The sequence below is a fragment of the Ceratotherium simum genome, chromosome 2, assembly GCF_057802395.1.
Source record: "Ceratotherium simum simum isolate JZ-2026a chromosome 2, ASM5780239v1, whole genome shotgun sequence".
Classification (NCBI taxonomy): domain Eukaryota; kingdom Metazoa; phylum Chordata; class Mammalia; order Perissodactyla; family Rhinocerotidae; genus Ceratotherium; species Ceratotherium simum.
Genome location: NC_141901.1, coordinates 54,455,501 through 54,557,978, shown reverse-complemented (window position 1 = coordinate 54,557,978; position 102,478 = coordinate 54,455,501). Strand labels below are relative to the sequence as shown.

General features: G+C 43.2%; 1 long non-coding RNA gene across 1 annotated transcript; it reads left to right on the top strand.

Moving 5' to 3' along the window:
* Positions 1-10,927: 10,927 nt before the first annotated feature.
* LOC147918019 (uncharacterized) lies at positions 10,928-102,064 on the top strand. The gene is made up of 4 exons (XR_015555599.1): positions 10,928-11,560; positions 98,685-98,837; positions 100,218-100,319; positions 100,573-102,064. It is a non-coding gene; the product is annotated as an uncharacterized LOC147918019 (long non-coding RNA).
* The last annotated feature ends 414 nt before the right edge of the window (positions 102,065-102,478 follow it).

Genomic DNA, 102,478 nt, shown 5'->3' with positions numbered 1-102,478 from the left:
ATAACTGTTGATACCATGAAGAAAAGATTGAAGAGAGGAGAGACTGGAGGGCAGAAGATTAGTCAGGAAGCTGTTATACGGTCCAAATAAGAGGTATTAACAGCCTAAACAAGGGCATTAGCAATGGGAATGGAAAGAAAGAGTCCAAGTCAAGAGCCATCTCGCTGGTAGTGTTGTCGGGACCAGGCACTCAAGTTCATGAAGGGTTGTGTTGATGGGCATTGACCAGCCCTTCTCCACAACCCTAAGAACAAAGCCTGCAGAAGGGGAGGTAGAATGCTGAGATGGAGTGTTTGATTAGACAGAAAGTATAACTTCCTTCCTCCCGGGATGATTAAACCCTGCCAGAGCACTGGGGGCACTAGCATTGCTTTTCTGGAGCTCTCTCACAGGCAGTGGCCGCCTGCCCTGGACTGCTAAGGCGCAGGACAACTCCAAGCCCCGGTCTGCTCCATGAGTCTGTAATTAATCTTAGCATGTGAATATTGGAGGGGGCCGTAGAGCTCATCTAGTCAGTAGCTTTCAAACCTGACTGAACTTCAGGATCCTCCAAGGAGCTCAGTAAAATGCAGGTTCTCAGTCTCTGTTTCCAGAAACTTAAGATTCCATTGGCAGAGCCTGGGAACCTGCATTTTATGATGTCCTGAAGTGATTCTGATGTATAATCAAGTAGGAATGATTTAGTCAAATTTAGGAATGTTTTAGTCCCATCACTTCATTTAATAGGTGAGTAAACTGAGGCCCAGACTGGAGCAAGAGCTTGCCCAAGGTCACGCTGACAAGCGTACAGTTAGTGGCAGGACTGGGACTAGTACCCCATACTTAGGGGTCCTGCAATATACCATGAACTAATACTTGGTCCCATTGCGTGGCACCAGGTTGAGAGTTATACAGTGATTAAAAGGCTCAGAAGCCTTTTCCTATCACCGCCCCTCCCCCACCCCCCACACACACTGTGATCCCCTCCAGGAGATGTGTTGCTTGAGTCTAGGATGTGCGCAGAAGAATGCTGAGGGCAAAAATCATAACAATAATAGCAACTAACGTTGACTGTGTGCCAGGCATTACTCTAAGCAGTTTACATGTAGAACTCTTTTAATGCTCACAATAACCCCATGAGGTCACTATATCCCCATTTTACAGAAGAGGAAACTGAGGCACAGTGAGGTTAAGAGGGCAAGAAGCTGCTTTCACCTATGTCATGTTCAGGGGACCGTTTGCCTTTGGCTTGGGGCCCTCTGAGCCTCCACTTCCTTTATTCTACACACTTGGAGCTGGCTCCTTTCCCTCCCTACTCCCCCTGAGGAAGCCATTCAGAACTGAGCACTGACGGAGTTTGGCTCCAGCGTTGCCCCCAGTGCCAAGCTCCGCTATGGGCCTCCCTTTTTGAGGGGCTGCAGCCAGAAAGCCGAGCCGTCAGGACTGTTTAGACACCTGGCAGCCTGTGCTGGCGACCAGCCCTGCAGTCAGCCTGGAGAGGCCTGTAGGTCAGCCGGGCAAGCAGGGGAGAGAAGCTGCTTCTCCTGCCAGCTCCAACTTGCTGCTAGAGGGGTGGGCATTTTCAGGGAATTCATTCTTTGGTGATGGGCGGGGGGGGCCACATTCTTGGCCAGAGCAGAGGCTTAAAGTTGTGTGTGGTGCTTTAAACAAGCTTTCATTGCAGCTAAGACACCTGTTACATCACCTCAGAACTGCTGTTGCAACTTTGTCTAATTCTGTTACTCAAGGCCCTTGTGTTAGGACTCACTTGACAAAAGTTCCTCTTGGGTTTAGTGAACAAAGTTGATCTCTCTCTCGGTCTTGGCAGTGAGTTCTCTTTGCTGTGTTTTTATTTTTGCAGTGGCTACTAGGAAGCTCGGGATTCTGTTGGTTGCTTAAGTGAACACTTCATTTGACTTTGAGTTCTCGATAAAATTAACTTCCCCCTCTCTAGTTTTTCCTCCAGTTTTAGTGGTTATTAATCTCTGAATCAATTTTAATTTGCCATGTTTCTAACTGCAATATATGAGAGTGTCAGTTTCATTGCCCTCTTATCTGCTAATTTGACATTTTTAATAACTTATTTTTGGTTGCTATTTAAATTTTTATATCTTTGTTGAGCATTTTTTAAAAATAATTTTATTTATTTATTTATTTTTTCCCCCCAAAGCCCCGGTAGATAGTTGTATGTCATAGCTGCACATCCTTCTAGTTGCTGTATGTGGGACACGGCCTCAGCATGGCCTGAGAAGCAGTGTGTTGGTGCGCGCCCGGGATCCGAACCCAGGCCTCCAGCAGCGGAGCACGCACACTTAACCGCTAAGCCACGGGACCGGCCCCTCTTTGTTGAGCATTTTTACACGTTATTTTCTCCTATAAACTTCTGTGCTCATGTTCTATCCTCATTAATCTAGGTGGTATTAGCGCTTTACTTAATGATCTGTATGAGTTCTTTAAATATTAAAATTGTTTATCCTTGCGTTGTAAAAAAATTTTTTTAATTGCCCATTAATGTGTGTGCTTTTATGTTAAGCTGCCTCAAATAGTTTACCAGAAATAAGCAGGGCAGAAAATGAATGAATAAATTAAATTTCTTGTTTCTATACTACAATGAGTATTTATGAGGCAGTTTTTTTGACCATCCACTTTATCTGCATTTGGTTTCTGTGATAAGAGCAATAGTTAGCATTTATTGAGTGATTATTAAGCGCTAGGCACTGTTCTTTACACATGTTAACTTATTTTGTAACAATCTTATGAGGTAGTTATTATTATCCCCATTTTACAGATAGGAAAACTGAGGCACAGATTAAATCTGCTGTGTTCACACAGCTAGCAAATGGTAGAGCCAGCAAATGTACACCAGTGATTCTTAACAATGGATGATTTTACCTCCCAGGGGACATAGGAAATGTCTGGAGACATTTTTGGTTGTTACAACTGGGGAGCTGCTCACTATTATGTAGTGAGTAGAGGCCAGGGATGCTGCTAAACATCCTACATTGCACAGGGCAACCCCCACAACAAAGAATGGTCTGGCCCAAATGTCAACAGTGCCAAGGTTGAGAAACCCTGTGTAGACCAACCATTATATCATCTCCTTAGGCGTCCCAAGAGTTCTTTCGCCTGGTTCTCGGTCCTTGATCTGCCTGTACAACTGAAAATGCCTCAGAATGGGGTGGGCAACTGTGCACACTCCACATGAGGGAGCACAGGCACTCCAGAGGACACACCCTGGTGCTCCGGTAGCCTGAACAGTAGACACCTCAGGGGGAAAGATTGCTGAAGGCAGGAGGCCAAAAGCAGGAAGCTTTCATGTCCATTGTTATTGCAGGTCCAAAGAGGGGCAGGGGCTGCGGAAGGAGCTTGTGGGCTTCTTACATCAGAGAAGAGTGTTCCAGCCCATGGCAAGAACCAGCCAGAAAGCCCCAGGTTACTGAAGCCCCAGACAGAGCACTTCATGTGCCCCCGCACACCTGCTCCTCCCTCCTGCTCATGGCTCCCCTTCCCCCCCTTCCCAGGCACTAACCTCACGTCCTGCCTGGTCCAGGTCTATGAGAGCAGGTCTCTCTTATTCCCGTCATCTATTTTCTTTTTTTATTTTTTATTTTAATTTTTCCCCCTTTTTTCTGTCCAAAGCCCCAGTAGATAGTTGTATGTCATAGTTGCACATCCTTCTAGTTGCTGTATGTGGGCCTCCGCCTCAGCATGGCCCGACAAGCAGTGCGTCCGTGCACGCCCGGATCCGAACCTGGGCTGCCAGCAGTGGAGCGCGCGCACTTAACCGCTAAGCCACGGGGCCGGCCCCCCGTCCATCTCATTTAGATACTGACCCAGCTGCCATTGGATGCTCTCTGGGGTGGGATGAGTCCTGTTTCCATTGAATCCTAGCACCTAGTACACTGCAGACCCCTCACACGGAAACCTCAGGTGCAGTCTCCTAGAGCACGCTGCTGGAAGAATGCTCCTAATCTTGGCAGCTAGGGCATCGCTTTTGGAAGGTAGTGCTGCTGTGGAGAGAATGCTGCACAAGGAATTGGCAGGCCTAGGCTGGTGGATTTGTGTTCTCAGGAGCCCTGCATGGGGCTCAGTGCAGGCCTGAGTTACATTTGTCTCCTCCAAGGTGCCTGGCACTGGGCTTTGTATGGAGCTGGCTGTCGATGGTTATTTGTTGAGTGGAATAAATGCATCACTGCTGTGCTCTGCTTTCCTATCTGGACGGATCGAAACCACCTCTACTGATGGACCCAAGTGGCAGCCACAGCAGCCTGCTCCACGGCAAAGGATGCAGGATACATGTCAATCCATGTAGGGTACGTGGCTGAGAAGCTTACCAGCCTCCTCCTGCCTGCTGTGCAGGCGCCTGGACACAGTGGTGAATCTTGCCCCCTGCCTGCGGGCTTGTCTCAGCCCACACCGTTCCACTTCCCAACCACACACCCTGGGCTAGAGGCTCTTCTCGGTGAGGGGCTGTTAGCAAATTAAACTGAGACTTATTAGGGGCCTACTCTGTGCCAAATACTGGGCCAAGTGTTGTAGATATAGCAATGAATAAGAAAGACATGGTCCCTGACTAGTGGGGAATAGAGATTTTGAATTAGTAATATAAGTGGGATGTGTGTAATGAAAGCAGCAGCACAAGGGAGTCTGTTACTGTTTATTATTGGTATATAGAAATGCTAGACATTCAGTGGATATAATTTTCATCTTAGAAGCCTTATTTGTCTCCCATTCCTCAGTGCTGATCCTGCCCATAGGCGAAGGTGGCAGTTATGTGCATGGCCTAATTTGATGGCAACTGCAAGTGCATCCACCCTAAAATGTCTGGCTCCACGGCCTATTATGATATAGTTAAAAGAGTAGGGGAATTTTGAAAAGTCTGGTTTTGAATCCTGTCTCTGCCTCTTCTGGTATGTTAGTTAATGTGTCTGAGACAATCTCCCCCTCTGTAAGATTAGAATAACAATAAGCTTCCCCAGCGTCCCAGGAAGTGCCCCTTGAGTTACTAAATGAGTCAGCCTTGGGACAGCCCTCCTCTTCTGTCAGACCAGAAATCCCCACATCCAGAGCGAGGTTAGGCCACAGGTCACTGCCATGTCTCAAGAAACAATGTTTAATAGTCCACAGTTGAGGGAGGAGCAAAGGCAGGGCCTTGTCCCCCATCCGATGGGCTAGTTTGTAGACGAGCCTTGGAGACCCCTAGGCCAGGGTTCCCAAATGGTAGAAATAGGATTGGTGACATGAGGAGTGGACGAGCATTTCTAATTTTACTATCTATCATTGATTTTAATAAGTTTTGGGAAAATAAAACCAGCACAGCAAACCCATGATTTTATGAATATTTTTGTTCAGAATGATGCTAAATTTTTTTTTTTAATTTTTTGTTTATTGCAGTAACATTGGTTTACAACATTGTAAAAATTTCAGGTGTACATCACTACACCTCCACTTCTGCACAGATTACATCATGTTCACCACCAAAACACCAACTACAACCCATCACCACACACATGTACCGAACCATCCCCTTCACCCCCCTCCCTCCCCGCCTCCCCAGGAAACCACCAATCCAATCTCTGTCTCTATGTGTTTGTCTATTGTTGTTATTATCTACTACTTAATGAAGGAAATCATACGGTATTTGACCTTCTCCTCCTGACTTATTTCACTTTGCATTATACCCTCAATGTCCATCCATGTTGTCACAAATGTCTGGATTTCATCGTTTCTTATGGCTGAGTAGTATTCCATTGTGTATATATACCACAGCTTCTTTATCCATTCGTCCCTTGATGGGCACTTAGGTTGCTTCCAAGTCTTGGCTATTGTGAATAACGCTGCAATGAACACAGGGGTGCATGTACCTTTACAAATTGGTGTTTTCAAGTTCTTTGGATAAATACCCAAGAGTGGAATAGCTGGATCATATGGTAGTTCTAACCTTGATTTTTTGAGGAATCTCCATACAGTTTTTCATAGTGGCTGCACCAGTTTGCACTCCCACCAGCAGTGTATGCGAGTTCCCTTCTCTCCATATCCTCTCCAACACATGTTGTTTCCTGTCTTGTTAATTATAGCCATTCTGACGGGCGTGAGGTGATATCTCATTGTAGTTTTGATTTGCATTTCCCTGATAGTTAGTGATTTTGAACATCTTTTCATGTGTCTCTTGGCCATCTGTATATCTTCTTTGGAGAAATGTCTGTTCAGGTATTTTGCCCATTTTTTAATTGGGTTGGTAGTGTTTTTGTTGTTGAGATGCATGAGTTCTTTATATATTTTGGAGATTAAGCCCTTATCAGATGTATGGTTTGCAAATATCTTCTCCCAATTGTTAGGTTGTCTTTTCGTTTTGTTGATAGTTTCCTTTGCTGTGCAGAAGCTTTTTAGTTTGATGTAGTCCCGTTTGTTTATTTTTTGTATTGTTTCTCTTGCCCGGTCAGACATGGTGTTTGAAAAGATGTTGCTAAGACCAATGTCGAAGAGTGTACTGCCTATGTTTTCTTCTAGAAGTTTCACAGTTTCAGGTCTTACATTCAAGTCTTTAATCCATTTGGAGTTAATTTTTGTGTATGGTGTAAGGTAAGGGTCTACTTTCATTTTTTTGCATGTGGCTATCCAGTTTTCCCAACACCATTTGTTGAAGAGACTTTCTTTTCCCCATTGTATATTCTTGGATCCTTTGTCAAAGATTAGCTGTCCATAGATGTGTGGGTTTATTTCTGGGCTTTCGATTCGATTCCATTGATCTGTGTGTCTGTTTTTGTGCCAGTACCATGCTGTTTTGGTTACTATAGCTTTGTAGTATATTTTGAAATCAGGGAGTGTGATACCTCCAGCTTTGTTCTTTTTTCTCAGGATTCCTTTAGCTATTCGGGGTCTTTTGTTGTTCCATATAAATTTTAGGATTCTTGGTTCTATTTCTGTGAAAAATGTTGTTGGAACTTTGATAGGGATTGCATTGAATCTATAGATGGCTTTAGGAAGTATGGACATCTTAACTATGTTAAGTCTTCCAATCCAAGAGCATGGAATATCTTTCCATTTCTTTGTGTCTTCTTCAATTTCTTTCAGAAATGTTTTATAGTTTTCGGTGTACAGATCTTTCACCTCTTTGGTTAAGTTTATTCCTAGGTATTTTATTCTTTTTGTTACCATTGTAAATGGGATGGTATTCTTAATTTCTCTTTCTGCTACTTCGTTGTTAGTGTACAGAAATGCAACTGATTTTTGTATGTTGATTTTGTATCCTGCAACTTTACCATATTCATTTATTACTTCTAAAAGTTTTCTGGTGGATTCTTTAGGGTTTTCTATATATAAAATCATGTCATCTGCAAATAGTGACAGTTTCACTTCTTCCTTTCCAATTTGGATTCCTTTTATTTCTTTTTCTTGCCTGATTGCTCTGGCTAGGACTTCCAGTACTATGTTAAATAGGAGTGGTGACAGTGGGCATCCTTGTCTGGTTCCTGTTCTTAGAGGGATAACTTTCAGTTTTTCACCATTGAGGATGATATTAGCTGTGGGTTTCTCATATATGGTCTTTATTATGTTGAGGTACTTTCCTTCTATACCCATTTTATTCAGAGTTTTTATCATAAATGGATGCTGTATCTTGTCAAATGCTTTCTCTGCATCTATTGAGATGATCATGTGATTTTTATTCTTCATTTTATTAATGTGGTGTATTACATTGATTGATTTGCGAATGTTAAACCATCCCTGCATACCTGGAATAAATCCCACTTGATCATGGCGTATAATCTTTTTAATGTATTGTTGTATGCGATTTGCTAGTATTTTGTTGTGGATTTTTGCATCGATGTTCATCAGTGATATTGGCATGTAATTTTCTTTTTTTTGTGTTGTCCTTGTCTGGTTTTGGTATCAGGGTAATGTCAGCGTCGTAGAATGAGTTAGGGAGCTTCCCCCCCTCCTCAATTTTTTGGAAGAGTTTGAGAAGGACAGGTATTAAGTCTTCTTTGAATGTTTGGTAGAATTCACCAGGGAAGCCGTCTGGTCCTGGACTTTTATTTTTGGGGAGGTTTGTGATTACTGTTTCGATCTCCTTACTCGTGATTGGTCTATTCAAATTCTCTACTTCTTCTTGATCCAGTTTTGGAAGGTTGTATGATTCTAAGAATTTATCCATTTCTTCCAGATTGTCGAATTGGTTGGCATATAGCTTTTCATAGTATTCTCTTATAATCTTTTGTATTTCTGAGGTATCTGTTGTAACCTCTCCTCTTTCATTTCTGATTTTACTTATTTGTGCCTTCTTTCTTTTTTCCTTGGTGAGTCTAGCTAAAGGTTTGTCAATTTTGTTGATCTTTTCAAAGAACCAGCTCTTGGTTTTATTAATTTTTTCTATTGTTTTTTTAGTCTCTATTTCATTTATTTCTGCTCTGATTTTTATTATTTCCCTTCTTCTACTGATTTTGGGCTTTGTTTGTTCTTCTTTTTCTAGTTCCTTTAGGTGCATTGTTAGATTGTTTATTTGAGATTTTTCTTGTTTGTTGAGATAGGCCTGTATTGCTAGAAACTTCCCTCTTAGAACCGCTTTTGCTGTATCCCATAAATTCTGGCATGTAGTATTTTCATTTTCATTTGTCTCCAGGTATTTTTTGATTTCTTCTTTGATTTCTTCGTTAACTCAGTCGTTGTTCAGTAGCATTTTGTTTAATCTCCACGTATTTGTGGTTTTTCTGATTTTCTTCCTATAGTTGATTTCTAGTTTCATACCGTTGTGGTCAGAAAAGATGGTTGGTATTATTTCAATCTTCTTAAATTTATGGAGACTTGTTTTGTGGCCTAATATGTGATCAATCCTGGAGAATGTTCCATGTGCCTTTGAAAAGAACGTGTATTCTTCGGTTTTTGGATGGAATGCTCTGTATATATCTACTAGGTCCATCTGTTGTAGTGTGTCGTTTAAGGCCAATGTTTCCTTATTGATCTTCTGTTTGGATGATCTATCCGTTGGTGTAAGTGGAGTGTTAAAGTCCCCTACTATTATTGTGTTACTGTCTATTTCTGTTTTTATGTCTGTTAATAATTGCTTTATATATTTAGGTGCACCTACATTGGGTGCGTAGATATTTACAAGTGTTATATCCCCTTGTTGGATTGTTCCCTTGATCATTATGTAATGCCCTTCTTTGTCTCTTTTTACAGTTTTTGTTTTAAAGTCTGTTTTGTCTGGTAGGAGTACTGCTACCCCAGCTTTCTTTTCATTGCCATTTGCGTGGAGTATCTTTTTCCATCCCTTCACTTTCAGTTTGTGAGTGTCTTTAGGTCTGAAGTGTGTCTCTTGTATGCAGCATATATATGGGTCTTGTTTTTTGATCCAGTCTGCCACCCTATGCCTTTTAATTGGAGCATTTAGTCCATTGACGTTTAAAGTAGCTATTGATAAGTATGTACTTACTGCCATTTTTTAACTTTTTTTTTTTTTCCTCAGTGTTTTAGTAGTCCTTCTCTGTTCCTTACTTCTTCTATACAGAATTGATGGTCACTTTGTTTGACCTCTGTCTGAAAGCTGTACTCTTTAACTCCCCTCCTCCCTCCTTTGATGTTTTTGATATCCTATCTAACCTCTTTTTTGTGCATTTGTATCCATTACCCTCTTATCATGGAAATAGATAATTTTTCCTATTTGTGGTCTTCTCTTTTCCCCTTAAATCAGTCCCTTTAACATTTCTTGTAGCACTGGTTTCTTGGTGACAAACTCCTTTAATTTTTGCTTGTCTGGGAAAGTTTTGATCTCTCCTTCCATTTTGAATGATAACCTTGCTGGGTAGAGTATTCTTGGCTGTAAGTTTTTTCCTTTTAGCACTTTAAATATATCGTGCCATTCTCTTCTAGCCTGTAAGGTTTCTGCTGAGAAGTCAGCTGATAGCCTTATGGGGTTTCCTTTGTATGTAACTTGACATTCTCTTGCGGCTTTTAGGATTCTCTCTTTATCTTTAATTCTGGACATTTAGATTATGATGTGTCTTGATGTGGGCCTCTTTGGGTTTATCTTGTTTGGGGCTCTCTGTGATTCCTGTACCTGGATGTCTGTTTCCTTCCTTAGGTTAGGGAAGTTTTCAGCTATTATTTCTTGAAATAGATTCTCTGCCCCCTTGTCTTGCTCTACTCCTTCCGGGACACCTATAACACGGATGTTAGTGCGCTTGATGTTGTCTCAGAGGTCCCTTAGACTGTCCTCACTCTTTTTAATTCTTTTCTCTTTTACCTGTTCACCTTGGGTAATTTCTTCTAGTCTTTCATCCAGCTCACAGATCCGTTCTTCTGTATCCTCTACTCTGCTTTTGAGTCCCTCTAATGAATTTTTCATTTCCAGTATTGTCTTCTTCATTTCTGATTGGTTCTTTTTTATATCTTCCATTTCTTTGTTGACATTCTCACTGAGTTCATCTATTCTTCTCCCCAGATCAGTGAGCATCCTTAACCCTCTTAGTTTGAACTCTCTGTCAGGTAGGTTGCTCATTTCTGTTTCACTTAGTTCCTTTTCTGGGGTTTTGTCCTGTTCCCTTACTTGGAATGCATTCTTTTGCCTCCTCATTTTGCCTCTTTCCCTGTGCTTGTGTCTATGTATTAGGTAGGTCAGCTACGTCTCCTGTTCTTGGATAGGTGACCTTATGTAAGTGATGCCTTAGGAGGCTTCCAGTGTGCTTCCCTCAGTTCTCAATGTTCCAGGGGTGACCCCTATGTGGGCTATATGTGTCCTTCTGTTGTTGCCTGTTTGCTCTCCCTGTAGGCACCCAGGGAGGCCGAGTTATGCTCCTGGCCAGCTGTTGTAATGCTCAGCTGCTTGTAGTTGTTGTGGGCCCTTCAGTCTCTTTATGAGGTGTGGGGAGCCCCAGCACAGTTGGCTGCAAGTTCTAATACTACATTTGTGTTGCAGTATTTCTTTTAAGTGAGTAGGCCCCCAGCGTGGCAGGTTGTTAGGCTCAGGGCCTTACAATTGCTGTAAGCCTGTAGCCTATTAGGTCTCTTGTCAGCTCTCTGAGGATTGCAGCTGGGTGGGGCTGGCCTCAGGCACAGGAGCACCCAATTGTTTCAGGCTTTGGAAGGTGGGGCAAACCCCCTATGTGGGTCTTTGAGAGGCACAAGTCTTCTGCAGCTGACAAGCCCTGTTGCCCACAGGTCCACACACACAGTCAACACAGTCCTGCCCCATGTGCGCACCCCGACCTCCCCAAACGGACCCAGTCTCTCCACGGTGGGAGCCCCACACTCTCCACCCGCTCCTTGTGGACACCCTGCCCCGCTAAAGTCGGGCTCAGTTGCCAGGCTGCAGAGAATCCAGTCACCAATCTATGCAGGCCCACAAGTTGCCTGAGGGCTTGTTGTTGGGTGGGGCCAGTCTCTAGGGTGGGCTGCCTGCCCTGGCTGAGCTGGATTAAATCCGTGCTCTAGCGGGTGGGGCAGACCTGGGCTAGCAGGCCTCAGGGAGAACTCCAATGGCGTCTGTGTCAGCACGCCCACACCAGGCCACAACAATGGCCGCCGCCAATGTCCCAGTCCCTGGAGAGGTCTCACCCCTCACCGAGATGCACTCAGGGCCTATTAGGTGAGTCTCTTTTTACCACAGCACTGTGCACCTTTCTTTCTGGTGATTTTAGGTTGCTTTCTGAAATGGGTGAGTTTGCGCATGGGCCTTTTAAGAGCCGGTTTTAGTTTCTTTGTGAACCGAGTTTTCTGGGGGTACTCCCCAATGTTTTAGTAGCAGGCAAAGTCAGATATTATGCCCCTCGTCTCGATTGTGCTGGGTCTACAAAATGCCCACAGCGGGGGCACTCCTGGCTCAGGGCCCCGCGCCTCCAGGGAGGCTGCGTACCTGTGAGCTGCTCCCGGCGGCCGTGAAGCTGGCGGCTTGTGAAGGCGGCGTTTTTCCTCTCCAGAAGGGAGTTTCTGCCTCTTCTACCTCAGTTAGTATTGTCCGTTGTTGCAGGAGTTCCTCTTATCCAGTTTTCAGTTCTGTCTCAGGGATAATTTTTCCACGAGTAGCTGTAAATTGGCTGTGTCCACGGGAGGAGGTGAGTTCAGAGTCTGCTTACGCCGCCATCTTGACTTCTCCCCCCATGCTAAATTTTTTTTAAAAGGTGATTTAATTTAAAGAAATAGCTAAATAATCGTTCACTTGGCACAATGACGCAACAAAAATGATGAAAATGGTTCACAATCGACTGGGGTTTGGGAAACGTTGATCTAATAAGCCTCTTCACGTTGATGATGAAGAAATGGAGGACCAAAACGGTGAAGTTAAGGTTGGCAAGAAACAGACCTGGGATTAGAACTAAATCCTTCAGATCTCCCGCTGGTATTCTTCTCAGCAGCCCCTGCCGCCTCCCTCCATTGAGCTCCCTACCCCAGAAGGCATTTTGATTAGGGTTCTTTTGTTTTTAAATAACAGCTTTATTGAGATATAACTCACATACCATAAAATTTAACCTTTTAAAGTGTATAATTCAGTGGGATTTAGTAATTCACAGAGTTGTGCAATGAACAGCACAATCAATTTTAGAACTTTTCATCACCCCCTCCAAAAAAACACCATATCCATTAGTAGTCACTTTCTCTCCTGCCCCCCAAGTCTCTGGCAACAACTAATCTACTTTCTGTCTCTATGGATTTGTCTATTCTAGACATTTCGTTTAAATGGAATTATATAGTATGTGGTCTTTTGTGTCTGGCTTCTTTCACTTAGCATAATGTTTTCAAGTTTCATCCATGTTGCAGTATGTATCAGTACTTCATTCCTTTTTATGGCTGAATAATATTCCATTTATGGATATACCATATTTGATTTACTCATTTATCAATTCATGGACATTTAGATTGTTTCCACTTTTTGGCTATTATGAAGAATACTGCTATGAACATTGGTGTACAAGTTTTTGTATGGACATATGTTATTTCTCTTGGGTATATACCTAGAAGTGGAATTGCTGGGTCATACGGTATGATTGGGGTTCTTGATTGCAAACAACAGGAACTGCCCCTGGCCGTCTTGAACAAAGAGGAAATTATTGGTGGCATAGTGGAGCCTTCCAGAATTCACAAGGGAAAGGCTGAGGGCAGGGCCTGGAAAATGAGACGGGAGCTACAGGTAGGTCAGTGGCTAGGCAATGAAGCCAGAGGCAGGGCCACCCATGGAAATGCTTGGGCCTGAGTACCATTGCAGCCTGTCCTTCTGGCTCTCACCCAAGAGTCAAAGTCCAGGAGAGAGCCTCCAATTGATCAAAGCTTATACAACCACTCCCCCTCTCTGAACCAGCTCTGGGCCAAGGAAAGGAGTGATCTAATCACTTCAGCCTCTATAGCATAAGGGAAGCATTATACAATGGGCAATTCTCCAAAAGGGAAGTTCAGGCAACAATATAAAGTTGAAGTTGAAGGCAATGATGGACACCCAAAAAAAGACAAACTTCTACTGGAGCAGGGCCAGATTCTGAGGAGGAAAGGCCAGGCCTGCTATAGTAGCAGAACCTAGCAAACCTGGGACAGGAAGGGCAGATGGAGTGAAATGCAGAGGTAGGAGAAAGTAGGGAGAGCAGGTGAGAGAGGCTTCACTGTAGGATGGCCTCTTGTTGGGCCCCTGACTGGTCTGGAAGAGGGGTAGGGGCTTTCTGCCTCTCTATTTCCTCCCATCTCTACCTTTCCTCTTTTCTTTCTTTCTTTCTTCTCTCTCAGGTTCTTTTGGCAAGATTTTAAAGACATTGAAAGTGATATATAGCTGCACTGGATGAATTCACTAGGATGTAAACTCCATGAGAACAAGGGACCAAATCTGTCTTTCTGCTGACAGCAGCCTCAGTGCATAGAACAGTACAGGGCACATAGTAGTGCTCAATAAATACTTGTTGAAATCATGAATGAATCTGGGCAAAAAGTAGTTCAGAAAAAAGAATCCCACATCATATATAGATTGGATTATTGTTCCCAATTCTTTACTCTCTCCCTGTTACAGGACTATACTCCATATCCTTTGCCATTTGACTTTGCAGTACCTCTTACCAGCGTAGGGGAAGCATATTTCCCTGCTCCATTGATGGTGGGCATGGCCACGTGATTTGCTTTGGCCAGTGGAATTTTAGTGGACATGAGGCCAGCAAAGGCTTGGGTGATTTTCTTGGCCCCATGCACTCCACCATCCGTCTTGAGAATCTGGGTAGCCCCGAGTAGCCACTGGTCCAAAAGCAAGGAGGAGGTTTATGGAGCCAACCTGAACCCAACCTGCAGCTGGAGCCAAACCCAGTGGGTCCCAGGAGAGCCCACTGCTGACCCACAGACCTGTGAGTGAGAAAACAAATGTATAAATGAATTTGGAGTCAAATAGACCTTGTTGAATTCCAGTTTATTAATTCTATCATCTTATTAATGTCTCCATGTCTATTTCCATGTCCGTAAGTGAGGGTAACACCTGCCTTATAGAGTTGTGAGGCTGAACATGTTTAGCTGCAGGGTCTCTCACACAGCAGGACTTGGTAGACGCCGTTGGCTGCCACGAAGCATCCATGCTCCCTTTTTCATGCAATCTCAATTTTTATTTAGGTTTTGTACATGTCCCCCTGTGCTTCCTGGGAAGCTCTTCTCACCCTGAGCTTCGAGCTTGTGTTGATTGGTGATGCAAGAAGAAAACTACAGAGCATCCTTCTCCTTCCTCCCCTCCCCGCCCTTTCCCTCGCCTCCCCTCCCCCTCACACACAGTGGAGGCATTAGTGGTTGCATTAAAGTCAAGCTTAAGGGCAATTCCAACTCTCTTGCCATCATTATTGGCTCAGGAACTCAAGCGTATGCCGGTCAGCAGAGGGCATGCGTCCAGCCCCAGCCATGTGCTCAGGAATGGGTGTGTGCATCAATCACATTCTTAGCTGCAATAACAGAAGCTGACTCTGAGTGATTCAGCACTTCAAGCTCTCTGGGTGGCTCACAAGATCATAGGGAGAGCTAGAGAACCAGGCTCCAGGCCAAGTTGGCCCAAACTGCTCCACAGGTCAGAGCTGACAAGAAAACTGCCACCACCACCAAGCTCTGGAGGCAGGAGCTACAGACTGTACCCTAGCTGCTTCTGTACTTTAACCACTAATGCCTGCACTGTGTGTGAGGGGCAGGGCAGAAGAGGGAAGGGCAGAGGAGGGAAAGGGAGGGGAGGGGACGGAGGAGAGGCATGCTCTGTAGTTTTCTTCTTGCATCACCAAATCTTGAGTAAAAGTCCACGTCAGTGTCAGGAGAGCAAAATCTGGCTTCTACCTTGGGAGGTGGGATTTATAATTTCAAACTTGTTCTAACAAAGGGAGAGCAAAATCTGGCTTTTACCTTGGTGAAGTGGAACTTATAATTTCAAACTTGTCCTAACAAAGGATGAATGTTCAAAAGAGCCAGAGTGACCACAAGTATGACAGATGCCTACCACAAGATTTGTTGCAGTTTGAGACAGTGAGGCACAAGGGGGTTGTTTGTTGGTGCTTCTTATAAAGAGTCGTCCTTATTCATAAAAGAGACACAAGAAGAGACTCTCTTTTCCTCTGGACATTGTGATGTGTTGATATGGAGTTTGGAGTGTAATAAATCATTTTCGCAGGGTGGAAGCCAGCCTGAAAATGAAGCTAATACAAAGAGGAAGGAAAAGGCAAGAGAAGCAGAGAAAGGGTGCAGAGCCACTGTCTTACACTGATGCTGAAGTCATCCAACCTCTGAATTTCCAGTTCCATGAGCCAGTGTGCCTTGGATTTTCTGTTGCTTGCAGCCAAATGCATCCTAATTGATGCAGTAGCGATTACACATAAAAGACTACTAGGGACAGCGAAAGGCAAGGAAATCAGTGAGAAGACCTGGGTTCTAGCCCCATTTCTGCCATGTGCATTTTAACCAGAGCATTTAATCTCTGGACTGCAGTTTCGCAGTTTCCCAGTTTCACAGAGTTATAGAGTGAAGCGAAGAATGTAAAAGCCTGTATAGACTGGTCTAAAGCACAGAGGGTGATTCTTCTTCCCCACAGGCTCCTGTCATCAAAGAGACAGGGGCAAAAACATGATAATAAATGAACAAACAGCTGTTTTCTCAAAGGCTTTCATATTCCAGGGTCCCATTTGGCCTAAGTTTTCATGTATTCTCTATACTTGGCATCTGGGTGGGAGGTGGTGGGAGGTAGGAAAGAGAAGGAAATGCTTCGCAGTAGAATTAGGTCAAAGCCGATCATTAAACAGCATGTGGATTGGGGGAGTTTCCTTTTCCTTTCCTCCAAATTCTTAAAGAAGCACTGGGGAACTGCAAGCTCTGGTGCAGGAGAGGAAGGAGGGAGGATGCCAGATGGGCCCGATGTTTTACCTTTATTCTACGTATCACCCCCACAGCAGCCCTTGGAGGCGGGGATGTTTGTCTCCAGTTGTCAGATGCAGAAACGGTTCAGAGAGGTGAAGTCACCCGCTCTCGGTATGAACTTGAACTTAGACCCATCAGATTCCAGACTCCACGCTCTTTTCAGTGCACCTCACCAGCTCCCAGGAAAACAGAAAAACATCCTCCATTTGGTGTCTGAGCTCCAAAGGTTTAAAGTGAAGCTTAGAGAGTGCTGAGAAAGGAATCATTTCCTCGGGTTAGCTTCAAATGTTTTTCTTCTCTGAGGGAGGCGACTGTGGTGTCAAAGGAACGTGGTCACACTTGTAAACACCAGGAACATCTTTGAAAGACACTCAAGAACTGGTCCTAGTGGGTGATTGAGGGTGGCTAGGAACGGAACTAGGTTGCTGGGGGTAGGAAGAGACAGATGCTTTTCACAGTTGGCCTTTTCCTTGGTAAACATTGTACTATGTGCATGTATTAGCTATTCAAAAAGTAAATAAACTAAATGATTTTTTGGTGTTTAGGTCTTGGGTCTACTGCCTCCCAACAGTGTCCTGGGCTAGTCACTCTGTAATGTTTCCTCATTTGTAAAATGGGGATAAAAATGTCCACCTCTCAGGCCTGCTCAGAAGATTAGATCATGTAACGCACAGGAAAGGGCTTGGCACTTAGTCAGTACTTAATAAACAGAAGCCATTTCTCCAGACTGCAAAGCTATAGCCATATGAAAACTACAATTAATAAGTCGTTATAGCTTTCCCTCCAGGGCATTTATACAAATAATTTTTGAAATATTTTAATTTTCAACCTGTACTACCTCCTGGGCCTGAAATAAGTTTGGTAAGTCCACCATGAGATAAGCCATACGTTAGAGGAGAGAACATAGATGTGGAGTCAGATAGATCTGATTTCAGAACCTAAGGCTGTGTAACTCTGAGCAAGGCACTCAACCTCTCTGAACTTCAGCTCCCTTGCATCCCTGGGATGATTGGGTCCTCATGGGCGATCTTTGTTCCTTGTCAGAGGCCCACCTCCCAAACCAGATCCAACTCCATAATATATTAACTAAAAATCTTCTTTGGAATTTAGGGAAGAAAATAGAGAACACACACTACACAGGAGAAACTAAATCAAATTCTCCATCACACACCTTTCTTCTCCACCTCTCCTCCCAAATTCCTCTTCCCTGCCAATCATTTTCTTGCTCTCTCCTTCTTTTCCCCTCTACAACTTCTTAAAATTCCCTCTGTTGTCCAGAGAGGTTCATCTCTGCCCGCAGCTGGTGTGCCCCACTCAGCAAAAGAGACCAAGCAGAAGCCACCTTTCTGGTTCCTGAGTGTGTCTCTTTGGAGGTGGGACAGGGCAGCCCCAGTCCATCCTGCCATATGTAATTGGGGGATAATAATATTTACCTTGCAAGGCTGTTGTGAGGGTGAGCAGAGCTGGAATTCAGGTCCAAGTTTTCTAACCAAGTTTTCTTTCTCACAGCTATCTGAAGGTGACAGAATATTATAGACTCTTGATTACTAGAAAATCACCTAGCTTGAACCCTCAGTGTAATTGTATTTTGTTGTTGTTACGTTCAACTTTTAGAAGAGACAAAGAGTTAATCAGGAATGTGAAAAATTCAATTTCCAGAATATGTGCTGGGATCAGTACAAACTCATGCCAAATTCTTATTCTCTCTGTATCTGTGATGCCAGCTAGGGAGTCTTGAATTTGGTGTGATGACACCTGAGGCAGAGTGACATCCTCTATTGTCAAAGAGCCATCGTATTATGTTCACTGACCTCCGCTTAGGCAAGAACATGGACTGAGATGTTTCAAAAATCATCTGCAAGACCTGAGATGTGATGAGGTTTTCTTCTTAGCTTGACTTCCCACTTCCTAAGCCTTCTAGCAGGTTCGGATTTCATTGTATCTGACCTCCCAGGAAGGGCAGGGAGGGGAACCAGGGTGACCATGCCTATCAGCAGGGTTGGCAGAGAGGCAAGCTGGCTGAGGCAGTCAGCAGTAGGGCCGGGAGTAGAGTGTGTGTTAGTTTCTTAGGGCTGCCATAGCATAGTACCACAAACTTGGTGCCTTGAAACAACAGAAATTCTTCTCTCCATTCTAGAGGCTAGAAGTAAAAAGTCAGTGTTGGCAGGCCCGTGCTGTCTCTGAAGGCTCTAGGGAAGGATCCTTCCTTCCTCTTCCAGCTTCTGGTGTTGCCAGCAATCCTTGGCACTCCTTGGCTGGTAGACAAATCACTCCAATCTCTGCCTCTATCATCATGTGGTAGTCTCCCCATGTATCTCTGTCATCCCTTCTTATGAGGACACCAGTCATTGGATTAGGCCCATCCAATCCATTATGACCTCTTCTTAACTAATCACATCTGCAAAGACCCTATTTCCAAATAAGGTCACATTCACAGGTCCCAGGAGTTAGGACTTCAACTTATCTTTTTGGGGGACACAATTCAACGCACAACAGAGTGCTCTTCCTATCTTGTGAGTTTGTCAGCAAAGGTATCTGCTGAAATGGTTCAATAGCTAGGACACAACTAACCGTGATTGAAGTGGTAAGGTGAACGTGTGGGCAACCACTTCCACATTTCCAAAAATGGGACAAGGGAGGCCTTGTGTGCCAGCTCAGTCCTTACTCTCCTCTCCCATCCCTGGAGGAGGCAGATTTTCAAAACTAACATCTGAAGTGCAGGATACTTTGCTAGTCTTAACCTGGCCCGTGATTTCAAAATAAATGCTGGCAAATTGGCCTGTTCATCATTTATAAAGAACCACCATTTCACATGGTGGTTAACATCCTCTTCCAAGGTAGATGTGCGTGAAATTCATTCCAGTTTTTAAGAGAGATCTTCCAGAATTCTACTCAGAATTATTGTCAAATAACAGTTCCGAAAAATTGCATCTGATGCTGACTCAGGCCTGGCAGGGAGAGTTGCCATAGGCACTGAGCTCTGGCATTGAATTGTGACTTCCCAGTGGGAGAACCCCAGGAGTGGAAGCCCACAGGCCTGATTGCCCTCCTAGATTAATATTTAATAGGATGACCGCCACCATCCAGCCTGCCAGCTGGGATCAGTGCCACAAGCCAACAGGGCTGCGAGGAAGACTGGCAAAATTTTAATTAACTGAAGATAAACCTACATAGGGAGCATGAGTCTATTAGCTGGCACCACCACCCAGAGAGAAAAGGCCTCGAGAATCACATGCTACAGCAGGTGAAGTGACCTGCAGACCAGCAGTGTCCTTTTGCTTTCAAATTAAAAAACATATTTTCAAAATAAATATGCGTGGGGTCTCTGTTTGTCGTGTTGTTTCTCCTGAAAAGCAGGAAAGCTGGGATGTTAATGAGCAACTGTTTTCAATAGTTCAGCCCAGGAAAGCTGGAAACACAAGTGCAGCAAAACAAGGCTGGGATTGCCCCTGGAGGAGAGAGGGAAGTTGTTCAGGGAGCCAAGCAAAAGCCATCAGAAACTGAGGACCTGTCCCCAAGGAAAAATACAAGTAATACAGTCAGCCTGGGCTGGATCAACTCAATCCAGAAATGGGTGGAAAATCAGCGGTGGGAGACGTGTGCTATTTGCTCTGAGTCAAGGAGTCAGCATGGTTAGATCTTAGAATAAGTCCGCAATTCACCAACTTTGGTTTGGATTGCAAGATGGCCAAGCGATAGGACTGGCGCTTACGTTTACAATACTCTCAAAGGAAGATTTTGTACAATTTTAGAACCTGGTCAGAAAGTGAGTACTTCGTTCATTCATTACGATATATATTCATCACTTACTATGTAACAAGTGCTATCCAGGCCTGGAGACACAGAGTGAAGGAGATTTAACAGTCTCTGTTTACATGCAGCTCACATTCTAACTGGGGGAGGTGGACGACAAATAAGCAAGAAAAGATCAGGTAGCAACTAAGTGCAGAGACCTGAATGGCAAGAAAGAGCTGGCCGTGCAAAGACCAAAGAGCGTTCCAGAGAACAGCAAGTGCAAAGCCCCTGACAGAGGTAGGAACTTAGTCTGTTGGAGGAACGGAGAAAAGACCTGTGTGGCTGAAGCTCAGTGAGAAAGGAGATGAGTAGTAGAAGAAAAGAACAGGCAGGGGGAAGGTTAAGGAGATAGGATCTTATTCCAAGTGCAATTATTTATTTGAAATCTGTCATTCCCACTATTTTACAAGCTGCAAGGGGGCAGAGCCTATATCTTTCTTGCTCACTCGATACCTAGTTTGCTTTCCAGGGCAGGCACTGTCTACCTTTTCTTTATTATTATCATTATTATTATTATTATTATTAATCCTCTTAGTATTGCAGGTATTTAACATTTCTCTCCCCAAATAAGTGGTAAACTACTTAATGGTTCAACATGGTCCTCTTCTTCTGACCCTTCCATAGTGTAGTGGGCCAGCCCCCGAGATGGCCTCCAATGATCCTTGCCTCCTTGTGTAGTCCTCTTTCACGTTAAATCAGGGCTGGCCCTGTGTGCCCAGTAAAATCGGGTAGAAGGGATAGCGTATGACATTGAAGGGTAGGCCATAGAGTCATTGCAGCATCCAGCTTGGTCTCTTGGGTTTCTTGCTCTGGGGGAGGCCAGCTGCCATGCCGTGAGGACACTCAAGTAGCAACATGGAGAGGCCTACGTGGAGAGGAATAGAGTTCCCCCAAAAAAGCCTGCAACAATTTCCCAGTTATATGAGTGAGCCAGCTTGGAGGCTGATCCTCCTGCCCCAGGCAAACCTTCAGATGATTGTCACCCCAGCTGACACATGACTGCAATCACAGGAGAGACCCTGGGCCAGGACTGCCCAGCTGAGTCCTTTCCAAATTCCTAACCAAGAGAAACTGTGAGAGATAATAATGGATTGTTTTTTTAAGTCATCAAGTTTTGGGTGATTTGTTAGGCTGTATTAGATAACCAGAATGCATAGTATGAGGTCATGCACGCAGTAGTGGGATGAAAACACAGTGATGAGGAAGTCTTCATATGAGGGCTATGAGGAGCCCTTTTCATGCGGGATGGAGGGTCAGGGAACACCTGAGACAAGGGGAGGGCTATGTTATGCCCTGAGGGCATCGGAGAGTCAGGTCTGAAAGAAGAGACTATTGATGACACCATTTAAGAATAAATGCGGGACCGCCCCGTGGCGGAGCGGTTAAGTGCGCGCGCTCTGCTGCTGGCAGCCCGGCTCGGATCCCTGGTGCGCACCCGCCGCACCGCTTGTCAGGCCATGCTGTGGTGGTGTCCCATATAAAGCAGAGGAAGATAGGCACAAATGTTAGCCCAGGGCCAGTCTTCCTCAGCAAAAAGAGGAGGATTGACATGGATGTTAGCTCAAGGCTGAAATTCCTCACACATACACACAAAAGAATAAATGTGGAGGGCAGAATTTATAATCCTGTGAAGGAGACAAAAGCCAGGGGATTCAACCAAATATAACTGCAATAATCTAGAACCAGTGTAACTTACCCGACTTTATGGTTTTTGTTATCCTGGTCTAGTTTTATAGAATGAAAAGCTCAGAATATTTGTTTAGGGTAATGACTAACAAAGAGCAGTGGAGAAGGGTGGGAAGAGACACTGTCCCACTCCTACTGGGAGGGAGCTACCAGGAGGGGAGGCAAGCAGGTGAGACCCTGGGACCTGCTGAGGGAATCAAGTCAGAATGGAGAGCCAGACTGGGCCTGAGTCAGGGCCCTGGGGCTTAATAGTTGATCGCACATGCGTGTCACACGAAGTGAGAACGTTTCAGGATAGGCACAGCCGTCCTCCAAGTCTGCCCTCTTCCTGAGACTCTTCCCCTTAGTCAGAGCTGGCACCTCCCAGGTGAAAATGTGGCGTCATCTCAATTAGCTGTATGAGGCGTATGCCCAGCAAATTATTTATCCTCAAACAACTCCCTCCTGACACATTTGTCTGACTACTTATTTCTTTAATTAATTGATGTTGTTCAATTGAGGTTGTTGAATTCTTGTTTCAAAATAAATTTGATCTGGAACTCCCATGTATTAAACCAATAAAAACAGTGCAGCTGCAGTTAAGGGGGAAATGGGAACGGGTGCTGAACCCTGCCTCCCCTCCGCTTCCCCTGGCCCCCTAGCGTCCCGGAGGCCCTTCCCAGAAACCCTAATGTTCTGAAGATCATAGCTTGAAAAGCACAGATTGAGGGTATTCTAGAGTCTGCCATATCGTTTTATAATAATCTTCCATTTGTGACTATTTTTGCTGGTGTTTTCTTCCATGACTGCAAATAAATAGATTAATCTTCCTCAGATACCATCTCATCACACACTTCCCATGCGTAACACCTCTGGTGGGATCCTGCTTCTCAGAAGTTCAAGTTCAAACTTTTTTCTCAGTGTTGTCTCTGCTCTGGACACCAACCCCCCCTCTAGGCACACTCCCTCCTTACTGTCCCCATGTGTCCCCTCTCCAGGCCCTATGTTAGCATTTCCTTTACCTGGAACATTGACCGTCTCCTCTCCCCACCCGGTAGGCACTGCTCAGACCTCACTTCCTGTGAGACAGCTTCTCCCCCAGCCTGAGGGACTTTTCTTCATCAGTATTCCATTAGCATACACTATCTGGACCAGCCATTGACCCTTAAAATTACTGTGGATCAAAAGTCACAGAAACATGACGGTTGCGAAGGACCTGAGGGATGGTCTAGTTCAAGCTCTTATTTCATAGATGAAGAGAGTGAAGCCTGAGAGTTGAAGTAACTTGCCCAAGGTCACACAGCTAATTAGTGCCAAAGTCACATGGAGAGTCCAGTTCTCCAGGCTGAGTTAAATACTCCGGGAGCTTCTTGAAGGCAGAGACTGGTTTATATTTCTTTGATTTCCCTACACACAGTAGGTGTTCAGTTAATATTTGTGAGTCGTTGATTGGTGATAGAGGACTCCCCTTCACTTTGTGGTTAATCAGAAGCCAGCGCTGAGAATGAAGGCTGAGAGGCAGCAGCTGCGGAAGAAAGCGTTTGTTGCTCAAAATACAAGTGCCAGGGACCTGCCCCTGCCAGATCCTGCCTCTGGAGGGCACGCGTAAAAGAGGGGCAAAGAAGCGTTCCTCCACCCTGAAGTTTCATTTCTCTGAATGTTAACCTTTTAATCTGTAAAATCAGGATAACACCAGGATCAGGAAAATGTATATAAAGCACTTGGTACACTGAGGCACTCAGTAAATGGTTGCTTTTTTATCACATCCCTCCTATTTCTTCCATTTTATTGTGAAAATTTTCAAACACACAGTAGAGTAGAAAGAATTTTACAGTGAACAGCTGTCTACTAACCACCTAGATTCTACCATTAACATCTTACCAAAATGCTTTTTCACATATCTATTCATCTCTCTATCCCTCTATCCCTCCATGAATCTATTTTATTTTAGTGATGCATTTTCAAAGTAAATTGCAGACATCAGAACATTTTCCCCTAAATACTTCAGCATGCATATCATTAATTAGAATTTAATATTTGTTTAGTTTTTCATTTGTTGTAAAATTTAGATACAATGAAATGTACAAATCTTAAGGGTACATTTGCTGAGTTTTAACAAATGCAAACACCTCTGTAATACAAACCCCCATCAAGATATATAGAATATTTCCATCACCACAGAAAGTTCCCTCATACCCCTTCCCAGTTCATCTCTCTCCCCACCCACAGAGGCAACCATTGTTTGGATTTTTTTCCCACTCTAGATTACTGATTACAGAACATCATAGAAATGGAATAATATAGTATGTCCTCTTTTATGGAAGGCTCCTTTCATTCATATATATTTTTGAAACTCATCCATATGTTGTGTGGCTAATGGTCCATCTCTTTTATTGCTGAATAGTATTCCATTGTATGACTATACCACTGTTTGTTTAGCAATTATACTGCTATCAGTTTTTAATAAATGCTAGTTCTCTCCCTTCTTTCCTTATGGTAGCTCGTTATCGGTGACATCAACCACCACAAAACTCAACTTGAAGGGAATCGGCATCTCTGAGATAAGAAAGGCCCTGGGCCAGTGGGAGAAGATGCTCCTCACAATGGCTCTTCAGCCAGTTCTTTCCTGGCTTAAGTCAGCGCATAGATAGAGCATCATTTTGATAGAAGATTCCATTTTAATTTCCTCCCGGGAGATCTCTCACCCTGTCTTATTCTTATTCAGTGCATTTTTCCTATCTTCCTCCACCATGAAATGAGTTGGAACCAATTAAGAGCCTTCTGCTTCCTCATCAGTGATATTTATGACTATGGAAATATTTATGATGCATGGAGAGGACTTGGGTCAGAGAGGAGACCGAGCTTTTGCTGTCCTTGTAAATGGGATTTGTCTCCTGCTTGTTTTTGCCAGGGTTGTAAAAAGGAAGAGTGAGCATCACATAGTTTAGGGTTGCAGTTTTCTTTTCATCTAAGCTTTGCATTCAGGCTGTGGATTAATTGGTGATAAATGCTTTTTTATTACTGACCTCATGCTTGGAATGAAGGAGGCATTTTGGTTTTCCAGACACTTTGGGAGGGTTACCTCCTTTTTCTGAGTCTGCCCTCGAATGCCCTGTCCAGGCTGGAGCTATAATGTACTAGGGAGGCATTTTAAACTCCATGACGGAAATTCTGCATTCTGTAAGAGGCTCTGGAGCTGCTGGAATCCCCCTAAATGCCTCTGCATAAATAAGAAAGGGTCAGAGTTATTTCATGTTTTTGGTAAAATCTACAGGGAACAACCCCTTCACCTCAAAATGTCCATTTTTTTTACCCTCCCTGTGTGCTGTCATTCCTGTCCCCCAGGAATGTCGCTTTCCTTACCAAGTCTAAGGCTTCCACCTGGATCCTGTGCTCTCCTACCCAGACCTGGCCCGTCTCCACCCTCAAACACTCCATTGCAAATGATTCTTCCACCTCTGCCCACAAACACTGTTTCTTTCTCTCCTATAATATTCAGACATATTTATAAAAATGAATATATGTATTGATTACACGTTTATATAAATGGATATATTTATGGAATGCCTGCTATGTGCCAAGCCGTCCTTTCATGTGACTGCCCTCTCTTCCCTTCCCTCTGAAATTCTTGCAAAGTGCACACTCTGCCTTAGTTTCCTCACTCCCTGGCCCCTTACAGAATGGACCACCATCACCACTGTACTGTGAGGGCCCAGAAGGCCACCATCGACTTAGCTAACACATGGAGCAGCCTCTCCTCAGTTCTGCCTTCCTTCTGGTCCTGGTGATCAGTTCTCTCCCCATCTGTTTCTGGGACTCAGCAAAATTCCCATCACCTCCCACAACCTTATCATTCTGCCTTTTCCTTGGTTGGGCTTTATGTTTCCTCCCACATCCTAAAGGTGGTCATTCCTCAAAGTGGTGTCTTTGGACCAGTGGCATACCTTCTCCCACCACCATGTCAGCTATCCCTGTGGGCAGCTGCATCCCGAATCTGTGCCCAACTCTAACCTCCCCTTTCATCCTCAGACCTGCATTCCAAGTTGATTGCTAGGTGCCTCTTCCTGAGTCACCTTACACCTAAAACCCACCTTGTCTTCTCCCTCAAGGAAAGAGGTTCCACCCTCTGGGAGCTTGTAATTTAGTCAGAGACAAGCATGCAGATTTTGAAACGTTCTGTAACAAACTCTGAGAGTTAGTTAACATTAAAAGTGATGATATAACGGAGAGTCAGACCACATGACAAAATGTTACATGAACGGGACTACCAATGCCGTTGCTTGCTCAGAGTGGGGAGACGCTGTGGGCCATACTGCCTGGGGAAGGTGTTGTAGAAGGTGGGTCGACAAGTGCAGTAGGGAGGGACAGAAAGGACGTAAAGACATAAAGAACAGGGGAAGGTAGGGGCCGGCCCTGTGGCTTAGTGGTTAAGTGTGCGCGCTCTGCTACTGGCGGCCCGGGTTCGGATCCCGGGCGAGCACCGATGCACCGCTTCTCCGGCCATGCTGAGGCCGTGTCCCACATACAGCAACTAGAAGGATGTGCAGCTATGACATACAACTATCTACTGGGGCTTTGGGGGAAAAATAAATAAATAAAAAATTATAAAAAAAAAAAGTTAAAAAAAAAAAAGAACAGGGGAAGGTAGGACCATTCAAAGAATATTGTTTCAACTTGCATTCACCCACACAGGTCATGATGCTTCTTACCCTGAGGTAGTACTGCTCTCTAGGGAGATTTTGGAGGCTTTTTTTTTTAATTGTCACAATGACTGAGGGGTGCTATTAGCACTTAGGGCCTGGAAATCACAAATGATAAATGGTTTGCAATGAGTAGGTTAGTGTCATGCAAAGAATTGTCCTGACAGTAGCACCAAGGTTGAAAAACACTTGTAGCGGCAATGCGGAATCGACTGCCCTTGCCACCTCCATCCTCCCAAGAAATTGGGAAAGAAAAACAGGGTTATCCTCCCCAGCTCCCACCTTGGCTTGATTTTGCCAAGTCAAACTAGTAAAATCCACACATAGTGAATGGAATTACCCCTGTGTCATGGTAACTCGTGCCCAATAGACAGACTAAACACGTGCCTGGGGCACCAGCAAACTGAGGGACAGAAAGAAGGATAAGTTCAGCTGTGATGAGCTTATTCATGATTTTGCAGGCAGAAAATCTAGAAAGTTGCTTTTTTAAATTTTAGTATAAATTAATGTTTATTGTTAGATCAAAAAGTAAAATCTATTTTGAATTTCATGTGAAGTCAGTCCTTGTAAACTTATTGGCACTTAGGGCCAATAAAGACATTCACTGGGTCCAGGGAATGTCCCAAAAGAATACTATCAATGTATGACCGAGGAGTTGCTGGAAATGTTCAGGTTGCTGAAGAGGCTTGTCTCGGGCAGACGGGACTGGAAGGATTGTAATTAGGAAACCTGAAGCCTGATCAATGGTGCTCTATCTTGTCTGGGGGAAGACTGGAAACAGATGACAGGAGGTCTGTTGGTCAACAAATAGCTATCCAGTAACTACTCTGTCCCAGGACTGGGCTGGGCACTGGGACGCAACACGAACAAGGCAGTGTCCCTGCCCTTGGGATGGGAAGAGGGAAACAGACAAAAATACGACAGACATTGACACACATAAATGTGTACGCAGACCGACATAAAGAAGATGATTACAGGGGCCAGCCCTGTGGCTTAGCGGTTAAGTGTGTGCGCTCCGCTACTAGCGGCCCGGTTCGGATCCCGGCGCACACCGAGGCACGGCTTCTCCGGCCATGCTGAGGCCGCGTCCCACATACAGCAACTAGAAGGATGTGCAACTATGACATACAACTATCTACTGGGGCTTTGGGGAAATAAAAGGAGGAGGATTGGCAATAGATGTTAGCTCAGAGCCGGTCTTCCTCAGCAAAAAGAGGAGGATTAGCATGGATGTTAGCTCAGGGCTGATCTTCCTCACAAAAAAATAAATAAAATAAAAAAGAAAAAGAAAAAGAAGATGATTACAGGACAGCAGGGGGCCTAGAGGCCGGTGAGTCTGAGAACATTTGGCAGGTTTTGCCAGCCCTCTCAGGAGAGGCAGGCGCGGATCTCAGTCACTGATCACTTGATGACTGGCTCCCAGGTCTCACCAGGGCTGGGGGAAAGCCCTGAAGGGCTGGATGGGGCGGGCTGAGCGCTAGGGAAATCCCGGAAGTCAGAGCCAGGGAATCCGAGCCAAACTCCAGTCTGGGGGCAGAGGCGGGACTTGACCCTGAGGAGGCGCAGGAAGATCCTGGTTGGTCACCAGAAAAAGGGCTGAAGTGCGCTGTCTTGTCCTTATTGGCTGTTGGGCTTTCGGGGGCATGGTCTGATTTAAAGGAACAAGTTATGTTTCCGTGAACCACAGCATGTTGTCAGGAGGGGGTGTGTGTGACTCAGGGTCCAATAGGAAACAGATGACAAACTCATGAGAATAACCCAAGAAGGTGAACTTACAAAGGTGTGGGGGAACCCCAGGGATGTTGGGGTGATTCCACAGCAGGTCAGTGGAGCTGTAATCACCCTAGGCTCTAAGTGAAGGGGAGGGAAGAGGATACTGAAACTAGGAAGGAGAAGAATCTCTAGAGATGGATAGAGATAAGTAGGTTGCTTTGAGGGAGACTAGGCGGTGCAGCCAGCCTGGGGCCTCCTCAGAGGGAGGGCATGGAGAATAAATACTGACTGTGACCTTACTCTCCTGCTCTCCAGTCTTCTGTTGGTCCCCTGCGGCCAACCCAGTGAGAAGTTCAAGGACAGAGAGCAGGGTGGAAAGATGAACAGAAGATATGCAGCAAAGAGTGCCCAGTAGCCAAGGATGTAGGCATCCTGTTACTGGAAAGAAACCACCCACTGTAAATAAGGACCCAGTCTCCCATGAGCTAGGCTAGCTTCATGAAGGAGGAGAACTACGACCAGCCTGGCAGCTGCCTCTGAGGTGATTCTTTTATCTTGCGTGTCTAACTGCATCAGGTTCCACAGTGTTCCTCTCTGGATCTGTCTGCCTCTCCCCATCCCCATGCCACTTCCTCTGGCCACCACGTTCTCTTGTTTGCCTTTCTCTAACAGCTTCCTGACTGGTCTTCCTGCCTTGCCCCCTCGTCCAGTCCTTTCTACACCCTGCAACTAGATCTTTCCAACATGCTAATCTGAGCATGTCATTTCCTTCCCTAAAACCACATTACCATAGCATTCAAATAAAATCCAAACATCTTACCATGCTTTTCATGGTCTGGCCCTGGTTTACATGTCCAGCCTCATTTCTTGTCAGTTCTACCCCAATTCTCCTACCTTTCTACTTTCAACCTCCCCTTAGCCAAACCTTCCTCTCCAAATCCAGCATACAGAACTGCTCTCTGATCTCTGATCCCAGGACCTTTGCCATGCTGTTTCTCCTCCTGCAAGTCAGGAAGTCAATTCTAACCTGACTAATTTTTTCTTATTCCTCATTCTTTCATTCCTGGCGGCCCTTGGCAAGAGTTCAGTGCCTCTCCTATATGCTCCCATAGCACCCTGGCCCTGCCCAAATCATAATATTTATTTTTTAAATGAATTCAATAGATATTTACTGAATACCTCTAATGCACCAAGCCCTTCCCACCTCAGGGCCTTCACATGCTGTTCTTTCTGCTTGGCATATTCTTCTTTTATTCTTACTGGTCTAACTCTTATCCTTTGTGTCTCAGCTGAAATATTTCCTACAGGAAGTGCCCCCCTCTTGTTCTCTCCTACAGCATCCTGTATGACTTGGTGTCCCCCTCTCCACATGGGAAGGTGCCAGAGCTGCTTCATCCAACACTGTGTGCCCATCCCTAGCTCAAAGCCTGGCATGCAGTGGGTAGTGATCACATACATGGGGAGGGAAGGGAGGCAAGAGGGTTCTTCTGTTAGACCAGGACAAGGAATAATGGACTGAACCTGGGTTTTGTGGGACCTGAAATTTAAGACAATTTGAAGGGACTTCTTGAAGAAAAAATACAAAGTTACAAAAACAAAATTAGGGATGAAAGTGTATCTTTATTCAGATTGAGAAAAGAAATGATAACAAATTGTAAAACTTTTAAAGCTGAAAAATTCCACAAATATCACAAGATACAGAAAAACAATACAATGTTTTTCTTAATTAACTGCCTAGCACACTGCTCTAATATTTTCTTCCTCTGCATTTTTTTGGCTAAATTCTCTTTTATCACCTCTTCACATAACAATTTTGTCATATTTTCTATATAGAGAAAGGAGATAGAATTGTTTTTCCTTCTACATAATAAAAAATTATATTTATTATTGATGGTTGGGATGCATAAAGCATGTGACCTCACAACCAGACATACTTACTGCTTGTAGGACTGCTACGGTTTGTACCCTACAAACGTAAGAATTCTGATAATCCTGTTTGGCATAATTCCCATCAAAAAAGAAAAAAAAAGTATAGCATAGAACTGTATCACTGTATTACTGAATATTCCCAGTGTGTGTGACTAGGTATCTGTGAGAACTGAATCCCGCTCTCAGAATTTTACACATCTGATGATTGGAAGAATTTTCCATAGACTAGGTTTTGGCTCTATACAATTCAAACCTTGTTTCTCCTCCACTACCCACATACTTCCAGTGCCAGGTCCCACAGGACACACTCAAATCCGATATGATCTTTGGCCACAAGGCCAGATGGGTAGGCACCACAGACAACTGGCGGATTCCTGGGAGCCATGTCCACACTGAGATGGCTGCAGAAGTTATTACTTACATCAGTGACTGCAAACCATCTAAAGATATCCCACAAAACACAAACCAAATTGTATCCACAACTTAACTTCCCCTTAGCCAGATCCTGTAAATGCCCGTGGCCACTTCTGTACCACCTGACAGTGGGGGAAGTGTGACAAAGTCTGAGTGGAAAGAGATGGCATTCTTAACTAACTGTGGTTAGAAAAGCTTACTTTTGCAAAGTTTACAAATACACGTGTGTGCGTGGACACATCGCTAGGGCCCTTTTTGGAACTTGTGCCCACGGGAGGCCCTAAAGCTTAGGCTTCATGAACTTCATGGTAGATTTGCCTCTGTCTGTATCTTATTCATTATTACGTGCTGCCCCTGGCGCCACACCTGGCACATAGTAGTTGCTTAATAAATAGATGCTGAGTAGAGGGATGTGTTGCTTGGCCGCATTATCCAGGAGATATCCTTTCCCCCCCAGTAGATCTCGTTGCCTTGATGTAAAGCTGGTGCTCAGGGCATAGTGGAGTAGAGTTATGGGAGGCAGTGGTGGTAGGGGGTGGTGTGGGGCGGGGACTGCTTGGTGGGATAAGCTTTCTCATCCCCTCATCGCTGGGCAAATAAACCAACGCCAACACGTCAGCCGCCCTCATTAGAAGTGAGGCTGCCCTGGCTGCCCTCTCTGGGTAATTCTAATTGGCTCCAATTAGGGAGAGCCGGGTCTGGGCTTTATTAACAGTGACAGCAGCTCCACTGTTAGAATTGCAGGTAGAAAGGTCACATTGGAAACACCATTTCCCAGCGCAGAGTAATTACGGACAGCTCTTGTCTTGGCTGTCACTGCTATGCTGAGGAATCTTTATCTATCCAGCCCAGCTGCTGGGGACCTCCGGTTTCCTGCTTCCATTTTCTGCTCTTGATGTGAAGGGGGGTTGGCCTTAGGGGTCCCACGTACATTTTTCTTCATGGCCTTGGGTCCAGCAAGCAGAAACAGTCTGGATTCCCAAGGGGCTATAGGGGTCTCCGGTGCTGAAAAATTAAGAGTCTAAAATTCCAGGGTAAGGAGAGTGGGCTGCATTTCCAGCAAAATGTGGTCGTTGGAGGCCAGTGGTTTGTGTGCTGGTGTCTGACAACCAAGGGCACTTCACACTTATTTGCAGCCACTTAGCATGCTCAGCTCATCTGCTGCCCTCAGTGGAGAACCTTCCCTGATCCTCAGGCGGTGCGTCACTCCTCTCTCTGTGCTCTCACAGCATTTGGCTCGTGTCTTTATTACAGGACTCCTGGCACTGTATTTTATTTATTTGCTTAGCCATCTGTTTTCCAAGATGGACTGCCAACTCCTCGAGGGCACTGACCAAGTCTTATTCATATTTATTTATTTATTTATTTTTTTATAATTTTATTTATTTACTTTTCCCCCAAAGCCCCAGTAGATAGTTGTATGTCATAGCTGCACATGCTTCTAGTTGCTGTATGTGGGATGCGGCCTCAGCATGGCTGGAGAAGCAGTGCGTAGGTGCACGTCCGGGATCCGAACCCGGGCCACTAGCAGCGGAGCGCGCACACTTAACTGCTAAGCCACGGGGCCGTCCCCCTTATTCATATTTATATTCTTGGTTTATTCCTAGCACAGGGCCTGGCACTTGACAAATATTTATTGAATGGCTCTCCAAATGAAGGAAGTAGAAGACATTAGTAATAATAAGGTGAACTGATGTGGGCATAGAGTTTTTACAGTAAAAATAACGTGTCACAGTGGTTAAGTGTGGCCTTTGGAGCCAAACTGGTTTAAATTCCAGCTCCACCACTGTGTTAATTAGGATTAGGTTTGGCTGTCAATGACAGAAAACGCAGAACAATAGTGGCTTAAACAAGTTAGATGTTTGTTTCTCTTTCACGTAAAAGTCTAGAGGTGGTCACCTCAAGATTGCTGAGTTGACTCACTTCCTTGGAGCCCTCGGGGACCCAGGCTGCTTCTACCTTGTGGCTCTGCTGTTTGTGGCCTTGGTCATGCCATGGCTCAAGCTGGTACCCCTCCAGCTCCAGCTATCATGTCAACATTCCACCAGCAGCAAGGAGGAAAGGAGAGAAGGCTGATAGTTCCAGGAAATTGCACGTACCACTTGTGCTTACATTGTATTACCCACTATTTGGTCACATGGACACACCTAGCTCCAACTGAGTCTGGAGAATGTAGTCTTAATTCTAGAAGTCACCTGCTCAGCTAATAATAGGAGTCCATTATTCTACAGGAGGAGAAATTGGATTTTAGAGGAAAATATTCTCTGCCATATTCACTTACTAACTGTGTGACTTTGGGGAAGTGAATTAACCTCTCTGATTCTCAGTTTTCTCATTCAAGAGTTAAAGGAATGCAAGCAAATGCCTCAGCAAAGTGCTTGGCATTTACTAAGGGTTCAGCTATCAATATTATTACTGTGGTGTGGCTAGACTGGCAGAAGGAGGTGTCCCTAGCAGTGAGCTTGAGAGTGCACTCGAGTTAGCCTGCCTGAATCAGAGCCTTAACTTGTACCACTTACCTGCTCTGTGACTTGGGGTTAGTTACTTGACTTTTCTGAGCCTTAGTTTTCTCATCTATAGAATGAGGTCAAAATAATCCTTTCTTCATAGGGTCGCTGTGAGGATTATTTGAAATATTGTACGTAAAGCATTTAGCATAGTACCTAGCAACAAATAGTCTGTCAGTATTGGCTTCTTCTGTTATTACTAGTCAAGGCAAGCCCTGAGTGATCTTGAGATTGACCCTGAAGAGGATGCGGGAGAAGATTCCACAGGATTCTGCCTGGCCAGCAGACTCCAAAATTCAACTCATTCTAAGAGGGCGGGTCCGATACTGTAACCAGGAGGCAGTAAATTAGCTTGGCCCACAGTGACTGCATTAGTATGCTTGCATTTTGAATTGTCTCCAAATGAAGCTAACTTTAAATGCAATGAGAACATCCTCTGCCGCCCTGCTTGTTTTCATTTCCCAAAGCAGTCAGCAATTCTCGTCTACAGGGTGCTTTTCTTAAAGGGGTCAGGCAAGGAGCTCCGGGATGAGGAGTCCCAAGAGCCAGAAGAAATTTCTGGCCCCATCAGGACCTGGGAGGCTGTGCCCAGGCTACGTTTGGGCTGGGACTTCTGTCCCCTCAGGCAGAAGTTGCAGGGGAGTAAAAATATCCCAGGATCAGGTCAGACTGCAGCTTGATGAAATGAGCAAAACGCACCATTTCTCTTCTGCTTGGGCTCTTGTGATAAGCGGTTAGGTCCCCCGAGTATCCTGGAGGTTTATTCTCAGGAGACCCAACACTCAGAGGAGTGGGGAAGAGTTGGAGGCACAGAGCATCTCCAGGTACTTGTTGTTGGTTCTGCTTCCTGCAGGAGCTGAATTGGGACCCTCTGTCATTTACCCTGTGTTCACAGGCTTCTTCCCACCTCAGTGCCAGCCCAGTAGCTGCCAGGGGTCCCTGGGAGGCAGGAAAGACTGGGTGGGAAAATGGATGATCATGGCCTGGCTCTAGCTCGCTGGCTCCCAGGTACCCTCTCCCGCCAGCCCTTCCTCCATGTTGACTGCTCTATCAGTCACCATGGCTGCGGGGTGACTCCTGGGTACCCACCTGTAACGGAGCTGCTGTTTGATACCAGAAAACTCCCAGCGAAGTCAAGAATCTGCTGCTTTTCTGTAGTCTGCAAGGGAATGTACCACTTGAAGCGAAAAATTAGAAACAACCTAAATGACTAAGGAAAGAATGGTTGTGCAGATGATAGTCCCATCACTTCAAGTGATATTATGCAGCCATTAAAAAATATAATCATGAAGATTATGTGGTGACTTGGAAAAATGCTTATGTTATGATGTTAAATGAAAATATAAAATCTCATCTTTGCCATGAGTATAACTGTAAAAATTATATGTGCATCTGAAAAAGGATGGAAGGAAAAGCCAAAAGAGAAAAAAATGGGAAGATAGGATTGTGGGTACAACTTTCCCTTTCTTTTATGTGCTCTGATATAGATTCCTGCTGTTTGTGCGCTAAATAAGAAAATCATTTAAAAATCCTGCTCACTGCCCTATCATGCACTTCCACCCCATCCCCAAAAAGGAGAAAGAATCCGAACCACTAGAATTTGCTAGTCTGGCTTCTTTGCTTATTTTGATATCAACTTTTCAATCAATATTCTCAGGAAAAGACATGACTATTTTAAGTTGAAAGCAAACCCCAGATGAACCCGGTTCCCTGTTCAATTCTCCTCCCAGTAGGTGGTGACCGATGAAAGCAGCTCCTTAAGGGCCAAATCCATCCACCCCTGCGCTGAGGCCTGTAAACAATGTAGGCTCCTTCAGGTGCTCAGCATCTGAATTTGGGGATTGCCTACAGCAGGCTCACCTGAGGCAGGCATTAGAGGTGGGGCCGGTTACTGCTCTGCACCAGGAACAAAGCTGCCAGCCTGAAAGCTCTTAACTCTTTGGATTTGTCTGAGTGAACAGGAGAAATAAGAAATCGTCACTTAACAATGACCCAGAATTTCAGGAGCCACTTTAATACCATTCCTTGCCACCAAACCATTGTGTAAACTGGAGTGAATCACTCAGCCACTCTCCAGATTAAGGGGATGATTGTAACCTGCCTCTAAATGGCTGATGGGTAGAAAAAGGAATGACAACAATGTCACTGAGCACTTTGCAAATAAGAAGCAAGTCTATTGGAATGAACATGGGATCTGGAGTCAGAGGTCTGGATTTAAGCCAGGGCTCTGCCACTCATGAGCAGTGTGACTTTAGGCTAATAGCTTCTGATCTTAGGTTCCTCATCAATAAAATTAGGACAATACTCTCTACTCAACCCGATTGTTGTGAATATTACGTGAGCTCAGGTATGAAAAAAAACTTTGTAAGAAACTTTGTTAGTTCGCTAGGGCTGCCATAACAAGATACCATAGACTGAGTGGATTAAACAACAGAAATTTTTCTCATAATTCTAGAGGATAGAAGTCTAGGATTAAAGTGTCAGATTAAGCACTGATTTCTTCTGAGACCTCTCTCCTTGCCTTATAGATGGTCACCTCTCTGTGTCTTCACATCCTCTTCCCTTGGTGTTGTCTAGTCCTAATCTCCTCTTCTTATAAGGACACCGGTCATATTGGATTAGGGCCTACCCTAATGACCTCAATTTAACTTAATTACCTCTTTAAAGACCTTGTCTCCAAATACAGTTATATTCTGAAGTACTGGGTTTAGGACTTCAACATATGAATTTTGGGCAGACTTAGTCCATAACAGCACAATATGAATATTTTTCTGGACCCACCCAGGACTGCCCATGGTGGGCATTTAGAACGCAGTAGGAAACAGCCTTGCTGACCATTTTCCATTATTACATCAGGGCAAGAGGCAGTAGGAGATACCTGCCCAAACTTGGAGCTTATTCCCTGCTGCTGCGGGGCTGGAATCTTCCGAGGCTGTGCTGCCTCCAGTCTTGTTCAGCAAATAAATGAGTGGTCTTCCCTTTGGGTTCAGAATGTGTTTTTAGGAAAGGAGTTGTCAATACCTAACAGCTTCTAACTCAGGGGGAAACAGGTGTGTATGGGCTGTGGGTGTTTGTTTACCTGTGTGAGTGTCTTCTGGAACCCCATCCAGGTCCTATAAGGAGCTCTTATCAGCTGAAGGATAAACTGCCAATAAGAAGGCCAGGCCACTTTTCCTCCAAATTCTTCCCAAAGTATTTACTTTCACCTGCTGGGAAAGGGCCTCAACAAACATTTATCAAGAACCTTCTTGGGGCCTGCAGCTGTGCTGGGGAGTGGAAAGAATGTAAGGCCTGTTTAGTAAACACAGACATTGCCTGACCCACAAGGAGGAGAGAGAGCCTGCAGCAGTGTCCAGAGCTGGGAACGCACTTCTGTGGGCCCTGCGAGCAAAGTGGAGGGGGATCCTTGTCAGGAAGGCAGGCTGCCTGGGCCTGCTATGTTATTTTGATCCTTTAGGGATGTAAGGAAGAGACGTTCCCAGGTCGCCTGTGAGCTGTCCCTGAGTGGCACAGAAGCCCATCCCCTTAACATTGCAGTCACTCTGGGTGCCAGTGCTTCCAAGGTGGTGGGGGTGGGGAAAGGTTCCAGCACTCATGGAAACCTGGATTCCAATTAAAGCCAATAGATTAGCCTTCTTTCTGAATATCTAGAATTTATTCTAGAAGAGAGAGGATCTAGTATACCAATTTGCTTCCCTGCCCCCTCAAAATGGACCTCTCTTATTGACCAGCAGTAGAGGACTTTTGTTGTTTTTGCCTGCCCAGCTTACCTCCTCCTTCTCCTGGAAATAAAACCCCACTTTCCTTTGAGGAACCCATTCTATGTGGTTCAGGTGTGGCTGATCTCATCTCTCCCAACACAGGGAGGGTACCTGTCCTCAGTCTGGCCAATGAGAGTAACCGTCTAACCCTTGACACAGTGATTGGCACAGAGTTGGGTGCATGACTCAAGCGTGGCCAATCAGAATCTGCTTCAGGTATTGATGTGGAAGCCAGAAGAGAGCAGCTCTGCCCTTCTCTTGGATAATAAGCCCTACAGATAATTTTGGAGCTGCATGTAGCCATGTTCTCCAGTGCACAGAGGCACAAAGGAAATCTCGTCAGCTGGAGAAAATGAAGCCAACGTGCAAACAGAAACAGAGCTGAGAGGTGGAAAGCTAAAGGGACCCTTCAAGACAATATTTGAGCCCCTGAATTCATCTCTTCCCAGGAGCCAGTACATCTTCTGTTTTGCTTACACCCCTTTAAATAGGGTTTCTGTCACTTGTGATGGGAAGAATCCTGGTTGTTGCAGCAGGGTTTGTACGAAGCCTCCTCAGAGTCAGTCAGCCTTTCTCACACTCAGCCTATCATGTTTCCCCCCAGCTGGAGCCCTGGTCCTTATAAAACTAATTATGGGCAGAGTATGGGGACCAAATTCACTCAGGAATTATCTCACCAGTGACAATAACGATTACACTTGGGCTTGGTTTGGGCCTGGGGCTCAAGATCCGCTGAGGGGAATGGCTTCTTTTTCAATATTCACTTATATTTAGGTTTGCTGAATGAGAGCCCGTTCTGACTCCACGGCCTTAATGAAGATTTTCTAACTCAATTTTCAGAGGTAATAGACAGTCACCCCCTGAACATTTGATCTGCAGGATCCCATATTTCCTTCTGCACAAGGTACTGGGATTATTTCTCCTACGCTACGTAAGCCCGACAGCTTGGGTTTCTCTCCCTGCTATGTGACACAGCGTGAAGCTTTGGACAGGAGCCCGACTATTATTCTTTCCTTAATGTTTTTGTTTGTGTTCCTGTCAAAATGTACCTTCTTAAAGGTTGCCTCCTGTCCTTTATTAGAAGCAGATAAAAAAAAAAAGTGGCTGTGTGTCTTATGCCCTATCTGTAAAAAAAGCCTTTTATTATTGATGAAGATATACTATTCCAGGAGATTCACCTGCTTATCCAGGTCAAGAGCTGGGCACCTTTCTCCAGGCTGTGTTCAGCCTCTAGTCCCACAGCGATGTGAATACAAAGCAGTCTTCATTGCAAGCGTGCAGCACGCAGACCTTAACCCCAGTGCTGCGTATGGCATGCTGCAAGCAAAGGTCCACTTTCTGCTTTAGCCTCTGGGATTCTAGCTAACCCAGAGAAGGCACACCAAGGGAAGAACCTGGACTAGAACCCTTGCATTTTACCCTTTTATTTCTCCTAAGATTGCTAATGATTATAATTTATTGAGGGCCTGTTAATGTGCCAGGTACTTTAAGTAAGTGCTTGGCATATGTTATCTCAAAAAAACCTCAAAAGAATTGTATGGAGTAGGGAGCATTATTCTCATTTTATAAATTAACAAAGAAATTAAAAGGCTCTTGTGAAGCCAGAGGTGGCCAAGGCTTTTGAGAGCTGGCAGGTGGCCAGCACACAGGTGGGAGCTGCTGGGTGGCCGGCAGACCCCCAGAAGTTATGAGATAGGGATCCTAGACAGGAAGGTAGCCTGTGTGAGAACTTCCCGAAGCCCCAGTTCTCCAGGGGGAGATAGCTCACCCACAAAGCCAGACACATTCCCCAGTGGGGTGCAGGTAAGGGGCTGTATCACCTTCCTGAAACACCTGCTGAGTTAATGTTAGGTTTTGTCGTTTTTGTTGATTACATTTGCTAATATAATCTTGTGCCCGTGGGTCTTACAAGATGCGGGCCTGAGGTAAAACTATCATTTGGTTTATTTTTGTAACAGTTATTCCCAGGCATTACACATACTAAACAAACGTACTAAAATTCTTAATCTGAGTCCCTCTGCCTAAACAGAGGTTACAATCCCTTCCTACTCCCATGGGTGAGTTAAATTCTTGAATACCTCTGAGTTATCAGCATGTCGATAAAATGTCGGTCAGCCAGGGTGAGATGTGTGTTGCAATATTGACTCTTAGATCCCAAAGCAAAAGCCGTTTTTAATTGTCTTGCCAAGTACAGGGGAGCCAGTAAGCACGGCTCAGGCGTGGGAGGGTTAGGGACTGCCACTGATCTTTATTTTTCAGCTTTGAGAGTCTCGTAGCCTTATGGAAACCATTTCTCATTCTCTCCACCCACAGAATTCATATCAGAGTCAGAAACAGGAATGTGCAAAGGGAAGTATCCAAGAAAACACCATAGTTCCAGGCTTACCTGGGAAGTGTGCTTAGCACAAGCGTTTGCCAGCATAAATATAGTCACGTGAGCTAGTGATGATGACTTTTCAACGTGGGAGGAGGAGAGGCGGCGTGGTCACCTTCATAAGCATTTGCTTTCCCTGATTTTACTCTCCAGTTATAGTGCGGCTAGAAATGAGGCCAGTGGTGGCTGAGGGCAAAACAATGTGCCGTGTGTCCTTGAAAATCATTCTTATCTTTCCCCGTAGAGTGACAATGGTTACCTTTTCTCTTTGTTTTAGCCCATGGATGTCTCTTGGAAGTCACTTATGGCTCTTTTTCTGGGGGACACACTTGGGCAAGGATTTGAACACATGTCTGCCCTTGGGCAGCTTTTACATCTTAATGACCTGGCTACCCTTTGTCCTCAGTCTTGTTTCTCTATTTCTTCTTTCATTTTACTTTTAATTCTCACCCTGGCCCATAGAAGACTTTGTGCAAACTAGAAAAAGAAGTCCCCCCACCCCCCGGCAGATGTAGCCTGTGTTAGGCTGCATCGTTTAGTGAGCAGATAATGGGCTAGATTTCAGCCCCCAATTTCCCACTTGGTGGGTGCTCTTGTGCAGTGAACACCCTGCACAACTGAATGTGGTGGCCCTGTTAATGCTGGCCATTTTCTTATATCTTTTAAGCTGCAGAAACCCTTTCCCGAGCAAGGTGAGGTGTAAAATGAATGAATGAATGAATGGGACATATCTGAGAAGGCTGTTCCCCCACTGCTCCACTGAGAGGAGCAGGTGGTCCTGGTATGAGGGTGTCCTGTACACCTGGTGGAGGGAGGGGTGTGCAATCATGGAGGAGGCTGCTTGAGAAATGCAGATACTCTGAGCAGGGTGTGCTGAATGGAAACTGCAGGCCAGGCCCCTGGAGTGAGAGTGAGCCCAGGTCTAGGCAGAAATTCAGCATGGATTTTTTGTGTGTGTGTGTGTGTGTGAGGAAGATCAGCCCTGTGCTAACATCTGCCAATCTTCCTCTTTTTTTTTTTTTTTGCTGAGGAAGACTGGCCCTGGGCTAACATCCGTGCCCATCTTCCTCCACTTTATATGGGACGCCACCGCAGCATGGCTTGCCAAGCGGTGCCTCGGTGCGTGCCCGGGATCTGAACCGGCAAACCCCAGGCCACCGCAGTGGAGTGCGCGCACTTAACTGCTTGCGCCACCGGGCCGGCCCCCTCAGCATGGATTTTGAGAGGCCTGGATGTGATGCTTTTGGAGCAGAGACAGTGATGTGATTTGATGTTGCCAAATGGAAGCTGAAATAGACAGCAAAAGCTGTCATTAACTGACCAGAGCCAGTACATTAGGAAAGGCAGGAGGGAGAAGAGAAGAGGGGAGAGGAGAGGAGGAGATAATAATGGTGTATTTCCCAGGGTCTGGGGGAACCAATTTTATCCATGCTGACTTGATTACCATTTCTTGCCTCCTCTATTGGGTAAACGTTTAGTGAGCTTCTCCTACGTGCCAGGTGCTGTGATACAGAGATCTCAATGGAGAACACAAACACGTAGAGCAACAATTACTGTTTGTCTGATAGGCGGTGTTACGGCCTATCGTAACACAGAGAGGGCTGAGGAGTTAACAATGAGGAAAAGTGAGGGATGGCACCGTATTTCTAAGTAACTACGTGTGTAAAAGTGCTCTCCTAAGACGTGGAGCACAGGAGCCGCAAACAGATGAAAAATGCAAAAGAAGCAAGTTTGCTGGCTGTGCGAATGTGAGTTCAACATTGAACACGTTGCATTTGAGGTGGGACACCAAGAGGCGGCCAGTGGATGGATACGCCACGAAAAGGCGAGCTCCAGAGGGAGGGGCTTTCTGCCCACTTTGTCTGACTCTGCATCCCCAGTGCCTACAAGAGCACCTATGAGGTGCTCAATAGATGTTTGTGGAATGGGTGTGTAAGTCAGAGGTGGGGTATGCCCAGGGAATCTCGACCATTGCCCCACACCCGTCCTGATGCTGTACTTAGTACTTTATTGCACACTCTGCCACCCTCACCCCCCTAGACAGAGCCAGCTCCACAGTGCATCAATATCAATGAACTGTGCCCGTCAGTAGGAGGCACTCAATAAATATCAATAGTAAAGAGATATTATATTAATGTATTACTAGTAATATATTCATTAATATAATAGATGTTACATTCACAATAAATAGATATTATACATAGATTAACAGATAATATGCCAAAGATTTCAAGGAGAGTTAGGGTATAAAAATGACATTGCCATCAGGTAGTAAAGAAACATGAATATTTCTTCACTCTTGCCTCCCCTTTTCCTTTCCCCCCGAGACCTTTAAACTCTCCCATTAGCTGAGCTGCTCATCTTTGGCTCCCAGCCTGCACACCCCAGTGAGCATAACAAAAGCCTAGTGGTTCACCCGTTGGCGGGCTTCAAGCCTTCTCTGTGTGGCGTTAGTTCATCCCACCACAAGACGAGCTGAAACTCAGGCAGCATCTGGGCCAGAAGTACAGATCTGGGAGCCATGGGAGTGAATGAGGGGGCAGAGTGAGAGAAAGAGCGGGGGTGGAGACCCTGGGAAACGCCGAGGATTGAGGAGGGGGAAGAGGAGTCTCTGAAGACAGAGCTGATGTCCAGCTTCCAGTCAGCGCGCCTTCCCAGCTCCAGGGGCTGTGAGGTCTGGCCCATCACTGCAGTCTCAGCTAGCAGCATAGTATCAGGAACAAAATAGGCAAGAAATAGTTTTTAAATTTAAAATTTTAAAGACCACCAAAATGGACCTTCTGCTCTAGTCATTCCAAAATAATTTCAGTTTCCAGAAGATGTTCTTTTTGATCTGTTTTCATCCATCCATCCACCTACCATTTATTCACCCAACAGACCCAGTTCCAAAGCCATTCCCATATTTTAGGTTTTTGTCATGGCAGCACTCCACTTCCAGGTACCAAAAATATGTGGACGTGTTTTAAAGTCACACATGCCCTGCCAGACTGAAAGCTCCTCCAGGGGAGGGACCGAGTGTTGGCCTCTGTCTTGCCCTGAAGGCCCCAGCCTGACTCCACGCTGATCCTGTCTGAGATACCACAGTTACAGGCCTGCACCAGCTCACCAGACATCCCCTTTTATCCTGGTATCATGAGACATTTGTGGACAACTTAGCCAAATCAGCAGCCGAAGAAGAGGCACCACTGCAAAGAGACAAAGATCAGAAACAAAGGGGAAAATGATGGCTCCACGCAAACCCTTTGGGGAATTTAAAAGGATAAGTCAGGGAAGACTGGTCCAGTGGTTACAGAACCAAGCCCAGGACTCCCATCTGGATGCTGCCTTTTAAAGGACTAATTTTACTGTTGGCAACTGCCCACCAAATGTAATTTCAGGGGCTTCACCGGGAGACTTTCCTCCCCTCCCCAATTCCCGTACCATCTCTCAGACTACCTAACCCATCTCCTCCCAAGACTGCACAGTTAGAAATTCATTCCTTACCTTTGAGGCTTTTTGGCTCCTGGAAAATACAAATAGCCCTGGAAGAGGTACACTCTAGGCCTTATCGGAGTCAGGGAGAATCCATCTATGAAGTCCTATGCTGGGGCAGGTTTACAGAAGAAAAGAAGAGGAAGCCACCATGAGGATGTTTAGAGGAGAGAGTGAAGAAGATGGTGGCTGGAAGGGACAGCAGTGCCAAGGAGTGGAGACAGCCAGGAATTTGGGGATTTCAGAAAAGCCAGGGTTCTGTCCTTCCTGATTCTGGGGGAGGCTGGCTGAGCGCTGCCACCCGCTGTCGGGCTTCTTGGTGTTTACTTTGCCTGTTGCTCACTTTACTATCAGCAAATGTCTACTATCAGTAGTAGACATTTCACCCATTCAGCAAGGACTGTGGCTGGGTCAGGCAGCACCAGGGGCCATGGAGATTCAGACAGACCCAGATGAAAGGACCAAGCATCTGTCACTCCAGAGATCCAGGTCAAGCTTGAAGCTCGCCACACCCTAGGCTGCCTGACAAATTTGGGAAGTGCACAGGCTTAGAAACAAAGCTGAGTCAAACCTGGCCCTTCTCCTCATTAGCTGTGTGGCCTTGGACAAGTTTATTACCCTCTCTGAACCATAGTTTTCCCACTTGAAAAGTGAGGAGCAACATACTTAACCCAGAGGGTTGCTATGAGAATAAATGAGAAAAGGTCTGTAACATGCCTATACAGGGTCCGGGATGCAGTAGATGCTCCAAGACAGCTGTCCCCCTCCCCTTTCCCTTTTAGCTCTGTCTTCTTGCATTTCTTAGTCAGATTGCTGTGGTTTTCCTAGAACATCCCTGCCTATGAACCATTCACTGAAAATCCTCAAGGAGGGGTAAGATGTGTAATGAGGAATTTCTAGGGACATAAAAGTTGTATCATTCTTGGGTGCTCATGTAACTATCAATCAGTTTTAGTGAAAAGCAGGCTTGCATAGCTGAGCAGACACTACCAGCTTTCTGCTGCTTCTCTAGATTTAATTTTATTTTTATTAAGAGAAGAACAATGAGTCTGATTTTCCTCCTTGGATACTAAAGAAGAAAAATTAGCCAAAAGGAAATTCTGCTGAAACTGTGTGTAGTGCTTGAGATCCTGAGCCCGAAGATGGAGCCTCCTGTGTGACCTTGAGAAGCTGTGTACACACTCGTGGCCGGATCCCACCCTGATGAGGCCATAGCTGGGTCAGCAGTGTGGGAGCCCCAAGGCCAGTCTGGGGCTTGGTCAGCGGAGTGGCCGAGCAGCATGTGTAAAATCAGAGTGACCCTGGGCCTTGATACCAGTCATGCCACCTTCCGGAGCAGCACATGCTGCTCAGGGCCTCACTGCCACAGCTGGTTGTGAGGACTGTCACCGACACTGGCTCAGTTCAAATCAACACAAGGCACCGAGAGCCTGCGTGTGCTGGGCAGTGTTAGACGTAGAGGGCATGGTCTCTATCCTCTAGAATCATTAAACACTCTCTAGATCGGGGATTTTTAACATTTTTCATGCCTTTGGAAATCATGGGAAGTATGGACCTCTTCTTGGAATGTTTTCAAATGTGTAAAATGAAAGAAGATAACAAAGGAAACCAATCAGATCAAACATATGTGGTCTCATGCACACATGGAGGAACATATTATTGCTAATACAGAGGGGTGAGCAGATCATACTGGTGGTGGTCTGGAAACTTTGTGGAGGAGGTGTTAAGGACTTCCAAGGACATTGAGGGCCAGAAGGCCTTCCAAGCAGAGGGAACAGCATGAGCAATGCTTGGGAACAGAGGAATGAAGGTGTGTTAAGGAAACAAAATAATCCACTGAGGCTGGGTCTTGGTGGGAAGGGCTGAGCACTTGTAACTGGATCCTCTCTCTGTCTCTTGGAGTCCTAGCCAGTACCAGAAGTGGACTGGGCTTGCAGTGAATTACCTGTCCACCTCTCAATCAGGCCACTAGTAATGGAAAAGTGAGCCCTTAGCGTCTATCACTTAGCAGTGATCCGCTAAGGAAGTTCAGAAAAGGAGGTGAGGGTGAGGGTGAGGAAGGCAAGAAAGACCTGGGAAGAGGGTGCCTCGCAGCAGCTCCTTTTAGCCCCAAGAGGACAGCCATGCTGGGAGTTCGACATGCACACGTAGAAGCAGCCCACCATTGGCAGCTGGCAGCTCCCCTGGATCATGCTCATTCACCAGCTAGCCACTGTGACTCTGTTGGAACAAGGTTCTGGCAGAACTGTCAGAATGGAAAGATTTAATTCAACATGGATTGCGTGAGCATATCAGCCTTGCATTACTTTAGGTTCTAGTGGAGACTGGAGTATCCCCAGATTAAGTTTGTGCCTAAATTGGGGCCATCCTAGAATCCAGGCGAGCCCAGAATGACCACAGGCCTGGTGAGAGAGTGGGCCTGCCAGGGCTTATGGAGCTGCCTGGGGAAAAATTTGTCCCAAAGGTAGGAGTCAAGCACACAGGTTTGGTTCAGACACGATGGCCTAGTCAGCAGGAAAGGGTGATTTTGAGGTCTGCCATGAGGTCTGAGCGCCTCAGAGACCAGGCTGAGGAGCTGCAACTGAAAGCATGAGTGAGAGCAACACTCACATTTAGGAAGCCCCGAGGTAGCACCAGACAGTCTGCTCAGCACTTTTCATGCTTTCCATCATTAAAACCACAAAACTGTCAGGTGTGTACAAGTAATATCTCCCCTTTTCAGGTAAGGAAACAGGCTTAGAGAGGTTGCATCGCTTGCTCAGGGGCAAACAGCTAACTGCAGAGCCAGGCCAGTGCCCAGGCCCCTCTGCCAGACTTCCCCTGGGCATCAGACACAAGTACTGGCAAATAAAACATAAAGAACCAAACACAAAACATGAGTGCCACTGAAGCCAGCAGCTGCTAGTGGTCAGGTTCTGAACGAGGGAAGCCAGGACTCCTGTGGCCTTGGCCGAGGCAAAAGATGCCCACCTTGGGCACTGAGCATGGGCAGCAGTAACTGGACGCTCCCCACAGTGAGCCTGAGCAGGGGAAGGGGATGTGGATACCTCAGAGCAGCCAAGAGGAAGAGTCTGTAGTTCTGCAGACCACTCGAGACACCACCAAAGGACCTGCAGGACCACACGGGGACTTACGCTGTATGAGTTCTCTTACATAATAGAAGACACATACGTTGGAGAAAGTTCATGGGTTCAGGGAAAAGGTGCTTGGGTGCTTGAATCAGGGTGGTGTGAATTCCAGCAAATCGTTTCATGTCTCAGAGTCTGTTCTCTCATCTGTAAAATGAGAATGAGAATGCTGACTTCACCTCTTGGCTCTAAGGATTAAACGAGATGATGTAAATACAGCAGTAAGGGCTCGACAACCTGTAGGTGCTCAATAAATATACATCCTTCTCCCTTCTCCTTCAGAAGAATTTTTAGAGGCTATGTAAATTTTTACAGCTTTATGTAAATTTATGTGAAGTGACATTCAGTGAAATCGCTCATCTGTATGATCCCTTTAATTCTATCTGCAGCTTCAGTAAAATTGAAATTTAAATCATACCTTTTATTTAATGGTACAACTTAGATGTCAGGGGGGAAAAAAGGAGAGAGGAAAAAAACACTCTGTATCAGGAAGAAAAGACCTGAGCACTAAAAATAACTATTCGAGGGGTGAAAGAGCTTTTGTTCAATGGACTCTTATTCTTACAAAGGAAAAAAAAAAAAAAAGACCAAATTTTAAGCCAAGGATTTAGATTCAAATCAGGTTTTGAAAGAACAAATGGCCTCAATGTAGGGTCTGCCTACATTTAAATTTCATATTAAAATTCTTTTGTCTTATGACTTTTTCCCACTATTTCTCTTGTATCTTATTTTTTTCAGTTGGTCTTATCTTACTACATGAGTTTATTGAAGGCTAAGTGTAATGATTAATATTAAAAAGAACCATTGGATAATTCTGGAAAAATTATTTTGGGCTTTACATTTAGTATTAAAAAAATGCCCATCTACAGTTTTTTTTTTTAATTTTTTTTCAAACTGATAATGCATTTGCTGTATTAAAAATACTATTAAAAATCAAAAGTATATAAAACTAAAGAAAAAAGTAAAAATTGTCCCAAATCCTATTACCCTATGATAATCAAATTTTATTGATTTATAAAGGCTTTTTGTATATTGAGGATATTAATCTTATGTGGGTATGTTTGTCCTCTATCATTCAACCTTTTAAGTGTACATTTCTTTTTGGTGAGAAGATTTAATTTTTATATTGCAAAATCTACCAATACTTTCTTTTCTGAATTTTCTTATGTTATAAAGGTCTCTTCATCCCAAAATGATAAAATTTCTCACTTATTTTTCTACTATGTGTATGGTTTCATTTTTTACATGAACTTTTAATGATATTTCTGGATTTTATTTTGATATAAATGATGAAGTTTGGATCCAGGCTTACTTTTTCCAAATGGCTAGCCGGTGTTTTTGACCACCATTTATTGAATAAGCCATCTTTTCTCTATTGATTTGAAAAATGTTACTTTTATAATGTACTTAATTTCCACGTATTCTTGGGACTATATATGAGTTTTATAGTCTTTTCCATGATCTGTTCATCTAATTTCATTGCTTTAATGACTGGGACTTTTCAAGACATTTTAATATCTGGTTAAGTCAGTTTTGCATACTATTTTTGAAAAAAGGAGTCAGTGTCTTCTACGAACAAAGCACTTTATAAAACAGTATTTTTAAAAAAATACTGCATATAAGAAGGAAGAAAGGAGGAGCGGGAGGGAGGGAGAGAAAGAAGGAGGGAGGAAGGAAGGGAGGGAAGGAAGAAGGGAGGGAGAAGAAGAGAGAGAAGAAAAAAATGGAAAAGGGAAAAAAGATTTCTTTTTTTATGATTAAAAGAATGAATGTTGAAAGGACTGCCTTTAGCTATTCTGCATCAGAATTACTAACTCAAACCAGCTTAATGCAGAATCAAAACAAAGGAAGAAAGACAAATGTCCTCTAAGTTGCAATACAGTGTTGAAGAATTGGCACAGTTCCTCCCTGAAGAAAATTGTTCCCTCTGAAAATAAAGGAGCTAAGTTCTCTATGAGTGGCAAAAAAAAAAGATTACACCACAAAAGAGAGTCATCTGGGAGGTCGGTCTCTTCCCAGGAGTCACATGCCTGAGACTCTGGACCAGATGCAGTTCCATTACTCCTCGGCCAGCCTTGAGTGTTTGGACAGAAATGTCATTCTACAGTCAACTGGCCGCCTGCAGCCTCACTGCACTGCAGGGCACACATCTAGATCCTCGCCTCCAGTGATCACCGTGGAGACCCACGCTTGCCCAACTCCTAGAAGCTAATTGTGTGCAGCCATGAGCCCAGGGGTGTGGGAGTGAGCCAAGAGTTAAGAGAGGCCCACAGTTCTGTTAGCAGGGCCAAACAGACCTGAACTCCATGTTTGAAGAATTTACTCAGGAAGCATCTCACAAGTCACTCCCTGAACACTGTTTTACCTTTTGAAATAATGAAGGATAATCTTTCCTCTTTAATTTATTTACCTCTAGCTCAAAAATCTCAAAACTGAATGTGTTTCCCCTCCGTGTGAAATGGAGACTTCATGGGGTAGATTGGACACATTTAAGCCTCTGGTTGGGGGCATGGTCATGATTTTCTGGCAGTTATTAAGGGAAGATGTATTTTGATGGAAAGAGCTCTTGATTTGGAATCAAAAGACCTGGGTTTGAGACTCAGCTCCACTATTTAATAGCTGTGACTGTGGACAAGTCGTGAATCATTTCTGAGTCTGTTTCCTTATCAGAGAAAAGGCATTATAGAACCTGTCCGGCCTGCTTCACATGGCTAGAGTGAGAACCATTCATTCAGCAGGTTTATGTTGAGTGCCAGTAGTGTGCCAGGCATGGTGGTAGACACTGAAGGTACAAAAGCTAAGTAAGACAGACAGGATCTAGATCCTCATGGAGATTACAGTCTGACAGGAAAGACATGTTAAATGCATAACAAGAGGGGAAATGGGAGAGCGAGTACTGTGGGAAGTACCGAGTGCTATAAAGTATAGAGTTTTACATAAATGAAAAGTGTGCAGGGCCGGCCCCGTGGCTTAGCGGTTAAGTGCGCATGCTCCACTACTGGTTGCCCGGGTTCGGATCCCGGGCGCGCACCGACACACCGCTTCTCTGGCCACGCTGAGGCTGCGTCCCATATACAGCAACTAGAAGGATGTGCAGCAATGACATACAACTATCTACTGGGGCTTTGGGGGGGGAGGAAATAAATAAATAAATAAATATTAAAAAAAAAAGTGTGCAAATGGTGAAACAGTCTGGAAGAATATACATCAAACTGTTAACAATTGTCTATGAGGTGGGATAACAAAGGTCTTTAACTTTCTAAGTTATATATTCACATCTTATTTAAATATTTTGCAACTAGCCTATATTACTTTTGTACTTATGAAAAATAAAGATATTAAGAATTAAATTGGAAAAAATAATATTTAAGTGTTCTGAAGAATATGAAAATATTTGATTTTGGACCTGGGCTTTCATGCTGCAATTTATTTTTTGCTGTGGTGACTCGAGGTGGGTAAAGAATGAAGAATGTCAGCAGCAACCAGGAGTGGGCAGCCCCCTGGCTTAAGATCTGCTGGTCTACAACAGCACACGTGTGCTTCCCTTGGGATTGAATGAAGTTCCTCTGAAGACCTCACAGCGTCTTTCCATGATAGTCCTGAGCCAAGATGGCGAGGTCTGACCCACCAGGATAACAATGAGTTAAATATAACCAGTAGAGGAGATGGCAATGAGGATATGGGCTGCAGACCACAAATCCAACGGCCATTTTCCATGGAGAACTGGCACGGACTCAGAGGGCTGGACTTGGAACCTTCTTTCCTGTTCATTGAGTGTCTTTTCTTTATTGGCAGCAAAGTTCTGCAAGGTCATCAAGCACAATGCAGAACTCCTCACGCCCTGCGTTCCCTGTCAGTGCACACTGCCCCGTGGTCAGCCTTTGTCAAAGGCACAGAGTTCACAAGCCACAGCTCTTTGTTTTAAAATGAGTAAGCCAGGGCTTTCCCCCTCCTTCATTTTCTTTTTCTGGCTCTGAATAGGTCTGTGCGTACACAGCAGATGGCTTTCTGACGAGGCTCAAATTCATCCCGTCTTTGGGGAAAAAAAACTACAGCAAGGACTGTTATTCCAATCTGATAAGGTTTTCTATTTTCAGCTAGAAAAATGAGTGTCTGTAAGCAGAAAAGGAAAAAAAAAAATAATAGGAAAGTGTAAGGAACAAAATCAGTCAATACTTTACTTGAGAGATGGATTTGGGGAGTTTTCAATCGTGTGGATCCTCTCTACCTCCACGCACTGTTCTCGCCGGTGGCTCAGAAGCCACCAGGAAAACAGTTCCGAACAGTAAAATAGAACAGCTTCAGCACAGTCGTTACCCCTGAGGAGGGCAGGAAGGGATCAGAACTGGGGAGGGTTCAAGAAGGTGCTTCAACTGTTTCTGTAACTCTTTTCCTTAAAAATTTTTTTCTTTAAAAAATAAATGTAGATAGTGGGTACTTGAGTATTGTTAGTTGTTAAGAACAAGGAATATGGAACCAGATTGCTGGGGTTAGGATACCAGCTCTTCCACTTACAAGTTATGTAACATTAGCAAGTTATCTAACTGCGCTCTGACTCAGTTTTCTCATCTTTAAAAGGGGGATAATAATTGCAGATATCTTATGGGGTTGTGGTGAAGATTAAATGAGTTCATGTATTCATTCAACAAGTATTTCTTGAGGGGCCACTATGTGCCAGGTACTGTTCTAGGAGCCGGGATTTATAGCAACGACTGAAGCACACAAAAGCCTACATCCCCAAAGGGACATATGTTCCAGAGAGAGAGAAATGAGAAACTAAATAATGAAAAATATAGTATGTTAACCAGGGATGAAGACTAAGAAGAAAAAATAAAGCAAAAGACATAGGAAAGTCAAGGAGGCTGACATTTTAGACAGAGTGGCCAGAGAAGGCCTCCCTGAGAAGGGACATTTGAGTCAAGCTCAAAGTTGGTGATTATGGTAAAGTTCCAAGAAGAGTGCCTGGCACTCGATAAATGTTAGCTGTTATTTTTATGATCTGTATTTGAAATGTCTTATTTTTCTGTTAATAACAAAACTTTTCAAATGACTAAGAAGGATATATGGACGTTTAGAAATGACTAGAGTAAATAGCAGCATCTTCTTAGCGTTTTGGAAACATTAGTCAAGGAATGTTTCACTGTGTCTAGAAACCTTGCCCAGGTGACACTGACCCACAGAGGGACAACAATTCAGCCAAAAAACAAATGACTCAAAAGTCATTTATATTTTAAAGAGAAAGACATAAAAAGACTTCAGTCATCTTCCTTTAAAATTGGGAATGGAAAACTATTGAAAATATAGATCTGGAAATGGACAACTGTTCAATACATAGAGAAAAAGTATAAATGAGAGAAGAATTCTATTTTATAACTGTTGAAGAGAGAAAGAAGGGTTCAAAACTAATGAGAGAGAAAAATGAAAAGGAGAATGAAATAGGTATACAGTGTGAACAATAGAAATGGACAAGCTGACACACGTCCAAAAATAGAGAAAGAAAATATGAAATGACAGAAACACTCACAAAAAGATAGAGCAAGAAAATGTCATAGAGAGAATTTCATGGAGTCTAATCCCCATCTTTTGGCTTTTATGATGTTATCATTAAACACTAAAATTAGTGCTGTGTTTCTGTGCCTTCAGGTATCAATGGATGCAGTATTAGGGGTACTTTCTTTACTGGAAGAATAAATGGAATTAAGAACACAGGTCTCCACCCCTGAGGAAGACTCTCAGGTTGTTTAGAGTCAGGCTTTAGAATGTGCTCCAATGTCCTCAGGATTCCACGTGCCGTTTGGAACTGGGAGAGGGCAAGCCCAACAGGGACTGTGCACCAGCTAGCCCTAAAGCATACTCAAGCCAATAAACTCACTCAAATAGGCAGTGAAAAATGTAGCAGCATGAGCATTTTACTCAGCAAGTTTCTGGCAAGGGAGACTGTATCTATACACAGATCTTGTCTAGTTTTCAAGCAAGCTCTTTTTATTGAGAGTAGACCAACAAAATCATGGGCGGATTTAGTCACGCAACTGCCTAAGAGATTCTGAGATACAGACTAATAAGACGAAGGCACGAATATTCATTCCACCACCAAGTAGATGAACAGAGAGAATACCATAGCATAAGCTGCAGAGCTAACAGGGCTGAAAAGCAAAGGACCCGCATCCCGATGAGGCTTCCTATACAGAAGAGCCAAAATGGAAATTCAGGCTAAATGCAAAATGCAAAACATTATTGGAAGGGAGCCCTGCAGAGTGTTTCGGCAGTACATTCCGATCCTGGTTTGGTGAGCTCAGAGCAAGAAGCCGATTCCCTGAGGCCCAGAGGAGCTATGTGTAGGGAGCAGCAGCTAAACAGAAGTAAAATCAAACAGAATTGAGGACCATTCTTCAAGGAGAGGCGATGTAAGAGAAAGTAGAGCATCAAGGGAGATGGCGGGTTCACGGGGAAAGAGAAGGGAGCACTTCTGTAAACCTCTGGTGGAATATAAAATGGATGACCTTTCAATGTGAGGAAGTGCCTGCAAAGAGTCTTTAAATTGCTCATCTTCCTAGGTCTAACAGGTCCACATTTAGTGTTTTATCTTAAGGAAATAAATAATACAGGCAAAAATGTACCTGTAGGATGAGGTTAAATGAATTATGGCATACCTCTATGCAAGAATTATTATTCAGTCATTCAAAATATCATAAGATATTTCAAACAGTATATGGCCACCCCTAGTTAAAGATGGCAAGTTGAACACATGTATTTACCTCTGCTCCCTTGGAAAACCCTACAGAATTACATTAAAAACATCAAAAAGGCAAAAGCCCATAGGGGTAAAGAACAGGAGAGGAAAAACTCTAATTTTGTTGTTAGAGATGTCAACAAAATTTTAGAAGCTCAAAACCAAACAGATGAGCATTAACTGACTTGACACACCAAAAAGATGCCCGCTAAGTGCCTGTGGGACAGGGGATGGTGGGGGAACTGGAAGCAAGCCAATTTGCTCCTCGGAACCCCAGAGTCTCAGGAAGGTGGAGGCAGGGATGGCGGAAGTTGAAAAAAGTGGATTGGTTGGGAGATTATAAAAATTATCTAGACCCCAAGACACCTTTCCCCAGCCATGGGTCCATCCCTTCTCCTTCCTCCCACCCCGCAGAAGCAGAGTGAAAGGTACTGGGGGCCATCCGCACTGTAGACACGGCTCACCAGGCACAGCCAAGGCAGGAATGGCTTTGAATTTTCTCTTTTCACTTTTCCCTACTTGACAAATTATCTGCAATAAATGTACATACTTGAAATCAGAAAAAATTTTTAAAAATTATAAAAGTAACATATGCTTATAGTAAAACAAAATTTTAATAGTGCCAAAGGGAGCAAAGTTAAAAGTGGAAGTCCCCTCTTGCCTGCCCCACCCTGCCACTTTCACAGAGATAACCCCAATTTATCATTGCTTTGTATATCCTTACAGAAAAAAAAATGTTTTAAAAAATAAAATGAAAGCAAGACAGACAAAAAACGTAGAGTGAAGACCAGGAGATTTCGGTTTTGTTAAAACTCAGAAAAGGAGTAGAGATTAAGACTTCCCTAGAGATTCCAAGAGTTTCCAGAGCATGGAGGAAGGAGGATGGGGGGAAGGAGAAAGGCAATGAATTTCATTTTGTCTTCAAAGACTTTGGCTAAGGTAAGGAGGCCTAAGGTCTCTTAACTTAGCAACATTGTTCCATCATTAAAGAAACAACCTTTGGCATAAAAGTAAAATTAAAGAAATAATGAATAGCTCATCTCTTCCCTGTGATTCATATATTTGCCCATAATGCTCTGATTCACTGGGATTGTTAATAAAAACTCTGAATGTTTCAGCAGAACCATTTTTTTGTTGTTGTTAACAATTTGTCTATGCAAATGGTTAAACGCCAGAGCAGAGAGTGAGAGACAGAGAGACAGAGAAGATCCTAATACAACTCTTTCCAAATTTTTAATTTATAGTGAAAAGATTTGCTCTCTGTCTCTACTTCTAATAATGAGATTTTGGCATTGTACCCAGCCCTTGTTCTGCGCCCACAGTAAAAATCACAGCTCTTCTTGCCTTACGCAAATACACAGATTTGCTTTCATCTGTCACTGCTGGCTATCTGTACAGGCATATCTTGCCAAGGTGAATAATCTTCATTAAATTAAGAATTTTCAAGTTCTGTTATGCACTTAAGGGAATATACCACATACTAAGTAGAGGTTTGATATGTCTTCTACATAGGTTACCCAGTCTATTTCTTAAATCAAATTAGCAAATTCAAAACACTCTAATATGCCAAGGGATTCCCAGGGACTTCTGTACTTGAATCATGACATTTTGTTAAAAGGAACTATGGGACGGACATAGAAAAAAAATCCTATTATATGGTGAGCTGTACTTTAGAAGATCGGTTTTCTTATAATGTTCCTGGGAAGTGTTTTTAATATACTCAAGAACCTTGAGAGATTATAGAAGTTAGAGAATCCGAGTCTTATCTGAAACATTGTTAATGACTTTGCTCTTGAACTTAAAACAAATCCAGCCAAGGGAATTTGGGGGCCTGTTAAACATATTTTTGTTTTATGAGAAGGTAGCAAATCTACTCACAGAAAATCCACAGCAGACAATCACTGAGATTTCTCTATGGTTTGTTTGGTGGGTTTTGCCTCAGAATTTCTGCGGCGACAAGACTTATTTCCACCTGACACACTGAATTTTAAAGCTCTTTTCTTGAGAATTTGTTACACACACACATGCTTCTTATTCCACACACAGCCACATGGGCTTGTAAGGGATGAGCGAGTATCTTCAATGCGAAACTGTGGGGGGGGTGTGGGCGCAGCACCTCACCTGCTCCTGTGGGTCCCCGAGGGGCCCTCGCAGAGTCACGCTCTATTTTGAGAGAAAGGGGGCACTGCAGAGCTCACCGCTCTGCGTGCATGAGAGCCCTCCCCCCCTCCATCCCCAAACGTTTCTTTTTTACTTCCTTTCACCCAAGTTGAGTGGACTTTCCTCTCTGCCTCTTTTTGTGACACCTAAGAGAAGGTTGGTTTTTTGTAAAATAATCCAAGTCTGGAAAGAGATAAGAGACTCTTTGGTTCAGTAAGGTGTGGGAGAATGAGAATGAGGTTAAATTTAGCAATGGGATAGGTCTGCTCATCTTTTAAATATTCCATTCTGAGATCAGACCTCAGCGAGGCCTCTACCCTGCCTTCTTCCAGCTTCAGGATCTGAAGCTCCTTTACATTCCTCCTCCCCGTTCAGCTGCAGAATTAAAATGTATTGAAGTGACCAATAACTGGGGGTAGATCCTGGGTGAGGGAGGGAGACAAAGGGGCTAAAAATGTCTAAAGGATTTGGAGGAGGGAAAAGAGAGCGGGTGAGAATGAGAGGCTATCGTCCGGGGTGGGTGGAGTGGTTGCTAATGAATGAGGGGTGATCTTGTGGCACCCACCCAGAGTCTAGCACTAGAGCCCTGCCCTCATGCACAAAGAAAGGGTCAAGATTAAGACACAGATGAGCCACTATTAGACCCACATTACCACTGTGGTACCACATAAAGAGGCAGAGAGGAAAGTCCACCCAACTTGGGTGAAAGGAAGTAAAAAGGAAACGTTTGGGAGTGGAAGGGAGGAGGGCTTTCTGTGTCAGTTGGAGAGGAGTACAGGCCTGACTGCATATTCACTAGCATTCCATGTGTGTACTCACGCAGCTAAAAGTTAGACCTTTATTTTTTTCTGGACTGTATGCCCTCCTCCCTCTTTCCATGATAAATGATATGATGATGGCATAACACAAGTAATACAAGTTATTTGCAGCAAAATGAGAAAATAAAGGTAAGCAAAAATAAATAATTATATATTTTGAAATCTCAGCACCCTGTAAAAACCACAGTTTAAGACTTTGGTATATAGACTACCAGATATTTTCCTATGCAAATGGGTACAGAATCAGCCTAGAGTGCAGCGAGTCCGTATTGGAGCTGGATTGGAGCTGGCAGAGAGTTCCAGGAGTGTCTCCAAGAAAAAATGTATTTGATTTTATGTATTTGACCACATTAAGGGGGATTTCATAGTTCTGACAGAGTTTGGGAAGAGTTGGTAATAGGTAAATAGCAAACCAAAGCAAATAAAATATGATGCAATTTTTAAATCTAGAGGAAAAATGTCACATAAGAAAGGAAATGTAATCATAGTACACTACGCGGCCCAGCTATGAGCTATATTTAGACTTAATAATGCAAATACTAAATATTATTTTTTCAAATGTTTATTTTAAAATAATTATAGATGCACAAGAAGTTGCAAAGATAGGACAGAGAGCTTCCATGTACCCTTCACCCAGTCTTCCCCAGTGGTTACATCTTACATAACTGTAATACAATAGCAATCAGGAAATTGACGTTGGTGCAATGTGTGTGTATATTTCTATGCCATTTTATCACAGATTCCTGTGACCACCACTGCAATCAAGATACAGAACTATTCCATCACCCCAAATTGTCCTTCATGCTACTCCTTTACAGTGACACACCCCCTCCCACCATTCCTAACATTACCCTGGAACCACTAATCTGTTCTCTATCTCTATAATTTTATCATTTTGAGAATGTTATATAAATGTGATCATACAGTACGTGGCCTTTGAGATTGCCCTTTTTTCGCTCAGCATAATGCCCTTGAGATCCACCTAAGTTGTTGTGTATATCAAGAGTTTGTTCCTTTTTAGTGTTGAGTAATATTCCAACTAACTATTGTTTTAAACAAAAATTGTGATGTAATATCTGGCCAGCCAGGACCAGAGTCCAGTAATAACTAAAATAAGGAGAATAGCTAACCATTATTGAGTCTTTAAAATTTGCCAGGCACTGTGTTCAGTGCTTCACCTGCATTATCTCATTTAATACTTACAGTGGCTTAGCGGTTAAGTGCGTGCGCTCCGCTGCCGGCGGCCCGGGTTCGGATCCCGGGTGCGCACCGAGGCACCACTCCTCCAGCCATGCTGAGGCCGCGTCCCACATACAGCAACTAGAAGGATGTGCAGCTATGACAGACAACTATGTACTGGGGCTTTGGGGGAAAAATAAATAAATAAAATCTTTAAAAAAAAAAAAAATACTTACAAGAGGGGGCCAGCCCCGTGGCTTAGTGGTTAAGTGCGCGCGCTCCACTACTGGTGGCCCGGGGTTCGGATCCTGGGTGCGCACTGATGCACTGCTTGTCCACCATGCTGAGGCCGCGTCCCACATACAGCAACTAGAAGGATGTGCAACTATGACATACAACTATCTACTGGGGCTTTAGGGAGAAAAAGGTAAAAAAAAAAAAAAAAAAAAAAGGAGGAGGATTGGCAATAGATGTTAGCTCAGGGCCAGTCTTCCTCAGCAAAAAGAGGAGGATTGGCATGGATGTTAGCTCAGGGCTGATCTTCCTCACTAAATAAATAAATAAATAAATAAATAATTAAAAAAAACCTTACAACAATAACTTTGATTATTTCACAGAGAAGGAAACTGAGGCTCAGAAAGATTAAGTCATGTTCTCAAGGCTGAGCAGTTAATAAGTTTAGTTTGACCAGAGTCCAAGCTCTTAACATGAGGATATAGTGAGGAAACACATTTTATTCCTAGGCCTCAAAAGGAAAAAACTCTTGGCTGTGCCCCTTAGGAATATTATCCCCCTACAGGCTACGCTAGCTGTCCCAGTCCTCTTCTAAATAAAGGCTGGAGAGCACAGACTCTTGCTAAAAACTCAGAAATTCAACTTTTGGTGTTAAGCCACTGAAATAAGATTTACCTTTATAACAAAAGTAAATTGACTTACAAACAGCTTCTTCGTTTTATAACTTCTATCAAAGACTCCAGGATCCTCCACTAAATGGAGACCATTAAGAGGATGTAAGTGGCAATATAAAGATTTAATATGCATGGAAATACAGAAATCAAACACAGAGCCAATTTTGAGACGAATACCTTTAGGCCCTAAATACGCCTGAGTGGTTTTTACAAAGCCTTATAAAATTCTTATTGTTACAAATGAGCAACCAACTGTTCTGACAATAGGGTTAAATTAATTTACTGACTTGCCAAAACCAGAGGAAGGGTAAATATACTCCCAATAGGAGTTTCCAAAGAAAGGACATCTTCGACTAGAGATCTTGCTAAAAGGGCACCATTTAACCCTTTCTGCCTCTTAGAGCTCTTCCCTGGGAGAGGCAGGAGTGCCCAGGCCTCCAGTGACCCGGGCACTTGCCTTCCTCTGATTTCATCACCAACTCCCTGGATCTCCTACCAGCAGTCTCTGCAGAGCAGACTGTTGATTACTGTCATGAGCATCAGAAAGAAGCACTGGGTGGTGGGATGGCTCTCCTTCTTGGGAACAATGATACTGACGGCTGCAATAAGCCTGTGGTAACGACAAGTGGTAAAAAGCCAAACCCTGCTCAGCATCCTTGTGCTGTGTTCTCTGGGTGCTGTTTAGGAAATCCTCTTTCTAACAATGAAAATAAGGACAGCAGTTCACATCCATGAAGTACCTGCATGTCAGGAACTTTACATGTATTATTTCCTTTAACCTTTACAGCAATTCTATGAGTTAGGTCATGTGATCATTCTCATTTTGTAAACAGGACAATGAGTTCAGAGAGAAGAGATGACCCATGGTCACTCAGCTAGCCGCAGTGGTGCTGGGGTGAACCAGGCAGGCTGACTTTCTTGTATGAGCTGTACCTCAGGGTCACCAAATAGCTGATGAAGGAAGTTTCCTTTACTGAAACTAGTAAATGAGAGAGGAGTGATACCACCACTCTCTACTGAATTAATGGAATTAATCGTTAGGCAATGATCACCACTGGTTTCTGACATTACAAAAGATTCAGCCATACATTACATACTTCCAACGCCACCTATGAAGTGTTTCCAAAAATAGAACTTGAATCTGATTAAACCTCTAGATCTAACGACCCATCTACAGGAAATAAAAGGGACAGAGTAACATGTTAAAGAAACCATGGGATGTTATCATCAAAATCCAGCTTGTGGGAAATTCTATAGGATAAACAATCTAGTGTCTTCAACAGAAAAATTGTAAGAAAAGAGAAAAAGACTTGAAGGAAGTTAAATTAAAAGACACTTAAGAGACATATTAATAGCAATGTATGAACCTCATTTGGCTCTTCATTCAAACAAATATACAAAAAAAGACTATTTAATGAACAGCTGGGGAAATGTGAACACTGACTAGGTATTTGATGCTATTAAGGAGTTGTTGATTTTTGGGAGTGTGATTGATGGAATTGAGGTGATGATTTTAAAAATCAAGTCTTTAGAGACGCACATTACAGTTGATATGATGACTGGGATTTGCTGTAAAATAACCTTCCGGAGCAGGAAAGCGGGTGGGGTCTAGGACAAACAAGGTAGGCCATGAGTTGATCATTGCTGAAGCTTGATGATGGACATGTGGGGCTTCGTTGCACTATTTTCTCTACTTTTATACGTGTTTTAAGTTTTGCATAATAAAAGTAAAAAAAAAAAAAAAAAAAGACTCTCAGAAAGAGCAGCCATGACTGAAGGAAGAAGAGAACAAACAGGAGAAGTGTAACATCCTAGGAGCCAAGAAAAGAAATGCTTCAGGAAGGAGGGAGTGGTCAGGTGGGCCAGATGCCGCTGATGGGTCAAATAGCTGAGCCTTGAGGATGAAACCAGGTGTCTCCAGGGAGGAGCCCACACACCTCTGTGCTCTCACTTCTGAGTGTCCCAGGGGAGCGATTTCCCGTAGTCTCCTCACTCCGCAATCACTTAGCAATCCTCCTGCAAGTAGGACTCCCAGAGTCCCTGAGGCAGGTATGTAGGTTACACTGCCCCCTCTACAATTTATGCCATAGCAAGGTTCAGTTTTAAAAGATCTGTTGACAGAGGGTTCAAGGGGGAATTAGTGAAGCCACCTTGAACGATGCAAATTTAGTTTCCAGAATTTAGACCAAAGGTTACTGACTTGTTAATTATGATCTCATAAAACCCTCTTATTTGTTTCAAGCATTTTTAAGGTTTTGGTAGTGATTTTGTTTTGTTATCAGAAGGAAGGAAATTTTCTGGGGAAGATATTAATCGCTTGGGCCACATTTTGTCAACTCTAGTTACACTCTCTTAAACAGTCTCCCTATCTCTTTCTCTCCTCCTCTCTCTGCCCATCTTTGTTTTCACCACCCCACATCCCTTGTCTTGCTCCTTCCCCTTTTATCTGTCTCTCTTAACTATCTACTGTAGGCAGAGAATTGGGTGTCTGGAAGTTACAGGGTTTCAGCCTGCTCTCACTCTGGCTCCTTTAGGTGGCTACTTCCCAGCAGAGCCTTTCTGTTTCTCAGATACAGACATGCATAATTGGGCCCTGGATACCTAGACTGTGCTGTGTTGTCCTCACCTCTCCTAGCTATCTATCTTCCTGCTCATTTTTGATTATCATCTTCCCCAACCCTTCAGATTTGATCCATTCTCTGCATTCCCAGTGGCGACCCCATCTCCCTTTCAGCCTGGCCTTTGCCTCTCTGTTCCAGCAAGACACTCTTAGGACACTGGTCATCACCTGGATGGACAGCAGCCTCACCTGCCTCTCCCCAGCCTTGTGCGTGAGGCCAGGACAAATGCTATGAAATTCCTGGAGGCCAGAGGTTTTGAGTAATGTGTGATGCACAGGGAAGATGTGTGTCCACTGTTTTCTGACCTTAAGTCGACTGCCTTATGGTGTAAGCACAGAGTTCAGAGGACCTCCAGGGGGCCTCGTTAACATCTGTGGAGGTAACAAAGCATCTTTGTTTTGTTAAGCCATGTTCTCCACCAAGAATGGGTGAGAGATGAGTCTTGCCCTCCTGTTCGGCTCATGTCTGTACCTGTCTGTCTCTAGTCTGCTTTCTTCCCCGTGGGGCTCCCATGGGAGCACCTGTCTAGCTCTGCGTCTTTACACAGGCTGTTGCAAGCCCTCAGGGGAATGTCCACATCCCTCCCCTCCCCCGATATGATGCTCTCCTTACACATACACACACACACACACACACACACACACACACACACACACACAGACACAGATGCACAGGTAACCAGGAATTGTACGCAAGTCGTAATTACTTAATTAAAAAGAACCTTAGCAGGGCTCAAGGGCTTTCTTTTTTTGTTTTTTTTAGATTTTATTTATTTATTTTTCCCCCAAAGCCCCAGTAGATAGTTGTCTGTCATAGCTGCACATCCTTCTAGTTGTTGTATGTGGGACGCGGCCTCAGCATGGCCGGAGAAGTGGTGCGTCGGTGCGCGCCCGGGATCCGAACCCGGGCCGCCAGCAGCAGAGCGCGCGCACTTAACCGCTAAGCCACGGGGCCGGCCCTCAAGGGCTTTCTTTTGATTCTTTTATATTTCATCTTTGCTTCTGTGTTGATGGATTGACTATTCAATCTGTAATAGGATGCTGGTCCTGTGTTTTGGCAGAATTATTAGCTGTCATCTTTTTCTTCATCCATCCATGTCTTTTGTGTTAATTCTGACCTTAAATGTCTTCATGTCATATTCTGTTATTTCGCTTGTATAGTTAAATTGTTTGTGTTTTTCTGCTTGCACAAGGTCCAGAAAATATAGGAAGTTACACTAACAACTCAGTTCTCAAGAAATTGATTTTTGTGGTTAGTTTCTTTTGAGTGAGAGACACAGAGACTCACTCAAGTTGCCTCAAGACAAATGGTGTTTGGAGTAATCTCACCATTCTCTCTCTCTCTCTTGCGTGCTTTCTCTCTCTCTGCAGAGCATCTTTGCCTCTCCCCATGCATTTGCTTCCTTCTTCTTCTTCCAACCAGCTTTCTTAGAGGTTCTGCTGCTTCATCACTTAAGATGGCTCATGATACATCGTGGCCTCATGGGCCACAACTCTACCTCATGAACTTTCTGTTTCAAATATCACCCCTAACCAACTTGCCTCAATGTGTTTCCCAATTCAGATGCCCCAGAGTTGGGATGGGCTAAGCTCAGCTTATCTTTGTCTCATGGTCATCGGCCAGTCTGTGGTCTGGCTGCCCTTGGGTCAGGTGCTCAACTCGTCCAATCTCACGCAGCATGTATGATGCGGGAGGTGGAGGGGGATCATGATTAAATAGGGCAAAGCATGGCCACCTAAGAAGCAGGGCTGTGGTAGGTAGACAATTTCCCTTAAAGAGGTTGTGGGCAGGCAAGTACCAATGGATATTGCTAATACATTGATTAACTAACAATCTCAATTATTGACCCAGAAAATCAGGAAGTTAAAATAGATGTTATACATACCATTCACTAAAATTCACATTCCCCCTCAGCCATTCAGTGAGTATTTACTCTTTTTTTTCAGGCAAAAGATGTCTAAATATCTTGGTTTCACAGCCACCACAGATTATCAGTAGCAAATCTAACGCAGCAAAGAAGAACTGTTACAGACAGATACTAATAGCATTGAGAGTCAGTAACCAAGGGGCTGACATCATGGCGGAAAATCTATGAAAAGCAGACACAAGAACTCAAATAGCACAGTAGTCTGGGACCACTTAAAATGTAGGTTAAAAACAGCCCTATGTACTTCAACAGACCTGAGGGCATTGCTGTCTTATAGCCTCGTTAACTGTAGCTAATGTTCACATTGGTGAACCTTGAATATATAAGGAAAAGCTAAAGGCTAAATTATGTTTAGAATATCCAGTTTAGGAAGGCAAGAAATTACATAATATACTTAAGAAACATTCCTATGCACATTAAAAAATTGGTGCTTAAATGAGTAAACCCTCAGCTATCCAATGCAAATCATTTGCTAAGTGTTCCTGCATAGCCACAGTATAAACATGTGCTGTTTTTAACGTTGGCCATCAGGAACCAGGATGGTGAAATACCCTTGCTCCTTCAACCTGTCCAGGAAAGATTATCCTATTAAATCTCTCAAAGCCAGGATACGTGACAGGAGGCAGTGAGGCATGGCAGTTAAGGGCATGTGCTTTGACATTAATCTGGATTTGAATCTTGGGACCTTGAGCAATCTCTTGATATGCCTAAGCCTCCATTTCCACATCAGGAAAATGGATACAATAATATATATTTCAAAGAATTGTGGGAAATTAATGTTTAATATCCATAGACATTTTTTCTTTGATTGGAATTTTTAATTTTATGTAGTCTTCTAAACAAATAAAACAATTAAATTCAGTTTCTTTTAATTTAAATGGATCTCAATTATTTTTTCCTATAGGGCAGTGGCTCTTAATGGAAAAAGACTACAATAACACTTCAGCTTGAACCACTGTATCAGATTAGCCAAGGAGTCAAATAATTTTTCTGGAGAGGTGGGACAGAAATGGGAAGCCCTAAAAGGGACCAAGGAGGAAAAGGACAGCTCTAGTGTCCCAGTGGAAACATGAAGACACAGGATTTGTTTGTTTGGAAAAGGGGTGTAGGGAGAGTGGGGGTGTTTGAAAGTGGTAGGGGGACACGGGAAAGCAGAAGAGGTGCAGAAGACAAGTTTTAATTATCTCAAAAATATTCCTAGAGTTATTGCCTTGGTTAAATTATGATTTTTAAAATGTTCTCAAAAGGACAATTAGAGAATTTCAGTTGATATGACTTTTCCTTTCTGGCCCCACTCCTACCCCCTTTGACACGTGATTTGATTCAAAGTTCAAAACGCCACCGTGAAAAAATAAGGGGACGGTGATGTCTCCAGAATCCTTGAAATCTTGGGTTAAAAAGTACCTCAGACATGTGGTGTGCCTGCCTGCCCAGGAATTCAATCACCTCAGTCATTTTCTTCAAATAACCATTATTATATTCCTTTTAAAAATAAACAACTGCTGGTTTCCCAGAATCCCTGATAGATGAGAGAGAAAAATTTTGCTGTCAGTGGTAAGGTGAAGACGTCAAATTCACAAACAGAAAATTGAAAAAGAGAGGGCATATTCACTTCATGCTCTTCCCTAGACCTGGTATAATAATGTGCACTGAACAAACATCAAAATAATACATGTGCCAGTGCCCCCTCTCACCGTGTTCTTGGCTCATCAAACTAACATGAAAGACTCCATTTCCGAACTATCCCATAAAGTTGACAATCTTCAATCACAGACTAGGCATATGGGTCCATCTTATTATATTTAGTCTTTTTTTTTCTCTCTCTCTTTCAAGGACTCTTCCACTATTTATTTTTTGAGCAGTTGAACAATTTTTTTATGTACCAGGGATTTGAGTTTGTTTGTTTTTAATAAAAGTGGCTCTTGGTGTCAATAGATTGCTATTGCTGTTTTGTGGCCAAATTCTCAAAAATTGTGATAAAAAGATCTCCCCCATATTCATCTACTAAGCGAATATAACAGAGTTTTGCAAATAGGTGCTGCAAAGCCATATATCCTTTTGTGTGCACCTGATTAAACAATAAATAAATCCTTCTGTCTTGGAATACGCCAATGGAAACCAGCCTCAGCTCTTAAAAAACACTGGGGATGGCAATGAGGTTTCAAATTGCGTGCCAGCCCCAATCATTTGGTTGCTGATGTGCTTTGCTGAGTGCTTTGTTGAGAGGGTTTTAAGGCTGGATCCCTGCTCATCAAGAAAGAGTTCTATCATTAATCAGTAATGTCTGCCTTAGGTACAAGATAGGAAAGTGATAGTATGATTGCAACTTATTTACCATTTGGGCAGAAGATCTTTGACGTTGAAAATTTAGAATTTGCAGCTTTGGCCACTTATCAGCTTTCCTGAAAGTCTGTGATTTTATAGTAATTTAGAAGTTTTATAGTAGGATAAATTTTATATATTTGTGGGAGAATTACTGTTCTTATATCTTATTATGTAACAATTATTCCAAAACTTTGTGGCTTAGAAGAACAATTGTATTCTGCTTCTGGAGTCTGAGGGTCAAGAATTTGGAAAGGTCACGATGGGGACAGCTTGTCTCTGTTCCACAGTCTGGGGCCTTAGTTGAGAAGACTCAGAGACTGAGTGTAGTTCAATGGCTGAGGGCAGAGACCATCTAAAGACTTGTTCCCTCACATCTGGTGATTTGGCTGTCAGCTGGGACCTCGACTCCTCAGCTGGGGCTCTTGGCCAGAACACTTGCACATGTGGCTGCTTGGGCTTCCTCGTAGCATGGTGGCTGGGTTCCCAGAGAACCAAGAGGAAACTGCATAGTTTTTATTACCTAGCTTCAAAAGTTACATAGTGTAATTTGAGTCATAGTCATAAACCCTCCCAGAATCAACTAGAGGGAACATCCCCATGGGAGGAATGCCAAAGTCATAAGAAAAGTACGTAGGATAGGAGACATTGATGCAGTCATCTTCATAAAATACCATCTGCCACAGTCACTTAGTTGGTGAATGAGCTAACCACTTCATCTCAATACACTTTATAGTTTCTTCTGTTCCCTCAATAATTGCTTGCCTAGAGTAACAAAAATCTTGATTTATTTGTGAAAAATGGTAAGAGACCAAACTTTAAGGAAAACTGAAAAATTCTTAAGTCGTGGTATAAAAACCTGTATAGTAAACCAATGATAAGGAAATAAAATTCAGAAAAGTCATTTACCTTTATATACATCTTAATTTTTACAAATATGAGGTTTGCTAGTGGTCTCTGGATGTTTCCCTGGATAATATCATCATGTTGACAGACCAGAGATGACCATCTAACTTAGGGTTTCTCAAACTTGGCACCATTGACACTTTGGGCCAGACAATTCTTTGTTGTGGGGGGTTGTTCTGTGCATTGTAGGATGTTTAGCAGCATCTCCGGCCTCTACCTCTCACCCGCAGTCATGAAAACCAAAAATGTCTCCAAACATTGCTAAATGTCCTCTGGGGGGCAAAATCGTCCCCAGCTGAGAACCACTGATCTAACCGAATACATGGAGCTGCAAAATATTCTCCAGAATCTGTTTCCCAGGCTACTCTTAAAAGGTTTGCCCAGGCTTATTCTGTAGGAACTGCTACAGCTCACAATCATTTGGCAAGTTCCATTCATTCAAGACATCTAGGCGCTGGTAAACTGAGTCTTTTCCCTGTTAACAACATTCATTCTGAAGGGCAGAAACCCTCGTTCTATCTCTAATACTACAGGATTAAGTCAGGCAGAATAATTTCATTGAAAGGAAGGAAGAGGATATTAATGGCCTAGTTCACCCTACTTGAGAATGAGTGGCGATACTGAGGGGTGGGGGGGCCATGAGCACAGCTGTACACACTCTTTCCCATCACCCACCTTTCACAACCTAACCCTCCCACTTTCCAGGGAGAAGGTGGGAGTGGAAAATGGGTCTCTCCTAAGAAAGGATGTGGTGATGACTCTACTTCTTGCCTCACAATTGACTGGGGGTTGAGAGTGAACATTGAGAAGAAGGTGTGAAAACAAGGAACAGTTTCTGCCCGGGGGTATTATGGCATCTAAGCTACAAGGTGCAGGATGCAATGTGAAATCACCGCATGCACCTCGGGTGGAGGGAGACACAAAAGAGGTGAAACTGAACCCTTCTCCATATACTCACCAGTATATGGATACATTTGAATTTAGGGTTGGCAGGCAAGGGGGTGACATGTACAGGCAGTTCTCAATTTATAAATAAGTTAATTCTGAAAGTAAACTAGTTAAAATTTATAATGCATATCCCACAGGACAATTGTGTTATGTCTGCTGGCTATGTCCCCAGATCAGTTGACGAAAGCCTACTTAACTCCTTCAGTGCCATGCCGTAGTTCTAAAGCACATAATCACCATGTATAACAGCGCTTCTAGGGAAAGTTGCATTCTATTTCCAACATGAGATGTCAGAAATGGATCTCCTCTTGTTGCAGGCCAGTCAGCAGGCACTCCCTCCAATTCCTCTTTAATTCAGCAACTTTCCCTGAGCACCTATAATCTACCAGGCAGGATGTAGGTGCTAGGGGTTCAAAGAAAAGCCAGTCCCTGCTTTTAAGGAGCTTAACTCCTGCCCATGTCACTCCCTGCTCCTGTAGGCACCCTGTACACATCGGGAGAGCAGAGACTCCCTTTCCTACACAATGGCCTGAGGTTGGGGCTTCTGTAGGAGGAGCTGGGGAGAGGATGGATCTGGAGACTTCTGCTTGTATTTTCTGTTGTTCATCAGAGCCTCTGACAGATGTTTCTGTCCTTTCTAATAACCAACTACTGCAGGACAGAAGGTAATTTCACAATTTCTTCCTAGTCCTCCAGCTCCTGAAAAACAAAGTCAAATATTTATGGAAAGTCGTTGTAAGGAGAAGAGTGAGACCCATTAACCCAGTGATGGGGTGGAGGGTTTTGATCCTCATTACCTCCATCCTCATCCCTGCTGCCCACGGAGAATAAGAATGGAGGTGGCCTACGGTGCAGAAAAGTGTCATTGCAAAGCTGACACCAGGTCTTTGGGCATTTTAGTGTGAGAAATTACCTTATGCAATGACCCTCCAAGTCTACCACCAGGTAAGCTATCCCAGAGGTCGTGGGCTCACAGATCAAATTAAGATGCTCCAATAACATGGTTTATTAAATCCATTTAAAACTTACAACAAGAAGCAAGGGGAAAGAAATGAGGCAGGTTAATCCACTTAGGGTAAGGTGTAATTGGGGTGGAGGGACCACATTATCTGATCCTGGGTTTTGCAACTTCTGTCTCCTTCTCTCAGCTACATCTTGCTGGATGATGGGGAGGTTACGAGAACCAGAGTTGAGGTTTGTGATAGTTAATTGTATGTGTCAACTTAGCTAGGCCATGGTACCCAGATATTTGGTCAAACACTATTGCAGATATTTCTGTGATGGTATTTTTTTTTTTTTTGGATGGGATTAACACATATCAGTAGACTTTGAATAAAGCAGATTGCACTCCATAATGTGGGCAGACCTCATCCAATCAGTTGAAGACCTTAAGAAGCAGACTGACCTCCCCTGAGAGAGAGGGAATGCTGCCAGCAGACTGCTTCAGACTCAAACTGCAACTTTCCCCTGGGTGTCCAGCCTGCTGGCCTACTCTGCAGATTTTGGACTTGCTAGCCTCCATAATCATGTAAGCCAATTCTTTAAAGTAAATCTCTCTAGATAGATAGATAGATAGAGAGAGAGAGAGAGAGAGAGAGACAGATAGATAGATGTATATATAGATACATATATCATATATACATATATCATATATGCATACTATATAGATAGATAGATAGATAGATAGATAGATAGAGGTGTATTCACATACACACACACACACACTATTGGTTCTGTTTCTCTGGAGAAGCCTGACTAATACAATGTTGAACACAGGCCTCAGCCTGGAGCCAACACACACATGCTCTATCAGAGACACAGGGACAAGGCAAGGATACCTGGCCAATAGACGCAGCTCGCTGATCAGCCTGCTCTATGGCCATGGGTTTCACCTGCATTTTTAGGGTAGAGCATGCATGAGGCCAAAGTGGGACCATATGGGGGTCTTCAAATTGGCCAATTGGGGATGATTTAGCTATCAGCCTGGAGGTGACATGCTTTGTACCTTATGACTTGGTCTTTCCATCCCTTTCTATCTACAAGGAACACTCTTCTTCATTCCATGTTTACAGATTACTTATCCATGTTTACAAACAACTTACACTATTATCCATGTTTACAAACAACTTACTATCTGTTTTTAACACATCCTATGAGTTTTGCTCCTATTTCACAAGCTATTTGCTTTCTATGTCTACCTAAGACTTCTTTTATTGTGTGTGTGAGGAAGACTGGCTCTGAGCTAAAACCATTGCCAATCCTCCTCTTTTTGCTGAGGAAGAGTAGCCCTGAGTGAACATCTGTGCCCATCTTCCTCTATTTTGTATATGGGACACCGTGACAGCATGGCTTGATGAGTGGTGCGTAGGTCTGCGCCCGGGATCCAAATCTGCGGACCCCGGGCCACCAAAGCGGAGCGTGAACTTAACCACTATGCCACTGGGCCGGCGCCTACCTGAGACTTCTTATGAGTTGCATCCATCCCATTTGTTTTTCTTATCTTCTATAGCAGAATTGAATATTATCACATAATACAGCAAAGTGTATTTTGATTTCTGTAGGCCCAGGGGCATTGCCTAGAAGCAGATTGGGGGCAGAGGAGCAGCAAAGGGAAGGACACTGCTCTGCGTGATAATTGCTGTATCCATTGCGGGTAGGTGTCTGTGCAGATTATGTTGCACTTAGAGTAATGATTGCCTCCCTTAATGTGGATCTTGACTGTACCATTTCTGAGAGCTAAAGTTTGTCTTTAGGAGATGTGTTTGTATCTGAAAGATGGTTACCCAATGGATGAACAGGAAGAATCCTTGTCTGAACCAGTCACAGGACAGGAGCTCTCAGACCCAGCGGGGGCTCTCTGCTGAGGTCCAGCCCCACTGCCCATTCCCCACAGTCCCACCCCCCACCCCAGTGCTGGTATTAGTGTAGAGGGACCAAGTACATCACCAGGAATTACCTTGTCCATCTAGAGAGAGGAGGAGGATGCATTCTGGGGTGAAACCAACCCTGTAGGTAGGGAGAGGGACTCTCTACAGGGGAGGGGTGGATATTTGTACTGTGGGCCTGGAAGTGGGAGGAAATGAGGATAGGAGAGCAAGTGTCCCTGTGGGACATCCTTATGCAGGGTTGAACTTCTCCGATGCCTTACTCTTGGATCAGGAGAAGAATTGCATGAAATGGACAATTTAAATTTTTTCCCTCTGATGTCACAGTTTCCACCACTTATCCCCAACCATTCAGACAAGTCTGACACACCAAGAACTATTGGTGCACTCACGGTTGTGGGTGGAGAACCAAGGCTCACGACAGAAAAGGGAAGGGCAGCCTGCCTTGCTGTCACCCCTGGGGACTGCCCCTGGGGAGGGAGGGGTATCCCATCAAGGGGCCTCTGCCCAGGAGATCCAGGCACAGATGTCAACGGAGATGTGAGCAGGAGAAGAGGCATCTGCCAGCTGGACATTCCCGGGACAGAGGGAGACAAATGTCCTCATTTTCAAAAGCAAATGTCAATGAACGTGACTATGTTAACAACACATTTTGAGTTTTTCTTTAGGCCAGCTTCTTTCTCCCTCCACCTCCTAGAACGTGTAAGGAAAAGGGGGAAAAAAGACATGCAAGAGCCAATAGTAGTTGGTCTTAGACTATACAGAGGGCTGAAGTGAGATTCACCTGCATATTCATCAGTGGGGCTATTTTGTTACAGAAAGAAGATGAGGCCTTGCCTTGGCAGTTTTCCTTCCACTCTTGTTGTCATTAGTCCTGCCTCAGATGGCCCAGGCCAGCTAGTCCCCTCTCCTGTGCTGGAGTGGAACCCCACACTCATTCCCTTCATCGCATGCTGTAACTGCCTGACTTCCCAGTCGCCTGCCTTACTATATCGTGATTTACCTGAAGTCAAGGAGCAGAACTTATTCACCACCTGGCACAAAGCTTAGCACATAGTCAGCACTCAAAAAAAAGATTTGTTGAATGAACAAATAAATGACCCAGGCATGGACCAGCCCAGAATGAGATGAGAAGCGGGGCCTAAGGCTGGGAGCCCCAGGCAGGATCAAGGTCAGCTGTGGGGTCAGGAACAATGGAAAGACTATCCCTTCTGGAGATAGCTGAGAGCACACAGCTGGACAGCTGTGTCCCTGTGAACGAAACAGGCATGCAAATTACATTGGGGCTACCTCTATTAGAAAATGATTCTAACTTGTATGTGGAGAGGCAGCCAATCTTATTAAACAACCAAATGTCAGATCTCAAATATTTACACACTATCTTGCCATGGAACGTGTTTTTCACCAGGGAAACTCGGGAAACTCTGTTCTACCATGCACACCATTGCCAGAGCAATCTTCCCGAAACCTGCCCGAAAGCTTCCAACGTAGCGTTTGTTTGTGACTCTTTGTGGTCACGACGTTTGTGAGAATCTGATGAAAGCCATGGTCTTCTTCCTAGAAAAACATACCAAAATTTGCAAACAACCATAGAGGGTGGTGGTTATAGCCCCCCTCCTCCTTCTGTGGCTTTCCATGCCATGACCTCAGATAAAATCTGTCCCCGAACTGGCCACCCAAGTGACACCGCCACACCTGCCCCTCTGCCCCTTCTCCATTTGCTCTCTGCCATGACATTTCTCCAGTCACTGCTCTCTTTCCCACACCCCAAACACTCCTTGTACTTTCCCACCTTTGAACCTGGAGTCAGAGGTCCTGAAGTTCCTTTAAGTTGCCCTGGGGACAGGAGCTAGGCCACCATGGCCCACACAAAGCCAGAACAATAAAAGACAGAGGCACGGCCACAACCTGTTCTACAGCACCGTCCGCACCCCACCCCCCATCAGGGCAGCGCCAGCTTCTGACTTGGGTTGTCACTCGGGCTTTCTGACTCACATCTGTCCTTGGACTTGCGTTTCCTGCTACTCCCCGAGCCTCTCATGGCTCAGAGTCCTGGAAATTCCTGGGTACAGAGCCTGCTGGAGCAAACAGGGATTTGACCTCAGGAGAGTTCTCACCCTTTTCTTCTCTACCTGTTCATTTAATAAGCAGTGGATCCGGCATCATTCGGTGTCCCAGGGGCTTGGGTATACAATGGGACCACAGCTGTGAACTGGACCCAGTTCCTGACCCGGGAGCTCAGTCTCAGATGGAGGCGGGCAACTACACACAGAAATGCACACCCTGGGAGCCGCGCCACAGAGAGACAACTGGGCCCGGTGTTTGCAGGAGGAAGTGACCTCTAAGATGAGGCCTGGAGGACGAGGCCCCACGGATGTTCCAAGGAGAGGAAAGGCTGTGTAAAACATTTGAGGCCAGGAGAAAGAGAGGCCACGTGATGGCCTGGGAACTGCAAATAATTCAGGATGTCTGGACTCCAGAGTCCTCGGAGGGAGTGACGAGAAATGCTGGAGGGATACTGAGGGCCGGGAAGACGAAGGGCCTTGTGAGGCACCTAGAGTTCCGACTCTACCCTGGGGGCAGGAGAAGCCGCTGGAGGGTAGGAACGGGCTGGATCAGAAGGCCTCTTCTCAGGCCCAGGCTCTCTTGCGGCAGTCGTCCTGGTCTTGTTAATGCTGCCGCCTCTCACTCTATCCCTTGGGGCTTTTGGCCCCCACAGTACCGGCTATAGAAGACAGTCCCCCCATCTCCTTGTTGCCCCTGCAGACAAACACATACACCCTATTGTTTAAGGGTTGGTGTTTATTTTTTTAAACTGCTAATCCCTAAAAGGAGCCAAAAAAGGATAATACAATAACTTGAGGTGTGGGTGCCGCTTGTGGTGGAGTGACAAATATTCCAGTACCTTTCATATACAGTCCCTGCCCCTAGTCCTGACTCTCCTGGTCATAAAAGCTCTCTTTTCTCTTTTGCTCCTTGGGATGGGCTTAATAAACATCCCCCAGGCCTCATTCTCCCACACCCTTTAGAGTGGTGGCTCACAAATTTTTTGACTGCTGATCATAGAAAGACATTTTACAGCAAGACCCAGTAGACACACACGCATGCACACACGCTTGCAAGCAAAATAAATTTCCCGAAAAAATATTACACTTTCTACAAATGAGACCCTCTGATATTTTCTATTCCAGTCCAGTCTATTTTTTTTTTTTTCCTTTTGGATCTGTCATGACCCACTAAATTGATTTCAACACCCACTAATGGGCTGCAACCTGCAGTTTGAAAAACATTGCTTAGTGGAAGAACACGCTGAAGAGCTTCCCTGAGAGCACCTCTCTCCAGCAAGGCAATCCAGAGGAAGCCAAGAGTGCCCCCTTGTCTTCAAGGGTTATTTTGGTATTTGAGCTGCTTCCTGGGCTTTAGCCAGCCTAGAAATGCTCCCCTTTGGTCATTGCCTCAAATAGTACAAATCCTAGAATAGTATTAGATCTGCGTGTCATTCCTCCCGTGGTCTGCTGGGGAGTGAGAATGGCACAGGAAAAAAGGAGCAGACTGTGCTGTTAATGCCTGATAACAACAACAACAGCAACAACAATAATAACACCAACATCTATTGAGACTGATCAGACACTGACTATCCTGGGCTTTGTCTCACTCAATCCTCACCACAAACTCTGAGTCAGATGTTCTCCCCATTTTACAGAGTATCAAAGGGAGCACAGACGACCCACCAAGGGGAAGCACTAGTAAGAGGCCAAGCTGGGATTAGCCTAGGTCTGCTGGACACCAGAGCCTAGGTCTTGACAAACCTGAGTATTCTGGGTGTGCCCACTCATCTAAAAGTACTGGGGAGAACTCTCACCACTAATTCCATGTAGTAAAGTGTTGTCTTAGTCTGTTCGGGCTGCTGTAACAAAGTACCATAGTCTAGGTGGTTTATAAATGACAGAAATTTATTTCTCACAGTTCTGGAGGCTGGAAATCTGAGATCAGGGCGCCAGCATGGATGGGTTCTGGTGAGGGCCCTGAACCCTCTTTTGGGTTGCAGACTGCCAACTTGTATCCTCACATGGCAGGAAGAGGGCTAGTGAGCTGTCTGGGATCTCTTTTAGAAAGGCACTAATCCCATTCATGAGGGCTCTACCCTCATGACCTAATCACCTCCCAAAGTCCCCACCTCCTAACACCATCACATGGGGAGTTAGTATTTCTACATATGAACTTCCGGCAGTAAAACATTCAGTCCGTGGTAAGTGTGTATGTTGCCCTGTGTCAGGGATTCCACACTGGGGTCCAGGTTTCATTCTCAGAGGGTTTGTGGGCCCTTGAAATGGTGGAACAAGACTTTAAATGTGTTTTTCTGGCTAACTTCTTAAAGTGGTCCTTGACTCGCTGACCCATCTGGCTGAGCTAAAGGATCTGATTGTAAATACATTTGCTCAGCAATGATAAATTCAAGCGTGTGTAGGGGGGAAGAGTCAGAACCATAAGAAAGACTGTCTGTTTGTAGATCCCTGTGGGACAGGAAATTCACGTGGGAAGGCAATGCTCACAACTGCAGTGAGTGGGTGATGGGGGAAGATCCCGCCCAGAAAACGGGGATGGAAGCTGGGGAGAGCTGCTTCCTGGTCTATAAATGAGGGATTGTTCTAGACTGAGTTTCTCAGAGCCCTGCAGAATTCCGCAGAGATGCCCTGAGGCTCTCTTTCCATCACCTCAAGCTTTAACCAGAGCCGTTCCCTCCTTTTGTTTGGGGGAAAGGGAGACAGTCTCTGCTACTTAAAAAGTGTTGGGGGGTGGGGAGGATATTAGACCAATCCAACTGAGGGACATTCTGCCAAATACTGACCAGCACTCCTCAAAATCTTCAAGGTCACCCAAAACAAGGAAAGTCTGAGAAATTGTCACAGTCAAGAGGACACAAAGGAGACATGATGTCTAAACATAATCCTGGATAGGATCCTGGAACGCAGAAAGGACAGTAGGTAAAAACTAAGGAAATCTGAATAAAGTGTGGGCTTTAGTTAATAATCATGTATCAATATTGGTTCATGAATTGTGACAAAGATACTAATGTAAGATGTTATACAGGAAGCCGGTGTGAGGATATGGAAACTCTGTACTATCATTGCAACTTTTCGTAAATCTAAATGTATTCTAAAATTTAAACATTTATTGAAAAGAAGGAGGGTGCTGTTGACTAGCTGATCTCTGAGATCCTCCCCAGCACTAACCTTCCCTGAGCAGTCTGTGAAACTGGTCTGGGCTGGGCCTGGGGGAGAGGCAGGTTTCCAGAGGTTCTGAGCACGAAATCCAGGCTGTGAGCAGTGTCTGAGGGCCGAGGAACTGCGGTAGAGTATGATTTCAACTTGATCCGGGGGTCCTGCCCTTGGTGTCTAACCAGAAAGCAGGCTACCCTCAAGAATTGAGTCTGAGTATTATAGAACCATGGATGTGACACACTTTCATCTCCTTCCTCTTTTTCTGCCATTGAACATCAACCACCACCTCAAAAACAACTTGTCCAAGACTGGGCTCAGGGTCCCGCCAGCAGCCCCCCACTCGTATTCCTTTGCTCCTCGTCCTGTATCCTGGTAATGGCACCACCTTTCTCCACTCACTTGTGCGGTGGCCAGCAAGTATCCTAAACATCTTCCCCTTTCTCACCTCCCACACTCAATCAGTCAGAATGTCCTGGGATTCCATTGCCCCTGCATGGCTGGTGTCCGCATACCCGCTCCATCCTCACCGCTGCTGTCTTAGCCTATCCCCTTCCACCACACTCCTGTAATAATAACCAGCCAGTGTCCAGTTGCTAAGCTTTCTAATCCAATATTTTAAAAAATTATGGTGAAATATTACAAGCAAACCAAAAGGTAGAGATAATAATGTAATGAACCCACCACCAAGCACAAGGAACAAAACATTACTGATAAAATTAAAGCCCTCTATGTACCATGTCTGACTCGTTCCCCACCCTTCAACTTCTTCCTTCCTGTTCTCATACGTCTTATATTTTTCCTTCTCAGTGTGGCCTTCTCTGACCACCCAATTTAACCCCTCCTTCCCAGTACCCTTGATCTCTTCTGCTCTTTTTTAAAATAGTATTTTGTCACTTTCTAGCATACTAAGTAATTAATTTATTTATTATATCTGTGTTAGTTTGCTAGGACTGCCATGACAAGGTGCCGCAGACTGGGTGGCTTAAACAATAGAAATTTATTTTCTCACAGTTCTCGAGGCTGAGACATCCAAGATGAAGGTGTCAGCAGCTTTGGTTTCTCCTGAGGCCTCTCTCCTTGGGCTGCAGATAGTGACCCTCTTGGTGTCCTCATATGGTCTTTCCTCTGTGCCCACTCAGCCTTGGTGTCTCTTGTGTGACTACATTTCCTCTTCTGATAAGGACACCAATCAGATTGGATTAGGGCCCACCTTAGCCCTCATTTTAACGTAATCACCACTTTAAAGACCTTATTGCTAAATATAGTCACATTCTAAAGTACTGGGAGTTAGGGCTTCAGCATGTGAATTTGGGGGGGACACAGTTCAGCCCATAACAATATCTATTGTTTATTTTCTGCCTTCCTTCACTACAACGTATGCCCAATGTTGTTTTTTGTCTGTTTTATTCAGTGGTGAATCTTAAGAGCCTAGAACTGCTCCTGGCACATAGTAGGCACTTGATAAATATTTACTGTATTGGATTTTTACCTTGTCTAGGACCTCCAAAGCCGTGCTTACTTGAAGCAATGATAGAAGTTACCTTTTTTCTTTCTGACTCCAGTGGAAATGGTTTTGAAGTTTGAGCATTAAATATGATTATGTTTGCCTCAGCATTTCAATAGATGCACCTTTTATCAGATTAAGGAAGTTCTCTTCTGTTTCTAGGTTGCCAAGAGTTTTTGTCATGAGAAAGAATTGAATTTTATTGAATGCTTTCTCTGCATAAGCTGAGATGATCATGCAGTTTTTCTCCTTTAATCTGCTAATTTGGTGTTTTACAGAACCACATATCTTTGCATTCCTGGGATAACATTGCAGGGTTTTAATCAGGCGATTAACATGAGCGATTTACATTTTGAAAAGTTCATTCTGGCTGCTGTGTGGAGAACGCGTTGTAGGGGAGCGTGAGCCAAAGCAGGGAGCTCAGCCAGGAGGCTACTACAGTAATCCGGGCGAGAGAGGATGGTAAACGTGGACACGGAGATGAGTGGGAGGATTAGGAATATATTTTGGAGATAAAACCAACAGAACTCACTGATGGATTAGATGTGGGGAGGAGGGAGAGGGGAGAATTGAGGATGACTACTAGGTTTTGGTGTGGGCAACTGGGTGGTCCCACTTTACTTAATGGAGAACATAGGGAGGGCAGGAATCAAGGATTCAGATGTCTGTTAGACCTAAATGGAGATATTGAGCAGACAGTTGGGTGTGTAAGTGTGCAGCTCAGGGGCAAGTCTGAGCTGAAGATATAGATGAGGGAAGTGTCAGCATAGAGGTCGTATTGAAAGCCATCGCCATGGATGTGGTCACCAGGGGGGATGTGACATAGAGAAGATGAGGGCCCGGGACCAAGCTCAGGGCTTTCTAGCATTAGTCAGGCAGTGAGCCAAGGGCCAGTAAAGGAGGCTGGAAAAGAGGAAGGCTGTGAGGTGGGAGGAGAAGCCCAGAGAGGAGAATGGTTAAGGCAGGACTGGCTGACTGTGCAAATGCTGTTGAGAGTTGGGGGAAGATGAGGGCAGACAAGTGTCCAGTGGTCACCAATGGATTTTATTAAACAAACATTTCCAAATTTTGTTATTTTATGTGCTCAGTTATGTGAGGGAAAAACCAAGGACCATTCACACACAGTCCTGAGTAAGCCAAACATGTCCTCAGCCCTCTATCAGATTTTCTGGGGGCAGGAAGGGTGATTTTTCTAAATGCCTCCTCCTCGAAAGAGCATCTCTGGATTCACCTCTAAGTCTGTGTTTCCCAGTGTTTGTGTAGCTGTGACACACCACATTTAGTCTGATTTTGCTTGACTCACAGAACTATAAATGCAACCATTTCTACACACATTGAACTCATCATATGTCTAAAGTACCCTAAAGGGCTGTGGAGGTCACAGAGAGGAGCACCGCCTCACCTCTGCCCCTAAGGTTCATTTTAAAAATTAAACTGCATTTAAATGATCGTTATTGAGACAGTTTCATGACACACCCTTTGAGATAACATTTACAAATAACACTGGGAATCCTTGCAGTAAGGTGTCAAAACAATTGCTGGCACGAGTTGAAGGTATGCATGCAGGTTACCAGAGTCCAGAAAGACAGCCTTGCCTTAGCTGGGTGGCATTCAAGCTTCAAGTTTCTGCCTTTGGGATTTATGTTTGGCTGAGAAAGGGTAAGGGCCTCCTCTCAGCCATGCTCATTTAGTTGTTCCAATTTCAACAAGCCCTCCCTTTCTTAAACAACCAAGATGATTCTCAACAAAGGTAATTTTCTGCTTCTCTAGTTCAATTCAATTTATCTTTTAAAAAGCAATTAGTATCCCTTTAGAGTTCTTTTGTGCCCGACTAATTGTGCCTTAGTTCAAGAGTTAAAGTTTCTCTCTATCCATTTAGGCAACTACTGTAATATCTAATTAAAGCCCAATCCAGGCAAAAATGCATGTTTTGGATAATGTAGTCTCCTTAGCTTCCTAAGTATTTAAATTTCCACCAGCGGGGAAAAGAGGGAGATCCATTTTTATTTTAAGGCATTCTTGGGAAAGGTATATTTCCAATTAACTGAATATCAGAGGAATAGGAAACTAGCATGTCTAGAGGACTTAAATATGCATTAAGAAAAGTTCCACTACTCATTTGAAACCAGTTGGTAGGCCCATAAGTATCAGAAACACCATGTAGCTTGTATTTTTCCTTTGTAAACCACACTTCTTGTTTACTTAAGCCTCGTAAGGCAATCTAGACTCACCAACACACTGACCTGATTAGACAGATCTTTTTACACCGTAGACGACTTTAGAGACATTCCAGGTGTTATGGAAAAATAGCTAGCCCCGGTATGCTCTTTTTTTCCAGGAGAGAGACCAGTTGAAAGAGAATCATAAAATTTTAGGGCTCAATCTTAGGATAGAGTCACCTATAGTTTTATAGGCCAACAAACTCATCAATGGCAAAGGCAAGATTTGAAAAGCTGATCATTTTATTCCCAGCCCATTGGTTCTTCCACTAGAGCAGTGGTTCTTGACTTTGTAGCATGTTGGAATCACCTGGGGAGTTAAAGCAAAAAGACAAAAACAAAAACAGAACCTATCCCAGAGATAGAGGTTTAATTGGTCTGGGAGCCATCTGGGCATTGGGATTTTTAAATGCTCCTTTTCCCCACTCTGGGTAGTGGAGGGAAAGAAAAAGGCAACTGAATTGCAGGGCACGTACTACATATTTGCAAGATGTTTACTCTGATCCATGACCTCACCTATCACTGGGATGAATTCCTGAGTTAAAAGAGACTCTTCTTGATATTCAACCCTCAGACTTCCTTTTGATTTACAACGTATAGCAGTCTTTTCTTCTTTAAGCAGAAGAGGGCCTGGAACAGATCTCTACTTGGCTCCTGGACTGGTGTCTTCATTTGGTAAATAGAGAATTGTTTGCAGAAATGCAGAGGTTGTAGGAGCCAAAGGAATCATCTCATCTCCTAGGAACCAATTAGGATTCCTGAATGGCAAAACTGTCATAAAAATATATATATATACATATATCACAAAACACTCTGAAGAGGCACACTCAGAATTACACCAGAACTTTCCATTAAAGAGGGAAGGGAGGGAGGCTCTAGGCCAGTTTGGCAGAAAGTTGGGCAGCAGTTTGACGCTAAGCAATGAGGAAAGGAGATGAGGTGACCACCAAAATCCAATACCATGATGCAACCTGTGGCAGGCAGACACACAAACAGACATGATGTATTGATTTTGGCAATGGTTCCCCATTATTTTTTTTTATGTCAGAAGCCAGGCAAGTTGAAAAACCGTTGGTGGCCTAGGTCTAAAATTGAACTGAGAGCTAGCGAGTCCAGCAGACCTCTTGCTCAATTCTGTTGCCTTACATCTGCTTTGGGGGTCTAGCACCTAGCTGAAAGGATGGTAGAGCCATGAAACCTAAGCTCCAGCTCGCTAACCTTTCCCAAAAATTCGAAATAAACCATTCACCCAACGAAGTTGAAAGTCTCCTCTGTTCAACTGAGTGGTGAGAAATAAAAAGAAACTCCCTCAACCAGCCCAACTGGTTCTGAGACTTGAAACTTGTCCAGCTCTTTTATGTAATATATAACCCAGGACGCCAGTCCCAGCTCCACTCGACTCTGTTCACAGCAACACCCCAAATCCCACAGCACACACCATCTCCCCAGATAGATTTGCCTCTCTTTAACAAATTCTAAAGATTTTAGTGTTGTCCATTTTTCTTCAGGATTTGTAGGAAAGCAAACAATTTTAAAAGAAGCATTTTGTAGTAACAAAGAATAGAGAAGAGGGCCTAAGTGAATGACAATCATAGAAACAGCCAATTAGCTGGTAAATCCCTGTTGTCTGCAGGCTGAACCAGGAATGAGTGCGGGAGGAGGAGAAGCAGCTGCAGCCCAATTAAACTCAGCAGCTCAGGTGCCTTGGGAGGGTTCTCACTTCTGGTTTACCTAAGCAGATCTGCTTTCTTAGAGATCTTAGGGGACTGCTGTACAGAAGCACGGGCTCTGATGATTTCCTTCTTTACTGCTCTCGGTTAACTGAGCTAAAATATGCATATAAGCAAATTGAGAGGATGGAAGGGTCACAAGCTCAGAAAACATGCTTTTCTTGGCATCTGGGTAGAAGAAGAGACTGCTGGACCCTGCAACAAGCCAAATTAAAGTGGGGCCGGCCCCGTGGCTTAGCGGTTAAGTGTGCGGGCTCCGCTGCTGGCGGCCCAGGTTCGGATCCCAGGCGCGCACCGCCGCACCGCTTCTCCGGCCATGCTGAGGCCGCATCCCACATACAGCAACTAGAAGGATGTGCAACTATGACATACAACTATCTATGGGGCTTTGGGGAAGAAAAAAATAAATAAAAATAAAATCTTTAAAGAAACCATACATGTGCACAACCCAACAGCTGGAGGAAAGAGAATTACAGAATTGGCACCCACGTAGGAAGTCTTTGGGAATCCAATTGACCCTTCCATTAATGAATTTGGAGAATCCAGAATATGCTGTTATGAAATGGGTTCTGACAGAAATGATGATATTTTGCAACCCTAGGAGTTGGGCATTCTGGTCAGGCCCATGAAACACTTCTCTTTGTCGGTTCTTAACACATTTGATCTTTCTTGTATTTTTTCCATACGGAAAGAATTTTCCAACTTCAATTCCTAGTCAAAATATAGTCTTCATCTTAAATCAATGAATAGCTATAGAGGGTTAGCTCACTACCTACAGCAGTGCTACACTAGAGCAGATTCCCTCAGTCTGGTCCTGGACTGTCTGGGTCAGAATCACCTGGGCTGCTTGTTTAAAAGATCCTCAATCTAGAATCAAAATCTCCTTGGTGTCCACAAACCTGCATCATTTTATTTTAATTAAACAAATTTTTTTAAACTATTTATCTTGAACATGTTTAAACATACACAACATTAGAGAGAGTAGTATAATGGACTCCATGTGCCCGTCATTCAGCTTCAGTAACTGTCAACATTCCATTATTCTTGTTCCAATTGCATCCGTCTCTTCTGGTTTTTTGGAAGAGATGAGGCTGGAATGTTTTAAAGTGAGTCCCAGACCATCTTATCCTTTCACCAATCAGTTCTTCAGTATGTTCCTCTAACAGATAAGGACTTTTATTTTTTTTTTTTACCATAACCGCAATGCCATCATCACACTCAACACCATTAACTATAATTTCTTAGTATGATCAAATCCACAATCCATGTTCAGTTTTCCATAGTAGTCTCAAAAATGTATTTTTTGCATTTGGTTTGTTAGAATCAGGATCCAAAAAGATCCACACATTGTGTTCGGTTGGTGCGACTCTTAATTGATAACAGCTCTTCTTCGTTATTCTAATGCCCTATATTTGTTGAGAAAACTGTATTATTTGTCCTGTAGAATTTCCCACATTCTAGATTTGACTGAGTGTATCCTCACAATGCTGTTTTTAATATGTTGCCCTGTATCTCTTATATTCTATAGGCTGATGGTTAGAAGCTTGATTTGATTCAGTATTTTTAGGCAAGAATATTCCACAGGTGAAAGAACATTAGGGCTGGCTATTCCACTTTTAGTTAAGATTGGTCAGTGGGTTCAAGTATTGTCAGCCAGTTCCATTCATTATCAAGTTCTCCATCAACATTTTATTTAATGGTTTTAGCAGCCAATTAGATCACTGCCTGGTTCTACTATTTCATTGGAGGTTACAAAATGGTGATTTTTTTTTTCAGTTTTATCTTTTCTCCTTCTTATAGTAGCTGTGAGTCTTTTATATAGAAGAAATATAGTTTATCTTTCATAAACTATTTGGTTACCAAGAAACACAGTCTGTGCAGGGAAGGCAAGATAAAGGCTTTATTCTTTCCCCTGATTTATCATTTTTATATTTATCAGAATGATTGATACTCTTGTATTCCTACAAGTGACCAATGAAGTTTTCTTTCTTGATGGGAGAGGGGAGAGGGATATTATGGGCTCATAGATTTTTATATATTTGATGTGTTTTAATTCATTGTAGTTGTTACTCTTTTCATGTTCAAACTCTCCCATCTTTGGCCACTTCAAGTTGGCTCCTTCAAGTTGGTTTTTTTTTTTTAACACGACCTCATAGTTTCCACGATTTCCTTGCTTTCAGGTGCGACAAGATGCTCCATGCTCATCTACCTCAGACCTGTAATTAGCCATTTATCCAAGGAGTCTTGATTCCTTGTAGTGGGAAAGGGCATTTAGAGATTACAGTCTAGGCTCAATCATTGCTCATCAATCTGGGTGTTTTCAATGGACAGAGCTAGGAATATGCACTCTTTAGAAAAAGTAAATTATGAGTTTACACTTATATTTCTAATTCAAATAAAGATAAGTTTTTATGTACATTCTTCGGTTTATATTATTTATCTCTTTTATGGTAGAAAGTTCAGCTCCTAATGATACTAACATAATCACGTATTTGCTTTCTCTCTTTATATATATTAGTATTTGATATATATTAATATATGTTAATATATGTCTTATTTTGGTATTTGGTATATATATTGATATATATTATATATATATCAATATATTATATATCAAATACCAATACAGTAACCAGCACTAATAACATGAAGGCAATCTAAGATTTCTTTGTGTGTAAGTTTGTCTTCAGGATACTGTGTTTCAAAGTCACTTAACATAATTCTTCTCTTCATGTTTATAGAATCAACTAGATATACAGCTAAATTTGTTTATTTTAAATTTTTAAAATTAACTTTTTATTTTAGAACAGTCTTACATTTACAGAAAAATTGTGAAGATAGTGCAAAGAGTTCCCATGTATCCCACATCCAGTTTTCTCTATTATTAACATCTTATACTAATATGATGTATTTTTCACAATTAACAAACCCATATTGATATGCTACTAAAGTCTACACTTTATTCAAACTCCTTTAGTTTGAATAAAGAACAAAAAACCTCTTTTTTGTTCCAGGATGCCATCCAGGATACCACATTATTTTTGGACATCATGTCTCCTCAGGCTTCTCTTGGCTGTGACAGTTTCTCAGACTTTCTTTGTTTTTGATGACCTTCACTGTTTTGAGGAGTACTGGTCAGGTATTTTGCAGAACATCCCTCAACTGGGATTTGTCTGATATTTTTCTCATGATGAAACTGGTATTATGTGTTTTGGGGAGGAAGACCATGTAGGTAAAGTGCTATTTTCATCACATCATATCAAAGGTACTTGCTCTCAACATGACAGCACTATTGATGTTAATTAACCTTGATCACCTGGCTGAGGTAGTGTTTGTCAGATTTCTCAACTGTAAAATTACTCTCCCCCTCCTTTCCATAGTGTACTCCATGGAAGGAAGTCACTATGTGCAGCCCACACTTAAGGAGTGGGGAGTTAGGCTCCATCTCCTCAGGGTGGATATTTACATAAATTATTTGAAATTCTTTTGCATGGGTGATTTGTCTCTTCTCCTCTGATTGACTGACTGATTGATTGTTTCAATCATTTCTCTATATCAATATGAATGCATAGATATTTATTTTATACTTTGGATTATAATCCAAGTCTACTTTTTTTATTTTCTTACTCAAACTGGTCTAGGTTTGGCCATTGGGAGCTCTTCAGGTGGCTTTTGTGCCCTTTTGACATGACTCTACAATTTTTTTTAGCATTTTCTTACTTTCTGGTGCTACAAGATGCTCCAGACTCATCGTGTATATTTCCTGCCCCAGTCCCAGAAACAGACGTTTCTCCAAGGATCCCTTGTTTCTTTTGTTTTGTAGAATGATATTAGAAACCAAGATCTCGGTGTTAGGTGTACTTGTTGCTATTGGAGTGTCATTGCTTCTAAGCCCTCTCAGCTGACAGAGCAAGGAACTACATGCATGTATACTAACCTGTGTATATACACATATCTATAAATATTCCTGTGTGTAATCATTTGTATCTATATTTAGCTAAACATGAGTTCATACTAATGGCTCCAACTCTAATTCATTACCACATAGATCATTCTGGCTTCCTTCTCTTGCTTATCTGTAATCTCCCATTCCAAAAGTAAGAAACCTGGCTCCCATCCATTTACTTAATTTTTCAATTCCAGTATATATGTATTTCTGTTTCAGTTTGCTTCTAGTGTTTTCTTTTGGTTTGGAATTATATAAAAAATACTTGGTTCCAAGGTCAAAACTATAAAGTAAGGTCCATTCAGGGAGATCTATGTTCCTCCCTACTGATTTCTCCCTATCATAGATAACAATTTTGATTAGTTTTAGTTTATTCTTCCCCTGTTTCCTATTGAAAAAATAAGCAAATATATAAAGTCTTATTCCTATATTTCTTACATAAACAGTAGCATACTGTACACATTTTCTTCACTTTGCTTTGTTCACTTAACAATAGACCTTGGAGATCGTCCAAAGCAGCCTGTAGCAATCCTTCCTCATTCCTGCCCAGTACTCTTTTATATCGAGGTACCGTAGTTATTCAACCAGGCCTCTATTGATTGACACTGTTTTTTTTCCCCAGTCTTTTACTTTTACAAATAGTACCACAAAAGATGGCTTTGCAAGTACAGCATTTTAGATTTTGCGATTGTATCTTTAGGATAGATTCCCAAAAGTAGGATTACTGGCTCAAAAGGAGTGCACATGTAATATTGCTAGACACTGCCAAATTCCCTTCTCTGCGAGTTATACCATTTTGCATTCCCACTAACAATATATGAGAGGTTCTATTTCTCTACAGCTTTGTCATCTGAATATGCTGCCACACTTTGGGATTTTTGTCTGTCTGACAGGTGATAAATAGTAATTCAGTGAGATTTTGCATGTCTCTTATTATAAAGAGGTCCAGCATCTTTTCATCCATTTAAGTGCCATTTACATTCCTTATTCTGTGAACTGTCTGTTGATATCTTTCTGTACTAAAGTTGGAGAGCCACTGCCCTAGTGAATACAAGAACAGCATGGAACACAGGCCTTGTTCTTGAAGGCACGTATAGGGGCTTACTCAAATGCCATGCTCAAAATGATGATAGAGAAACAAACAGCACAAGTTCAAGTTTTAAAGTCCTTGACATGGATAAAATGTTTTGGAAGTTCAGAGAACAGAAATAACTGTGAAGTAATTAGGGAAGGCTTCACAGAGAAGGAGGAGTTTGAGCTGGGATTTAAAAGATATCTGGGATGGCGTAAGCAGAGGAGAGGAAGGCAGGGGAATGCGCCAAAAGTAGGTTGAGAGCAAAGAATACATGCATGTAGAGAGAGGAAGCAATATGCTTACCTATTAGGATTGTGGGCTCTGCAGTCAGACTGCCTGGGTTCTAATCCCAGCCTCACCATTTATTAATGGTTTCAGATCCTTCATCTGTAAAACGGGGGTAATAATAATAATCCCTATCTCAAAAGGTTGTTGTGAGGATTAAATGACATAATGCTTAGCACAATAAATGTCCAATAAATATTAGCTGTTATTACAAAGCACAAAGGACCACCTGCCTGAAGTCAAATGTTCTATTTGGAACTGTGGGAGGGTTAGTTGAAAAATATACATGAGATCAGGTAATAGAAGGCATCAACTCCATGCTTAGTAGTTTGGATTAAATCTAAAAGGCAAGAGAGAGGCATTGAAGGGAGCTCTTAAAGAAAGAGAATGACAGAGTGAAGGCTTCTTTCTTCTGTGTAGAACCAGAATGCTGAATAGGGAGGACTCTTGAAATGAAATCAGAAAGAGACTTTATTTTGAACTTCCACTGTGTCTTAAAAATAGGGCAAGTTCTTCCCTTCTCACCCTTAGGATCTCTTTAAATCATAATCACAGTTTTAATTCAATAATTAATAGTATGCAGGACCATGTAAGAATCAAAATTTCAAAGCTGAACCTCCTCCTGTTTCCCAGCCAGGTCCTCCTGCAGGGAGGAGAAGGAGGGGGACAGTTTCTCCTTTGCTCACCTACTGCTTTCACCTCTCCTCATCCTTCTAGCTAAGTGTGATTTCTGGCCCCTCTATGGTTGCAAGGGGACAGGGATCACAGCTAAAGGAAGCAGGAAAATTCTTATTTGACTAGTACTATCTTAAAAGGGCTTCACTATTAGGGGACCTATTTTAAAGCTGACTCTCTCTTGGGCTTTTTTGAGGGTTCTTGAAAGGCTTCACTGGGAAGGTTCAATAGCATGTCCTGTGACACAGGTGATGCAGTTTCCTCTGGACGACACCCTCCTCAGCCCCAGTTTCCCTGCAGCTCTCTCTACGCAGACGTCCAGGTAGTCCTCTTGGACAGAACTCAAAATGGCTGCAAGTCAGCGCTCATCTCCACATGATCCACGTGGCTTCCATGAGAAATAGCCTCACATTCTTTGCCCCCACACACTCTGCATGCGCAGGATCCCCAATTCAGCCACTGCTCCTCCACCTTGGCCACCAGAACAGCTATCTTTACCTTTTAGGTTTTCCAGACAGGAGTCAGACACCAGTCTCCCATGCCCCCCTAACTCTGGTGTCGCACATCAAGCTCACCAAATGATCCGTTGAAGCCCTTCTCTCTTGACCTGAGGTGAAAGGGGAAGCAGCCCTCGCCCCACCCTTGGGAGGAATGGGATTCACAGCCAGGTCACATGTTGTCCTTTGCATAAATTTCTCAATCTCCATTCTCAACTCCTATGGGCAAAGAGTTTAAAGTCTTCTTGGCTGCTAAATTTGAAATTTTTACATGGTAGTGTTTATAAGATATAGCACCTGTTGTCTTCTTGCCTTAGCAAAATTGAGATAAAAGAATCTAATTTTAGCACCTATTACATATATTTCTCCAGAACAGTGCCTAGCCCTTGGCGATTAATAACTGATGCATTAGGAAGATGGATCTAGCTGAAGTTTGCATGATAGACTGGTATGAGGTAGAAGGAAGACTAATTTGAAACTGCAGTAATCCAGAAATAGGAAAACATTTGAGTAAATTAGGGATTTTTAGCTCAGAGAAGAGAGAACTTAGAAGGGCATAGTAATTCTCCTCAACATAGGTAAATAAAAGGACTGTCACGTAGGAAAGAGGAAAGACAATTCATTTTGTCGAAGGAGAAGAATTAGGATGAATGAGTAAATTTGTGGGGAAACAGATTTGGACTCAATACAGGACTTTTCTAGTATCAGTGGCATGATAGCTTATCTCTGCAGTGGGTGTCCCATTACTAGGAGTGTGCAAGCAGATATTTCATTCTCTTCACCCACCAACCATCCCATTCCAGACTTCCTCACCTCAGGAAATGACATCACTGTCCACCCATTGCTTGAGCCAAAACCTAGGAGTCATCCTTGATTCCTCCCTTTCCTTTATCCCCATATCCAATCCATCAACAAATCCTATCATTTCTACCTCCAAAATATTTTTAACATATATTTGTCCTCTTGTCTCCACCTATACTGCCCTCACCCAGTCCCGACCACCATCATCTGTCAGCTGGGCTCTTGCAACTGGCTCCTAATTGCTCTCTCTCATGAGCCTCACAATCCATTCTCCATATGATAGGTAGCCAGAGTGATCTCATAAAAAAGGAAAGCAAATCACATCACTGCTGTGCTTAAAACCCTCCTATGGCTTCACCTTGAACTTAGAATGAAGCTTCAACTCCTCAGCCTAGCCTAAAAAACCCCATGTGGCCTGGCCACGGTTGCCTCTCAAAACTCATCTTTTATGGCTCTCCTCTTAGCTCACTGCACTCAAGCCACACCGGTGTTTTCTGTTCTTCCAAACAAGCCGGGTTGCTTCCCAGGGGACATTCCCAGATGTCCCCAGCCTGGTTACCCTGGAGCTTAGAATGATTGTCTCCTTCTGCTCATCTGGGTCTGAACTGAAACGTCACTTTCTCAGAAAGGACTTCCCCGACCACTCAATTTAAAGAAGAATTCCATCCCACCTTTTCTGCCATCACTTTCTACCACAGTGCACTGTGTTTTGTTTTCTCTCTACCAGTTATTACCATCCAAAATAATTTCATTTGTTTACTTGTTCAGTCTATCTGCCTGACTATAATATATGTTTATGAGAGTAGGGACCTTGTCTTCTTTATCCAGCACTATATTCCCAGTATACATAATAGGTACTCAATAAATATTTGAATGAATGAATGATTATATCATCTTGGCCAGGAACATTAGAGAGGACTCCAGTAATAGGAGGAAGGAGAGACTAGACCTCTATGGTCACTTCAAAGTCTGTGCCTTAGGTGGATGAGTCGATAAGAATGAAGAAGGAATTCATCTGTGACATGCTTGAAAGACAAAATTGATGAGACACATTGTGTGTGGAGGATAAGTGTAGGGCACAGTAAAAATGAGCTCCACAGTTGGGAGCATGGTGGACTCAAGAATAGTAATACTGAGAGAAGTTTGAAAACTGAAAAGGGATTTTTTTTTTTCGAGGAAGATTGGCCCTGAGCTAACATCTGTTGCCAATCTTCCTCTTTTTCTTTTCCCCCCAAGGCCCCAGTACATAGTTGTATATACTAGCTGTAGGTCCTTCTAATTCTTCTATGTGGGATGCCGCCTCAGCATGGCTTGATGAGCAGTGAGTAGGTCCGTGCCCAGGATCTGTACCGGTGAACACTGGGCTGCTGAAGCAGAATGCACGAACTTAACCGCTATGACAGCAGGCCAGCCCAGGGATTTTTTTTTAATTATGGTAAAATACACACAACGTTAAATTTCTACCATCTTAGCTATTGTAAAGTGTACAGTTCAGTGGATTAAGTACATTCACATTGTTGTGCTACCATTACCACCATCCATCCACAGAACTCTTTTCACCTTGCCAAACTGATTAAACAATAATTCCCCATTCTCCCCTCCCCCTAGCCCCTGGCAACCACCATTCTAGTTTCTGTCTCTATGAATTTGACTACTCTAGGTACCTCATATAAGTGGAATCATACAATATTTGTGCTTTTGTGACTAGCTTATTTCACTTAGCATAATGTCCTCAAGTTTCATCCTTGTTGTAGCATGTGTTGTAATTTCCTTCCTTTTTAAAGCCAAATAATATTCCATTGTATGTATACACTACATTTTATTTATCCATTCATCCATCAATGGGAAGCAACTTGAGTTGCTTTTGCCTTTTGGCTATTGTGAATAATGCTGCTATGAACATGGGTGTACAAATATTTCTTTGAGTCCCTGCTTTCAATTCTTTGGGGTATATACCCAGAAGTGGGATTACTGGATCATATGGTAATTCTGTTGTTAGTATTTTGAGGAACCTGAAAAGGTATTTTTTCAGGAAAAATTTTGAGCTTGTTTTTGAACATGATGATTTTAGGTTGGAAATATGACAACAGAGTCTGGGAGAGAAGTATGGGCTAAAGGTGTGTTGGAGAATTGTATACCAAGAGTTGATCATCAAGCTGAGAGGCCATGTTAATTGGAATGGTTGATGGCAGGAGAGTAGATAAGCTCCACAAGGAGGTGACTAGACCAAGCAATGAGCCGGAACAGATTGTCATTCAGTGCCCACCATGAGGGATGGAAAGAAGGAAGAAGAGCTGCAGAGAAGATAAAGATTACAGTGATCAGAGAGGTAGGAAGGAGTCATGAGGGATTAGTGTCCAGCAAATTAAGAACAAGAGTTTTAAACTAGAGGTGGAGGCAAAACAAGGAAAAAGCTTTTACAGGTTAAGCGCCCACACACACACACACATATGCACTCTAAAACAACAAGAATAGTGTGAAAATCATAGGTGTTCTTTAAGGGAAATTTTAATAACATGACAGAAAAAAATCATATGGCAAGAGACTGAGGAATGAGTGGGGACAATATGGGAGAGCAGATGAAGAAAGTGCTATGCGTTTAAAGATATAGATAGAAAAAGAGACATAGGAAAATGACTGGGACAGCTGTATCACACGGCATTTTGTGGCTTAAAAATTGGAAATCTGTGCATTTTTTTTCTTTTCTTTTTTTTTTTTTTTTGCTGGGAAAGATTCACCCTAAGCTGACATCTGTTGCTAATCTTCCTCTCTTATTTTTTTTTCCTCCCCAAAGCCCCAGTACATAGTTGTATATTCTAGCTGTAAGTCCTTCTAGTTCTTCTATGTGAGCCACCGCCATAGCATGGCTACTGACAGACAGGTGGTGTGTTCCATGCCCGGGAACCAAACCTGGGCTGCCGAAGCAGAGTGCACCAAACTTTAACCCCTAGGCCATCAGGGCTGGCTCAGAAATCTGTGCATTTTTAAGGAGAGAAGGAAGGAGAGTGGGTTTTGGTGTGGGAGATCCTTCAGGAATGGTAAAGAATAGGGTCCAGAACTTAGGTGAGGAGGTTACTTTCAGAAAGGAGATGGGTTTCCCACCAGAGCCAGGCCATCTGTGCTGCCAAAATCCTCTGTTCTTGTCCCAAAGCAGCTTTCTCCTGCTCTTCTCAAAAGATGTTCCAAACCTTCTCTTCTGTCCTCAGATTCCCCTCCCCCAGCCACCTTCACTCTTAACACATGACTTTGCTTCTTACTTCATAAAGGAGATGAGGCCTTAGACTCTTCGCCTCGACTCTCTTCTTGCTGCTTCCACACACACCCGGCTTCACCTATGGTCTCAGTGGATGGGGGCTCTACCTTCCAGTTGGGCTCAAGTCACTCCTGCCACTCTGCTTTTCACAGCACTGGCATTCATGCCTCTGTCATTGTCTTCATTCAAGGCCACCCAGCCCCTTTGACAACAAGATGGACTGTGAATGAGTTAATACATTAGTAAACTAAAAATGAAATAAATCTCACCATCCCAAAAAGCCTTTAAAGACATAAATCAGACCATATGATATTCCTGCCTAAAATGTTGCCACAGCTCCATCTTGACTGGAAGCTAGATTCCCTGTCATGACCTATAAAGCCCCACATGCTCTGGCCCCTGGCTACATCTCCATCCTCATCCCCTCCACCCTCCTACTTGCTGGCAATGCTCCAGCCACACCAGCCTTCCTGCTGTTCCTCCAACCTGTCAAGCTTGTTCCAGCCTGAGGGCCTTAGCACTTAAAGTTTCCTCTGCTTGGTGTGCTGACACCCACATCTTCTCTCCTGTCAGGTCTGTGCTCAAATGTCCCTCCTCAGAGAGGCAGGGCCAGCTACATAATTTGCGGGGCCCAGAGCACCACGAAAATGCAGGGCAGGGCCCCTTGTTCAAAAAGGAGGAAGAAAACTTTTTTCCTTTCTTCTGTGGTCTTTCTTGACTTGTCATGGTGTGTTTTGGGGGTTTTTTTGCTGAGGAAGATTCGCCCTGAGCTAACATCTGTGTCAGTCTTACTCTACTTTGTATGTGGGTTGTTGCTACAGCATGGCTGACGAGTGGTGTAGGTCCACACCCCGGATCTGAACCCGTGAACCTGGGCCACTGAAGTGGAGTGTGCTTAACTCAACCACTAGGTCATGGGGCCAGCCCCTTATGGTGTGTTTTATTTGCCATTTCATGTCATGCTCCTTTGGGCACAGGGACACTCCTGGGCCAAGTGCAGACCTGGTGTCCACCCTGACTCTGGCTGTGGCCATGCCCAGGCTCCCATTGGGGCAGAGCGTGGCTGTAGTTGCTTGGGACTTGGGGGAGTGGGCAGCCAAGAACCCAGTGGAGGCGGCAGGAGGTGGGACCACATGGGAGCTGAAGCTTCAAGCCCCTGGCACATGCTCCATTGTCCCATCAGACTTCACTTACAAATCACAAACTCAAAAATAACATTATTAGCACCTCTGTGTTCATTGCAGCATTATTCACAATAGCCAAGGCTTGGAAGCAACCTAAGTGCCCATCAGGTGACGAATGGATAAAGAAGACGTGGTATATATACACGATGGAATACTACTCAGCCATAAGAAACGATGAAATTCAGCCATTTGTGACAACATGGATGGACATTAAGGGTATTATGCAAAGTGAAATGAGTCAGAGGGAGAAGGTCAAATACCGTATGATCTCCCTCATTAAGTAGTAGATAATAACAACAACAAACAAACACACAGAGACAGAGATTGGGTTGGTGGTTACCAGAGGGGTGGGGGGGGGGGGAGGAGGGCAAAAGGGATAGTTAGGCACATGTGTGTGGTGATGGATTGTAGTTAGAATTTGGGTGGTGAATGTGAAAACATGATGTAATCTATGCAGAAATAGAAGTATAATGTTGTACACCTGAAATTTGTACAATGTTATAAACAAATGTTACCGCAATAAACAACAACAACAACAAAAATAACGTTATTAAAAATTTTAAGTCAACGACTGCAGAGGATTAACATTAAGTGTAGAGTTCCCTTCTGAGTGTGGTGGCTTGTGCAATCACATTGGTCACACACTCATGAAGTTAGCCCTGCAGAGGGGACTTGCTTGACCAGTGTATCCTAATAGGCTCTGTCTTCATTCCTATCTTTCTCCATTACCTGAGTCCATTTTATTTTCTTATAGCACTTATAACTACCTAAAGTTATATCTGTTCATCGTCTCTCTCCTACTAGAATGCAAGCTCCATGAGGACAAGCACCTTGTCTGCCAGGCATATAGTAGATGCTCATTAAATACTTGTTGAGTAAATGAATGAAAAGTTCACAGAATCAATTCACACACTTGGCCTACTTTCAGTCACACATTGTATCACCACATAAAACCATCACACTTTTTCAAAATAACATTTACCATGGCATATTTTGCCACACTTGAGCTGAAGGAGGAGAATTTTTAATTTTTCACATCTGGAATATGTTGCATCTTTGCCAAGTCCTCATTTTCATCTTTCAGAAGAGAAAGTAAAAGCTGAAATATTTATCTGAGTGAGGAAATAATAATGAAGACGATCACATTATTTTCTGTTTATTGAGCATTGACAGTACTTCAGCAGAGAAGCCAAGAAGATTAATTCTCTCTCCTGTTCTTGTTCCATGGGTCACCTTGTTCATTTTTGCTCTCTCCCACACTGCAGCCAGGGGTTCAGGGTCAGGCTCAGAGAGGTTCATCCTGCAGGAATCCGTCCATGTCCTGTAGCACCTTACATCTCCAACATAGCACTTCACAGTCTATATAGGGTCTGAACTAGTCATTCATGTTTCTGGCTCCCAGCTCCATTGGGAGCTTTTGGAGAAAGAGAGTATATTACCTCCCACCTCCAGTATGCCCCCTTTCTCACTTTAGCTAACTCCTTTGGTTCTCAGCTTAAACATCACTTCCTCAAGGAAGACTTCCTCAAGTGCTCAGACCAAACCATCACCATACTTTCTCGTAGCACCAGTACATCTCCATTGATTTCCACAATTTCAATGAATTACTTAATTGTGTGATTTGTTTAATGACTGTCTCCTTTACCAGGCTGTAATCTCCATGAGGGAAGGTGCTATAGACTGAATGTTTGTGTCCCCTCAAAATTCATTTGTTGAAATCCTAACCCCCAATGTGATGATGAAGGAGGTGGGGCCTTTGGGAAGTGATTAGGTCATGAGTGTGGAGCCCTCATGAATGAGATTAGTGTCTTTATAAAAGAGACTCTGGAGTGCTTCCTTCAGCCATGTGAGGATACAGTGAGAAGACAATGTCTATGAACGAAGAAGTTGGCTCTCACCAGGCGCCGAATCTGCTGGTAACTTGATCTTGGACCTCTAGCCTCCAGAACTATGAGGAATAAATTTCTGTTGTTTATAAGCCACTCAATCTATTGGTATTTTTGTTATAGCAGCCCAAATGGACTAAGACAGAAGGGATTGTCTTACTCATCACTGTGTCCCCAGCACCTGGCCTACTGCCTAGGAAAGGTCAGGCACTCAGTAAACATTTGATGAATGAACATGAATCCCCTAAGGCCTAGTGGTGGTGATTAATAGAAGCTCTACAGGCATCTGTTAAATGATACTGGAAAAATATTTTTTATCTCACCGATTATGACTTGCTTAGAATGAATTGTTTTTCCTTATTATCAAAATACAAGACAGCTTGGATCATTAGGCCATCTCCCAGAGAATGGTCTTTTGTAACTGGAAGACCAGGCTATTAAACCATCTGGAAGTAATAAATGAGCAACTCCTTGGAAACATACAAAGCTCAAGGGTTGACTCAGGTGAGGGCCCTTTCTTTGTCTTATCATCCTGGACCCTCCTTTCTCTGCTTCCAGGCACAGCTAGTGGTGTACCGTACTCAAATCTATTATCTAAGGCAAAGCTCTGTATCCCTCAAAATCATTACTTTCCAGCTTTTGGAACCATTTGATACTAAAATTAATTATAGGCAGACTTCAGAGACAAAAACCTAATTCTTTTATGGTTTCTCCTATCAGAATAAAGACTGTAAAGGTAAGGATTCAAATGAGACTGAAGGTTGCAGATTGTATTGTGAGAGAGGATAAATCATTGTTTGTCAAGGCGTTGGAGCTCTTCCTCTCTCACAGGCAGAATCAATAGTGACAAATGGCGAAGCCAGATACAAATGCTTTCCTTCAGTGGCCAGCCTTGTGGCAAGTCCCAGTAGAAGATGTACCTTTATTAGGTGATGTTATTTCTGCAGGTCTTTTATGTTTTAATCTATTGATTTTCTATTTAGCAATAATGGAACATGGCACTGATAAATAACGTATGTCAACAACAATATCCAGGACAAAGGTTAATGCTTTTCTGTGTGTTGGGTAGTTTGTTTTTTTAAAAATAAGCTAAGCATGGTTGTCCACCAGTCATGAAGTCTGAGGGAACAGGCCCCTCAGGCCAAGTGATGAAGAGGTTGATGTCACCATTGTCCCTGTGTCTCATTTGCTGCCACCCCTCCTTTCCTCATCTTTACTTTTGTCACGCCTTCCCTAGTGTGACATTAATCACAGTGTGCCTTGCCAAGTGGCTTTGTGGAGAAACCACACTCTATGAAACGTAATTTATGGCCTTAATACTGTTAACGCATGGCCTCCTTTACATTATTACAACTGATTAGGCAGCAGCCATGATGCAAATTTATATGTGTGTGTGTGTGTATATATATATATATATATATATATATATATATATGGTGTGTGTATGAATGAAACAACTTATTCGCATTTGAGTTTCCATGTTATCAAGGTGAAATGAATCACTCTCCTCATCAAATGCAATTGTCTCCTGTTTTTTAATTTTTTTCTAAAGCATATAACCAAGTTTCCCTCCCTCTAAATGGCTCATTGAACAGTCTTCCTCTGATTCAATATCCATATAATGGAGCCACAGTTGAAAGGTTCAAGGACCTTGGAGGTGGTGCTTGGTGATGAAAGAGATTGAATCTGAGCTTGAATTATCCTGTTCCAAGAACTGAGAGACTTCAGTAAACATCATTAGTCTTGTTTTGGTTACTCCTTGAAGGTGACAGCAGAGTCAGTTGATAATAAGAATGTAATACAATTTGAGTTGGAAAGGGATCTGAAATGAAAAGCATTGATGTGAAGACAGGTGATGCTAAGTTCTATTTAGGAATCAACTCCAGGGTTAAAGAACTCTCCTCCTCGCTGTAACAGACTCAGGCTGCAGCATGTCCTTGAAGACTCGGCCCAGACACCATTTCAGTGGTGCAAAGAACAGTCAGTTCTTATTAACACTTACCATTTGGAAATGCACTTATTTGTTTTCACAATCTCTCTGCTCCTACTAACATTTGAGCTCTGGGAAGGTGCCACCCCTATTTGGCCATATCTTTAAAGCCTAGCACAGTGCCTGGTACACAATGTGCTCAGATAGAGTGAGCAGATAAGTACCTCTGAATGGTTTCCTTGGAGATTTGGCCTTTTAAAAATTTTTTCCTCATTAAAAAAGTTTTATTATGGAGAATTTTGAATATATACAAAAATAGATATACTATTTTGGTGTACACCAATTTACACATCCACCTGTGGCTAAGCCCAACCAATTGCCACATCATCCTCTTCCCCCCTCAAATTGTTTTGAAGCACATACAGATATCATATGACTTTGGCTCTAAATATTTTGGTTTGAATCTCTAAAAGACAAAGATTTACTTTTTTAAACATAACCACAATACTATCATTGCATCTAAACAAACCTATAATTCCTAATGGCATCAACTATCCAGCCAATCTTCATATTTTCGGTATCTCACAAATGTCACATAGTTTGTGCAATCAGGATCCAAACAAGAGGCACACGTTGCAATTGGTTGATATGTCTCTTAAATCTCATTTAATTTATAGGATCCTGCTCATTTCTTTTATTTTTTAATTCTTTCTTTTGAGATAATTATAGATTCACACGCAGTTGTAAAAAGTAGTGCAGAGATCCCTATACTCTTTACTCAGTTTCTCTCAATGTTAATATCTTGCACAACTGTGGTAAAATATCACAACCAGGAAGCTGACATTGATGCTGTCCACCAACTTTTACATGCACCTATTTGTGTGTGTGTGTGTGTGTGTATTTGGCTCTATGCATTTTTATCACGTGTGGATTTGTGTGACCACCACCACAGTCAAGATACAAAACAGTTCCATCACAAAGATTGCTTATACTACCCTTTCATAGGCACAGCCACCTCCTCTCCCTAACCCATGGCAGCCATTCATCTGTTCCCCATCTCTATAATTTTGTCATTTCAAGAATGCCGTATAAATGGAATCATGCAGTAGGTAACCTTTGAAGATGAGCTTTATTTCCACTCAGCGTAATTCCCCTGAGATACGTCAAAGTTGTTGTGTGTATATCCATAGTTCATTCCTCTCTTTGCTGAGTAGTAGTCCAAGGAATACCACAGTTGGTTTAACCATTCACACACTGAAGGACATCTAGTTTATTTCCAGTTTTTGTCAATTACAAATAAAGCGCCTGTGAACACTTGTGTATAGGTTTTTGTGTGAAATTACTATTTCTCTAGGATGATTGCCCAAGAGTGCAGTTGTTGGATTGTTTGGTAAGCACATGTTTTGCAAGAAACTGCCATATGCTTTTCCAAATGGGTGTACCATTTTACATTTCCACTGGTAATGTGTGAGTGACCCAGTTTCTCTGCATCCTCATCAGCATTTTGTGTTACCACTATTTTTTAAGTCATTTTGATAGATGTGTAGTGATATCTCATAGTTCTTTTAGAATTTTTAATCTAAGTATAAAAGCTCATTTTTGTCCTACTATAAAAGTTTATTATGAAAAATGTAGAAAACAAGAAAATTACAAAATTATGGAAAGGAAAATAAAAATCACCCATAATCTCTCCAACCAGATATAACTACAGTTAACATATTGGTATATATCCTTCTGGGTTTTTTTCTTCATACATGTCTATCTGTCTAGCTATCTATATCTTACAAAACTGGAGACATATGACAGGTACAAATTTGCATCTCACTCTTTTTCATAATGTTATATGAGAAATATTTTCCTATATATCCTATGAAATATTCTTTGAAAACATGTTTGTAATGGTTGTATGATATCCCATAATATGAAATTTTTTTAAACTATTATTTTTGGACATTTATGTTATTTTCAAACTTTTGATATTATACATATTTCTTTGAATGTCATTCTTATACATGGAAATTTACTACATTTCCAGTTTTGTTTTGTTTTTTTAATAATAGATGCCTAGAACTGGGATTACTAGGACAAAATATGTGAAACGCTTTTAAGACTTTTGGTACATACGTACACATATCCAAAGTGCTTTCCAGAAAGATTATATTTCATACTCACCAGACTGCCTATCTCACCAGACCCTCAACAGCGCTAAGTATTATGTTTTTATCTTTGACAAATTGATAGAGGAAAAAAATTATCTCATTGTTTTAATTTGCATCCCTTTGATGCAAATGAAGGGATTTTGTGTCCATTTGTGACAAATGAAATTGAAATATGTTCATAAGTTTTATTTGCTATCTGTTATTTCTTCTTTAATTAATTGTCAATGTTGTCCTTTGCCTGTTTTTCTATTCTTATGTTCATATTTTTCTTATTAATTTGAAAAATATCTTTATACATTATGGATAGTAATAATTTTTCTTTTATTTGTTGAAGATATTTTTCCCTGTTAGTCAGTCCCCTTTTATTTTTTGGCTGTGGGATTTTTTTCATTCATTTCTTCATTCTGTGAACATATACTAGGTATATTTTATATGCCAAAGAGTGTGCTAGTAATGGAATGTTTTTTAGAAATTGAATATCAGATTCAATGTCCTCAAGGAATTCAGAGTTTAGTGAGAAGCATACACATGTAAACAAGTGTTATGCCAATTTGATAAGGATATAGCTGAGGAAAACACATGGAACTCTTACTTCTTAGAGGAGGTGATATTTGACTTGGACCTGAAAGGCTGAGTAGGAACTGGCTGGGTGCAGAGGTGGGAGAGGGGATCCCAGGTAGAATGAGTGTGTGCATAAAGGCGCACATTTCTGAAGGTGCCACGGTGTTTGCAGAATGGCATGTTGGGACAGTGTCGCTAGAGCACAGATGGGAAGTGAAATGATGAAAACTCATCTTGTTTCTGAAAATATAGAAACTAAAGAAATGGGGGCAACATAGTAAGTTATTCTACATCAAGGATATAGTCAGAGTCTGTGTTTTTCATCTGTGGTGTAACAACTACATGGGATACTTATTACCTGAGAACAATCCCACTCTTGCACTCACCATCACACCCCACCGTGGCCAAGGAGGACCAAGGCCGAGGAACCCCTAAGAGACCATGCTAAAATCACGGCAACAGGCTCTGCTGCTTGGCCTTCTGTTTCTCTTACATGGTTAAGAATTTGGGACAGACTGCAAGATGGATAATGGGAAGGTGAAATGGAATCTGACTATGGGTTTCTTCTCTATTCTTGACCAGGCACCTCATTTAACGCAGGCTGAAGAACACAAGAACTTGCTGATCTTCGTAGATGCGTTGAATGGCAGGCACGCTCTTTCTCTGGTGACAGCTGAGGACTTAAGGAGCTGGGCTGTCTCAATCCTCATTCCAGATGAAGCATTCTGGGGACAGGTAGGACATCAGAGGTGGCATTGTACAACCTTCCTTGCTTGCTTGTTCTCTCCTTCCCACTTATACCCCGTAACTCAAACAGATAGCCTGGTACGAAGGATGCCAGCACGCCCTCTTCCCTCTAAAATTAATTCCTTTATAAATCAAGCTGCAGCAGGTTCACAATTGGCAAAATTGATGTATGGCCAAACACCAAGGGTATATTCAAAATATGATATATATACAGTATCTATCTCTGCTCATCATTTCATCTTTGTCCTCTTCACTCAAAGATGCCAATGCTGACAGCATTCATGATATTAATGAAGAGAGCCAGGAGAGGAGAGGGGAGACCAGCTATTCCATGCCCATTTTACTTGAGTAACTCTCAACAATCCAGGTGTTACAATCCACGGTCTGTCCCTGATACATTTGTCCCATCCATCCTTTTACAACCTCTAGGACTCACCCAATTCACTGTCCCTGATTTGAAGTTTAATATTTTTTGAAGTTTAATTTTTTAAGGTGTTCTTTTTATGCTTTTTAGACATCCAGGTAGCTATAAATTTGGCTGACTTTTTCCTACAGCAGTGGTCAGACACTGATAGATTGGCTCGTGAATGAGTAGGGCCGAGTGATCTTTCCCTGCCTGGTGAATGAATCTGACATATTTTGTATGTACATCACTTGGGATCCTAGAGCTCAATGTCCCTAACAGGGGGAAGGGGAGCAACGTCACCATCTCTAAACTCCCCTCAGCCCTAACCATCCTAGGTACCTGTGAATTTCAGTGAGGACTTTGGGTTGGAATTTGTTGGGAACACAAGGCTACCTCACAAAAGCCCTACAGGAATGCCTACTTGAGCTCCTTCACTTCAAACGAGAGGACCTTGGTCATTTTGATAATAGACACAGTCTATAAAGCACATACCTGGCAGCCCCAGGCCTTTCCCCTTTACAGTGAGTGACGTTTCCAGAGAGCTTTCAATCTCAGGAATTTAAAATCAGGATGTCAGTTGCAAGAGAGTAGAATAGAGAGACTGCTGCATTGAGATCTGGGATTTGAAAAATAATCCAGGAGCTTTTATTTTTTTTTTAACTTGAGTTTCCTCCTGAAACAACCTTGGCTGAACACAGAGTCTCCTCCCCTGGAATGCTGTTTCATAGTGGAAATGAGCTGAGCACTTACGATTCTCCAGTGAAAACATGGAAAGTTAATAGAACAACCCCAACGGCTCTGAATTGAAAACGATAATCCAACACACTGGTATTTCAGAAGCCTCTGAGAAAGACAATCTGGACTGAAGGAAGAAGAGAAATGGGATGAAAATCACTGTAAAATGACAGAGAGGAACTACATGCCACGTACTTCATACCAATTATTTCAATTTCTCCTCACAGCATCCTAGCAGGAAGGAATCATCTTCATTTCACAGAGGAAGAAACCAAGGTTCCAAGAAGTAAAGTAACTTGCTCAGCATCACACAGCTGGAAAGAGTTGAGGTAAACCTGGGACCAGGCCTAACTAACACCACAGTCTCTGTCTACTACTCTCCATTTTCTGTTTAACAATACCCCTCACAAAACTCTGATCTGAAGAAACCTCTTTTACGTGTGCATGGCTGGGAGGCCCAACTCCCCTCTCTATGCTCGCTTTGAGTTCACTGCCAGATTTCCCTGTTGGGGGGGGTGGGGCACGGCACGGGTAGTGGAGGACTTACTATGAATACTTGTCTCCGTTTTTATTTTTCTTTAGATTTCCTGATTTTCTCATCTTGATGGAGACCATTTCCTCTCTGTTCCTCTCAACAAAATCCCGAAAAGCCCAAAAAGGGGGTCCCGTCATTTTTTTTCCCCCAACTGCAATATCCGAGTAAAGTCAGGGAAAGTTTCCTATCAAAGCTAAACCACCTTTATTTGCCGCAAGCCCTTTTGGGAACAACATGATTTGTTAAATCTTAACTTCAACCTATATATCTTAAAAGAGGACTTAACTGTAGATATTTATAATCTTTTCATCTTCAAAGCACTTTATGTATTAACCAGTTAAATTTCAGCAACACCCTTGATTAACTCCTTTTTATAGATGTGGGAAAAGAGGCGTGGAAATAATAAAAAATGCCCTTGGCCATGATGGAATCAGCATTCCAAGGTAGGACTAGAATTTGAAATTTCCTGTCTCCACCTTTCACAAAACCAACAGACTAGTCTCCTACCTTGATGTCTTGGTGGAATGATATGATTTGGCCATCTCAGCCCTTACATCCTTTTAATAGAGCTTTCTCAAAAGTGCCTATGATTTCTCCAGTGCTTTTTACAATTCATTCTGTATGGCATTATGCCATGACTTTATTCACTTCTTAAATCAAAGGAGTTATTTGAAAAAGTGAACAAAATGCCCAATTCTTATGGTTTCACTCAGCTCTCTTGCATCTCCCCTTGGAGGCTATTCTTAGACATACTGTCCATTCAGGAATCCAAGGTAAGCCAGCTTTATCTGGCAAGTCCCCAAAGATGTCTTCTTTCCATATGTCCAGACAGAAAGCTAAGCAGTAATTCAAAGACAGAAAGGGGTCAGCAATAACCACTTTCATAGCTACCAGGTAGAAACTCATTGTCAATTTCATCTACAACACAATTTCCCAATCTTTTTAATGTTGGAGGAATCATTTGAAATGTGAGATTTCTGGGCAGCTGTTCCAGCCGGGTGAGATTCTTGCTGACAGGTATCAGACTCTTATTAGCATTCTGAATTAAAGGAGAAAGCCTATCTCTAAATATATACCAGAGCCTTGCAAGGTTGGTGGGGGTGAGTACCTTAGCTGAACTTGGCAGAGACTAAATAACTCTGACGGCCCCCTTTTCTAAGATTTTATTAGTCCTTGCTGGACTTGATAGCTTTGGTATAGTTCATATAGGATTTTCATTGTGACAATAAGGACCTTACATTAAAACCCAGTCCTGAAATATGATGGTGTGACTGGCTCCCTCTCCTCGCCCTCCCCTCCATCTAAATGACAGTTAGCAGATTCAATAAAATAGCATAGGATTTGGCATAGAAAACCTGGATTTGAGTTTTGGCTCTGCTACCTACTAGTTATGTGATCAATTAACCTTGCTAAGCTATGGTTTCCTCACCCTAAAATGGGGTAATAATAATGATACTTACCTTACATAATTATTGGGAAAATAAAATAAAAATATTTTCTGCACTCTAAAGAATTTTATCAATTTTAGTTATTAATGATAATGGCCAATATTTATTGAGCCCTTACCATGTGCCAGACACTGTGTGTGAGGGATGCTTTTATGTACAATCATCTCATTCATCCTCCCAACAACCCTATGAGATAAGTATTATAATTATATCCTTCTTACAGATGAGAAAACTGAGACTTAAAATCATCCATCTAAGAACTGGTGTGACCAGGATACAAACTCAGTCTGGTTAGACCTGTGCTCTTGACCACCACGTGATACCGTCTTTAATCTCCAACTGCCTCCTGGACATTTCTTTTCAGATATCCTGCAGTTCCCTCAAATGTAACCAGTCTCAAACAAAACTCATTATCTCCTTCTCATATTACTCCTCTCATCTCACTAGGTCCTCTCCTCCTTTCAGCTTAAATCAGCAGTCTTTCCAGTAACTTTCCTATATGTCA